The sequence below is a fragment of the Kogia breviceps genome, chromosome 18, assembly GCF_026419965.1.
Source record: "Kogia breviceps isolate mKogBre1 chromosome 18, mKogBre1 haplotype 1, whole genome shotgun sequence".
In the NCBI taxonomy this organism is placed as follows: domain Eukaryota; kingdom Metazoa; phylum Chordata; class Mammalia; order Artiodactyla; family Physeteridae; genus Kogia; species Kogia breviceps.
The window spans coordinates 43,549,965-43,694,143 of NC_081327.1; positions in this window are offsets into that span (position 1 = coordinate 43,549,965).

Below are 144,179 nucleotides of genomic sequence, written 5' to 3' on the forward strand. Positions count from 1 at the left end.
AAAAAAAAAAAACAAAAAAACTAAAATTAGAACTACCATATGACCCAGCAGCAGATCTACTCCTGGGTATATATCTGAAGAAAAAAAAAATGCTCTTTTGAAAAGATACATGTATCCCAATGCATTATTTGCAATTGCCAAGATAAGGAGGCAACCTAAGTGTCCATCAATAGATGAATATGATAAAGAGGATGAGGTATATATATACAGTGGGCTACTACTCAGCCATAAAGAAAAGAATGAAATTTTTTTCATTGTGCAACAACATGGGTGGACTTGGAGGGCATTATGCTAAGTGAAATAAATCACACAGAGAAAGATAAATGCTGTATGATACCACTTATATGTAGAATCTAAAAAATGCAACAAACTAGTGAACATAACAAAAAAAAGCAGACTCACAGATACAGAGAACAAACTAGTGGTTACCAGTGGGGAGAGGGAAGGGGGAAGGCCAATATAGGGGTAGGAGACTAAGAGGTACAAACTATTATGTATAAAATAAGGTACAAGGATATATTATACAGCACAGGGAATATAGCCAATATTTTATAATAACTATAAATGGAGTATAACCTTTAAAAAGTTGTGAATCACTGTATTGTACACTTATAATATTGTACCTCAACTATACTTCAGTTTAAAAACATTGTTTCAGAAGAAGGTAACAAAATCAGAGATGTAAAATTATTCTAGAAGATAAAATAGAACCTGGCTGTTTAGAGAGCTACAAATAGAGTCACACTATTGTAGTTCTGAACACAGAGTGTAACTTTAATTTTAAATTCTGGAGAATTCAAACATTTTATTCAAGGAAAGGTCAATATTTTTATTTTACTTCCTGAAAATTGTTTTTATCTGTGTTCTTGACACAGTGAAAACACCACAATAACAAGTTCTGACTGCTAGCTTTCATGACTACACTGTGTATGTGGTCATGAAACAATTAGTGTACCATTCCTTTTATTCTCCATCCTAGATACAGAACAAAGGATACATGGCACCTTGGATGGAATCCGAAGCCTCAAAGAAAGATGCCTGGGTTTGGGTAACTTTATCAGTAAATAGAGACTCCTATTAGCTTGTCCATCTGTACCTTTTAATCCCTTTAGGTATATAGCAAAGGAGTTGCCATGTTTGCTTTAGACACAGCTGTAAGGGTAAAGAGAAAAAGGTCACAGAAGCTCTTTGATATATCTGGCTATCCTATCTAAACAATGGCCTGCTTCCTCAAAGGAGACTCCATATATATGAAAGCCAAACTGTAACCTATCAAGGACCTCTGACTTCAGTCCTTTTTGCTTTTCTTCCTATTTGTTATTTCATGATATTTTCTACCTTTTTTTTTTTTTTTTACTTAAATATTTTGGGGGGAATTCCCTGACGGTCCAATGGTTAGGACTCCACGCACTCACTGCTGAGGGCCCAGGTTTGATCCCTGGTCAGGGAACTAAAATCCCGTAAGCCACGCAGCACAGCCAAATATATATATATATGTATATATATATATATATATTTTTTTTTTTTTTTTTGAATAGGGAATGTTTCCACAGTATTAAATTCTAAAGGGGAAAACAGTATGAAGTGAAACATAATACCACCCTTGTATCCAAACCACGTAGGCCTCTTCTCCAGAAGCAACCACTATCACCAGTTTCTGGTGTGTATTTCCAAGATGTTTTATGTATATGTGAATATATAAAAATATACACTCATACACACATTATTTTAAAAGTACACACCTACACATATTATAGTATTCTTTTTATAATGTTACGCACCTTGCCTTTTTAACTTGGCATCTCAGATCATACCACAATAGTTCCTATAAAGTTGCTACATTTAAAAAAAAAATGAAGCATAGCATTTTGTTATCTAGATGTCTTTTTTTTTCCTGTTTTTTTTTTTTTTTTTTTTACGGTACGCAGGCCTCTCGCTGTTGTGGCCTCTCCTGTTGCGGAGCACAGGCTCCGGATGCGCAGGCTCAGCGGCCGTGGCTCACAGGCCCAGCCGCTCAGCGGCATGTGGGATATTCCCGGACCGGGGCACGAACCCGTGTCCCCTGAATCGGCAGGTGGACTCTCAACCACTGCGCCACCAGGGAAGCCCTATATAGATGTCTTTATCTAAAGGGTCCTTCATTTCTGACATTTAAGTTGTTTTTAGGTTTTTTAAATTATGAATTCTGTTACAATGGCTATCACTACATGATGATGATTTTTATATATATCTAGGAACTACAAGGTTTAAATGTATGTGCATTTCTCTGGTTTTCTCTTACTGCTATGTTTTTCTGTTTCAGTGTTGTCCACTCATATATTTATTATTTCCTTCTCTCTGCTTTCTTTGATTTAAATTTGTGTGCTTTTTTTTTCACTTTTTAAGATAGAAGTTTAGATGATTGATTTTGAATTTTTTTTTCTAATTAAAGCATTTACAGCTATGGATTGTCCTTCAAACACTGCTTTAGCTGCATCCTAAATTTTTCATATGTTGTGTTTTTATTATTATTTCAAAACATTTTATGATTTTCCTGTAATTTCTTATTTGACATATGTGTTATTTAGAAATATGTTGTTTTAATTGTCAACACTTGGGGCATTTTGAGATATCTGTGTGATTGCTTTCTAATTTGATTTGGTTTTGGTCACAACACAAACTGTATATTTTCAATCTTTTAAAATTTGTGACTTCTCAAAATTCATTGAGACACAGCATATGAATTGGTGGATGTTCCTTCTGCACTTGAAAGGAATGTATATCCTACAGTTTATGGGTTTACTCTCCTTAACAGTTAACTAGGTCAATTCGGTTTTTCAAGTTTTCTATTTCATTTGTTGTCTAATTTTCCTATCAAATACTAACAAAGGTATATTAAAATCTCTAATTATGATTGTGGGTTTGTTTATATCTTTATTTCTGTCAGTATTTAGAAATGTATTTTGAAGCTCTCAAGAGTTGGATACATGTTTACCATTGTTATGTCATCTTAATGAATTGATCTTTTATTATTATGAAATGTCTTTCTTTATGTCTGATAATATTCCTTGTTCTGAAGTCTGTTTTGTCTGATCTAAATATAACCAATTTAGCTTTCTTATGTTTAGTGCTTGCATGGTATTTTTTTTCTGTTCTTTTACTGTTAATCTATCTGTATTTTTATGTTTAATGTGTGCTCCTTGTAAGTATTGGTCCTTGTATTTTTTATTGTCAGTTTCTGACTTTTAATGGGACTGTTTTGTCCTCTTACATTTAATTTATCTTTGAATAAGCCTTTGGTTAAGCCTACCATCTTGCTATTTGTTTTCTTGTAAGACCTGCTTAAAAGGTCTTTTGTCTGTGATTTTTTTTTTTTTTTTGCTACCTTCCCTGCCTTTTGAATTAATTCATAGTTTTTAATATATGATTTTTTTCCTCTTTCAGCTTATTAGCCATATCTTTTATATTATTATTTTCAGTGTTTACTCTAGGGTTTATAATTTAATCTTTAGGTTATCACAATCTGCCTTCAACTAATATACTACATCACATATAATTTTACGCCCCCATGATTCTTTGTTTTTGTTAAATTTTATTTATATATTATAAATCAACTTTAAATGTTCAAAGAAATTAAGATATGAAAGAAAATATATATTGTATTTACCCATACATTTTTCATTTCCAATGCTCTTCATTCTTTGTGTAGATCTGGTATTTTCCTTCAGCCTGAAGAACTTTCTTTGACATTTCTTATAGTACAAGTCTTCTGAAAACAAATTCCCTGAGCTTTTGTTTGTCTGGGATATGAAATTCTTAGAAAAACATCTTAATCAAACTGCAGATTTTAGACAACACCCTTGATGCTTCTAGATAAAATACCCAGTTTACTTGTTTTCCTTTACCCCCCTTTCTTCCTAGCTCCCTTTGAAGCTAAATGTTTCATTTCTATATTACAAAATGACTCTAACCATCAAATGATTTGGAAAATGAGTTTCATTAACTCTCTCCAGACTACTTCACTTCATAACCTCTCTCCTCTTTATCATTCCTATTATTAGGAATACCAATCCATGTGAAATTCAATGTAGGTGACCTGCTTAAAAGGTCTCTAGTCTCATCGACTTTGAAGATTTGGTCTGGTAGACTTAGCCATCTCACTGCAGTACAGTCTGCCCTCTGTATCTGTGGGTTCTGCATCAGTGGATTCAACCAACCACAGATTGAAAATATTCGGAAAAAAATTCCAGAAAGCTCTACAAAGCAAAACTTAAATTTGCCACACACTGCAACTATGCAGTACTATGCCATTTTATCTGGGACTTGAGCATCCGTGGACTTTTGTATCCACGGGGGACCTGGAACCATACCCCCTTCCCCTGTGGATACTGAGGGATGACTGTATAGGCCTTTTTCAGAAAAGGGAACACTAGGGCATGAAAAGGCACTTTGTAAGACTAGTAGAAGTATATTTTAAAATCTCCTGTAACATTTTCTGCAGTGATTAAAAGGTCTATTCTTGTACATGAGCAGTTGAGGCCTTAAAGGAAATTTAAGGGAAGAGTTTTCAAGTTACATAATATTCATTTTCCTATTTTACAGTTAATATCTTTTATCTCTTGCTGTCAAGAAATAACTTTAGCAGAAGTATATACTAACGAATTTTATCTCCATCAACTTTAGGAGACTGTTCTTCAACTGCCAGTCTTCTCTCACTATATATTCAATCTATCAGCAAAAGCTGTCAAGTTTACCTCCAAAATATATCCCAAATCTGACCATTTTTCTTCACCTCTAGTGCCCTCCCTTAGTAGAAATATTTTGATCTCTTATCTAGATGTCTCTAACAGCCTCTTAACTTGTCTCTTTGCTTTTACTCTTACCTCCTAAAAGTCTATCTTTACACATCAGCCAGAGTCATCCTTTTAAAATCAAAGTCAGATCATATTACTTCTCTGCTCAAAACCCTTTAATGGTTTCCCTTCATGCTTAAAATAGCAGCCTGTCTTCATCATGGTGTACAGTGCTCTGCATAGTCTGATTCTACCTCTCAATGCCCTGCCATTTTACCCCTCACTGATTCTGCTCCAGACTTATTAGCTTTTCCTTGAACATGCCGAGCATGCTGCATTTTCTGGGCTTTTTTTTTTTTTTTTTCTTTTCTTTTTTTAAACATCTTTATTTGAGTATAACTGTTTTACAATAGTGTGTTAGTTTCTCCTTTACAACAAAGTGAATCAGTTATACATATACATATGTTCCCATATCTCTTCCCTCTTGTGTCACCCTCCCTCCCACCCTCCCTATCCCACCCCTCTAGGTGGTCACAAAGCACAGAGGTGAACTCCCTGTGCTATGCTGCAGCTTCCCACTAGCTATCTAATTTACATTTGGTAGTGTGTATATGTCCCTGCCACTCTCTCACATCGTCACAGCTTACCCTTCCTCCTCCCCATATCCTCAAGTTCATGCTATAGTAGGTCTGTGTTTTATTCCCATCCTACCACTAATCTCTTCATGACATTTTTTTTTTTTTTAGATTCCATACATATGTGTTAGCATACAGTATTTGTTTTTATCCTTCTGACTTACTTCACTCTGTATGACAGACTCCAGGTCTATCCACCTCATTACAAATAACTCAGTTTCATTTCTTTTTATGGCTGAGTAATATTCCATTGTATATATGTGCCACATCTTCCTTATCCATTCATCTGTTGATGGACACTTAGGTTGCTTCCATGTCCTGGCTATCGTAAATAGAGCTGCGATAAACATTTTGGTACATGACTCTTTTTGAATTATGGTTTTCTCAGAGTATATGCCCAGTAGTGGGATTGCTGGGTCATATGGTAGTTCTATTTGTAGTTTTTTAAGGAACCTCCATACTGTTCTCCATAGTGGCTGTATCATTTTACATTCCCACCAGCAGTGCAAGAGTGTTCCCTTTTCTCCACACCCTCTCCAGCATTTATTGTTTCTAGAGTTTTTGATGATGGCCAATCCGACCTGTGTGAGATGATATCTCATTGTAGTTTTGATTTGCATTTCTCTAATGATTAATGATGTTGAGCATTCTTTCATGTGTTTGTTGGCTATCTGTATATCTTCTTTGGAGAAATGTCTATTTAGTTCTTCTGCCCATTTTTGGATTGGGTTGTTTGTTTTTTTGTTATTGAGTTGCATGAGTTGCTTATAAATTTTGGAGATTAATCCTTTGTCAGTTGCTTCATTTGCAAATATTTTCTCCCATTCTGAGGGTTGTCTTTTGGTCTTGTTTATGGTATCCTTTGCTGTGCAAAAGCTTTTAAGTTTCATTAGATCCCATTTGTTTATTTTTGTCATTTTCTGGGCTTTATTCGTATTGTTTCTTCTGTCTGAATGTTCTCCCAGGTATTCTCAAAATGTTGGCATCCTCTATTTACTCAAGCCTCTTCTCAGAGCCATATCACAGATCACTTCTAAAGTAGCAACTCTCCCACATTGCCCCCTTGCTAGCATAGTTACCTATCTCTTTGTCCCTAATAAATGAAGAGAGACATCAAGAATATGTCAGGCTAAGTGAGGATTTCCAGCAGAAGCCCCTTTCTGATCATGTATGAAGTGCACATATACATTTGTTGGGTGTGTGTTTTATGCTTCTTAAAGAATTAGTTCATTACCTAATGTACATTATGAATTATATTACTGACAAAATTACTAGAAAACTTAGCCAGTTATTAGGAAAGTTATCAGAAAACTTTATAACCTACCTATAGTGAATGTGTATCCCTGCAATATAGAATACATTATTTATGGTTTCATTGTTTCCACCCTTGTTTTTCCCTCTTTTGTTTCACATTTAATTTATGTTCTGCTGTTACATAATGTATTTTTTTTCCAGCTGTCTTAAATTCTTTCTGGAACAAGGTAGAATATAAATAAATAAACCCAGATGTTATAGCATTGCCCACAGAAATTTAAGTTGGTAGAAATGCCAAATAAAATGAGATGAGTTCTGTCTTCTGTAGAGTCACTGTTTTTATTTCAACAGAAAAAATACATAGGGACATTGATAAATTTTAATATATGAACTTATGGGAGAGAATTTGTTTTTTTTAGGGTAGGGAACGTCTGAGAGATAGTGCGTCCAGCATATCTCTTCTGGAAATTTTTTCCCCATTCATATGTTTAACACGACTTTTGGTCCCAGATATGTACTTCAGGGATTATTTGCCCAAGCTTGGACACAGTTCTTTATCTGCCAAGGCAAAGTTAATTTGTCCAGGGATAGCCACATGACTCATTAGTTAGGTCAATGAGAACCTTCCCTAATAATTTTGCGTTTAGGACTAAAACACTATGATTGAAGCTGTGAAATGTACAACTCCCTAGCTCTAGGCAGCCATGTTTCTCTTTATGTGGAAAAAGGCAGACTGCAGTGATGTTTGAAAACTAAGCTGGCCTGTGGAAATAGATATAAGAAAGAGGCTTTACAAGTTTCAACTGTATCTTTATCCTTCATTTTGTACTTCTTCCTTGTACAGTTTTGCTAAGCCAGTTCAAAATAGTTTTGGTCGCTTGTAACCAGAAGAGTCCTAACTGATAGAGTTAGTTATAGGCAAGGTGAGTAGTAGGAAGTACATGTGGGAAAAGAATCCATATCCTGGGAATTCCCCAGTGGTTAGGACTCCACACTGTCACTGCTGAGGACCCTGGTTCGGCCCCTGGTCAGGGAGCTAGGATCCCACAAGATGCACAATGCAGCCAAAAAAAAAAAAAAAAAAAAGAATTCATATCCTTACCCTGAACTACCTGAACGTGAGAGTCTGCCCAAATATAGAAAGCTATTATTCCTAGATTTAAATTGTGAAGATATGCAAATTGATGAGTAGTTAAGAATATGTAACACTTCTCATTAAAACACTTTTCTCCAAACTTAGACTGTTTGGGGGTTTTTTTTGTTTAATATTATTATTTCAGAATCTCATGCCTATGCTTTTTTTTCTTCTTTTTTTTTTTTTTTTTTTTTTTTTTTCATGCCTATGCTTTTATAGGCAGTAATGAAATTGGAGATAACAGTAACATTAGGCTATATTTGGTCATTTCCATGAAAAAACCCTTGGAATAAAAAGAAGTTTTGTGTAATGTACCTTGTATCATGTGACTGAATGTTAGCCAAGTCCCCAGGGACAAAGCTTTTATCACTGGCAGAGTGTAGCAGGAAAAACTTTCGTCTTATGTTGCAATCAGCACTTTGTGTTTAATGTTTTAAAATATTTGGCAAATACAACAGAAGAAAGGTTGTAGATGTTACCTTTAATTGGACTTTAAAAATTAATACAGTGAAACAGCGTTCTGATTTTTGCCCTTTGCCATTGACCATATCTGGTCTATCGAGGGTACTTTTTTTCTTAGCTCTATTTTGTTCTTAATGAAGGTAGTGGTATTAAGAAGAAATTATTTGCTCTAAATGGTACTGTGATCAGTTGCATTTTTAGTGGGTTTTTTTCTGTGTATATAATCTATGTACAATAATATTGATATATAATGGTTCTTTATATATGAGAGGGATTATTCCAATAAACATAACCTCATTTCCACAAATAATCTCAATTTTCCCCCAAAGGTGCTAGATGCATAATAACTGGTTTAGTTTTTATCTGCTCTTCTGAAGCCCTTGCCAATTTCTAATGGATGTACGAATGAAACATCAAAACAGAAAATGCAAACTAGTCTAGATAACCTACAAAGCAAAAATTAATTTTTCAGTTTTTTAATTAACTAAAGTCAAAACGCATATTTCCTCAAGCTTCAGAATTAGATTGATGCCATCACAAGGTAAAAGAGGGTCTTTCATGGGAACGAATGACTTTTTACTTCTCAGGGATTAATGTTCCAAGCCACCAATCTATGCCACAGCCAGCTCCATTGAGAAAGTTCTTCTACCCTTTAGGTGCTCTTATGATTTCTACCAAGACAGAAGTCTAGGAAATGAACCACTCTTCTCCCAGTATATCTGGACCAGGAATTTTTTGCAGCACCAACGGAATCTGTGCAAAGATCTTTGCTGGTCAAGCCCTCTACACTTAACTGAATCCTCAACTTAAACAAGTCCTACTAAATTTGCATCTGGAACCTAGAGCATCTGGTGGGCATAATTATAAAAGTATAGAGTTTAGATTTAAGCAGAACTAAGTGCTCCTCTCTTTAATAGCTATTTAACCTTGAGAAAATTATTTAGCTTCTTGGTCTTTTCTGATCTACCACAAAATGTTGTTATGAGATATTATATCCAAAGTATCTTCTATAGTAGCAGCCATTTTTCGTTTCCCTAACATTCCTTATTTCACCATATTCCACGAGCCCAAATACTATCCCCTGTAAACTCCTTTCTTTTACCTTAAACTCTCATTCATGTAATGCTCTGTGTGTAGTCTTATGATCTTTCACTGCTTTTGCTCCTCCACATCCCTTCCATTGTGCCTGGTGGAACTGGTCCTATGAGAAAAAATTACCTTAGGTCCTCAGGCCTTTCTCGGAATTATCCCGGTACTGGCTTCTATTTGGAGCTACACCAAGAATTTGACTACCCTTGAATACACTCTAGAGTGGAAACTCTTTATCTTCTTCATTATATATCCATATGTCTGGGACATTGGTTACTCAGTATTGTTCAGGTTGTTTTTTGTTGCTTATAATTCATCATTCCTCTATTCTCTGCTAAAAATAATCTCCTATGGCACAACTATCTTTCAACAATATGACTATCTTGCTTTCTTGTGGTCTTCTACCAGTCTCCAAGTTATTTTTCCATTTTAATTAAAGGATTATGCCAGGATGGGAATCCTTTTCCCTAATTTCGTAGTATTCTGTGCTAGATGCCATCACTAGACTCAATGAAATGTTCTGTCTGATAACATAGTCACATAGTTTCTTGACATCCTTCTATATCTTGATGACTCTATCCCTGAAATCTTATCTGATATTGTACAAAATCTGGAGATATTGTATAAGAAGTGAATTATTTGCTACATGTATTCCATCTCAGTGTACCCAGGTGAAAGTCTTAACAGTTGCCCTGCACAACATACCAGGAATCACTGATCACTAGTTTTGTCCTTATTGACAGACAGCCAGTCAGTGAGTGAATCAGCTCTAGGGTCTCATCCTTAGAGTATGATTTGAGGGCCATTTATGTCACCAGTTCTCTTAGGTTGGGTCCCCTATAAGCAGAGCTCAAGAAAGAGATTCTTGTGCAGTGATTTAGTAAGAGGATACTCTTCAAAAGAAAGTAAGGAAAGCAGGAATGGACAGAAGAAGAAGCTAGACAAAGATGTGGTTTCAGAAGTCTAGCTTCATTGTGACCCCATGGGGAGCTCTGGAGAATGAATGGTACCATAAAATTATCCTCTTATGGGACAACCCCTTTGTGGGACCAAGATGTGATGACTTGGCTTTTGTAGCCCTGTATTTGTTACTCAACTGTTGTGGGCCACCTCTAGTTAGTTGACTCATATCACAGATGTACTGCGTAAAGAGACTCTCATTAACAAAGGGTAAGATTGGCAATCACTAATTTTAATTAGGTTACTAGTATTCCAGTGTAGGATTATACCTATATTTTGTTTAGCAAGAGCCTTAATTATTAGACATTTTGATTGTTTTCATTTTTTCTATTGTAAACCAGATGAAGATTAACATATTCTCTAAATAACTGAGCATGTGCAATTTTTAAAAAAGCAATAACAAGATAATTGGAAAAATATGAAAAAAACCTAGACTCGTCAGCTTTTTATTGTGTAATGCCTATATAATTTAAGGATGAAATTTGAGTTAAGTTTTGGATTAAAAGATGAAAATATGTTAAAGTTGTTACATAGATATAGAGATGAAAAATGGAAATTAAAATGGAACCAAAAACTATGCAAGGAAAATTTTGATAAGTAAGAAAGAGTAGAAGTTTACATTTGTTAGACAATAAATATAGTTCTTATTTTTAGGTACCTGCATGCATTTGCTAATCTCTTAACAAATGTATTGACATATAAGACTTGGCTGAAAAGCAGGTTGAGAGATCCTCTTATTGATTTAAGCAGGTGAAATTGGACCTATATGCCATAATTAGACCACAATAAGTAATTTAAGAATATGTATACACCCATAAAGGAGAAAGAGGCAGCACCATAAAATGGTCCAAAAATATGTAAGTGACGGGGAATGCATTGAAGAAGAAGAAGGAGAAGAAGAAAAAAAGTTGTATGTAAAGCTAACACTAAGGATTTAGGTAAAGGAAGAATTAAAGAAAAAAATGATTGCTTTCTTCCAAGATTATTGTGGACACATCACAAGATATTCATTATTCATGCAGGGAAAATGCAATATTTAGAAAAGAGAATACATTAGTATAAGATGGAAATAGATAACTAAAATGCCTGAGATAGTTAATTCTTGAAAAAAATACATCTTAGCTATAAGGATACTTAGATAACTGTATAAACAAAAAACATAAATATTTTCAGAAAATTCATAAAAGCAGTTGCCCCTAAGAGAGAGAAAGAGGTGTGCAATTGGAAAGATGTATATAGATAGCTGCTAAGGTTACTGGGGATGGCATTTTTTAATCTGGGTGGTGGGTACACACATGTTGTTTTTAATATTATGTTTTCAAAACACACTTAGAGAAGTCTGACATATTTCCTCATAAAAATAAAATTTAAAATATGTTTTAATACAGCAAAAAGAATTTTAAATAATAAATTAAAAAGAAATTACAGAACTTCCCTGGTGGCACAGTGGTTAAGAATCCGCCTGCCAATGCAGGGGACATGGGTTCAACCCCTGATCCGGGAAGATCCCACATGCTGCAGAGCAACTAAGCCCATGCACCGCAACTATTGAGCCTGTGCCCTAGAGTCCGCCCGCCACAACTACTGAAGCCTGCGCACTCTAGGGCCTGCGCGCTGCAACTGCTGAGCCTGAGTGCTGCAACTACTGAAGCCCACACGCCTAGAGCCCATGCTCCTCAACAAGAGAAGCCACTGCAATCAGAAGACTGCACACCACAACAGAGTAGCTAGCCCCCTCTTGCAGCAACGAAGACCCAATGCAGCCAAAAAAATTTTTTTAATTAAAAAAAAAAAGAAATTACAGTTATAAATGTAAGGAAGAATAATAGTTTTGTTCAATTCACATGAACCATATTGATCTGGGTTCAACTTATCAATTTCAAAATACTTAAAATAGAAACATTCTATTAATCTTCACTCATATAATATAACAACATTATCATGGTAAATTGGTATCTAAAATTTAAACAACTCATTACATAACAACAGAATTTGGAATAAGATATCTTTGTAAGTTTACATCATGGATGTGAGAACAGCAGAGTGAGGCTTCCATGCCATTAGACTGCACTTATGAAAAACATAGGAATTGCAGGAGGATAGAAAATTGTCAGTAAAAGCATTGTTATTCTTCTGAGAAACAATCATAATAGTAATTTAGTGCTAATATTAAAAAAAGAAAACCAGTGACCCTGAGCATGATTTTGTTTTTAGTCCACCATCAGCCACTCCTAAAATAATGAAACAAATATTAAGTGGCAAAAAAGTGGTTATGTTCTTAAGAATGCAGCAAGACTATAAACATTGAACAGCCTTAGAATCTAGAAAAATAAAGTATAGAAGAACTTTATTAATGATTTATAAGAGAGGATACACATCATGTTAATTAAATTTACGGATGATGCTAAATTGGATAGTGTTGAAAAAACCAGTGAGGGCAGATAAAAGGGACCTAAAGTGGTTAGAAATATGGGCAGGAAATGAAATGTGATTCAACCTGGAAAAATGTAGCTAATACATCTGGGGAAAAATAATCAGAAACACAGCCATTCAATTGGCAGGATATACAGTACTTGGAAAGCAGTAATACCAAGAGACTTTGAGATGATAGTGGGTAGCAAATTATATATGATCTAGTAATGTAATACGACAGTAAAATCAGTCAATGAGATTTTAGTCTGTATATGCAAAAGCTTCACATTGTATGGCTGGAAGATAAAAGTTATTTAAATGGTACTGCTGAGATCACAATGAGAATACCAGTTTAGGGCATAAATACCTCAAATAAATAGAGTAGTGTTCCAACTGGAAAATAAATATACAGTGGGCTTCAGACTTTAACTTGTCAGAGAAGATTAAAATAACAAAACATACAAGATTTGTCTATCTCTGAGTCCAATTTTGATAACATTTCACAAATATTTGATATATATTTACATCTTTTAAATATAAACATCATGGAAGCCAAGTCATTTTGAAAGGTAGAATAAGGGGTTTATAGTCAAGTAATGGGATGAAATTAAGTAACGGAAATTTAAGACTGAATCGGGGATATGTTTCCTGACAGTGAAATCTATTAGTCTCTGGAATGGATTCCCTAGAGAGGTGAGGGGAAGTTCCATTGCTCTAGTCATTGGACTAGATCAAGGCTTGGACAACACATTATTTAAAAAAAAAAAAAGTAAAAACTAATTCAATCAGTTTGCATTGGCAGGACTGCTCACAATAACAATGTTGGGTCTCATCCAATTGTCTTAGATGGCCTCAGACTTCTCTGACATGTTATGTCCTATCATTAAGGAGCTGCATGTTACTTTTTTAATGAATGATTTCTAAAAGACCAAATTCATATTTTCCAGCTCATGGACTTCAATTTTTTGGATAATTATTTTTTTCTTCCAAGTCATAGGAGTGCTAGAAAACATCCCTCCTTTTCCCTATTGATGAGCTTTGGCCTTAAATATTCCAAGCCTTTTGGAACAAATCAGGTGAGGTAGCTGAACTCTGAAGTCTCACTTATACCAGTGCATTGAAAACATATTTTTACTGCAGTTTTGCAACCACAACTATGCAGTATATAAAAATTCATTCACTTCCTTTTCTCGGTTAATCCACAGTGAGATTTTTACCAGATGGTGTCCTGGAGGTACTATTTACTTTTAGCAAGCAATATAACTGAGTTTGAAAAATATAAAGTATGCACTTCATCCCAACATTAAAACATTCTGTCAGTTGTACTTTTAAGTTATGTAGCCTAAAGTTTGTCTATAATTTTGTTCTGTGTCCCCACTGAGTGAAATGAATGTGGAAGAATTCTTTTAAATGATAATCAATTTTAAACCAAAGTGTGATTCTTCTAAGTAAAAACAAAAACAAATTAAAATTATGTACCAGACTTTGAGGTAAACTTTATATATATGCATATATTTATGTTGTAAGGTATGTATATACACTATATATTTTACATTATTAATTCTTGTTATCATCTCTGTAGAAAGAAGTAAAGAAAACAGAGACTTCTGTCCTTGAAGTGCTTAACAGAATAGCTGGAGAGAAATATGTGAGAAGCAAATATAGGTGTTATAGATAAATATTAGTAACTTCGTAAAAGCATTTAAATGGAATTGTGCAAATTATGTAGAAGGTGACAAATAGATTTGATTCAGTGGGGTGGAGAATCTGTTGAGGTTTAATAAGAAATGAGCTGGTGACGGGCTTCCCTGGTGGCGCAGTGGTTGAGAGTCTGCCTGCCGATGCAGGGGACACGAGTTCGTGCCCCGGTCCGGGAAGATCCCACATGCCGCAGAGCGGTTAGGCCCGTGAGCCATGGCCGCTGAGCCTGCGCGTCCGGAGCCTGTGCTCCGCTAAAAAAAAAAAAAAGAGCTGGTGAAATGGGACTACAGAGTTGGAATAGACATAGTGTATTAGGGTTCTCCAGAGAAACAGAGAGAGAGAGAGAGAGAAAGGAAGGAAGGAAGAGGAAGGGAAGGGAAGAAAGTGGAAGGGAAGGAGGTCTGCATCACCTATCTATCTATCATGATTATGGAGGCTGGCAAGTCCAAAATCTGCAGAGTTGATGTTTTAGTTCAAAGGCCATCAGGCAGGAAGACCAGATATTACAGTTTGGTCATAAGCCACAAGTATAAATAGAGACTACTAATTTGAGTTTAAAGATATATATCAGTCTGGCATTTGGTTTCCAAAAAAGATTTCTTTTGTCTACCTCCGAAAAAACAATTTTGAAAACCACAATTTTATTCTACTTTACTCTTAAGTATATTAAAAATATTTTTGAGGGAAATAAATGATCAGTTCTGATTTTGGAATAATTAAAACATATGCAGTATAATATGTCATGTAGAGGTGAGTTACAAATGTTACATAAGTTCAGGTGAGTTGAAAACTGCCTGTTTTTTCTTCTTGACTGAGTAAATAGTATTGCTCTAGGAAAGCAGCTCTTCTAACATCTCAGAATTAGGATACTTATTTTTCAGTTTTGGGGTATTTACATATTTTTTGTTATAAACAAAATTCAAAAGTCCCTAATCCAACTAGGTGATAAAAAATAGCCCCACATAAGTTAGAGATAAATCTTGACTTTAGAACACTTCACACTTCTAAACAACATGCCTTAAATTTAATCATAGAAGCAGAATTCACTTACATAAATAGAATTCATATGTTTGTATATTACTAACGTAAGACAGCTCTGAGCAAGTGTTGTATGGTAGCTTGCTGGGTATCAGACAGTTCAACTTGCAGAGTTTTTACTTAGCTGTATTTACTCTTTGTGTTGCCTTTTGCTGGAACTTCCAGCTTCTTCCATGAACCTGTAAGAGTTTCCTTAGATGCCAATATTAAGAAAGGGCAGGAGTCTGAGTGGGAGGAGTCTGAATCGCCACTCTGTTTCAACCAGGGCAACTCCAGATTATTTTTGCTTTATTGGGTTTTAGCACTGACATATATACACTACCAGATGTAAAATGGTTGGCTAGTGGGAAGCTGCTGCATAGCACAGGGAGATCAACTCGATGTTTTGTGATGACCTAGAGGGATGGGATAGGGAGGGTGGAGATATGGGGATATATGTATACATACAGCTGATTCACTTTGCTGTACAGCAGAAACTAACATAACATTGTAAAGCAATTATACTCCAATAAAGATGTGAAAAAAAAAAAGATCTCTTGTCCACTCCTGTAAAATAAAGTTTTGAAAACCACAATTTTATTTCACTTTACTTTTAAATAATATAAAGCTCTGTTGATTTAAATAGTGTGGTAAGAATCTATGAGTAGACAAGAAATTAATTGATTGCATAGAAAGTACAGAAATAGACTCAAATACATGTGGAAATTTAGCATATAATAAAGGTAATGTTTGGACTTAGTGTGAGAAGAGTAGATTATTCAATAATAAATGATGATGTGTCAACTGGTTAGCCATTTGTATACACATAAAATGTTGTCTTTTTGCCTTATACTTTACAACAAAAATTTCAGATTTAATATTGAAAAATAAAAACAAAGAAGTATTAGCAAAAACCCTGGAAGAATTATTTTTTTTAATCACAGAGGTTTGAAGTTCTTTCTAAGTAGGACACAAACCTCAAAAGTCATAATGGAAAAGATTAGTTAATTTGACTAAACAAAAATAAAAGAAAAAAAATTCCACGTTAACAAAAACACCAGAAGCAGACTAAAAAGGCCAACTGAAAACTGGGGAATTGAATTTACAATGCTGTGTTGCTGATAAAAGATAACCTGATATATAAGGAGCTGTTACAAATCAATAGTAGAAATACCAACAGTCTGATAAGAATATATACAGACAGGTGATGAAAAAGGAAATATAGGGACTCCTAAAATTCTGAACAGATGAGAACTTTGAATTAAAACTACAAGAGGAGTCCTGCATCATTGTCTATAAACACCAAAAAGAGTGCAAACAAGATAAATGTCTAAATGTCTAACAGGAGAGGACTATTTAAAGAAACTCTGATATAATTCTATGCATAATTCCTCATAAATAGGGAAGTGTTGTCATTATAACAGAAGTCATGGTGATTCTAATGTGATTTTCATTAGCATGTTAATGCTTTGCACCAAGTAGTGGTGGTTTCAAGTGCTTTTTTAATAAACGCTATCTAGCCCATTAATAATGACTGCGGCTGGAACATTGCCTGGTAGCCCCCAACCAGCCCTGACTGTTGAAGAGCCTACAGGCTGGAAGCTGGGAAGAGGAATGTCTTAGTTTGGGTTGCTCAGAAGAGACCCTGAGACAAGAATTAGAATAAAAGGATTTGAAGACTTTATTTCGGAGGTGATCCCTAGGGACACTGGTACAGAAGTAGGGAAATAAGTAGTCAATAAAGGATGCAGTAGCAAGTTAGAGGAGTCCTGTGTATTAATTCTGGGTAACAGTGGAATATAGTACTTAAGAGTTATTCTCAAATATAGGTGTAGATTCACACTGAATCCCATCAGTCATCGGTAGAGAGCTTTAACTGTTTGTTTTGTTTTTGTTTTAATTCTCCTGCCCTTCCAACCAGCTGTGTACAAGCTGTGTACATGAGGGCCTGGGGGAAAGCCTTCATGCTCTGTTAAGCCCTCTGCCAAGAGCAAGAAGAAGGGATGTTTGTGGGGAGGAAGGGGCAGGCTGGTAGGAAGGGGGCATAATATCCACTTTTGTAGGCTGTAAGATGGGATGAAATCTGCCACGATAAGCTGCAAAACTGATTGCCAATGCCAAAAGGACTAGGAGAGAGGAAGCTGGCTTAGTCTTCAAGTCTGCAGACTCCCGTTCTTAAGGGTAATTCCCCACCAATATTTTTCTCAGCACCCTGATTTTGCAGAAACTCGGGTGTTTCAGAACTGTCATAGCAGAAATACCTGTATATATTACAGTCATTCAGCTTAGATGGAAGATGGAACTTCCTAGTTCAGGCAGAAATGCTTGTACTATGCAGCTATTCAAGTTTTTACATAGGTCAGCCATATATGAACTATTGGAAACATCTCTAAGATAAATTAAGTAAACACACACACACACCCTGTGGAGTAAAACAGTTTGAAGAAAGTATGTTTAAGAAACAGCTACTCTCCAAAGATTTGACTTAGTGTGAGAGTAAAGTTGACTAAGTGCCAAGCCAGGGAGTACATTTCCCAGCCTCTCTACATATAAAAGGACCACATAATTTATATCCAGTAGAATATGTTCAGAGTGATCTGGTGACTTCTAGGCAAGATGGTTGAGGAGCAGTTATGTCTTCTCTTCTCTTTCATTTTCCCCTCTTTGTTTTTGAAGTGAAGACTCTAAAGCCCTGAGCTGTGGCAGAGCTTGGGCTTCTGAGGCACACATGGAAGGCTGCCCACTGAACTTTGGACTGTCTGTGTGAACTAACCTTTTGTGTTAAACCCCTGAGATTTCAAGGTTTAGTTATTGTGGCAGCTAGCATTACCTTAGCCTAACAGTATGCTACCATTTGAATGTATCTATAAAACTGAATACATAAATATATGCTTCCTTATGTATAGAGTATGATTGAAGAAATACATAAGAAACTGAGAATGGTTGGTTCACCCTGGGGGTGTTGATTTCAGTTTCAGCATATGAGAGAGACTTAATTTTCAGGTTCTGCCTTTTATACCATATTGTTTATATGTAATATCTAGCCAAAAAATAAAGAAAAGATAAATATTTGAACTTAAAAAGAAAGGAAACAGTGAGGGGAATATTTAAGATACCGGAGAAATAGTGAATAATTGAGGAAGTAAGTTCAAATGCAGTAGGAGGAAACTGAGTCAAAGGCATAAGTGGAAACAAATCAGGAAAGATTCCTCATCCTCTGACATGCGAGGTAGCAGAAATAACAAGAACAAGACAAATACAAGTGAAAGCTGTACTGAGACACAATTTCTCATTTATCAGATGGACAAAACCCCCAAAGTTTGCAAAATCCCATACCCCTTCACAAGGTTATTTTAAAGTCAATCTCAGGCATATTATTGAATCTATAAATATCCACAAGTATTTCACTATGTATCTCTAACACATAAGAACTATTTTTAAATAGTCATCACACTACAAATGTTACAATTTCTTATATATCAAAGAAATTTAAAGAATATCTAATTAGAGTACATTTTTATGAACATTACCTTATGTTTCAGTTGCCCTGTTTGCCTCTCTCCTTATAAAATGTGAGTTTATTGTGGGGATTTGTAGTACACTTTATTAATAAATTTTCATTTGTAAATAATTTTTTTCTTCCTTCCTTCCTCCCTTCCTTCCTTCCTTCCTTTCTTTTTCTTTCTTTCTTTCTTTCTTTCTTTCTTTCTTTCTTTCTTTCTTTCTTTCTTTCTTTCTTTCTTTCTTTCTTTCTTTCTTTCTTTCTTCATTGAGTCTTCATTGCTGGTGCAGGCTTTCTCTAGTTGCAGAGCGCGGGGGCTACTCTTCGTTGCAGTGCACGGGCATCTCATTGCGGTGGCTTCTCTTGTTGTGGAGCATGGGCTCTAGGCACATGGACTTCAGTAGTTGTGGCATGCGGACTCAGTAGTTGTGGCTTGTGGGCTCTAGAGCGCAGGCTCCGTAGTTGTGGTGCACAGGCTTAGTTTCTCCGCGGCATGTGGGATCTTCCCGGACCAGGGCTCGAATCCGTGTCCCTTGCATTGGCAGGCAGATTCTTAACCACTGAACCACCAGGGAAGCCCTGTAAATAATTTTACCATATATTATTCACCCAGGTACCCAAATTGTTAACATATTACCATATTTGCTTTCTATCATCTCCTCTCCACCCTTTCTCTGAATATATATATGAATTATGTGCATGTATTTTTTTTCTGAACCATTTGAGAATAAGTTGCAGACATAATGCTTCTTTACTCCAAAGTACCTCAGTATGTATTTCCTAAGAATATTCTGGTACATAATCACAGAAGGAATTAACATGATATAATACTATTATTTAATCTATAAACTTGATTCATAATATACCTATTTTACTTTGTGATAGCCTTCATAGAAAATAAAATAAATTTTTTCAGATCAAGATCCAATCCAGGATCACACATTCCATTTATTGTCATATGTCTTACTCTCCTTTAATCTAGAATGATTTCTCTGTCAGTCTGTTTTTCATGAGTTTGACATTTTTTAAGGAGTACAGGGTAGATATTTTTAAGGATATACTTCAATTTGGGTTTGTCTGATATTTCCTCATGATTAGATCCAGGTTATGAAGTTTTGGCAAAGATCTCACATAAGTGATGAGTCTTTCTCAGTGTATCATATTTGGAGACCTTTGATGTCTTTTTGTCCCATTATTGTTTATGTTAACTTTGATCATTTCGTTTAGGTGATAGTTGGCAGGTTTCTCCATTGTAAAGTTAATTTTTTCTCCCTTGTAATTATTAAGAATTTTGTGGGGAGGTAATTTGAGACCATAAAGGCATTCTATTCCTCATAAAACTTTCACCCACTAGTTGTAACATATATTGATGATATTTGCCTAAATCTATTATTACTTTGCTATTTGGCAAATAGTGATATTCTGCTTTGTAAATAAGTTGATTTGTATTATTTTTTAAGATTCCACATATAAGTGATATGATATTTGTCTTTTTCTGTCTGACTTACTTCATTTAGTATTATAATCTCTAGGTCCATCCATGTTACGTAGATGGCATTATTTCATTCTTTTTTATGGCTAAGTTTTATATATATATATATATATATGCCACATCTTCTTTATCCATGCATCTACTGATGGACATTTAGGTTGCTTCCATGTCTTGGGTATTATAAATTGTGCTGCTATAAGCATTGGGTGCATTTTCAAATTAGTTTTCATCTTTTCCAGATATATGGCCAGGAGTGTAATTGCTGGATCATATGGCAACGTATTTTTAGTTATTTAAGGAACTTCCATACTGTTTTCCATAGTGGTTGCACCAATTAACATTCCCACCAACTGTGTAGGAGGGTTCTGTTTTCTCCACATCCTCTCCAGCATTTGTTATTTGTAGACTTTTTGATGATGGCCATTCTGACCAGTGTGAGGTGATAGCTCATGGTAGTTTTACTTTGCATTTCTCTAATTATTAGCAATGTTGAGCATCTTTTCATGTACCTATTGGCCAATGGTATGCCTTTGGAGAAACAGAAATAGACTCACAGAAACAGAAAGCAAACCTATGGCTACCAAAGGGGAAGGAGAGGAGAGGGATGAATTAGGAATTTGGGGTTAACAGATACACACTACTATATATAAAAAAGATAAACAACAAGGACTACTGTATAGCACAGGGAACTATATTCAATATCTTGTAATAACCTATAATGGAAAAGAATCTGAAAAAGAATAGATACATATATAGATATAACTGAATCACTTTGCTGTACACCTGAAACATTGTAAATCAACTATACTTCAATTAAAAAAAAAGAACTGTCTAAAACATAAGACCATATGGTCAAAAAATAGTGATATTCTAACTCTGTTATTCCTTCTACATTTATTAGTTGATGTTCTACCCTAACGAAAAACTTTTTCTTCCCTCCCATTTAAAAATAAATTTATATCAGTATGGTTCGTGGATTTTACATTATTTCAGTACTTATACTGTCCCAAATTTAGCCTGTGGAAATGTTTTCAACCTGGGTCTTGTGTCTCTTTGAACGTCTCCAGAATTTTTTTTTTATCATTTTCTTTCTTTCTGGTCTAACAAGATGTTCCAGGTTTATCTTATACATTCCTTCTCTCAGTCCTTCAATAAGCCATTTCTCCAAGGAGTCCTAGTTTCTTTTAATGGTTGAAATCAAGATCCACATACTAGGTATGCTTATTATTACCAGATTTCCAATTCTTCTAGACCCAGTATTGACTTTTGAATCATGTAAGTATATTGCTTTTTAAAAATTATAATTTGAAAGTTTAAACTTGAATACACCTGATATCACAAATAGATTGTAAAGCCAGTGAACACAACATCAGGAAAAAATTTTAATGTACTGTTTGAAGATGCAGGCTTTAGAGTTGGTTAGCTCTGGATTCAAATTTATCAGCACCACTTAATAGTTTTGTAATTTCATTTACCAGCTAATTGGGGATGAATATATATCTAAATGTGTTGTTGTGAGGATTTAATGAGATGTAAAACTAATGACACATAACACACATTTAAACATAGCTGTTGCTTTATGAATAACTATATTTATACTTAGCACAGTTTTGAACATTATATTCAGGAAGTACTTGTTGAGTTGAATTGTAATACTTTTCTCCCTTAACTGTGAGGTACATTTCTAGATTCACTAGTACTGGAATGTTTCTGAGCATTCCCTCAAACCATGAAAAAATATGGAGTTAACTAGTTTACAGACATGAGACAAAAGACAAATTGGAGTTGATCTTCAGCTCTAGGATGTTCTGAGTTGAAAGAAACTTGAGGTAACAATGTCTAGATCAGACTTGTTAGATATAGACAAAAGTAATTTATTAAAACCATTTAGTCTAGGTTAAGCCTATATGTGCCTCATTACTAAATTTCCTCAGGTGTACTATTATAGTATTTTATACTTTGCCACTTTAAGAGTAGAGGATGGGGCTTCCCTGGTGGCGCAGTGGTTGAGAATCCGCCTGCCGATGCAGGAGACACGGGTTCGTGCCCTGGTCCGGGAAGATCCCACATGCCGCGGAGCAACTAAGCCCGTGAGCCATGGCCGCTAGGCCTGCGCGTCCGGAGCCTGTGCTCCGCAACGGGAGAGGCCACAACAGTGAGAGGCCCGCATACCACAAAAAAAAAAAAAAAAGAGTAGAGGATGAAAGCAAGAAGCAGGACGAATAGCATTGAATTTAATGTAATAATAGAACTCATGCAGTTTATCATAGAGAGGAATAAAAAGGAGAATGTTATTGTAAATTACATTTTCAGCTGGTTCATACTTGACATACAAGGTAGGATTGTTCAAATAGATTCTCAGCAAGTTCAGGAAGATGGAAAGTTGACTACTTTTGCAGCCACAACTATTATATTTTTTTATTCCCCAATAGTTATGAACCATTTCATATTCAAAATACAGAAGTGGCCACTGATAGAAATACTATTATTGTCACTAGTATTCACTTCTTCCCTGTATTCACTTCTTCCCTGCCGAATCAGCAGTATATTGAACGTTTTGGATGGGGAAAAAAGGGTAAGCCACTGCAACTATGGTGGTGGTTAGTCACATATACTATAGCAAAGAACAGGCCTGGAGAAGGACCTTTTCCTTCAGCATAACTCTATAGTTCATAACCTTTTATCATCATTATGTTAATCAGCAAAAAAAAAATTGTAATTTATAAAATGGTTACCAACATGAATCAGGTGTTTCTCCTATTTCTCTTTACATGGTTTACCTTGAAGGAATAGACGTTCTTGGGGTGGGTGGGTAGAGTGTGTGCATGTGCATGTGTGTGCACATGTGTGTATGCATTTTAGAAATAATGAAGGAATACAGAAAACATAGATAAAAATCATGATGGTAGCTAAAAGTGTTCTTTCTATAGACAAGTAGGCAAAACTATGAAGGGGAAAATAAGGAATTAAGGTAGCTATCATATGAACATTATGTAATAACTATGTAATAGGATTTCATATATATTCTGACAGATTTTTTAAAACTACGAAATAAGCTAATATTTTCTTATATTTGGACTTATTTTCTAAGCAGAATGGTAAGGATTAATGGGTTATTGTCTTTATGGTACTTTTAGGTAAACAATTAAAAGATATTATGAAATAATTACTGCTCCTGTAAAATAGCATGGCCATAAACTTGTGGCAACATTTGCAGCTCTTCTAAGAAGTCAGTGCTGAGTGGTATAGGTTTGTTACTGCTCCAGACTTTTCAGTAATTACTAATGAATATTTCAACTTGCACATATAAAACTGTAATCTAGATTGCATTGTCTCAGGACAAATTTGTTAGTAGAATGTTCAGGTTTTCCATTTTTATCTGGATAATATCATCTACTCTAATAGTTTTAACTATACATACATGGCAACTTAAACCACACCTCACTACCACCATTTCTACTATTGCAATTCAGAAACAACATTAGACAACACTCTTTTAATTCTTCATACCCTTTGCTCTGCCAGGAACATCTGATTCTCAGAGGCCCCACTGTTCCACTTCAGGTCTTACTTAACTAACTTTTACTCATATTTCAAAATAGCTTGCAAACCATCTTTTCTAGAAAGTTTTCCCTGACTACCTGCTACCATTCATGGACTTTGTCCCCATCACCACCGTGCATGGGGAGGTGCCCCAACTTGTTATTCTTATAACACCTTCACTTCCGTGTTTCATTCCTCAAAGCATATTGAATAATAAATTTTTGGATAATTGGAGACTACATTGCATTATTTTATTTAATTTTTATTTTTCTAGCTTTATTGAGCTGAATATAATTGACAAATGACATGTTATTTTAAATGGAAAAAAAGTACAACCTATGTAACAGTCCACTAAGGGTATGTGTAAAACATAAAGCCTTTAAAAACTAACTACTTTTAAAATGGATAATGAACTCAGTGTGCATGTTTGTATGCAGTATGAAATGATAAATGCATAGTATCAGATATGAATTTCATTATCCTTCTGTATGGCAAAGAACATGTATTAAAACATAAATAAACATGAAATAATACTTTAAGATGAATAATGTAAAGTACTTTTGGAACGACAGAGTAAAGACCTCCAAAAACCTTCTCCTCCACTAAATCAATGAACACTTCGGTGAAAAATTGTCAAAAAAACTTTTGGAGACATTTGGAATTTAACCAAAGACTTGCAACAATCTGAGGAGCACTTAATCAAGAAGAATGGCTGAATCTCGATATGAACAACAAGCTCTGTGGTGTTTTAACTTGCTTTATATCTATTATCCTCTCCCAAGCTTCATGGTAGCCTTGAAAACCAACACCCTCAAAACCACAATAGCTGTGTAAACTAGAAGGCTAATAGCTAATAAAAGAGGCAGAATGGTTTTGGCATTCTCCAAGAAGCCCCATCCCCAGAGAACTGTCACTATTTGACCTGTCTGACAGCTTCCTTGAAAAGCATTGTTCACAGAGCTTATCTTTATTTCACCTGACTGGTAAGCTCTGCTTACCCAGTGAGGAAAGCTCTATTGCTGGGGCATTTGTTGAAAACAGTTGGAAGCAAATCTTTAATATCATAGCTGCCCAAGGCAGTGACATAGTTGGAACCAACAAAAGGTTGACCAAAATATGTAAATGGAAAATCTGGGGAATGAGATGTCTATAGGATGTTTTGAAAAGCTTGAACATACTCCTGGAAATCTAGAAGGCCACGTTGCATGTGAAGGCTCTTTGCAGGCCCCAGAAATACCTGAGCATGCCTTAAGATCTCATCTCTGTTTGGTTTTGATGCTCTGTGTTAGCAAGAAGAGAAGACAGTGATAGAGGAATGAAGGAACAAAAGAGTCACAAGACCTATAGAAAGCAAATAGGCAGATGATGAACCTAAATCACGTGTTATCAGTAATTACATTAAACAAGAGTAGATTAAACATTTGAATCAATAGTGTTTTGCAGAATGGATAAAAAAGCATAATCTTACCAAATAATATCTATAGGAGACATACTTTAGATTCAAAGACACACATGTGTTAAACATAAAGGATGGAAATATATAAACCATGGAAACAGTAACCAAAATAGAGCTGAAGTGGCTATCCTAATAATAGACAAAATAGACTTTAAGACAAAAATTGTCACTAGAATGAAAACAGGATAATTTATAATAAAATGTCACTCCATTAAAAAGATACAAAAATTATAAACCTATATGCTCAAATACAGAAAGCGACAACTGATAGAATTGAAGAGAGAAATAGACAATGCAAAAAATAATAAAGACGTCATATCCCACTTTCAATAACTGATAGAACAACTAGGAAAGTGATTAACAAGGAAATGGAAGACCTAATGGCATGACCAACTAACAAGAACTAACAGACATCTATAAAACACTCCACCCAACAGCCAAATACACATTCTTCTCAAGTTTACATGCAGTATTCTCCAGAGGTGATCATCTATTAGTCCATAAAAGAAATCTCAATAAGTTGAAATGATTGAAGTCATGCAAAGTATGTTTTCTGACACATTGGAATGAAATTAAAAACAAGTGAAGGAAATTTAAGAAATCCAGAAATACCTGAAAGGTAAATAACACACAATCAAAAAAATAAATAAATAACAAAGGAAATTAGAAAATGCTTTGAGATGAATGAAAACACAACATAGGAAAAGTTGAGATGCAGCTAATGCAGTGCTTACATGGAAATTTATAGGTGTATTGCCTATATTAAAAAACAGACCTGAAATCAAAACCTAATCTTAAAAAGTGAGAAAAAGAATAAACTAAGCACAATGAAGTAGAAGAAAATAAATAATTTAGAGCAAAAATAAAATATGGAATAGAGAAACAATAGAGAAAATCCACAAACCAAAATTTGCTTCTTCAAAAAGATCAATAAAGTTAACAAAAGTTTAGCTGGACTAACAACAGAAAAGAAGACTCAGATTACTAAAATCATGAATGAAACATGATTCATTCCTGAAAACATGTTCAACTCTAATGAACATACAGAAATTAAATGAAAATGTAATCTAAGGTAACACTGTAAACCATATACCAACAAATTAGACAACTTAGATGAAATGGAAAAATTCCTAGAAAGACAAAATGAAATGAAAAATCTCAATAGACCTGTATAATAAGTAAAGAAATTACATTAGTAATTTAAAAACTTCCCACAAGCCCAGGCACAGGTAGCTTAACTGGTTAATATACCAAATGTTTAAAGAACATTTAACACTAGTCCTTCACAAATGCTTCTTACCAAAAATACCTGAGGAGGGAACACTCGCAGTTCATTCTGTCAGACCAAGATTATGCTGATATCAAAATTAGACAAAGACAAACTTTAAAAAATGATGTTGACCAGTATCCCTCATGAATTTAGATGCAAAAATCTTCAACAAAATAATAGCAAACCAAATCTAGCAACATATTTTTTTAAAGTATATGCTCTGATTGAGATTTTATCCAAGGAATGCAAGTTTGGTTTAACATTTGATAATCAATGAATGTAATACACCAAATTAATAGAACAAAGGATAGAAACACATCATTTGAATAGATGAAGAATAAGCTTTTGACAAAATTCAACATCCTTTCATGATAAAAACATTTAACCAGCTAGAAATAAAAAGGAAATCTTTTAACCTGAAAAAAAAGTATCTATGAAAAACCCACAGCTAACAACATACTTAATGGTGAAAGACTAAATACTTTCACCTAAAATTAGGTACAAGATGAGATGGTTCAGTCTCAACTTCTACTTAACATTGTACTGGAAATTCTAGCACGTTTAAGCAAAAAAAAGAAATAAAAGGCATCCAGATTTGGGGGGAAAAATGATATGAAACTCTGTTTGCAAATGATGTAATCTCATATATAAAAAACTTTAAAGAATCCACAAAAACAACTGTTAGGTCTATTGAATGAGTTCATCTGGTTGCAGGATAAAAGACCAATATATAAAAATATATTGTATTTCTATACACTCATTCCTACAATGTAGGCCCAGTTTCAAAACTTACTACAAAGTTTTGGTAATCAAAACTGTGATACTGACATAAGGACACAAGTAGAAAAGAACTGAAATCCCAGAAACAAACTCTGGCATTTATGGTCGCTTGATTTTTTGACAGTGACAAGACAATACAGTGGTGAAAAGAATAGTATTTTCAATAAATTGTGCTAGTAAAACTAGATATCCACATGGAAAAGAATGAAATTTGACTTCTACGTCAAACCATACATAAAAAATAACTCAAAGTAGATCATATGCCTAAATGTAAAAGCTAGAACTCTTAGCAGAAAACACAGGAGTAAATATTGATGACCTTGGTTTAGGCAATGGTTTTGTAGTCACCAAAAGCACAGTGACAAAAGAAAACTCTTATGATGTGAATAAAATGGACGTCACCAAAATTAAAAACTTTTGTGCTTTAAAGGATTCTGTCAAGAAAGTGAAAAGACAACCCACAGAATGGCTGAAATTATTTGCAAATCACATACCTCATAAGGGACTTATATCAGGCATATATATATATATATATATATACACATATATATTTAAAACTCTTACATCATAACAATAAAATACACCAAACCACCCCATTAAAAATATGCAAAGGATTTGAAGTTTTTCAAAAGAAGACATACAGATGGTCAATGAGCCCTGAAAAGATACTCAATATCTTGTCATTAGGGAAATCCAGGTGGAAACCACAGTGAGATACTACTTCATTCCTACTTATAAGGACTAAAATGAAGAAGACAAACAATGACAAGTATTGACAAGGATGTAGAGTAATTGGAACCCTACTAGTGGGAATCCTACTAATGGGAATGTAAATGGCACAGCCACTTTCGAAAGGAATTTCACAAAATCTTACACAGAATTATCATATGAGCCAGGAATTCTACTTCTAGGAATAGAATAATCAAGAGAAAACAAAAACTTGTATGCCATGTTCATAGTAGCATTTTTCATTGTGTCAAAATGTGAAAATATATGGGAGGTAGACATGGCAAGTAAGCCCAGTAAGATTCTGCGAATATATCAAAACTGACTTCCTAGGAACTGGTGGAATCAGCCATTATTTCTGGGTAGATTCTGGGCAGTTGCTTCTTATGTTGAGAGCCGTAATATTGCATTGGGTCCTGAGGTAACCTTGCTTCTGCCATTAGTAGGGTGCCGTAAGACTGGTGTTTTTCTGAACTATGAGTTGGGTGAGGGTTCAATATGAATAATAGGTCTCTTCTCTGTACTTTTAATGATTCTTTTACGGAAGCTGTTTGGCCCTATTTCTGTACTGGAACAGATTCTGAGCCTCTTAAAAATGTCTTCAGTAACATATCATGAAAGACGAAATACTTGGGAAGTGATTCTGTTTCAGTTTTTTGGCCAGTAAATTTAGTCTCAATAATTCTGGATTCTTTTTAAGTTTTACCAGTGAAAATCAGAATAGATTTTTCTCCTTAATTTTCAATAACTATAAAAATACGATAATAATGCCAGTTTCATAGATGTAAGGGGTATCATTTATCAGGTGCTTTGAAATTCTAAGATAAAATATTTGAGAATTACATTCCTTAACATATCTAATAAAATATTTTTTAAGTGAAAATAACCCAAAAAGTCATCAACTGATGAATGGAAAAGTTAACTGATACCTCCATACAATAAAACATTATTTGACCATAAAAAGGAATGAAGTAGTGATACATGCCATAACATGGATGAATCTTGGAAGCACTATGCTTAGTGAAAGAGGCCTGTCACAAAAGGTCATATGTATGATTACATTTACATGTAATCATTGTATGATTACATTTACATGTAGCATTGTGTCTCTTAAAGCATTCAGCTCTTCTGGATAGAGATGACTAAGTGTTAATATTATACTTATTTCATTTGTATCTTTGGTAAGTGGAATAATGACAAATAGAATTACTCCATTTGAGTAGCTATGAAAGGTCGAAAGTGAAGATTTCTATTTAGCTGTCGTATGTATTGCCGATATAAATGAAAACTAGAGGAATTTCTTTTAGTGCAGTGTGAAAGTTCATAAGGTTAGAAATAATTTTCATCCTGACTTAAACCCATAGGTAATTTTTAAAAAAGATTTAATTACAGTTGTCATTTCTGTGATTTCTACGAAAAAACAGTAGGGAGAATACCACCACTGAATGTTCTCTCTCATTCTTGAATAATGATTATATTCTTGAAACAATGACCTTGTCAGGTGACACAAATTGGTAAGGCCAGAGAGCACCTGATTTTCAAAGTGTTTGAATTCATGTATGGCAATTTCACCTTTTAATAAAATGTAACATTTTGACTAAATGAATCCTTTGACTTTTAGTAGTATTCTAATGCTAGCTCAAGTAAGTAATATTTGCCCTTGATATGTTGACTGAAAAACAGAAAAATCTTTTTGAGGAGCTTTACTGTTTGGGGAAACTTTAAATTTATCAGATTATTGCCATTTTTTGTATACTAAAATATATTAACATACTGTGAAAAAGAGACTGATATAAGCAATACCCACATGCCTATTTTACTGGTTAATAAATTCTTACCATTTTGTCATGATTGCTGCAGAATTTTTAAGTAATAATAATGACACCTTATAGGTACAATTCATGTCTTCCCAAATCTCATTACCTTCCTTCTCAGAAGTAGTTCCTACCTTGAAGTTAGTGGGTTTTATTCCTAAGAGTTTTTACATTATTATTATACAATTATGTATCCAAAATTGTTACATATTATTAAGCATGTTTTGAGTCATAAATGGTATCACAGTATGTTTGTCATTCTGCAATTTGCTTTTTACCTCAGCATCCTATTTTTGAGATTTATTTTCATTGACACATTTTTATGGTATTCCACTTAAAGAATATGCCCCAATTTATTTATCCATTCATCTCTTCATAAGCATTTGGATAATTTCTCTTTTTCTCAGTGAACATTCTTGGGCCTGTCTCCTTGTGCCTACATGTAATATTTTTTGCCTGATTATATACCTAATTGTGGAATTGCTGGGTATATGTGTATATTTAACTTTATTAGATGTTGCTGAGTTGTTTTTCAAAGTGATTGTACCAATTTACATGTCAGCCCCATCCTCAGCCATTTTATAAACACTTTATTGAGATAAAATTAACATGCTGTAAAGTTCACCTGTATAAAGTGTACAATCCAGTGGGTTTTAGTATATTTACAGAGTTCTACAGCCATCACCAAAAGCTAATTTTAGAATATTTTTATTTCATCACTCCCAAAAGAGACCTTGTACCCATTGGCAGTCACTCTTCATTACTCCTACTTCCATTTGCTTCTGACCTAGCCAACCACTAATCTATTTTCTATATCTATAGATTTACCTATTCTAAACATTTGTATTTATGGTACCATATAGTATGTGATATTTTGTAACTGGCTTTTTTCAGTTACTATAATGTTTTTGAGGTTCATCAATGTTTTAGCATGTATCAGCATTTCATTCATTTTTTTTTCTTTTGCTGAATAATATTTCCATATTTCATTTATCCATCCATTCATCATTTGATGGAATTTGGGTTTCCACTTTCTGACTATTGTAAATAGTGGAGTTATGAACATTTATGTACAGATTTTTGTGTGAATATATATTTTCATCTCCTGGGGTATATTCTGGAAATGTTGGGCTGGGTCATATGATAATTCTATGTTTAACATTTTGAGGAACTGTCAAAAGTGGCTGCACTGTTGTACAATGACGCCAACAATATATGAGAGTTCCAATTTTTCCTCATCCTTGCTAATACTTGTTATTGTCTATCTTTTTATTGTGACTATCCTAGTGGGCATGAAATGACATCTTGTTGTGGGTTTTGGTTTATATTTTCTAAATGACTGATGAGCATCTTTTCAAATGCTTGTTGACATTTCTGTATCTTCTTTAGAGGAATTTCTATTCAAATCCTTTACCTTTTTAAAAATTGGGTCTTTTGTCCGTATTGTTGAGTTTTATGTGTTCTTTGCATATTTTGCATATATATTTCTTATCAGATACATGATTTGCAAATGCTTTCCCCCTTTCTGTAGGTTGTTTTTTCACTTTCTTGATCGTGTCCTTAGAAATACAAAAGTTTTTAATTTTGATGAAGTCCTATTTATCAAACTTTATTGCTTATGCTTTTGGTATCATATCTAAGAAACCATTGCTTAAGCCAAGGTCAGGAATATTTACTCTTATGTTTTCTTCTAAGAGTTTTATAGTTTTAGCTCTTATATTTAGGTCTTTGATCTATTTTGACTTAGTTTTGCATGTGGTGTGAGGTACGGACCTGCTTTATTCTTTTCTGTGTGGATATCCCTTTGTCACTGCACAATTTGTTGAATGGGGAATTTTCTGCCATTGAATTATTTTGGCACCCTTGTTGAAAATCAATTGACCATAAATATAAAGCTTTATTTCTGCAATCGTAATAACTGTGTTTCATTAATCTATATATGTATACTTATGTAGTACCACATGGTCTTAATTACTGTAGCTTTCTGGTAAGTTTTGAAATCAGAAATTATGAGTTGTACAGCTTTATATTTCTTCCTCAAGGTTGTTCTGGTTATTCAGGGTCCCTTGCATTCCCATATGAATTTTACGATCAGCTTGTCATTTTGTGCAAAAAGGCATCTGGAATTTTGCTAGGGATTGTGATGAATCTGTAGATCAATTTTGGGAATATTGCCATCTTAACAATATTGTTTTCCAATTCATGACCATTAGATGTCTTTCTATTTATTAGGTCTTTAATTTTTTTTCAACAATGTTTTATAGTTTTAGTGTACAGGTCTATCCTTCTATTGTTACATTTATCCCTAAGTGTTTTATTTTTGTTGATGCTATTGTACATGGAATTATTTACTTGATTTTATTTTCAAATTTTTCTCTATACATTAGTAGTGTATAGAGATACAACTGATTTTTATATATTGGTCTCATATCCTGCAACGTTGCTGAACTCACTTGATATTTCTAATACTTTTATTATATTGTTGATTCCTTATGGTTTTGTATACAAAATCCAGTCTAGAGTTTATCCATATTGAGTTTTTAATTTCAGTGACTGTTTTTTCACTTCTACATTTTTTTTCCATGTCTACCTGTTCTTATTTTATTTCTGCCTCTTTCGTTTCATAATTTCTTATTTTCTTTTGCTGGAAATTATTTCTTCATTTATGTCTTTAAATGTCCTAAACTTACTTCTCTTAAAGTCTTTTTCATACTGTTTCAATAAAACTTATTTTATGTGAAGTTAATTTGTTTTCTATGATTTTTTGCTTGTGTTGGGTACATATGTTAAGATTAGATTTCTGTGAATTTTGGTTTGCAGGCCTATTTTGAATGAGAAGTTTTATGAGTGTTTTGTTCTTTCTATTTGACTCTACTTATTCCTTCCTATGATAATCTTTCAGTTATCTGCATGTGGTTCCTCAAGGCTCCTGTCCAGATGTAGATCTTACAAGGACAGTTTGGTGTTCAGCCCAGAGTGATATTAGAAGTTCTACAGATTCAGTCACTGAACATCTTTCATATGAGGGGGAGCCCCACGCCACCCCGCAATGTCAAACCCTATAACTTTCTATTCCTTGTTCTGTAAAACCTGTGTCGTCTCCTTTACCACACTGGAGCCTAATTCCTGGCTACCACTATTTCTCTTCAGAGTCCAGCAAGCCAGTAGCCTAAGCACTGCACACTGTTTTGCAGTTCACTTTTCATTCTGGTCCATGAAGGCATATATCTTGTTTATAAGCCTATTAATGTCTTTTGTTTTTAGTTATTTATATTTTATCTCCTTCTACTATGTTTCCTATTTTGAGCGGAGGATGTATGTCAAATTTTATATCAAATTGTGAAGTCACTATATCTTCATTACTGAAAGCCTAATAGTATTTATTCTTTAAGTTAATTTTAAATTGTCAATAGGTTGAAACTAAATTATTTGTTCTTCTATATGGAATGTTATTTTGTTATAATAAAACAGGTCATATAAAGTGAATATTATATTTACATTATCAAATAGGTCTCCCTCTCTTCCATGAAAATCTTTTCGGTAATAAGTATCACTGCTCTATGACACGCACTGTGCTGAGCATTTCACTTATTTAATCACAACAACCCTACAGAGTTGATATTGTTGTTATTATTATAGAAGAAGAAACTGGATGTTAGACTGTTCAAGAACTTGTCAGTTAGTAGTCAGTAAAACCAATATTCAAATCTAAGTTTGTCTGATTTGCAAGCCTGTGCTTTACATCACTTTTTTATGCTTTTATATGTTAATTGTTGAGAAGTTTGCATCCTCTTCTCCCTCTTGATAAATTAGTACAATTTGAATGATGTTTTTGTTCAAAAAATGAAAAAACTTCCTCTGAGAAGGGAACAGACTGGATGTTTTCAGCATTGGGTCAGAGCTTTAGCTAGTGTTTACTGTAGTATAGGATTTCAGAATATGTTTGAGAGATATTCCCTGAACTGGTGGGATCTTTCCTGATAAGTTGTCATTTTTGTCATTGTTAAAATTTTCAGAGGGTATCCCATGTTCATGGATAATAAAAATTAATATTGTTAAAATGTCAATACTACCAAAAGCCATCTATAGATTCAATGCAATCCCCATCAAAATTCCAATGACATTTTTCACTGAAGTAGGAAAAACACTTCTAAAATTTATTTGGAACCACTGAAGACCCCAAATAGCCAAAGAAATCCTGAGAGAGAACAAAGCAGGAGGCATCACACTCCCTGATTTCAAGCTATAGTAATCAAAAAATATGATAGTGGCATAAAAACAGACAAATAAACCAATGAACAGAATTGGAAGCCCAGAAATAAACCCAAGCAGTCAACTAATATTTGACAAAGGAGCCAAGGATACTCAGTGGCAAAAAGACAGTCTCTTCAATAAATGGTGCTGGAATAATTGGATATTCACATGTAAAAAATGTAACTGGACACCTATTTTACACCACTGACAAAAATTAACTTGAAATGTATTAAAGGCTTAAATATAAGACCTGAAACTATGAAACTCCTAGAGTAAAACATAGCACTAAAGCTGCTTCACATGGACCTTGGAAATGTTTTTTTTAGATATGATACCTAATGCACTAGTAACAAAACAGAAAATAAACAAGTGGGACTATATTAAACTAAAAAGCTTCTGTGCAGGAAAGAAACCATCAGCAAAATAAAGGCAACCTATGGAATGGGAGAAAATAATTACAAATTGTATATCTGACAAGGGGTTAATATCCAAAATATGTGAAGAACTCATACAATTCTCTAGAAAATAAAAGAAAGAAAGAAAAAAACCACAAACAATTCAATTAAAAAATGGGCAGAGGAACTGAATTTTCCAAAGAAGACATACAGATGGCCAACAGGTACATGAAAATGTGCTCAACATCACCAGTCAGTCATCAGAGAAATGCAAATCAAAACCACAATGAGATACTGTATTACCTCACATCTGTTAGATTGGCTGAATGGCTGTCATAAAAACAGAAGAAATAACAAGTTCTGGCGAGGATGTGTAGAAAAGGGAACCCTTGTGCACTGTTGGTGGAAATTTAAATTGATGCAGCCACTATGGAAAACAGTATGGCGGTTCCTCAAAAAATTAAAAATAAAACTACCATATGGTCCAGCAATTCCACTTCTGGGTATTTATCCAAAGGAAGTGAAATCACTATCTCAAAAAGATATTTGCACCCGATATTCACTGCAACATTATTTACAATAGCCAAGGCAGGGAAGCAACCTAATTGTCCATCAATGGATGAATGGATACATAAAATGTATACGTGCGCACGCACACACACACACACACACACACACACACACACACACACACTATGGAGTATTATGCAACCATAAAAAAGAAAGAACTCCTGCCATTTGTGACAATATGGATAAACCTGGAAGGCAAAATGCTAAGTGAAACAAGTCAGACAGAGAAAGACAAATACTGTTTGATCTCCCTTATATGTGAAATCTAAAAAAAACAAAAAACAAATTTAAAAAACCAAAACCAAACTTATAGAAAAAGAGATCAGACATGTGGTTACCAGAGGTGGAGGGTGAGAGGATGGTAAATTGTAGGAAGGTGCTCAAAAGGTACAAATTTCCAGTTATAAGTTAAATAAGTACTAGGGATATAATGTACAACATGATGACTATAGTTAACACTGCTATATGTTATATAGGAGACTTGTTAAGAGACTAAATCATAAGAGTTCTCATCACAAGGAGAAATTTTTTTTCTTTTTTTAAATTGATGTACAATGTTATGTTAATTTCTGCTGTACAGCAAAGTGATTCAGTTATATATACATTCTTTTTTTAATACTCTTTTCCATTATAGTTTATCACAGAATAATGAATATAATTCCCTGTTCTATACAGTAGGACTTTGTTGTTTATTCATTTTATATACAATAGTTTGCATCTGCTAACCCCAAACTCCCACTCCATTTCTCTCCCACACCCTCCCCCCCCTTGGCAACCACAAGTCTGTTCTCCCTGTCTGTGAGTCTGTTTCTGTTTCATTAAAGTTTGTGTCATATTTTAGATTCCACATATAAGAGATATCATATGGTATTTGTCTTTGACTTACTACACTTAGTATTATAATCTCCAGTTCCATTCATGTTGCTGCAAATGGCATTATTTCATTCTTTTTATGGCTGAGTAGTATTCCATTGTGTATATATATATATATGTACCACATCTTCTTTATCCATTCATCTGTCGATGGACATTAAGGTTGTTTCCATGCCTTGGCTATTTTCTTTCTTTTCTTTATATTTTATCTATGTGAGATGATGGATGTTAGCTGAACCTACTGCAGTAATCATCCCACAATATATGTAAATCAAGTCATCATGCTGTGTCTCTTAAACTGATACAGTGATGTATGTCAATTATTTCTCAGTGAAACTGGAAAATTTTTTTAATATAAATCAAATCAAAAATAACAAAAAATTTTCAGAGATGATGTTGAGAGAATTTTTTTTCTGGATGTCCATTTTCATTACTTTTATATTGAAGGTTACTTGTGATTGTGTGTCTTTGGGAACTTTATTTTTTTGGAATAGGGTTAATTTTTTATAATTTTACTTTCTAAGGGAAGTACTAAAGGATAAGAGACAAACCTAATTACAGAAGGACAAAAGAAAGTCAGAGAGTTGGCATTAATGAATTCAGTGATATCTTTGGAAGTTTTTAGCAAGATTCCTGTAGTAGGAATCTGTAGATGAAGAATTAAACTTAAATCTTGTATCTGCCAGCACTTATTAACTAAAGTAATATGTAGGTATTTCCAGTAATTAAAAAAGAAGCTTCAGAAGTTTTCACCCTATACTGGATAACTGAACTTAAGGATAAAGAATAATAATGACTGGGCAAAAGTAGTATTGTAAAGGGTTTTAATTTGTAATAAATCGAGGATTAAGATAGGTGTCAGAATCAAGTGACTAAGAAAGAAATACATATGCCATTGCTCTACTAGGCTAATTTTGAGAGTTTTAGTGCTAGTTTGGAGTGGAGCATTGGAGGAACATGATTTCAGTTAGGTTTTTAGTGATGAAATAAGTAAGAAGGAATAGAATAATTCTTAATGGATTGAAACTATCTGCTGAAATGAATCTCCTCCATGCCTTTCCTCTAATTGTAGGAGATGGTTTATTGGAAATCTCAATTTTGAACTACTCAAGTTCTGTATCCCATCCCTCTAGGGCCAGCTCAGCCCTTCATCCTGTCAAAGCAGATAAAACAGAACAGCCTGCAATTTGCTATAAAGGGGTCCTTGGGATGAAGCATTTTAATGTCCATGAAGAGTAGACAAGACCTTCATTTTTAAAGACTCCCATGGAACATTTCAAATGGCATGGATTTGTCTTATTGCCCTTTGCCAAAATTAATAGATTTGGGCTACAGACTTGGAGGGAAGCTAAGCATTTAGGTCTGCTTATTATCCAATAATATTTTGCTGTATTTATCTTATTTTTGTCAAGATGCCCTAAAACTAACAACACATTGAGTAAATAATACTTAAATAAGAAGGCTACTAATTTTTAGATCTGTGTCAACTAAACACAGGAGGAATACAGAGTTACAATAATATTATCTTAGAAACTAAAAATCAAGTATAATGATCTAGAGAACAAATTAAATTAAATTGATCTAATTTGGCCATTGTTTTTTAAAAATTTTACTTCTATTTATCAGTCTGGAGTTGAACTGCTTTTCCGATTCCCAAAGGCTATTCCAACAAAGAGCCTTCTGAGGAAATGACACTGGGATTGGAGTGTAATAAAATACCAAGGGTGTTATTCTGAATTCTTCTCATGCTTGAGAACAGAAATATCTTAAGCTTTGACAAAATGGTGCAATTTTATATTTTCCATTTGACTACTTTAAAACTTTCATTGTCTTTTAATTAAACTACAGGGGGCAAGAGCAGAGATTAAAAGATGTAGTACTGTAAAAGGGATGGCTTTTAGCTACTAGTACTTGAGTGAAGACACTACAATAAAGCAAGATGGAGTGCAGCAACAAGTTTTGTGCCTTGAAGCCTCCTCTTTTCTGACTGTGGCAGTAATTTGGAGTTAATTTGTGCAACTTCTCAATAAAAGACTTTGTGTTTTATATTCCTTGATTCTTCCTAGCATCTTTTCCCAGCTGTTCTTTTACCTTCCCTTTCATGCGATCTGGTGCAGCTTATACAACTAGATGTGATAATGAGGTGAACCATTTAGGTGAGAAACTTGGACCAGGCTCAGTACGTGGATATTTCCTATTCATTAGCTCTGTTTACTTTCCACAAAATAATCACCTCAACTAGCCCCTTCCTCTAATCTCCCACTTTCTGTTCTTACTGATGAGTGGAGGTCTCCTTCCTCCTATAGTGATTTGTAGTTTTAGCATGGAGTAAATGTTTGGGTTTCTACACTTGGGAATATTATTGCCTGATAGTTCTTATTTTCCTTTGTCTGCACGAAAATTTTTTTCTTTGTGTCTGTTTTTCTCCCTTTGGTTTCTACTCCCCCACATGTCCCCAAGTCCTTCAAGCCAATGAGGCTGTGGTGACACCTTCTGGGCAGTACTGGGAGTGAATTACAGCCATAAGTTCCATGGCGGTGTTAGCATACCATAGATTTGGTGTATACTACGAAATTTAGTTTGCTTCATCAAAAGAACTGATACAGCATTCTGCTTCTGCTCAGTTTCTAACACCTGTTAAATATTGATGTCATTTCTTACGATGAGCAGGGGTTTGTAGTTAACGAAATAAAAAGGCAGTGAGTATGCCTGCTTAATAAATATAAGGATATGGTACTTGGTTGGGCCTGAAAATAATGTTAACAGAGGAAAAATTAACAATTGCATGTAATTAGAATATCAGCACTGTACACTATTGGTCTTTTCCATGCTCTGATATAACAGTATCATAGCAGTGGGAAAATGCCCTATAAAAAGTCTCAGTAGAAGCAAGGTCATACATCATGACCATCCACTGCTGGGACAGCATAGGCTGAAGGTTCTCCAGAGACATTCTTGTCCTCCCATACCATTCATTAGTTTTAAGAAACATGTAAGAAGTCTTCTATGTAGGTTCTATTGGATCCTTGCTTTTTTCTGATCAGATTTCATTCCTTCCACCTCTACTTCAAAGCTAGTTTAACCCTTGTATTAAAATTTTTTTAATTATAGCTTTTTCATATACAGCATGAATACAATAAGAGATTACTGTTACCAATTTATTTATTCATTTTTTAACCTACCTTTGTTCGGGCACTGAACATGCTAAAAGCTACAGTTTTTTAAAAAAATCACTAGATAGTTCTATAGTTCTACCAAACCTTATGAAGTTTGTTACTAAGTAATTTCAGAGTTCTCAGGAATCTTCCCTCTATTATCTTCAATAACTCAATAGCAAATGCAGAAGTATCAAGCAACAAAGATGTGACTGGCTGTCAAAGCAGCCATAAAGCTAGCCATCTCTATAACATTACTTTAGGGCAGTGTCAAATGGGAAAGCATGAGACATTAGACATAAGGACAAGGACAACTGGTACAGTTGGTTATACAGCCTTTAAAATTGCACTGCATGCTTATCATAGCTCTTTGCATCATTCTTTGATTAAATATTGCATATTCCATATGTGATATATGCATTTATACTTGATATAGAACCCAATATTTCTATTACTACTACATAATGAAATCAAGGCATGGATACATTGCCTTGTAATTTTGATTTGCAAACAGATGGTAGATAGCTGAAAAATAGACTGGGTCTATAAAAAATTGGGGAAAATGCTTTTCTGAAGTTAAAATAAAATAAAGCTAATTTAAAATACTAAGAGTGTGAATGAGTAACAAAAATCATGTAGTTAACTGTGGAGATGATAGTTTTATTTGAAGGGTGAGGGAGGGAAGAGAAAGCTAGAAGGAAGCAAAAACATAATTTGGCCTAAAATTGAATTTCTCTGATAAGGCATTTCAGAAGTGGCTTGTCTTATTCACTCAGCAGCAAAATAATCATATGCGCTTTAATAATCTTTATTTTACAGGAGTGTGTTGCCAGGGTAACTGGATGTAAGCAGGGGAACAGCACCTTGCAGATCACAAAGGCAAATCTGTGGAAAGAAATTTCACTGAGTTTCTCTTTTCCTTACCAGTGTAATAATGACTCATTTTTCCTGCACTATTTAATAATCTCACATAAACATTCTTTTCCCTTTCCATTTCTGTATCTGTTTAAACATGGACAATAACATAAATCTGGAAGTGTCAAGCTCAGTGGGTTAAGCAAAAAAACATGTTATATCTTTAACATTTTTATATAATTACTTTTTATTACTCTTTTACCCCATCTCCATCCCTCCCAACCTTATTGTTATTTCCTTCTCTTCTGTAAGCCAATCTGATGATAGTATCCCAAGTAGGGCGGGCCTGAGGTAGGAGTTGGTATTTGGCTACATTAATCAAAATTTTTTATTAGCTAAGCTTGCCTGCATGAAGATTCTAAAGAGGCAGGAATTGCAACTTAAACCATCTATCTTTTTGTAAGGGGGTAAATTGAATTATAGCAAATAGAGTGACAAGCATCCAGGCCAAAAGCTGCAAAAATAATGTTTTCATTACATTCATGCACATACAAACATATATACACATATATAAGAGAGGAGTGAAGAAGGAAAGAAAGCAATATTAGATTCCTTCAGCTTTCCATTGGGCACTGGAACCTCAGTTTGTTCTAGGAAATTGGCTGGTTTGAAATTAACAAAATGCAAGTTGCCAGTACCTTTGAAAAGAAATAGAAAACTAGCAATAAGAATGTGCCTACTACTAATAATGATGATTTCCAACTAAAAAAAAAAAAAAGAAAGAATGTGCCTACTGATCATTTGATTGGATCAAATTTATGACAAAGCTCTGGCTTTTAAATGTTTGTCTGTCATTATCCTTGTCAAAAGCCATAGGCTGTGAAAATGAATACAGAAACAAAGTAATATTAGGCTGTGAGACTGGAAAAAAATTTTTAAGGAGGCTTCATGATATTAGATATGAAAATCTATATTCAAATCATGATTAAAGGTTTGAATTCTGCAAAGACTTTTAAGTCAATGCTTCCTCTTAGTTTTAACATGCTCACTGTGTACCCAAGTTGTATAGCTCATACAGTTCTTTATCTAGGTCTATAGAATAATCAGCAACCAAAAACAGGCACTCAAAAACCACTTCTGGATGGATTTCATTATAAATTATTTTCTTTCTGGGTTTTGGTGAAATTTATTGAAGTGTAGTTTTTATTATTATTATTATTAATATTTTTCCTAGAAATTATTCTTTCATCTTAGATAACCCTGCACAAATACTTAAAATTCAAACTAATTAGAGCAACCTTAAAAACAGGTAATGGTAAAAGAAAAAGTAAAATATTAAAAGGCCAAACAAGGCTCATTAAAATGGCAAATTGTAAAGAAAACATTCCATAGTGGTATGGCTATTGTATCTCAGATGTTCAGAAAAATGGAATAGTGTTAGGTTGAAACAAAAGATTTCTGATGTTCCAGAAGTAATTTTAAACCCAAATGCTACAGGAGTCAAAGCTTGATCATCATTAAGCACCACTGAATGTTTTTGAGAAAAATTTTATACTTGAGTCCATTTAAAATTGTTTCTCCATATTATAAAACTGTTGATTTAAACTCAGCTTGTGATTATTCATTCTACATAGAGTCAGTTTATTTGGGGGTTTTTTTTAGAGCCAATATTTTCTTTGATACAAAATATCTATTAAACGTCTATAATGCTAATTATTTCTTAAGAGCTTATAAGTTCCCTAAGATAATGTAGCCAAAAGGGAAGACATTTTTCTCTCCTTGGACTCCTGTTTACATGTTAGATACAACAATCAGTGGAAGTACAGTTAGCATCTTGGGGCACAGAGTTGCATGTCTATTTTCTTAGAATTTGAGCCATAATTTATTCTTGGCACATGAAAATCACCAATAACTACATTTTGATTTAATTGTTTTGAAGATGAGCATATGGTTGGCAAGTGAAAGCATGGTAGTAAGTAAATACTGTTAATTTGGTGATCTTACTTTGGCTATAATAATTTTCAAATCATCTGCTAGTATTTGCTGTTTCTTATTTGGTGAAAAATAATTATTTCTCCTCACCACCTAAATTTCATATAGTTTGGAACTATGTGTAACAGGATCTTAAAATGGGACTATCCCTGTATGTTTTAGCTGTCTTAAGAAAAGATTTTAAAGTAAAATATGAAAACACACTCCAGTTTTTACATGAAGAGGGAGAAAACCACTTATGTGATTCTTAAGCCACTTAACCTTGTCAAGGATATAAAAGAATTGGGAGGGTAGAAATTAAGAAAAGGAAGATTCATGGAGAGAGTTGGTGTGCTGAGGGTCCCATCACACCTCCAAGGAGGAGGAGTAAGGATGCATCTCCTTTCATCTGAATCCAAGAGAAAAGCTTCTTGGAGATGACCTAGAAAGCTTAATAACTGATACCTGCATTTTAAGAACTGCTATCTGACTAATGCCTGAAAGATCTAGAGCTTGATATTGATTGGCCAGCTGCTTTGAAGGTGGAGTGATGAACAGGTGGCTGTATTAGGTAACCTACAATTTTAGGATTTTTTGGAGCAAATGTTGCTTAAGTGTATATCATGTCATGGATCAGAGGTAGGCCATATGCACAAGAGAGATGATACAAGGTTGTCTTAGACCCGTAGACTGCCTGGAGGAGCCCAGTGATCCCAATAATGAAGTGAACTGCCATTTTGTCAGTAACAGTAAGCAGAAAGAGAGCTTCACCCAAATCAAAGGATCTGCAAGTGAGAGTCAGACACCCTCTTTACCGCTGCAAGCAGACAGCCTACAGCAGAACTGAATTGGGAAAGAAAAGTAGCCATACGTTAAAATATAAAGTTTTTATTACCAGACTCGACTAGATGTATTAATTGTTGAGTGTTTTTAATACCTGTAAATGAACAGAAACATGAAATCTGCCCTAAATTTCATTCATGGGCATGGGAAGTCCCATAGAATAAATTATCATATTGAAAGGCAACAATAACTTTTTTTTATTATTACACTTGTTCAATTTAATGATTGTGTGTGTGTGTGTGTGTGTGTGTGTGCGTGTGTGTGTGTGTATGGCAAAATGGTGATCTTGAAAGAATAGAAGAGCTGCGTGTTGGAAAATACCATTACATGCTTCTTTTGAACGCTAGCTTATTACCTCTATCTTGGCAGACAGTATTTCTACCCGGTCTACTTGACCCTACCCTAACCATACCTCAGTGAGAAAGTACTAAAGCCAGGCAAAAAATAGTAGACAGGAAGACTTTTTTTGTTTGTTTGTTTTGCGGTACACGGGCCTCTCACTGTTGCAGCCTCTCCCGTTGCGGAGCACAGGCCCCGGACGCGCAGGCTCAGCGGACATGGCTCACGGGCCCAGCCGCTCCACTGCATGTGGGATCTTCCCGGACCAAGGCACGAACCCGTGTCCCCTGCATTGGTAGGCGGACTCTCAACCACTGCGCCACCAGGGAAGCCCGACAGGGAGACTTTTGATAGACCATTTTATCCATGTGATTTTTTATCTCTTTTCCAAAACCCCTTTTGCAGCCTTTCTTGATTTAATGTTTTGCCACATCTTTCTTTCTTTGTCTAGAGCTCAAGAAGGGGTATTAAAAATCAAGGGGCCTTGAATAACCTGCAAACTGGATCACACATTATTAAACATCGGAGAGTTAATGGTAGTATTTTTAGAAAGACATGATCAAGTTCTTAATACAGTATATGGATTAAATAAAAAAATAGATATTGTAAGTTAATGCAATGTTTTCTAAAGGCTCTTTAATAATAATAATCTTTAATAAAATTTCAATACATAAGAAGAATGTCTAAAACATCCAAACACACACATGTTATTTTCATTACTACTTCCAGTTTGGTTTCCTGGGGATACTTTGGGGGTTTTTCTTGGTTTTTTTGTTTTTTGGTCTTTTTAAAATTTATTTATTTATTTATGGCTGTGTTGGGTCTTTGTTTCTGTGCGAGGGCTTTCTCTAGTTGTGGCAAGCGGGGTCCACTCTTCATCGCGGTGCATGGGCCTCTCACTGTCATGGCCTCTCTTGCTGCAGAGCACAGGCTGCAGATGCGCAGGCTCAGTAGTTGTGGCTCACGGGCCCAGTTGCTTCGTGGCATGTGGGATCTTCCCAGACCAGGACTCGAACCTGTGTCCCCTGCACTGGCAGGCAGATTCTCAACCACTGTGCCACCAGGGAAGCCCCCTGGGGATACTTTGGCCTCTGAGTTTTGCTGGGCTTGATTAGGCTATAGCCATATAATGTTAGAAAAACTAGTATTGAAGTGGGAAAAACATAGAACTCTTTGGAGGGCATTTGGTTGAAAAATTGGAAGCCAATGCTGATGATGTGTGAATGACAAAGGAGAGATGATGTGAATATCTGCTTTCATAAATTAGGTCTCATCCAGCCCTCTAAGGGTGATCCCATAATGCTCTCTACAAAACTATTCTTCTCTCTTGACCTTAATAGGAATTATATATCTCAATTCAGACAAAGAAATCAACATATTTTTTAAAGTGTCTCTCTCCCTCTCTCTCTCAATCAGTTTTTAAATATAGTTGGTCTCAGTGCTCTTATACTATTAAATAATTCTTATTAGTTGAATGAGATTTTGTTTATCATTTACAAAGTGATTTATATTACAAACTATACAAATAACAGTGTTTTTTCCACCAAAGTTCATGTATTGTATACAAGTGTATTTGTATACAAATACATACAAATATTTGTATTTACTATAAAAATTAGTACAGATATTACTAAAAATTGTTATTGAAACATATAATTAAGGAAATTGACTCTTTATTAAACATTTCTAACTGTGCTTATAATTTTATCACAGTGAAGCGGACTGAAAATAATGTCTAACCAGTTCAAGTCTTGACTCTGCCACTTAATAGTTTTGAGACTTTGGGGCAAAGTGTTTTCTGTCTCGCACCTGTAATTTGGGAATAGTATTGATACTTCTTCCCCTGCTTAAATGATAGAGTTATTGAAAAGGTCAAGATAAGGAAGTATATAAAGGGTAACGTATATCTATATAATATAGGTATTCTTTTATATATATATTCTTTTTTATTATATGATTTAGTCATATTTATGATATTCTTTTTCATTATAATGATATTAAATGCACAGAAGTATCCAGTTGTGCTTCCTTCTTTCCACTACTGAGAATTGTTTGTTGAGTGAAGATATAAGTATATTTTCAGTCAACAAGAAGATTTATCATGTCCCACAATTGAAGGCAAGTCTTGAATTTGAGGGGAAACAGGACCTTCAGTAGTTTTCATTCATTCAGAAAAAAGCTGAATAGAATAGGGACAAAGCTGTTAGAATAGGGACATAGCAAGCAACAAATATTATTTAGAAGAATGCTGAAAGAACTATAAAGAGCTTTCCTGAATATTCTATTTAGACGTCTAAGCCTGCAGTTTGGCTTTTGGATAACAGATCTCACTATCTCAGTAGTGGAATAAAGTAAAATCCTTAAACCACACAACACACAGTTTGCTTTTTTCTCAGGGAACCCACACACGTCCATAGAAGTCTGTTAAAATAAAGAGGATACAGCATCTCTGACTAGAAGTGAGAATAATTTAATTAATCACAGATAAAATATTCAAACTCTTAGGAGCAAGTTTCGGGGCTAGTGCTAAACTTGAAACTTAGTTCATTTAATTCAGCAGTGGAAATAATTTTTAGAAATAGTGTAATATCATTAACACTGAGAATGCCTCCCACCCTCCCCCAACTCTATACCCTCTCTTAATCACAAGTGGTTGAAGAAATGTGAGTAATTTGATGTTAGAAAACTGATGGATAAGTTATTATCTTGGCTATAGTTTTAGCCCAGTGTAATGTGTGATAGCCAAAATGTGTTAACCCTTCCAAATAGAAAACAAACCAGAAATGTTAGCCAAAAAACAGGGATAAGTGACTTCTTGAGACAACAGTAAGCACTTGTCCAGTTCCCAATTTTAAGATCACAAACTAAGAACTTTTGATGTGAAGTTAGAATGCAAGACAAGAACCTTGTAACATCTTATGCTTAGTTCATAAACAAGATTTTTTTAACAAGAAGCATTACATATTTTTATTCCTTTAGGGCATAGCCTATTTATAATGCTTCTTCCCTCATCAGAGAATAGTATAGGCTTATAGGACATTTTTTCCCACAGATTAGCTTAGGCATGCATGTACAGGTCAATTAAGAATCCCTGATAAATACTTCTTTTTCAGATTTTAACAACTATTTCATCCTTAATATTAACACTTTATAGTGTCTTCTGTGTGAATGATTTCATTTTCCTAAGGATAGGAAAAATATGTTCCATGAACTCCAGGAATTTGCAACTTAGGAAATTATTTCTGTGCTCCATTTAGATAAGAGAAATCCCCTTTGTTTAATGTCCTCAGCTTGAATTCATATTTCTCTAGCTTTGATATATTTTGTATCATGGACTAAGGGAAAAGCAAATTTTTATTTTATTGTTAATATGATTACTTTAACCATTATGATATAAACCATCTACTTATTTTGTAGATGGTTAACTGAGATACGAATAAGATTGTAATTGGATGTCTGGGTTGCAATTCAAATCTTTTGATTTTCAGTACACTAGGCCACATACACTGGTAATAATTGTGGGCTTTTTGTGGCTGTTGTGTTTGAAATGGTTGCTGATCTCTTGTTGTAGTTAGAGAGTGGATCTTGGCATGACCTACTTCAATATAATATAATTCCTATTAGCAACACCACTGAAGTGTTAAATGATAAATCCTTTGAAATTTTTTCCTTGGATAATCCTAACTTAACCATATTATGAACATAGAAATAGCTCTCTAAGGAAGTAGGCAATGTGTGTGTGTGTGTGTGTGTTAGCCTTTAGTCCTTCTGAAGAGCAGATACTTTGGGCTTCCTTTTGTCTCTAGGAATGTTATTTAAAGCTGTAGTTGACATTTTCCTATGTAATGCAAGGATTTGTGAGAATGCTTTTTCACTTCAGGACGTGTATATAAAATGCAAATATCACAAGACTTAAATGATCCAGTTTTTTACTGTAAAGCAGAGGGGCAACACATGTTTATCCCACCATAAAGTATCATGATGAGGGTGATGCACTCCAAATGTGATAAATCATGTCAGAAAATAGCTTGTCTTTAAACTTTAACTGTTTTTACACCTACATTTTGAGACAGTGGGAATCATCTGCAAATATTATCAGTGATCAGCTATGAGTTCTCCATTGAAAGCAAAGATAACTGTATATCTTAGCTAATTACAGAACTCCAAACCTAAGGATGTTTTGTAGATCATTATAGCTGAGAAGGAATATAAAGAAGGAACACTAATGAAATTGCACAAGGGAAATGGATTCTCATCATTATAACCAAGTATTTGTTACTGCCTGCCTTCTCTCCTCTTCTTCTCCCCCTCCCTGTACATCTTTCCTTTTCAGGAGAAGTGAACATTTTTATTATTTTTTTCTCTCGTCAAGCTCCATTATCTCTTAAGTGAATAATGAGGTGACAACCTAGTTGTACTAACATAGTCTTACATGCCGGAGATTCTTTAGCTATCATGCCTATTGAGGGTCTGCTTCTTCTCTCTCTCTCTCTTTTTTTTTAATCTGTTTTAGCTGGGGAAGGACTAACTCATAATCTACCTTAATTTTCACAAGTAAAGTTGTTTTTATTTAAATAAGCCATAATATTCTCAACAGCTTAAATTAGATGATTTACTTTTTCCTGACGTGGTAACCTAGATTCTCCTGTCTTTTGAAATGGAAACTGTCCTAACCCCATAACCTCAATATCACTGTGAGTAAAACTCTTTCTAATTATATGACTGTGTTGTATGCACATTAGCACTGCTAATCAGCTTACTGCAGTGGAATTGTATCCTTACTACTGAGGTTTGTAGAATGTCCATTGACATAATTGCAGCTCTGTTCCAGTGCTTGGGTGCTAGTGTATTTCAAACCACAAGTCTGAAATTCATAGTGCAAACTACAGTATATGGAAAAATTTTAAGCCATGTATAATTTTATGTCACTAACTGGAGTTTCCATACAATTTTATTTATCCAAAATGTTCATGGTGTCTCATGCTATATTACACTGGATCTTTAGCTTAAACTGAATTTAAATGAACACTTGATTTCACTTGTTTTTACTGTATGTTTGTTTCTTCTTTGACTGATAGGCAATCATCTCTTCTGGGGGAAGATTTCTTAATCTGTGTTAAAGAATAGCTGATGATTTCTGAAAATCACTTTCAAAAAGCCTGTGTGAGGTCATCATGATTGCCACAAATGAATATTTATTAATGTCCATTGGATTCTTGACATTCTACTAAGTTTTGCAGAGATTTCACTGAACATAATGGTGTATAACATTCAGGATTGAGCTAAGGTGCAAAGGGGAAAAGATTTATGTGAACATAATTTTATACACATATAAATTTGAAAAAAAATTACATAATTAGAATGTATGTTTTAGCAAATATACAGTATATCCCTAATGCCTATGAACATGGCAGAAATATTATGAAAGAGGCATATATGGAACAATTTCTGTATTTACTCCTGGAAACTAAACCAAAACCTTGTATAAAATCTCTCTCAAGTTAATGAGATACCAAGAATAAAGCAGAATATAATAGAACCAAATAATTAAGACTCATGTGCTCCCCCCATTTGGCACTGCCTTATTTAGTGGAAAGTATAGTTGAGTATAGCTGTTGAAAGAAGAGTTTGAGATGGTAAAAGCAGTTTAAAAAAAGAAAGATATTTGCTAATCCATTGGCAGTAAAATGTTATGGCAAGAGTTTCATGTTAAAAAGATAACTGGCAGTTCTACATGAGTCAAAAAGAAAGGAGAAAGAAGTTAAGGATGGATTACCATGACTACTATAGTAGTCAATGTGAGAAAATTATACTAAATGAAGTCCATAAAACATAAATTTACAAATTTGTAATGAGGGATTTGAGAAATAAATGTTCGATAAAAAATTAATGAAGGAAAGGGATACTGATAAAGAATAATAATTGATTCACTTTATCTATCAATGACACATTTGTTTGCACTGCTCTCTGCCAGCCACTATGCTAGGGGCTAAGTGAAGAATAAAAAAATTTATAAGAGAATTCCTGGACAGGGAATCTAGTATTAAGTTGAAAATTCTCCCACTACTCAACATCCAGAATTGGTAGCTAAAATGCAACAAATATCCCTTTGAGTCCATAGCTGTGCTTGTCAGAAAGAAAAATCCTCAAGACCTAAAACTGGAGAGGGTTTAAAATATAGAGTGGCAAGTATGAGTAGTAACATGGGCTATCCTGGGAATGGGATGGGGGTGGGGGAATGTAGGTTTAATAGCCAGTCAAGATTGGGAACCCTAGGAATTTGTTCAAAGAACAGAATTTTTTTTTTTAATCTCTCCAGCATAGGCAGACCACAAGGTAGATTTTTTCTCAACCTGGACTGTGTATCTAAGTGAATAAAAAAGCTTCCCTGGGAATTTCTGACCAATAGACATAACATTTTTTAGGTTTGAGGTCTAAACTTACACTCCTTACATTCCATATGTTGAGAAATCAATAGAAAAATATTAATTGAACATAAATATTTCCTAGGTGCTTTACAAGAAACTAAGATAAAAGCTATTCTAGAATGAAGCACCCTCAACACAGGCTACACGGTATTTCCTCAGAAAATGAACTGCTCAACATGGTTTCACTTTACAAAAGTTACAAAATATGCATGGATACAGCCAATATGAATAAGAGTCAGTAGACCCAATTATACACTAGGATTAGCCTCTATTAACTTCAGATAATTGAATGGAGAATATGTATAGAAAAGTATAAAATATTTTCAACAAAATACCAAAACATTAAAGTAGAATATCTAAAGGTGAAAAAAATTGGCCATTGAAGAGAGAATTGACAACCAGAAGATAGATCTGAGAAAATTACTCTAAAGGCAGTAGAGTTAGAAAAATTGAAGTGGACTTTCATAGACACGGCAAATAAAATGAGAAGATCCAACATACATATAATAGGAGTTGCAGATTGAGACCGTGGAAGAGTGAAAGATAATATTTGATGATGAAGTTATTGAGAGTTTTCCCAACAGTTTTGCAGACACCTAAATTTCTGTAATAAAGACTTTTTACAAAATAAATTTATTTAGTTAGTTAGTTATTTTTGGCTGCATTGGGTCTTCATCGCGGCATGCCAGCTTTCTTTTTAGTTGCAGCGAGTGGGGGCTATTCTGCATTGTGGTGCACAGGCCTCTCATTAAGGTGGCTTCTCTTGTTGCAGAGCACAGGGTCTAGGTGCGCGGGCTTCAGTAGTTGTGGCACATGGACTCAGTATTTGTAGCTCGTGGGCTCTAGAGCACAGGCTCAGTAGTTGTGGCACATGGTCTTAGTTGCTCCGTGGCATGTAGGATCTTCCCGGACCAGGGCTCAAACCCATGTCCCCTGCATTGGCAAGCGGATTCTTAACCACTGCGCCACCAGGGAAGCCCATGTAATAAAGACTTTTTAACTTTAATTATCTGGAATCGTTTTGCTTTTCCTGGCTGACCATGATTGATCCATAATCTCACCTAAGCTATTATTTAAGAATGAGAGCGTAATAAATACATTTTCAAAACAAACAAGAAGGGAAAGAGTTTATATACTTATAGACTCTCTGAGAGAATTAGTAAAGAATACTTCATGTGATAGGAGAATGATCCTTGAGGGATCATTATTCTGAGTGAAAAAAACAATCTCAAAAGACCATATAAAGTGTGATTCCATTTATACAATATCTTGAAAATGACAAAATTGTAGTGAAGGAGAGCATGTTGTTCATGGTTGCCAGGGGTTAAGGATGATGGGTGGAGGGTGGGCAGAGAGGACTGAGGTGACTATAGAAAAGTAGCATGAGAGAGAACTTTGTGATGATGGAACATTCTGTATCTTGATTGCAGTCATGGTTACATGAATCTACATATGTGATAAAGTGACACAGAATTATATACAGATGTTTTACCAATGTAAATCTCCTTTTTTTGCTATTTGCCACAGTTATTTAAGATGTAACCATTGGAGGATATTGGATAAAGTGTACATAGACCTCCCTGTATTATCTCTACAACTTCTTTTGAATCTATAATTATTTCAAAATAAAAATTTCTCTAAAAAGGAGAAATAAAAATGGAACTGGAACAATGAAAAATAATATGTAAGAAGGGAGAAGATTTTCCCTTAAGAGTCTTAAATTCCTTGTATTATTTGAGAGGAAGATATACTGATTAACTTTAGATTTTAAGTCAGTTTTCTATAGTAAAAGCTTAGGTATATCCATTAAAAATATAAAACTATAATTATGTGTGATTTCTAAACCAGTATAAAGAAAGGGAATAGGGAAGAGTAAAGAAAATTTAGGAGATGAATTTTATTTCTGGCAGTGTGGTTAACTAAATACTAACAGCAACTTCCCACTAAAAACAATTTAAAATGTTGAATAAAAATTTTTTTATCTTAATTCTATCCATGAGTTGGTAAGAAAGTGAAGGAAATTCCAGGAACTGTCCAAGTAAATATCTTAAGGCTGGGACCTGAAAGGAAAAAAGAAGGGAACAAAGTAATTGGAATTAAAAGTTAAGTTTCCTCTAATCTTTAGAAGGAAGGATTGGATATTTAGATCTTTATTAAGCTTGGGCTGTGATAATGTAGGTCTGTGTGCAGAAATGTATGTGGAATTACTAAAAGAAAGATAATGCCAGGTGCTCGCTCGCTCTCTCTCTCTCTCTCTCTCTCTCTCTATATATATATATATATATGTATATATGTGTACATGTATATATATATACATATATTTTTTTAAGTTTGAAAAACTATATAAATTTCACGTAGACTTTAAGGGAAAAACTGTATTAGAGGTAAGGACATGTTACTACATACGTATAAAAGTTTCACTACTAGAAGGATACAACATTTCTAAATGCATATGATAAAAGAAGTTAAAAATAAATATAGCAACAATTGACAGAACTTTAGGAGAAATAGACAAATTCACCAGCCTTCTTTGAAGTATTTAACATGTTTCTCTCAGTTTTTGCAAGATTCGTCTTACATTAATAAATTAGTTACTGTAATTAACCACTCATTAAAATCAAGAGCTAGACATACTTTTCACATGCTTTATAGATATTCTTTTTATTCCCTCATTACTTAATACAATTTTTTAAATTAAAAAAGCTTTGTCAACAGAAGGCAGAAAAAAAACAAGGAAGTTCTACGGAAGAGCAAAGTAAAAATTTTAAGTACAAAAGATGATAGAAATATACTCAAATATTAGTTTTCAGAAATGTAAAATGTACTAATCTTATCAGATTAAAAAACAGTGTTGTCAGATTTTTTAAAATTTATCTACATTTTACTTATGAGAGGCATAATTGACACATTAGGACAAAGGGATTAAAAGTAAAGAATAAAAGAAATGTATGAGGCAAACACTAATAAAAAGAAAGCTAATATAATATATTGATATCCAGATCCAGTGTTCTTTAAGGCAAAGGCTTTATAAGAGAAAAAGAGCCTACTACAAATTGTAAAATGAAAAACTCCAAAGAAAATATATAAGAAAAACTTGTATGCACCTATTAACTATATACAGCAAAAATTGACAGAATTACAAGAATAAAATGACAAGTCTGCAGTCATAATGGGAGATTTAATACCCTTTTCTATAATTGCTGAAGCATACAAATTATTAGTAAGGCTAGAAAAGATTTGAACAAAACAATTAACAGTGTGATCTAATGGATAGACTAACACAGTGATTACAATAGTTGATGAATATAGTTTTCAAATAAATGTGTGATATTTGTAAGAACTTACAACATATTAGGGTACAAAGCAAGTCTTAACAAAAGCTTCAAAAAAATCAGTATCACACTAACTGTATTCTCTAACCAACATTATTAGAAATCAAAACCAACAAGATAATCTCAAACATCCCTTAGCCTTGGAAATTGAAAACCACAGTTCTAAATTCATGAGTCAGAAATAAAAATTGCAACAGAAGATTGAAATTACTTAATATGGTACAATAATAAAAAATATAGTACTTCAGAGCTTGTGAAATGAAGCTAAGGAGGTACTTAGAGGAAACGTTATAGCTGAATATTTAACTTGAGAAAGAGTAAACTGAGAAAGTAAAAGGAAGGAAATAAAGAGCAGAAGTTGAGGAATTAGAAGATAAAGATAGAATTAAAAGATTTTTCTTTGAAAAGAATAATATAATAGAGAAACATGAAGCAAAACTGATCAAGAAAAGCAGAAAGCCATAAATAATTAGAAGTGAAAAGGTAGTCATAGCTAAAGGTACATTCATATTTTAAAACATAAGGGAATATGTTTGAGGATCAAGGATTACTTAGCTCTGTTCCCTTGGAGTTATAAATAATCACCACAGCTGACTTTTGGAATGTGAGCTATGTTTATACCAGGCATCATTGCTTATATTAAAAATGACACTTGATGAGTAAATCACATTGGCCTGGGAGAGCTGTAAACAAGCTACTAATACCGGGTAGGAAATCATAGCTTTAAACTTCTCTGAGTGTGGTGACTTTAAGTTATCCTTATATTAAAGGAAATATCAGTTACTCCTTTACCCACACAATGTGATTTTTTTGTTTTTGTTTTTGTTTTAATATCTTTATTGGAGTATAATTGCTTTACAATGGTGTGTTAGTTTCTGCTTTATAACAAATTGAATCAGTTATACATATGTCCCCATATCTCTTCCCTCTTGCATCTGCCTCCCTCCCACCCTCCCTATCCCACCCCTCTAGGTGGTCACAGGACACAGAGCTGATCTCCCTGTGCTATGCGGCTGCTTCCCACTAGCTATTTCACATTTGGTAGTGTGTATATGTCAATGCCGCTCTCTCACTTTGTCCCAGCTTGCCCTTCCCCCTCCTGTGTTCTCAAGTCCATTCTCTACATCTGCATCTTTATTCCTGTCCTGCCCCTAGGTTCTTCAGAACCATTTTTTTTTTTAGATTCCATATATGTTAGCATACAGTATTTATTTTTCTCTTTCTGACTTACTTCACTCTGTATGACAGACTCTAGGTCCATCCACCTCACTACAAATAACTCAATTTCATTTCTTTTTATGGCTGAGTGATATTCCATTGTATATATGTGCCATATCTTCTTTATCCATTTGTCTGTCGATAGACACTTAGGTTGCTTCCACGTCCTGACTATTGTAAATAGTGCTGCAATGAATGTTGTGGTACATGCCTCTTTTTGAATTATGGTTTTCTCAGGGTATATGCCCAAAACTGGGATTACTGGGTCGTATGATAGTTCTATTTTCAGTTTTTTAAGGAACCTCCATACTATTCTCCATAGTGGCTGTATCAATTTACATTCTCACCAACAGTGCAGGAGGGTACCCTTTTTTCCACACCCTCTCCAGCATTTATTGTTTGTAGATTTTTTGATGATGGCCATTCTGACCAGTGTGAGATGATACGTCATTGTAGTTTTGATTTGAATTTCTCTAATGATTAGTAATGTTGAGCATCCTTTTATGCGTTTGCCGGCAATATGTGTATCTTCTTTGGAGAAATGTCTTTTTAGGTCTTCGGCCTATTTTTGGATTGGGTTGTTTGTTTTTTTGATATTGAGCTGCATGAGCTGCTTGTAAATTTTGGAGATTAATCCTTTGTCAGTTGCTTCATCTGCAGATATTTTCTCCCATTCTGAGGGTTGTCTTTTCATCTTGTTTGTGGTTTCCATTGCTGTGCAAAAGTTTTTAAGTTTCACTAGGTCCCATTTGTTTATTTTTGTTTTTATTTCCATTTCTCTAAGAGATGGCTCAACAAGGATCTTGCTGGGATTTATGTCATAGTGTTCTGCCTAGGTTTTCCTCTAAGAGTTTTCTATTGTCTGGCCTTACATTGAGGTCTTTAATCCATTTTGAGTTTATTTTTCTCTATGGTGTTAGAGAGTGTTCTAATTTCATTCTTTTACATGTAGCTGTCCAGTTTTCCCAGTACCACTTATTGAAGAAGCTGTCTTTCCTCCATTGTATATTCTTGCCTCCTTTATCAAAGATAAGGTGACCAGTTGTGCATGGGTTTATCTCTGGGCTTTCTATCTTGTTCCATTGATCTATATTTCTGTTTTTGTGCCAGTACCATACTGTCTTGATTCCTGTAGCTTTGTAGTACAGTCTGAAGTCAGGGAGTCTGATTCCTCCAGTTCCGTTTTTCTTTCCCAAGATTCCTTTGGCTACTCAGGGTCCTCTGTGTTTCCACACAAATTGTGAAATTTTTTGTTCTACTTCTGTGAAAAATGGCATTGGTGGTTTGATAGGGATTGCATTGAATCTGTAGATTGCTTTGGGTATTATGGTCATTTTCACAATGTTGATTCTTCCAATCAAAGAACATGGTATATCTCTCCATCTGTTTGTGTCATCTTTAATTTCTTTCATCAGTGTCTTATAGTTTTCTGCATACAGGTCCTTTGTCTCCTTAGGTAGGTTTATTCCTAGGTATTTTATTGTTTTTGTTGCAGTGGTAAATGGGAGTGTTTCCTTAATTTCTCTTTCAGATTTTTCATCATTAGTTTATAGGCATGCAAGAGATCTCTGCATTAATTTTGTGTCCTGCTACTCTACCAAATTCATTGCTTAGCTCTGGTAGTTTTCTGGTAGCATCTTTAGGATTCTCTATGTTTAGTATCATGGCATCTCAAACAGTGACAGTGTTACTTCTTTTACGATTTCGATTCCTTTTATTTCTTTTTCTTCTCTGATTGCTGTGGCTAAAACTTCCAAAACTATGTTGAATAATAGTGGTGAGAGTGGCAACCTTGTCTTGTTCCTGATCTTAGTGGAAATGGTTTCAGTTTTTCACCACTGAGAACAATGTTGCCTGTGGGTTTGTCATATATGCTCTTTATTATGTTGAGGTAAGTTCCCTCTATGCCTACTTTCTGGAGGGTTTTTATCACAGATGGGTGATGAATTTTGTCGAAAGCCTTTTCTTCATCTATTGAGATGATCATATGGTTTTTATCCTTCAATTTGTTAATATGGTGTATCCCATTAATTGATTTGTTTATATTGAAGAATCCTTGCATTCATGGGATAAACCCCACTTGATCATGGTGTATGATCCTTTTAATGTGCTGTTGGATTCTGTTGGCTCATATTTTATTGAGGATTTTGCATCTATATTCATCAGTGATATTGGCCTGTAGTTTTCTTTCTTTGTGACATATTTGCCTGGTTTTGGTATCAGGGTGATGGTGGCCACGTAGAATGAGTTTGAGAGTGTTCCTCCGTCTGCTGTATTTTGCAAGGCTTTGAGAAGGATAGGTGTTAGCTCTTCTCTAAATGTTTGATAGAATTTGCCTGTGAAGCCATATGGTCCTGAGCTTCTGTTTATTGGAAGATTTTTAATCACAGCTTCAATTCCAGTGCTTGTTATTGGTCTGTTTATATTTTCTATTTCTTCCTGGTTCAGTCTTGAAGGTTGTGCTTTTCTAAGAAGTTGTCCATTTCTTCCAGGTTGTCCATTTTATTGGCATGGACAATTGCCAGTTGCTTGTAGTAATCTCTCATGATCCTTCATATTTCTGCAGTGTTAGTTGTTACTTCCCTGTTTTCATTTCTAATTCTGTTCATTTGAGTCTTCTCTTTTTTTCTTCATGAGTCTGGCTAATGGTTTATCAGTTTTATCTTCTCAAAGAACCAGCTTTTAGTTTTATTGATGTTTGCTGTTGTGTCCTTCATTTCTTTTTCATTTATTTCTGATCTGATTTTTATTATTTCTTTCCTTCTGCTAACTTTGGTTTTTTTGTTGTTCTTCTTCTTTCTCTAATTGCTTTAGGTGTAAGGTTAGGTTTGTTTTTGTTTGTTTGTTTTTGCAGTACTTGGGCCTCTCACTGTTGTGGCCTGTCCTGTTGCGGAGCACAGGTTCCGGATGCACAGGCTCAGCAGCCATGGCTCACCAGCCCAGCCGCTCTGCAGCAGGTGGGATCTTCCCGGACCGGGGCACGATCCTGTGTCCCCTGCACCGGCAGGCAGACTCTCAACCACTGCGCCACCAGGGAAGCCCGGTTAGGTTTTTTATTTGAGATTTTTCTTGTTTCTTGAGGTAGGATTGTATTGCTGTAAACTTCCCTCAGACCTGCTTTTGCTTCATCCCATGAGTTTTGGCTTCTCGTGTTTTCATTGTCATTTGTTTCTAGGTATTTTTTGATTTCCTCTTTGATTTTTTCAATGATCTCTTGGTTATTTGGTAGGGTATTGTTTAGCGTCCATATTTTTGTATTGTTTACAGTTTTTTTCCTGTAATTCATATCTAGTCTCATAGCACTGTGGTCGCAAAAGACACTTGATATGATTTCAATTTTCTTAAATTTACCAAGGCTTGATTTGTGACCCAAGATATGGTCTATCCTGGAGAATGTTCCATGAGCACTTGAGGAGAAAGTGTATTCTGTTGTTTTTGGATGGAATGTCCTATAAATATCAGTTAAGTCCATCTTGTTTAATGTGCCATTTAAAGTTGTGTTTCCTTATTTATTTTCATTTTGGATGATATGTCCACTGGTGAAAGTGGGGTGTTAAAGTCCTCTACTATGATTGTGTTACTGTTGATTTCCCCCTTTATAGCTGTTAACATTTGCCTTATGTATTGAGGTGCCCCTATGTTGGGTGCATAAATATTTACAATTGTTATAGCTTCTTCTTGGATTGATCCCTTGATCATTATGTGTTGTCCTTCTTTGTCTCTTGTAATAGTCTTTATTTTAAAGTCTATTTTGTCTGATATAAGAATTGCTACTCCAGCTTTCTTTTGATTTCCATTTGCATGGAATATCTTTGTCCATCTCCTCACTTTCAGTCTGTATGTGTCCCTAGTTCTGAAGTGGGTCTCTAGTAGACAGCATATAAATGGGTTTTGTTTTTGTATCCATTCAGCCAGTCTGTGTCTTTTGGTTGGAGCATTTAATCCATTTACATTTAAGGTAATTATTGATATGTATGTTCCTATTCCCATTTTCTTAATTGTTTTGGGTTTGTTATTGTAGGTCTTTTCCTTCTCTTGCATTTCTTGCCTAGAGAAGAAGTTCCTTTAGCATTTGTTGTAAAGCTGGTTTGGTGGTGCTGAATTCTCTTAGCTTTTGCTTGTCTGTAAATGTTTTAATTTCTCCATCAAATCTCAATGAGATCCTTGCTGGGTAGAGTAATCTTGGTTTTAGGTTTTTTCCTTTCATTGCTTGAACTATTTCCTGCCACTCCCTTTTGGCTTGCAGAGTTTCTGTTGAAAGATCAGCTGTTAACCTTACGGGGATTCCCTTGAATGTTATTTGTTGGTTTTCCCTTGCTTCTTTTTTTTTTTTTTCTTTGTATTTAATTTTTGATAGTTTGATTAACATGTATCTTGGCATTTTTCTCCTAGGATTTATCTGGTATCCGTATTTATTGTCAGAGATGTATTGGTGATTAGAGCATTGTACATGTGGTAGCTCTCCAAGTTATGAGATCCACTTGTAGTGGACATGAAATCTGGTCCTTTCTACCTTGTCAGACTGGCTTCTTTTCAGGATTTCCAAGCTGCTATAATTCTGAGTCATTCTCATCTCTGCTCCTCTCCACTCCTTTTGAAAATATTGAACCAGGTACCAATCTAGGTCCATGGATTTCAGTAGTAAAAAGCAGTCAAAAATGTCTGGCTTCATGGAGTTTATACTGATCTTCCTAAAGCCGGGCCACGTGCAGCAGCAACTTCTTCCAGCCACTCTTCCATAAAGCCCCCAATATGATTTTGTCCCCTCAGTTCTGAGATTAGCCCCTTTTTGGCTTAGTGTCCTGTTGTGATGACTTCTCTTACTCAAGAAAATTGCATGATATTGCCCTGCCAGTATGCTGTATATCCTGACCTGTATTCTGCTAAAAGAATTTATGCCAAGAGTGGCCTATAATAGTTATGTGCATGTAATTGTAGGTTAAACACAGAAAAACTTTGCCTAGTGAGCATAAATTACTTCAGGCCAATAAGTTTGAAAATGTAGCTGAAATGGACCGTTCCCCATTTTAGAAAAATAAAAACTTTTAAAAATTGACTCAAGAGCCATTAGAAAATATAAATAGAACTGTAATTCTATAAGAAATTAATATATTCATAACTTCTTAAGAACAGTGAAAATACAATCCAGACACTGGGAAATGATTTTGATACCATGTCATAAGGGCGAAAATGATCATACCCTATGGTAGAACAAATCCACTTCTAGGTAGTACCTTAAGGAAACTCTCATATATACATGGGGAGACATGTACAAGAATATTTGTTACATCACTCTAAGAGTGAACAGTTGCAAACAAACTATCCATCGAAAAGAGAATAAATAAATGTCCTGAGATCAGATACCCAGTTAATAAATGAACTAGAGCCATTTGCAGCAATATGAGCAAATATGGTAAGCACTGTGGAGCACAGTAAGCCAAAATATAATGTGTACATTGGGGCGTCATTAATATAAAGTTTTAAAATGCAGGGATAGTGGTATATGTAATAAAAGTAGGAAAACATGCATGAGAATTTACGATAACTGTTACCTCTACCAGGGGAAGGGGTCGGGATGGAGAGAACTGCACAGGTACTTCAGTTTTATCTTTAATGTTTTATTCCTTCAGCTGGGTGCTGGTTAAATTTCTCGTAACTGTTTTGGAAGCATTAAATGTTGTATTAAAGAAAGGTATATAAGGTACAATACCAATTCTAATGTACTTATATTACAAGAAGGGCTATAAGATGATAATGAACTATTATATTAAAAGGCATTACATAATTACCATAAGAATAGTAAAAAGAACAGGTATTGCATGGTTTTAGATAAAAGAGCAATGCTTCTCTGTTAGCATGATAAAAGAAAATTTCATGGAGATGGAGGCATTTGATATTGGTAAAATTCTGATAGATTTGGATTTTTTGTTTTTTTGTTTTTGTTTTTGTTTTTGCGGTACACGGGCATCTCACGTTACGGAGCATAGGCTCAGCGGCCATGGTTCACGGGCCCAGCCGCTCGGCGGCATGTGGGATCTTCCCAGACTGGGGCACGAACCTGCGTCCCCTGTATCGGCAGGCGGACGCTCAACCACTGCGCCACCAGGGAAGCCCTAGATTTGTTTTTAAGGTTCTATTTGTCCTTTTCCCTTTATTATATATTTAGTGAAATCCTTATGGCATATCTGCAAAGACAGTTGGCAAAGCATGGGGTGTGTTTTAAGTTAGGGCAATTAGATTAATTTGAGAGGGTTAATGGATTTGTGAAGCAAGAAGTGAACAAGGATATAACAAGTAGTTAGGGATAAGATCGTGATAAGTCTTGAATGTCTGGTGTAGAAATTTAGACCTTATTCTTTAAGACATTGTTTTTCAATTTTTTGTTTTTAACCATGATTCACAGGACACATTTACATTGTGACTCAAAACACATGACTGGGAAAAGAAGTTTCACAAAATATTATGTACCCTTTGAAAACATTGTTCTTAGCAAATGGAAAGTAATTGAATGCCTTCAAATAGCAATGTGAGATGCAAAAAATTAAAAATAAGCCAAACATGTGTCTGACCATAGTTTGCAATCTGTTTTAAAATGAAAAGATTCTGGGTGTAGGGAGATCTGATAAGAAGCTGTTGCATTAGGCTAGACATGATGGCCTTGTCAATTGAAAAAACATTTGAGAGAATTGTGAAGGAAGAATTAGCAGAACCTGTGACTTTGGAAGTCCTGAAAGAGTTTTTGCTACCAAGTGTCAGAACCTTTAACAAAAATGGAAGAATGTGGCATCTGGTCTTTGTCCTAAGGTGTTCACATCCTAAGGTGACACATTGTAAATGTACAGATTGTGACCCTGATTTGAGGTTGGTGGTCTGCCTTTATGTTAAAGAAAATGCAAATGATTGAAGAAAAATACTGAAAGCATTAGGGAATTTAAAGGTACTTCGAGTCCTAATATGAAGTTAACGTTGGAAACAAGTAATTTGAGAATTATTGGCGTCATGGAAACTGAAAACTAGCAAGGTTAAATAGACTGCAGATAGACGCTTAGTCATTGATTAAGTAAGGGCAAATAAAGCAGTAAGTGTAAACTGGATGGGAACTGGGTTATGGTATTTAAAATAATCTGCACTTTGGAGTGAAAAACAAATAAAAGATGGTGAAGCATTCTTCTAATTTAATATGAAATAAAAGTTAAAACAGAATTTCTGAGAGGAAAGAGAGAACGACCCAAGTGTCAGTTACAGAACTGAGTCTGAAGCGGTTTGCAGAGGGGAAATTTTATAACAACAGTATACTGATGATTTTCTTTCTTAATATTGCAGAAAGAGAAGAATAAAAAGGAAAAAGTAATATTACTTTTAACACCATTTCTTATTTCACTTATAAGAAATATGATAAAACACTTCTTTGTCAAAAGGGAAACTACAATTTTAAATAGACTGAATTTTATTTGGGGCTACATTGACATCTTTAAGATGATGCTTCTTGACTTTTTTTGTTTGGTTGGGTTTTTTTGTTTGTTTATTTTTTTTTTTACTTCTTACTTTCTTCCCCCTGCCCTGCCCATGAAGCAGATCACTTTTTTAAATTAAATTTTTAATTTTGAGATAATTGTAGATTCACATGCAGTTGCAAGAAATAATATAAAGGGATCCCATATACCCTTTATTCAGTTCCCCTCAATGGCCATATATTGCAAAACTACAGTACTATATCACAACCAGGATGTTGAGATTGATACAGTCAAGATACAAAACATTTCCATCACTGCAAGCATTTCTCATGCTGCTTTTTATAGCTACACGTGCCTCCCTTCTCCAGCTTTACTTATCCCCTGGCAACTACTAATCTGTTCTCCATTTCTATAATTTTGTCACATCAAGAATGTTATATAAATGGAATACACAGTATATAATCTTTTAGGATTGGCTTTTTCTTTACTCAGCATTATTCTTCGGAGGTTCATCCAGGTTTTTTTGCATGTATCAGTTGTTCTTTCCATTTTATTGCTGAGTGGTATTCAGCAGTGTGGATGTTCCACAGTTTAACTATTTACCCTTTGAAGAACATCAGGGTTGTTTTGTTTTGAGCTGTTTCTGAATAAAGCTGCTTGTATTAGTTTCCTGTGGCTACCATAGCAAATTAACACAAACTTGGGCTTAAAACACTGGAAATTTATTCTCTCACATTTTTCTGAGGCCCAGAGTCCAAAATCTGGCAGGATGCTACTCCCTTTGAGAGTCCTGGGGGAGAATCCATTCTTTGCCTCTTAACAGTTTATCTGGCTTCCTTGTAGCTCTGTTACTCCAGTTCCTGCCTCTGTCTTCATATCGACTTCCTCTCTCCTATCTGTCAGCTATCCCCTTTGTGTCTCTTATAAGGACACTTGTGTTTAGATTTAGGGCCCACAGATAATTCAGAATGGTCTCTTCATATCAAGATCCTTCATTATATCTCAAAAAAAACCACTTTTCCAAATAAGGTAACATTCACAGGTTCCAGGAATTAGGACATGAACATATCTCTTGAGGAGCCATCGTTCAACCCAGCACACTGCTCTAAATACTCAGGTACCCGATTTTGTTTGAAGGTAAGCCTTCATTTCACTGTGACAAATGCCCTGGAATGCAGTTGCTAGGTTGTATGGTAATTGCATGTTCTTTTTTTTTTTTTCTTTTAGAAAATGCCAGGGTATTTTCCAGAATTACTTTACCATTTTACATTCCCACCAGCAGTATATGAGAGATTCATTTTCTCTGCATCCTGAGCAGCAATTGATGATGTTGCTATTTTTTATTTTAGACATTCTGATAGGTGTCTAGTGATATCTTATTGTAGTTTTACTTTATATTTCCTTAATGGCTAATAGCTAATGATGCTGAACATCTTTTCATGTGTTTATCTGCCATGTATATATCTTCTTTGGGGAAATGTCTCTGCATGTCTGTTGCCTGTGTTGTAATTGGATTGTGTGCTTTTTTTCACTGTTGAGTTTTAAGCGTTTTTTATATAGTCTAGATACTAATTCTTTGTCAGATATTCCTTTCCAATGCATATGCTATTTATTTCCTTTTCTTGCCTTATTGCACTGGCTAGAACTTCCAGCCATGTTAAATTAGAGCAATGAGAGCATACATCCTTCTCTTGTTTCCAGTCTTAGAAGGAAGACATTCAGTCTGTGACCATTAAGTATAATATTATGTGTAGGGGTTTATTTTACAGATGCTTTAAATTCCCCTCTCTTTTGTCATTCTGAAATTTTGTCATGAATAGGTATTAAATTTTGTCAAATGCTGTTTTTTTGCATCAGTTGATATGATCATGTGATTTAGCCTTTGAATTTTGAATATTTAACCAGTCTCTATCCCAGTAATAAATCCCACTTGGTAATGGTTTCTAATTCTTTGGGTATATTGTGAATTGTATTTGATAATATTTGTTAAGCATTTTTGCATCTATGTTAATAAGAGATATTGGTCTGTAGTTCCCTCCCCCCTCCTCTCTGTCTGTCTTTCTCTCCTTCTTTCTTTTCTTTCTTTCCTTCCTTCCTTCCATTTTTCTTTTTGGTACTGTCATTGTCTGGTTTGGGTATCAGGGTAATGCTAGCTTCATAAAATGAGATAGAAAATGTTCCCTCTTCTTCTGTTTTCTGGAATAGATTGTGTAGAGGTGGTGTTAATTCCTCCTTAAACATTTGGTAGCATTCTTCAGGGATACTGTCTGGGCCTGGGGATTTCTTCTTTAGTGATTTTTAAAATAATAAATTCAATTTATTGAATACAGGGGTATTCAAGTTATCTCTTTCATACTGAGTGATTTTTGGTGGCTTAAGATTTTTTGGAATTAGTTCATTTAATCTAAGTTGTAAAATTTATGTGTGTAGAGTTGTCTGCAACTTTTTTTCATTATCCTTTTGATGTTTGAAGGGTCCAAAGTGGTATTCTCTGTTTTATTCCTGATATTGGTAATTACTATGTTTGTCAACTTTATCGATGTTTTAAAAAACCAGTTTGTTTCATTGATTTTCTCTATTGTTTATCTTTTTCAATTCCATTGACTTCCTATCTACTCTTTATTATTTCCTTCCTTCTGATTGTTTTAGGTTTATTTTTATCTTCTCTTTATAGGTTCTTGAGGTTGAGCTTAGATTACTGATTTCAGAATTTTCTTCTTTTCTAGTGTATATAGTTAGTAGTATAAATTTATTGCATTCCATTTACTATACCAAAAACTATCTATATCTATATAATTTTTAAAATTTGCAACAACAATAAAAAACATAAAGTATATATAGAGGAATAAATCTACATAAGGAGGTACATAATCTTTACCGTCAATGATAAACCTTATTAAAAGTTTAAAAATATAGGCTTCCCTGGTGGCGCAGTGGTTGAGAGTCCACCTGCCGATGCAGTGAACACGGGTTTGTGCCCCGGTCCGGGAAGATCCCACATGCCGCGGAGCGGCTAGGCCTGTGAGCCATGGCCACTGAGCCTGCGCGTCCGGAGCCTGTGCTCCATAACGGGAGAGGCCCGTGTACCACAAAAAAAAAAAAAAAAAAAAAAAAAAAAAAGGTTAAAAATCTGACTAACTGGTCAGAGAAACTATGTTCATTAATAGGAAGACTAAATATCATAAATATAATAGTTTCCCCCAAACTAGCCCTAGTCATTGCAATGGGATTCAGATATTGTGTATTTGAATTGAGTATTTCATACTCATAAGATTGACAAAAAAATAAGATTACAAATATTTATAAGCACAGATATGGAGAAATAACCTCAAAAACTACAGGTGGTAGCAATAAATAGGTGCAGTCACTTTGAGGAGCAGTTTGGCAATATCTAGAAAAGCTGAAGATGCTCATATGCACCTTTACAAAACTCTCATATATGCCCACAAAGTTAAAATTAATGTTCATTGCTATGTTGTTAATAATAATGAAAAATTGGGAAAACCTGATTGTCCATCAATAAGAGAATGGATGAATGAATTTGGAAATATTCATTCAATGCACACATATAGCACTTAAAATATATGAACTAGAGCTACATGTATCATTAGAAATAAAACTTCAAAATACAATGTTAAGCATGAAAATATTGCAGACTATGCATAGCATGATATCATCAGTATAACTTCTAAAACATGCAAAGCATGATGGATGTCAGATTCAGGGTGCAGTTTACATCTGGGGAGGCAAGAAGAAAGGGAAATGAGGTAAGGAAGTGTTCCGCATCAGGCTTAAACTGTAACTGTAATGTTCTGTTTCTTTAAAAATATTAAGCAAATATGGAAACATGTTAAATTTAACAAAAATAGATGATGGCTGTCCAGGTATTTAATGCCATTATTCTTTTTACTTCTTTGTATGCTTGAAATATTTGATAATTTTTTAAAATTTTTTTGTTTATTTATTTCTTTTGGCTGCGTCAGGACTTCATTGCTGCACATGGGCTTTCCTCTAGTTGCCGCAAGCGGGGGCTACTGTTCGTTGCGGTGCGTGGGCTTCTCATTGTGGTGGCTTCTCTTGTTGCGGAGCACAGGCTCTAGGCGCTCGGGCTTCAGTGGTTGTGGCTTGCGGGCTCCAGAGCACAGGCTCAGTAGTCGTGGCGCACGGGCTTAGCTGCTCCACATCATGTGGGCTCTTCCCGGACCAGGGATCCAACCGGTGTCCCCTGCATTGGCAGGCGGATTCTTAACTGCCGCGCCACCAGGGAAGCCCTATTTGATAACTTCTTAAAAAGAAAACGAAAACAAGGACTTCCCTGGTGGCACAGCGGTTAGGAATCCCCCTGCCAGTGCAGGGGACACGGGTTCAAACCCTAGTCCGGGAAGATCCAACATGAGTGGAGCAACTAAGCCCGTGTGCCACAACTACTGAGTCTGCACTCTGGAGCCCTTGAGCCACAACTGCTGAGCCCATGTGCCACAAGTACTGAAGCCCGCACGCCTAGAGCCCATGCTCCACAACAAGAGAAGCCACCGGGATGAGAAGCCCATACACCGCAACGAAGAGTAGCCCCCACTCGCCGCAACTAGAGAAAGCCCGTGTGCAGCAACGAAGACCCAACAGAGCCATAAATAAACAAATAAATTTTTTTAAAAAACTGAAAACAGATAGTATTTTGCTAATAGACCCAGGAACCACATACAGAATAGGAATCCCAAAGTAAAAATTATCAGACTACTGTGAAAGAAAGTGATATAGTCAGCATATGTAAGGTTAATCAGTTTGTACCCGTGTAGCTGGCTAATAAATGTTCAGTTTAAACCTCTATATTTGAGGCACTGGGTACCTGTGGAGCTCACAGGCTGAGCCTCACATGACAGCTATTCTCTTTTGCTGTTTATCTCTCTTTATCTGTGTTGCAATCTCTCTTTCTCCTCCCTCTTCCCTAGATGTGATGCTAGTCTAATGTTTTGTCCTTTCATCTGTTGATGAGGAGCAGGAAACATTTCTTTATTTCAAGTGATCCCTTTTCTAAGTCAAAGGGCACACACATGAGAGACTTAAAGCAAGTCTCTGTACCTATAAAAACCCTCAAAGGGGCTTTTTTTTTTTTTTTCCTAAAAAGTAGGAGGTAATATTTTCAGGATCTTCCAGTAGAAGCCAGTTCTTTTCCTTTTAATCTCTAGCCTTCCTCGCATAGAAAGCTCTCTGTTGAAGTTCACTACCAGGACAGGTATATGTGTCATGTGTTTGTGATCTATTTAAAGAGCTAATAATTTGATAATATATAAGCCTTAAACATATACACAAAATATCCTTTGTTAACTCCTATAGGAGAGGATCAGACCCATTTAATGTAATATATTACATAGAATGTGATTCTATGAGGATTCTACCTGATTCATCTTAAAATTGAAAGACTGTTATTCAATGACTTGGTTTTCCAAGCCAGCACAATAAGGTAACAGGACAAATTTTCAATCAGCAATCATATTTAGTAAAGCCTTGTAGATTCTGTTATCACCAATAGACAGATCTATGTTATTTATGCTAGGTGGTGATAAGTGTTATAGAGAAAAATAAATCTAGGTAAAGGAAATAGTACCATGGGCGGGGAGAGATTGCTCTTCTGTAATGGGTGATCAGGAATGATACCAGAAATAAGAAAGAGAGAGAGACTTGTGACTCTGAGGAAAGAATATTTCAGCTAGAGGGAGCAGCAGTTATAGGGCTCAGAAAGTGAGAGTGTACCTGACACGTCCCAGGAACAACGAAGAGACCACTGGAAGCCGAGTAGAGTGAAGGAGATGAAGACTAGTAGGAAATGAGGTCAGAGGAGTGCAGGTGGGGGTGTGGTCATATCAAGTAGGCCCGAGTAAGTCAAGGTAAGTACTTTGGCTTTGACTTTAAATGAGACAGGAGGCCACTGAAGGATTTTGATTAAAGAAGGGACCTTTGGCTGTGGAGAAAAGAAGATGCCTGTAAGTCAGTCTTCCTTTGTAAATGTATAAATGTAACAACAACAACAACAATAATAATAATAGTTAATAGTTATGTGCTAATAAATATTAGCTATACTGTATTTTTCAAATATTCATGTATTTAATCCTTACCACAACACTATGAAATAGGTCATAATTATCTCCCATTTTCCTAATGAGGAAAGTGAAACACAAAGGGGTTCAGTAAATCGCCCAAGGCTACACAGCCACTAAATGGCATAGCTTGGATTCCAACCCAGGCAGTCTGACTTCATTGCTTCCACGCTTAATTAACAAAAATGCCATACTGCCTCTTGTACTTCAGGGTGGTACTATGAGGAATGTGTGGGTGTGTATATCTTTAAAATGTTAAAATCCACCAAGTACATAAAACCAATGAAGTAATGGAAAGAATAGAATTGTAATAGAAATAAATTGTGTAGGTAGTTTTAGGTGTAGAAGATGGCACTTGTGGTAGATCACTGACTTGAGGGGGAAGATGGCTTGTAAAAGATACATGTATGTGAAAATGATTTTATATTGAAGGAATAACATTTCTGTAAATGTTTAATTAAAAGGTTAACTTAAAGGATAGGAAAGAATTAATCTAGTGGCAATATTTTGGCCAGTGAGGATTGCTGCTGGATAAAATTAAATTTGAATAACATGAGCAAGTATCATAAAAAAACTAAAGAACTAAAAGTTTTTCTGTTATTCTGTAGAAGACTGATCTCTGACATGCCACAATATGTCCTGAAAGTACCCACTTCAGTTATTCTTTACCTATTTTCTGGATTAAACTGGGTTTCAAGATCAGTTCCATTTGAAAGGAAAATGTTTCTAGTGGTGGTTTAAGACACTTTTTTTCCTATTCGGTATTTAAACCAAGTCATCGAATTTGAGACTATTGTGTCACATTTTCCACCTTTCATTCTCCTCAAGAGGCAGGAGTCAGGAGAAACACAAATGATGAACATTAGTGGCAAAGTGTGTGGTTACAAGAGTCAATAAACCACAGGATCCTTCAGATTCTGAAACAGTTTTTAAAAAAAAAAAAAAACAGGTGAGGCCACTATGTGGAGTCCACAAAAAGAGTGATTATCTAAAGGTGGTACTCAGAGTAAGAACCAGCCTATAATTAAAGCTTCCTTATCCCATTATAACTCCTTCTTTTAAGTAGACATCCTGAGAGAACTCATAACCTTGACTGCCTCTGAATGTTTTACAGAATTTATGTTTTACAAAATAACAATGCCGTTTAGTAAAGAAATTAACACATACTGTATAGTACTTAAACTGTTATTGCAACAGTGTTAAACAGTCTTGCATGCAGATTAAAGAAAGCCTCCATTCTCAGAGTTTAAGACTTTAAACCAGTTCACTCTAATCTCTCCAGTCTCCTGTGAAGATATAAAGCATCACAGCTTCAAAAAACCTGTTTAGGATTTGTATTTTGAATTTTTATTAAAATTCTTTCTTGCTCCTGGCCTGATTTTTTAAGTTTATTTTAATTTCTTCCACATTTAATTGTATAACTCAGACTGATAAACTTTTCTTGCCAGCTCTTTAATTGGTCCTTTAATTGAACAGATATAGGATGTACTCTGTGAATTCTAGATTAGCCAAACAAAAGAGAAAACTAGGAAAACCCTGATAGTGGTACCAGTTTTAACATGTCCCTTGTCCTCATTTCTTCAATTCCAGCTTTTATTCACTTGAATTGAGTGGTGTTAGCTTAGATGGGGCCTTCATAATAGAAATAGATTCTAAAAGCAGAGGACATTTACATTGTTTCAGGAATGAGACAGAAAATATGACAGATAGGAAACAGCAAGAATAGAGATGAACTACAACCCAATCAAAAAATGGGCAGAGCGGGCTTCCCTAGTGGCGCAGTGGCTGAGAGTCCGCCAGCTGATGCAGGGGACACGGGTTTGTGTCCCGGTCTGGGAAGATCCCACATGCTGCAGAGTGGCTAGGCCCATGAGCCATGGCCACTGAGCCTGTGCGTCCAGAGCCTGTGCTCTGCAACAGGAGAGGCCACAACAGTGAGAGGCCCGTGCACCACCAAAAAAAAAAAAAAAAAAAATGGGCAGAAGACCTAAATAGACATTTCTCCAAAGAAGACATAGACATGGCCAAGAGGCACATGACAAGATGCTCAACATCACTAATTATTAGAGAAATACAAATCAAAACTACAATGAGATATCACTTCACACCCGTTAGAATGGGCATCATCAGAAAATCTACAAGCAATAAATGCTGGAGAGGATGTGGAGAAAAGGGAACCCTGTTGCACTGTTGGTGGGATTGTAAATTGATACAGCCACTATGGAGAACAGTATGGAGGTTCCTTAAAAAACTAAAAATAGAATTACCATATGACCCAGCAATCCCACTACTGGGCATATACCCTGAGAAAACCATAATTCAAAAAGACATATGCACCCCAGTGTTTTGCAGCACTATTTATAATAGCCAGGACATGGAAGCAACCTAAATGTCCATTGACAGATGAATGGATAAAGAAGATGTGGTACATATATACAATGGAATATTACTCAGCCATAAAAATGAATGTAATTGGGTCATTTGTAGAGACATGGATGGACCTAGAGACTGTCATACAGAGTGAAGTAAGCCAGAAAAAGAAAAACAAATGTGTATTAATGCATATATGTGGAATTTAGAAAAATGGTACAGATGAACTTGTTTGCAAGGCAGAAATAGGAACACAGATGTAGGGAATAAATGTATCGACACCAAGAGGGGAAAGGAGGGGTGGGATGAATTGGGAGATTGGGATTAACATATATACATTAATATGTATAAAATAGATAACTAATGAGAAACTGCTGTATAGCACAGGGAACTCCACTTCGCTGTATAGTAGAAACTAACACAACATTGTAAAACAACTGTACCCCAATTAAAAAAATAAAATGTTACATTTCATTATTTTAAAAAAAAGAATAGAGATGAACTAGTTTAAAAAGACAAAGTCTTCTGGACTAAAGAAAAGAGGGATGTCAATGGGGGCAAATTGAAGGAGGTCTTTCAATTTGATAACAGTAAGTATAGTTGTTCTTGTGTGTATTTAAGATGAGCAGGCCTTTAGCTTGCCTATGCAAAGCTGACATTTACTGAGCACCTACTATGTGCCCAACAGTACTTTGCTTGTCTCAACTTACTTAATCCTCATAACAACTCTATGAGGTCATTACCATTATTTCTTCCATTTTATAGATAAGTAACTGAGGCATAGAGAATGTAATTAACCAGTGTTATGTGCCTTGTGAGTGGTGGTGCCAGGTTTCAAATTCAGATAGTCTAGCACCAGAGCCCGTGCCCTTTACCACTATGCTAAATCAGCTCTAAGATAGCAATTCTGTACTTCATTGCTATACAACAAATGTAAAAGTATTTTTTGCACAAGTCTTAATTTGTCATATATCAGAGGGGAGGATAGTTTCAATGCAGAGATGTGCCAAGATACTGGACCTACCAAACATGTAACAGAAGCTTTCTGAATTGGGAACTGTAATATAGTGTCACATCTAATTGGTTGAGAAAGAGAGGGGAATTTCATTTCACACACTCAAAATTTTTCCTAATCTTTTTGCTCGTTTTGTAGTGATATAAACTATAGAAGCTATTTTCTAAATTTATCTTTAAAAAGTTTGTTTATAATACTACACAGAATGAAAAAAATGCACAGATGAAATTAATAGGAAATACTAACTATGAAATTGTCTACTATAAAGAAAATGTGAGAATGAATACTTTGAAGGTTATCTAATTTCAACAAAATTTAAATGTTAGTAAATGGTTATATTTCTTGGTGTGGCTACAAGTGATTTTGCACCTTCTTTGTGATTTTCTTGAATTCTAAAATTTCTTTCATTAACTTATTTTCCTCATTATAACAGAAGTCATTTTTTAAAGCTTCATGAATTTGAATAAAGAAGTTTAATTAAAGTTTATTCTGTAATTAATTTGTAATTTTTTAAAGTGACTAAGTTAGCTTACTACATTATAAACTCATTGAGGGCAGAGAATATAAGTTCTCCTTCTTTTAATTTCCCACAATACCTTTCTTGTAGATGGTACCAGGCTAATATGTAATCATTGGCAAAAAAAAAATCCTTACTGTGAATGCTTAAATTCACCAGAGGGAGAAGTAAAATGAAATTTAGAAAATTTCGATGAATCTTCAAAAGCTGGTATAATAGAAGCAAGTGCTAGGGGATAGGGAGTCATGAAACTTAGGGAACTTAGAGCAGAGTAAGAAAAACTCATAAGTATCAGAGTTCCCTGTGCCATCATAATAAAGTACAGCAGCTCAAATTTTCACTAAAATTTGCAGTTTGCCAAAAGTAGCTCTTGTGATTTCACCAGAAACTGTTTAAAAATGTAAGAAAGGTGATATTAAAACCAAACAAGATTACCACAAGAAAATTACAAACTGATCTCTCCCATGAACATAGAAATAAAAATCCTAAACAAATGCCAGCAAATTGAACCCAGTAATGTAGAGAAAGTATTATAAATTATGACCAAGTGAAGTTTATTCCAGGAATGCATGGGTAGCTTAACATTTCAAAATCAATCAGTGTAATACATTGTATTAATAGAAAAAGAAACAGGAGAATCACGTGATCATCTCTATAGGGTTTTTTTTTTTGTCTTTGATAAACTTTAATAACCATTCATAATAAAAACTAGGAACAGAACTAGGAACTTCTTTAACCTGATTGAATAGAATCTACAAAAATCCACAGCAGAATTCAAAACAAGACAAAGGTGCTCACTATCCATCACTTCTAGTCAGCATTATACTGGAGTTCCTAGCTAGTACAATAAGATAAGAAAATGAAATCAAAATCATAAGTACTGGAAAGAAATAAAATAGTCATTATTCACAAATAACCTATTAATACCTATGTCAAGGTTAAGAACTTCTGTTTATCAAAAGACACCCTTAAGAAGAATATAAAGGCATACCACACCTAGAAGATATTTACAAAAGAGGACCTGACAAAATACATATGTATAATATACAAATAACTCCTAAAAATCAATAACAAAAAGCCAGATAACCCAATAGAAAAATAGACAAAAGACTTAAATAGAAGCTTCATAAAAGAGAATACCTAAATGGCAATAAACATATGAAAAAGTGCTCTCAGCCTTATTAGACATAAGGGAAATGCATATAAAAAGAACAAGAATAGCTAAAATACCAAAAGGTGGCAAGAAAAAGAGCAATTAGAATTCTCGCAAGAAGGAGGAGTTATGGGGATATATGTATATGTATAGCTGATTCACTTTGTTTTAAAGCAGAAACTAACACACCATTGTAAAGCAATTATACTCCAATAAAGCTGTTAAAAATAATAATTCTCATGCACTGCTGGTAGGAGTGTAAACTGATAAAAAAGTACTATGGAAAACTGCTTAGCAACAATTATAAAACTGAACATATACATTACCCTATACCCAGTAGTTCCACTCCTAGGTATGTGTATATTCACAAGAGACATGTTCTAGAATTTTGTAGCATAGATTTATAATAGTCAATACTAGAAATAGCCCAAATGTCCTTCAAGAGTAAAATAGATATGTTGTGGTATAGTCACACAGTGAAACACTTTACAGCAGAGGTTAGCAAACTTTTTCTGTGAAGAGCTAGATAGTAAATATTCTAGGTTATATGCCATACGAGTTTCTACTCCAGCTACTCAACTCTGTTGTTGTAGTATGAAAGCAGCCATAGATAGTACTTAAACAAAAGAGCATGACTGTGTTTTTTAAAACTATTTATGGGCTTTGAAATTTGAATTTCATATAATTTTCATGTCATTAATATTACCTTTCCTTTGATTTTTTTAACCATTTAAAAATGTAAAAATCTTTTTTAGCCACAGATCATACAAAAACAGGCAACAGGACAGATTTGGTTCACTGGCCATAGTTTGGTGACCCCAGATCTGCAGTAATAAGAATGAAGGAACATAACTACATACATCAATGTAAATTAACTGCACATAATTTTGAGTGAAAAATCTAGACACAAAATAGTACATACTGGATAATTTCATTTATATAAAGTTAAAAAGTAGGCACAGTTAATCTGTGACATTAGAAGTCAAGATAGAGACTAGACTACCCTTGGGGTAGTTGATAGTGACTGCACAAGAAGGCTTCTGGGACACTAGTAAGACATTCTGCTTCTTGGTCTGGATGGCGGTTACTGGGCAGTTAGTGAAAATCCATAGATTATACTTTTTTTTTTTTTTTTTTTTCCGGTGCGCGGGCCTCTCCCTGTTGTGGCCTCTCGCGTTGCGCAGCACAGGTTCCGGACGCGCAGGCTCAGCGGCCATGGCTCACGAGCCCAGCTGCTCCACAGCATGGGGGATCTTCCTAGACCGGGGCACGAACCCGTATCCCCTGCATCGGCAGGCGGACTCTCAACCACTGCGCCACCAGGGAAGCCCGATAGATTATACTTTTGATTTGTGCACTTTTAAGTATTTATGTTACTCGAATAAAAACTTTATTGAAATAAGAGCCTGTTAGTTATGTGGGATTGGAGAGGGGAAAAAGAGGTTTACATGACAGTAGTTCTCTACCAGGAAAAAAAAAAATTGACAGAAAAGGCACAGTAATCAATAGAAGATTTTGTTTAAAGGATCACTGAAAAAGGTTTAAACAATTATATTAGTGACAAACAAAATTTCAAAACAAAAGAGGGCCTGTGAAGATGAAATGAAGTATTATTATAAAGTGGCTGAAGTTTTTAACTCCTCTGAAACACTCCATTTAAAAAAGGTAATTTGTCTATTTCTTAAGGAAAATGATGTAGATGGATTTTATTGCTGAGGAAATCTCCAAAAGGAAAAAAAATCAGAGAATCATTCGAGCTTTCATTAAACCTCTAGCCTTTTCAACCATCTCTGAATATGGACTGATTAGTTCCCTTCTTATGTCTTTGGAACCTGCTAGACCTGTAGTTAAAACTAGGTCATACTTGAAGTGAGAGAGTGACATGGACTTATATATACCACCAAATGTAAAATGTATAGCTAGTGGGAAGCGGCCTCATAGCACAGGGAGATCAGCTCAGTGCTTTGTGACCACCTAGAGGGGTGGGATAGGGAGAGTGGGAGGGAGACACAAGAGGGAGGAGATACGGAGATATATGTATATGTATAGCTGATTCACTTTGTTATAAAGCAGAAACTAACACACCATTGTAAAGCAATTATACTCCAATGAAGATGTTAAAAAAAAAAAAAAAAAGCTAGGTCATACATACTAAGTCCCAACCATACAGCCTTGAGAAAATATAGCCCTTTCATTTTATACTATAGATGTAAAATTTAATTTTCATTTTTTATATTCAAAGAATAAAAAATATTTTATCCAAAGACATTATGCATATTTATACTTGTAGTGATTTAAGTTCCCATGGGTTGATTCCATTGTTTCAGTAGTACTTGTGGGAGACTAAAGAACTTGTTTGGGGGTTTGCTGCAGCAGCCAAGAGGCAGCTTTAGCTACTGGAGTCCATGAAATTTTAAAATAATTTTTTAAACTAAGAATGTACAGAAAGTTAAGCAAGCTGTTACATAATTAGAAACCTGTAAGAATTTTTCCTCTTTGTCTGTCACTGAACTTTGAAATAAGATAAGTGTAGTTTTTTAAAAAAACTAGAATACTATACTTGCTGAGCGCTCTTTACAGCTCCTTAGAGTATTTGCATAATGTAACATTAACTTATTTTCCATTTCTTTTGCAATTCACCTGTTGTGCAACATTACTGAGAATTTTTTCACCAAATTCCTTTTGTTTGAAACCTGCTTTATGTGTACACACACACACACACACACACACACATAGTCCTCTTGAATTGTCATCTTCATTTACAGACCAGCACATACGAACCATTCCAGCCTGATTTCTAGAATTCTTTATAGTTTAAAAAAATCCTGCTGCTTATGGCTGTGATACCTGGTATTTTTATGGGTTTTCATAAAAAATGGGGGTGAGAAAAAAAAATACAGTACTCTCTGGCTTTTCTCTACTTTCTCCTTCTCTATTCCCCCTCTACACAGAGGAGTTTAATTTTAAATGATAAATGTGGAAATTAGAGACCATCGAGAAAATCCAATTTGGTGAGGAGTTTTAAAAATCCCATAATAAACGCAGAGTGAAATGTATGATTTAATGCAGGGCGCCAATGGCTGCTATTATGGGCTATTAGCAAATCGGGACTGAGAGTGAATCTTTATCACTTGGTGAGTGCGGGTTGGTCCTGCCTTTCCCTCTGCAATTGATTTGTAGCCGCTTGTCATAATGACACCGGGAAGCAATGAATGGAAGATGTGATTTTGATAGGATTCAGGGGGTCTTAGAGGGGGGAGAGAAAATTCAGCAAGTTTTCTATCTCTTCTGCCTGATTAGATTTTTTTCTTCTTTTAAGAGCTTTCACATTCCAATAAAAATGCTAAATCAGCTCTGTACCAGAATTGTTAGGGTGTAAATAGCTAGTCACATTCAAAGGAGGAAAAGATATAGAAATACCAACCATACTATGGAATGTTAGATGAGTTTGACTTTATAGAAATGCAGTTCTGTCTGTGTGCATGTGTGCATCTAAACACATGAGCAGTGTGAAGGAGTGTCAAGGCATAATGCTATTAAATACACTTACTATATAAAGGTACACCTATTTTTTTGTAAGGATGTGATGGTTTGCATCTAAAATACCATAGAAGGTGATCTAGCTTTATATGAGTGTCCATTTTATGAAAAGGATACATTCTCTGTGTGTGTGTGTGTGTGTGTGTGCGTGTGTGTTTAACTCCATAGAAAGAGGTATACTTGTACTGCTGATTAAGAAAATTAAACTTTCTAAATCTAACTGCTCATAGTGGAGATTTACTCAAAATTTTCAGCATAAGGAAAGCACACTGTTTGAGAACAAAGGCACTCATAGGGTGATCCAATGGGGGGAAAATTCTCTATAGAAAAACTACTTTAATTTTTCTTTAGAATAAATAAAATAGAATAAAATTTTCCTTAGCTGTGGTGATATGGAAATGGTTAGGTGCAACATGAGTATATTTCAATTCTGTACTTTTAGGAGGAAACAGTTGCTTTCCTTCCATGTTCTTTTAATCCAAGATAATGCAAGTCCCTGTCTTCGCATGCAGAAGTGATGAGTGTAGGCAGTATTATATTAAAGCAATGAATATGGCAAATGCGAGCATGGAGGTAGGGACACATTCAGTGAACATATTAGGCCATCTTATTGGTTAAATCATATGATAAAACCCATCTTCTCAGCTGCGTTATTTCTCAGGCAGGTCAAGATGAGACTTTTAGTAAGAAGAACACAAATATTTCTCCTACAATAAGTAGATACCACTGTTAGATACTTGTTAAATGCTTATGGTTATAATGTATACCTTTATCTTTACTAGTTGAGGAAGAAAAGACGGCAAAATACACTTGCACTTAAGCAGGAACCAGGTAAGGAAAATAAATACCGTCTGGATCCATAGGACAGCAAACACCACCAGGTTTTCTAGTCTATTGGAATATACCATGAAAAAATTAAATAGGCCTGGTTTATAGTATTTCATGTCAGGGAACCAAAAAGCAAAAAGTTTCGGAAGCAAAAATTTTCGATTACTTTTTGAAAGCAATTGAAACTATTAAAATAAGTGTATTTCTCACATCTATGAAGTGAAAAAAGTTGTGTCCTACTCTACATGTTAATTTCACTAAAATTCTGTGTGTGTGTGTGTGTGTGTGTGTGTGTGAGAGAGAGAGATTTAAAACCAATAGTAAGTGATATAGACCAAAAACAATTTATCTGTAGTTAGAACTTTGTGCCAAATAGGGACTGCTTCCTGTTAGCCATACCACCTACCTGAAAGGACCTTCTGAGAGCCTGCACCTTTTCAAACCTTGAGAACAATGCCCTTTAACAGAGAATGTTTCACAGGCTATGTGAACAGCTGCTGCCAGAGTTCATACACTTCCATTCCCCATTCAAGGACTATGCCTAAAGTCTGATAAATTAGAATGTTGCCATTTATTATGTATCATTTATTAAAAACTAATTAGTGACAGAAAGAGGAATTTCTCCATTTTCAATGGGGTTTTTATTTTATTGTATATAGTAGGTGATTATTGTTTGGTCTATATATGGCTATTTCATACTGCAATGAATTACTTGTATTAAAGTAATAATACCATATGTTCACATAGCTTTTGTTCTTAGGTTAAAGCATAATTAATCATTCCAAGAGCACAATGAGGTAGTCCTTTCCACATTTTATATATGTTAAGTGATTTCTACTGTTATCCAACCAAAAGTAATAGAGTTGAAAATAGAAGTGTGAAATATTTTTATTTTTTTACCCTGAGGTTCTATAAGATATAAATGTAATATATCTCATTTGATAAATTGGGATAAATAAATATTTTATAACTTGAAATTTTTCCAAAATATCTGTGCTATTTTTTGCTATCAAATCTTTGAAAAATTATAATAATGTTTACTGTGAGTTTATTATGTCATTGGTTATTTCCTCTTTCAAAGTGACAGGATAAACATTTTCCTACTATTGAAGATTTTATCTGTTTGAGGCTTATAAATAATATATATATATAAACTATCAACAATTTTTCTAATTGATACTAACTTGAGTAAATAAGTTACAAAGCACTTTCACTTTATTAAGTGCTAGGATCATTGTTACAGTTGCTTTTATTATAGTTGAACAACATAGAAATGAGTAGTAGAAGAAAAATAACCGTGTCTACACATATAAATATAATGAGGGAAGGGAGAAACTCGAGACAAGAATAACTCATTGTTTTGTGTAAATAGAAGACTAAAAGTAAGGCAAATAAGATAGAAGAGAAATTAGAAATTCCTGGATATAAAAATATTAACAAATAACACACAATAAAAACAGCACATTGAAGAAATGATCTAGATAAATGGAAATTAAGATGTTTTGCAGAATTTAACCTCATGTTTTATACATCTACTATCTTCTTAAGCTTTTGTGGGGTAGTAAAAAATCTTTTCCAAAAGTGTTCACAGTACAGTAACATCTCTATAAGTTCTATACATTATCACACTAATCCTTCCATTATCAACACTCCTGTGTTGTTTCTGGCAAGAATGACTGCTCCTGTTTGATGGAGAAGCTGAATCACAGTGGTGATCACTGACTTTGTCAAGGTCAGTGGTGAGTCAGGAACAGAAACAGAGACCAGAGGTTTTTTTTTACTCTATAAGTGTTGTGGCCTGTTTATACCCATTTCTCTGTCTAGTGCTGTCATTGTTAGAGCTCCTGTTCTAACTGGACACTGTTCAAGGATTTAGAAACCACAAGTACTTGAAGACTATGTTTCAAGAATATTTCATCTCTAAACGTTGTCCTATACTAGAAACATTAGGACCTGTTGCCTTTTATTTGTACCAATTATATTTTTGGATTGGTATTATTTAACCTTTTTTTTATTGAGATATAGTTGATTTTCAGTATTATATAGAGTTTAGGTGTACAACATAGTGATTCACAATTGTTAAACATTATATGCTTAAAATTTTGTTTAATCACTTTATCATGCATAGTGCACATTTAAACTTATTTAATGTGCACAATGCAGAATAACATAGCTCCCCCCCACAAAAAGCCAAACAAAACAAAATTTTTAAATGAAACAGAACTAATAGATCTATGAATTCTAGTTTTCCCATCAGTGTTGTTTCCTCATTCATCAGAACACAGTTTCAGAGATCTTATACGTACCCATGTTCTCAGTCAGGTATCTGATTGACCCTCACTTTATTAAACAGAATGACAGCAGTACATAAACAAGCATACGTGCACAGACATACCACACACATATACATGCTTAACCTGCTTATTAGTCCTTTAGCTTTTCCTCACCTTTCTCATGCTCTGGCTTTAATTCATTGTGCATATGATCTTTTAAAAGGGAAAATGTTATGCCCAAGATAAAGTGGTAGTTAATGGAGTTCCTGGTCTCATGGTTAATATTACTTGGTGTGTATTAGACAATGAAAACAATGATTTCCTTCACTCCTTTAAATTTCTTTGTGCTAGTGTCAAAACTGTTTAAAGGAATGTATTGCCATTATTTAATACTGCCTTTCGGATTATCTCATGTTTGTTTTTTTCCTGGAATTTAAAGATATACTCACCTTATAGTCAGGTAATTTGTTTTTCTATGTTTTCGCTTTTGGATTTTGATTAAGCATGAACAAAATTTTTTACTATGTCATCAGAAATAAAACGTTAAACACAAACAAGTTTTAAAAAATGTTTTTAGGATACCACTAGCCTAAGTAGATAAGTTTCCAGAGACTGAGGTTGAGAGAAGCAATTATTGTCACTTTTAACTTTTTTTTCTGAGAAAACAAACTCCTCTTTTTATAGGTACTATGAAGCACACTAAAATTTTTGCAAATTATTTTCTTTAAAAGCTAACCCTTCAACAAAAAGCCCGTTATTTTTTAAATAGTTGTACCTCATTTCATAAAAGTTAAAAAAAGAAAACCTTCTCCCTCTTTAATATATTATGATAGTCTTACTTAGCTGGAATTACAAGCCAGAAAATTGTTCTAAAGCCTCACTTATCTTTCTTGGCCCAAGTTCCAAAGAAAACCTAAGGTCCAGTATAAGCAGAACAATTCATGAAAAAATTTATATGAGCACATTTCATTTGCAAGATAGCACTAGAGGGCGCTCTTCAGCAGGTTGCAAGAAAAGGTCTTGCTTACTGGTTTCAGAGCCTGACTTCGTAATGGGGGTTTGAGGAGCTGGTTCAGCGGATGGGGGAAGATGGCGTTTAACCTTTCATAAGCTCTACTCTTCCAGAAAGACTAGAAAATTGCAATTAATGCCAATAGTACAATACATACTATGTTTCTTAAAAACATTGTTTTAATTTTCCATGAAGCATGCAATTTTTAGAAATTAAGAATCTCAGTTACATCCAAGTGTCTCATCTTTTTAAGAGGGTACATTTATTTTTTTAATTAAGTGTTGTAAGGTTGTTCCCCCGTGTTTCTGTTTATGTCAATATTCTTTTCTACATAGATGAATAGGAAAAATATTATTGGTACTTCATTTCTGGAATAGGAAATGCATTTATTTCTCCTCTTAATTTAAAAAAGCTGAAATTAAACCTAAAGTAACATTCTTTATCTTCTCTGATAAACCTTCTTCCTTTCTTCTCCCAGCCATAGATGAAAATCTTTTCCTTTTTTTTCTCTGGAGTTTGCTTTGAAGCAACCTCTTTGCATACTATCCTAATCACTATTCTTATTATTTTATCCTAGTCCACAAAAGAGATATGATCTCTAAATCATATATTTTCTCTTATAATCCTTTGGTTTTTCCTTCTCTCTTTTCTTTGTCTTACATTTTCATTTTCCCTTTCTTAATACACCATGCTATAAGGCTGCAGGAAGAGGGTAGTCTATCTAAAGATTATTAATTCAGTTTTTCTAACAAGAATTCTGAATCTATGTAAACAATTGGCATTTAGATTTCTACCTATAGTAGAGATACAGTTGACAGATCACCAGTGTTAATGGCTATAGTTGGGAGGCAGCAAAGCATATCAGATAAGAGGTTGGGCTTTGGAATTAGATCAACTTGAGTTCCTGCTGGCTTTGTGAGTATGAGCAAACATCTATAAACCTTAGTCTCCCTACTGTAAGCATGGGATAATAATAATAATACTTTAATTCAGAGTTGACGACTGAAATATATATATTCATCAATCACACAATAAGCACTAAGAAAGTATTTGCAATTAGTTATCATTATTTGGATTTAGCTGTGATTTCTAATTGTATTACCCTATTGGTTTAATTCTTATGCAATGCCTATTTGTTATAGAGTCTTAAAACTATTTACTTGATTTTTATTAACTTTCAAACACAACAAAGCAATGTGAAAACAGATAGCATTGCCTTGACTCTTGAAAGACCTTTGGGAGTAAAAACCAGGGGTAGGACCAGGACCAGGGTAGGGATTGCAAGGTGCCTATGTAGCAAAATATAAAGAAGGAGCTACTCACTCTCAGATGCCAACGCTGTACTTCCATGACCCTGAGACTGAGTGCCTTCTTAAATTTTGAATCCTAGGTATTTCTCTTGCCTCACTCCAGTCCTGGCCCTGATAAGAACCTCAATTTTCACTTTGACTTTTGCCTTAAGTTCATGGAATCATTGCTTATCAAGAAAGGTAACTTGCATATGGCTCAGCCTGTGTGCAGGGTCTGGGCACAAAGAAGTTTAAAGACCTTCCAATCTATGGACTGATTTGAAGACTCAAAGGGTCTTTTTTATTCAGATGGGTATTTTAACTCATAATAATGGAATGCCTTAAATATCTTGAATATTAAATATGATATAATGACCCTTTTTATTTTTGTCAGGCATATTATAACCTAAAAGTCCAACTTAGCCTTTAATTCTTTTCTTAAATTTATCTCTGGCATAGCATGTTTTAGGCCATTCTAGTAAGGTTACCGATCATCCTTATTGCACCCAAGTCATTTCAACTGCAAATGACTAAAGTAAAATAAAAATCACCAGTGTTATATCCAGAAGGTAAAATTACATGGAGGTTTGGGCTGTAGGTAGCTACACTGCAGTTTAGTAAAGTGACAGAGCTAGTGTTTGTTTTGGTCATCACTGAAAGATACACGTCTATTAGGGAACAAAGATCACCTTTTTGTGATCTCATGCCAGACTAAAAGTTCATTTCTGATCACAGAACCAGCATTCCTGCTCTTCAGAGACACTGTGTTCTCCACATTCCAATCAGTTCCAAAGCATTCTTTGTGCTAATAGTGGAAATACTTATTCTGTTCATTACTTTCATTTTAAAATCTAACTCATTAAGCCTGCATGCACGATCTGGGCATGAAGAAATTTAAAGAACCTTTAAATTTAAAGCTCATGCGTTTGCCTAATTTGACCCCATTCTCAAACTTTATGGGGACCTCATCATAACAACAATTGCAAACATAAAAGCATATGCATAAAAAAGACTATAAGCTTAAAACAAAATTTCTTGATTTAGTGATAATACCAAAGGCTATCTACTTAGAAGCCTTTCCTAGATTCTCTTGATTTATATATTCTTATCATTCAGTAAGCTGTCCTTCTCTTGTTGAGTCCAGTAAACTGAGTTAGATTTTCATACAGCCCAAGAAAACTAAGTCTGTTGACACTGATGACTTTCTAGGAAGTATTCCCTCCTGTGAGCCAAACTGAAACCACTTCCTAAACAGTTACTGTTGGACTGACATCTTGCTGAAGATGATACTTGTAAAACAGTTTAAGGTAACTGAGCAGGAGATTAATTTCTATGTCATTGGACAAACCACTAAACTCATTTGATATTCCTGAAATCTTTGTTCTGCTCACACTTTATATGAGAGTAAAGCAGTCATCATTTGTTCCTACATTATTACTATAAATGTGCAGTGCTTACTCTCTATATAATAAGTCTTCAAAAGATGTTGACTGCTGTAGTTGCTACTGTTTCTAAGAGGGAGGTTTACTAGAAGATGTACTGAGAAAACTGCCTAATAGAATGGTTAGGAGATCAGCCCTAGGTTTGAACTCTGGCTCCTAAATAAGTTAAATTATTTTTGAAAGCCTTAGCTTCTTCATATGTAACATGAGAATAATGATAGTACCTACCCCATAAGGTGATTATGATAGTCTGTTAAGATAATACATTAAAACACTGATTATTATTTGACATCAGAAGGCTCATGAGAATTTGGTACAGTAAATGTGTTCTTTTCTCTAAAGGTATTAAAATTAATTGGTTTTTTTAATTTTTACTTTAAATAATTGGAGGATATTCTCTCTCCTAGGAGCTTCCATCTCAGTTGAAGCTCTCATCCAGGCTTCAACTATCTGTCTTTAATTCTGGTGTGTTTTTTTGGCCTTTAATTCTTTTTTTTTTTTTTTTAGCATCTTTATTAGAGTATAATTGCTTTACAATGGTGTGTTAGCTTCTGCTTTATAACAAAGTGAATCAGCTATACATATACACATATCCCCATATCTCTTCCCTCTTGCATCTCCCTCCCACCCTCCCTATCCTTAAATTCTATCTCTAGTCCAGATTTCTGTTCTACTTGACATTTCTAAACTTAGCCCCAAATCAACATGTCCAAAACTGTACTCATGATCTTCAAACCCCCACCCCTTAAAAAGTAAAAACAAAAATCTGTTCTTTTGTCTTTCATTCCTTACCTTTTATAAATGACTTCACTGTCTATCCAATTGCAGAAATATAAGAATTATTTTTTGGAACTCCACCCCATGTCCAATTCATCAAGTTCTGTTAATTTTACTTTACAAGTATCTTTTCAATTCAACCACTTCTATCTATATCCATTGCTACCACCCTAAGTCAAGTTACTATCATCTTTCACTTGGTCTACTGCAGGGCCTCCTGTTTTTTCCACATCCATTCTTCTGACAATCACTTCTCCATATCACAACGAAGATGAGCCTTTTAAAAAACATAAATCTGATTATTTCTCTCCTGTTCGTGAAACTTAAGGCTTCCCATTTCTCCTATGATGAAGACTTGACATGCTTAATGTGGCATTCCATGCCAAGAATGATCCAGACTTTGCCTGAATCTCCAACTTCATTATATCACATTCTTCCCTTTATTTTCTGTATCAGTCACATACATGTTAAATAGGATGTTTGCACAAATCTTTCCTTCTGTATGTAATGATCTTTTTCCTCTCATCTCCCTTTTTCCCTGGGTAACTCTTACTCATCTTTCAGATCTCAGCTTAGCTTTGAATTCCTCAAGGAAATCTTCCCATACTCTCCTCACCAAACTGAATCAGTTCTCTCTCTTCTATGCTTCTGTAGATCCCTATAGTGTTCTTTATACCACTCATGCAATTTTTGATAACATATAACTGTTTGATTAAAGTCTATAAACTTTGGGAGTGGGATCTATGTTTAGTTTTGCTCACAGTTGAATCACCTGAACCTACAAAGCTGGCTAGAACACAATAAATATTGTCACATGAGAGAGAGAAAGTAATCTTACTTGATAAAAGGATGGCAATACTCTATATCTTTAGATATCAAGAAACCTTAGAAAGCATTTAATCATATATATTTGTCTTATAGATTAAGAAGCAACATTCTGAAGTAGAAATTTTATCTTGGAAAAAACTTCTTAATTTCTGCTTAATGAACCAGTAGGAGTCATTGCAATTACTCTGTATCCCATAGGGCTTCAGTAGCTAGTAATATATTGATTATCTGTTCAGCAATTGCCTGACTTTTTTTTTTTTTTTTTTTTTTTTTCAGTATGCGGGCTTCTCACTGTTGTGGCCTCTCCCGTTGCGGAGCGCAGGCTCAGCAGCCATGGCTCACGGGCCCAGCCGCTCCGCGGCATGTGGGATCTTCCATGACTGGGGCACGAACCCGTGTCCCCTGCATCGGCAGGCGGACTCTCAACCACTGCGCCACCAGGGAAGCCCTGCCTGACTTCTTCATTGCATCCCCAAATAATTATATATATATATATATATATATATATATATATATATATATATAGGGGGTGTACATATGTATATGGGTATCTATGAATATATCTTCCCCCTCTTCTTCCCTCTCTTTATCCCCATTCACCATAGAATCTATATGTTGAAGTATGGCATAAAGGTGAAAGGTGACAGGAATAAAGTGCAGGCTGAATTTAGAGAGGGACTATTTTACACTATAAAACCAAGAAAGAAAAGTAAGAAGGCAGGGGCTTCCCTGGTGGCGCAGTGGTTGAGAGTCTGCCTGACGATGCAGGGGACATGGGTTCGTGCCCCGGTCCGGGAAGATCCCACATGCCGCAGAGCGGCTGGGCCCCTGAGCCATGGCCGCCGAGCCTGTGCGTCCGGAGCCTGTGCTCCACAACTGGAGAGGCCACAACAGTGGGAGGCCTGCGTACCGCAAAAAAATTTTAAAAAAGTAAGAAAGCAGGGCAGAGTGTCGGCAAGGAGAAGGTATCACAAAGAGTTTTAATGACTTACAGGACAATGTAGAAAGCCAAAGAGACATCGCTCCCACATCCTAAAGATGAACAAAAGCCAGATAATCTACAAAATCATATCTTTGTTGAACCCATCAGAGAGTTGAGCTTGTGAGACAACCAGATGAACTGAATTCCAAAGAGTGGAAAGCTCCTGCGAAGTAATGGGACACACAAATTGTTTCAACTTTCCCATAGTGAAGAAAGAATACATGGCCTTTATTAGAGGATATAAGAACAGAACCACAATTTTACCGAGTTCTTAAAGGCATAGTGTGGGTAACTGTGACATTGTAGAATCCCTCAGAGTCCTGGACGCAAATGGTGTCTGCATTTATTCGTAAGCTCTTTTCCATAGACTCTTCTACATGCTCATGAGAAAGATTGGGTGCAGGGTAGAGGGAGGAGATTAGTAGATGAAAGAGATCTTCTCTGTTACACTCAGGCATGAAATCCTGCTTACTTCCTGGACACTTTTCTCATACAAAGCAAAAGTCTTATTAAGTGGTGGACAAGAAACTCTCTGCTAAGATTCAACAAAGATTCACTGCTTCTGGGGAAGGGGTAGACATAAAAGCCAGCACCCCCTCTAGGATAGGAGCTATCATTACAGAGGAGTTGAGTCAGTTTGGTTAGTAGTCGAGGATAAATATTTTTTTACCTCAGTCTCTACTGTACTACACACAGTGTCCGTGATTCAATCAATAAAAAATTACAAGATACACAAACTCAAGGGAAAACAATTTCCAGAAGGAAAGCTGTTAAAAGAACTAGACTTGGAGTAGACACAAATGTTGGAAATTTTATACAGGGACTCTAACTATGATTAATAAAAGTGAATGTATAAAGAGTGGATGCCATTCATGAACATGTAGGAAATTTCAGGAGAGATGAAAACTATAAAAAAGAATTCAATAGATATACTAAAAAAAATCACAGGTGAAGAATTCCTTTGATGGCTTATGAACAGATGGTACACACCTAAGGAAACAGTCAGTGAACCTGAAGATAGATCACTAGAAATTATCCAGAGTGAAAAACAGAGAGGAACAAAAGTAGGGGTAAAAAAAAAAAAATGAACAGGGTACTGAGAGCTGTGGGACAATATCAAACTGTCCAATTTATATGTCATGGGAGTCCCAGAAAGAAGAAAGAGAGAGAGAACTAGAGAGAAGAATAATTTGAACATATAAATTTGAGTATTTTTCTAAAAATAAGTAGACAAGATAACACAAATTGAATAGGACCTCATGTAGGATAAAACAGACACATACCCCTAGGAACATCATATTCAAGCTGTTTAAAAAAAACAGATATAATCATGCAGGCAGGCAGCCAGAGGGAGAAAGGAATATTACTGAGAAACAAAGATCAAAATTACAGCAGACTTCTCATCAGAAACAGTACAAGTTGAAAGACAATATACCAGTATCTTTTCTGAAATAAAGAAACTATCAATCCAGAGAGGAGAAACAAAGATGTTTCAGTAAACAAAAGCTGGGAGAATTCTTTGTCCGCAGACCCATGTGACAAGAATATTAGAGGAAGTCGTTCAGGTAGAGTCAGTACGGTAACAGATGAAAATTTGGATCTACACAAAGAAATAAAAAGCACCAAATATGGGGAAAATGTTGGTAAATATAAATAAACTTTCTTCTGATTTTTAATCTCTCTACATATAATTGACTATGTAAAGCAGGGATCAACAATTACAGTCTATAGGCCAAATGTGACCCATGACCTGTTTCTGTATAGCCTGTGAGTGAAGAATTTTTTTTTACCTTTCTAAAGTGTTGTAATAAATAAAAAGAATATAAGACAGAAACCATGTGTGACTCCAAAAGCCTAAAATATTTACTGTCTGGTCTTAAAAACAATGTTTGCCATCTCCTACTCTAGAAATAGTAGCAATATATTGTAGCATTTAAACATATGTAGAAGTAAATCGTGTGATAACAGTAGCACAAAAGATGGGGAAGATGAACTGGAAGTGTACTGATAATATCATAAGTCCCTAACACTGTGAATGAAGTGATATAATTTTATTTGAAGGAAGACTGTATAAAGTATATATATTATAAACTCTAGAGCAATCACTTCATTAAAAAAAAAGAGGCATAATTATTAAGCCGGTAGTGGAAATAAAATGGAACCATAAATTAATACTCAGTTAATCCAATAGAAAACAGTATAATGGAGGGGGGAGTGTTGCAGGGAGGGAAGAGAAAACTAACTGCAAAATGGTAGGTTCAAACCAACCTTATTCACAGACAATGATTGTATAAGTAGAAAATCCCAAAGAATCTACAAAATTAAGTGAGTTCACCGAGTTCATAGGATACAAGGTCAATAGACAATCACCAATTATATTTCTATTTCTCTATAGTAGCAATGAAAATTTGGAAATTGAAATTTTTTAAATACCATCTATAGTAGCATCAAAAAACATGAAGTAAGAGGGATAAATTTAATAAAATGTATGCAAGATTTTTACACTGATAATTGCAAGACAGTGCTGAGGAAAATTAAAGAAGACCAAACTAAATGTAGAGATGTACCATATTTACCTATAGGTTTGCCACAATTCCAATAAGAATTCTAATAGGCTTTTTAAGCATAGAAATTGACAGATTTATGTGTAAAGCAAGGAAACAGAAGAAGAACAAAGTTGGAGGGCTTACATCACTTGATTTCAAGAGGTGCTACAAAGTTATAAATAGTAATCAAGACAATGTGATATTTACATACTGTTAGCTCTACAGATCAATGAAACAGGATAGAGTACAGAAAGAATCCCATACATATATAGTCAGTTGATACTTGACAAAGGTGCCAGGTTGATTCAAATGGCAAAAGGATGATCTTTCAACAAATGATGCTGAAACAGTCAAGTATCTATATGCAACGAGAAAGGAAGGGAGGGAGAAAGGAAAACTATGAACCTTGACTCATATCTTATACCTATGCAAACATTTTATAGAGGAATATGTAGAAGAAAATCTTTGTGACCTTATATTAGACAAAGATTTCCTTAAAAGGAAACAAAGACACCATAAGAAAAATGATGAATTGGATTTCATCAAATTTTTTAAAAAACTTGCTCTTCAAAATGTTAAAAGAAAATGAAGAGAAGCTACCGACAGAAAATCTTTTCAAAACACATAGCTGATAAAGGACTCCTATCTACAGCATATAAAAACTCTAACAACTCAATAATAAAAAGGCAAAACCCACAAATTTTTAAATGGGAAAAAGATTTGAACAGACACATGGTCAAAGTAGATATTCAGATGGCAAATAACCATAGGGAAAAATGTTCACCATCATTAGTCCTTAGGGAAATGTCAATTAAAACCCACAATGCTATAACACTACTATATCTAATAAAAGGTCTGGAAAAAAATTTCAAGCCATGAGAATCCTAACTGCTGAAAGGAGGTAGAACAACTGGAACTACCATGCATCACTGATGGAAATGCAAAATGGCACATCCACTTTGGAAAACAATTTGCAGTTGAAAAGTTAAATACATATTGTAATATAGATGACCTGGAAATCCCACTCTTCAGTATTTACCAAAAAAATGTGAAAATCTGGAAAAGGCAAAACTATAGGGACAGAAATCAGATCAACAGTTGCCAGAAGCCAGAAGTGGGAAGAGGGGATTGACTGTATAGGGTCATGAGGAACTTTCAGGGGAGATAGCAGTCTTATGTACCTTGATTGTGGTGGTGATTTCATGACTCAATACATTGATCAAAACTTATGGAACTATACACTTAAGATGGGTGAATTTTATCAACCTTAAAAAAGACAGAAATCTTGCCATGTGACAACATGGATGATTCTGGAGGATATTATACTAAGTGAAATAAGCCAGACACAAAAAGACAGATATTGTATGATCTCACTTATATATGGAATCTTTTTTTAAGTCAAACTCATAGTAACAGAGAGTAGAATGGTGATAACCACAGGCTAGGGGTAGGAGAAAAAGGGAGACACTTATCAAAGGGTACAAATATTCAGTTATAAAATGAATTAGTTCTGGAGATCAAATGTACAGCACAGTGACTATAGGTAATAATAATATACTGTATATCAAAATTCGCTAAAAGAGTAGATATCAACTGTTCTCACTACAAAAAATAATGGTGACTATGGGAGGTGATGAATAATGTTACTTTGTGGTAATTTATTTGTAAAAATAAAATCAAAACAAGGATGAATTTTACTATATGTAAATTATACCTCATTGAAGCTGATTTTTTTAAATAAAAAAATAACAGGAATGTGATATTTGGCTAATAACTTGATACCAAGAATTGACTATTGAAGTTTAAATGACATCATCAGAGTAAGAAACCATGCTGCATAATCTCTATAAAGTTGAATACTGCTTTTCAACTCTGGTTTCTAAGATTCACTGTTACACCTCAAGTATTATAAAAGTATCATACATAGGTTTTTGCTTTTTTAATTTTATAAAGTCTGTATTATGATTGGAGATATTATTATCAGGCAGTGATACTGCTATTTCCAGCCCCAAACATGGTGTAGTTCCTCATTTGATAGACTATTTGCTTCTTTAGCAATTTGTATCCCTGAACCACTGTAACAAGGGGCTCCTATTACATCTAGTTAGGTAACAGGAGTTTCTATCACATTTAAAATTTTCCTTAGCTATAATTAATTATGTTTATAATACAGTAATAATAGCTACTATTTATTGAGCACCTCTGTGTTTTAAGGGCTTTTTTTTATTCTTCTATATCTTTGCTGACTTTCAATCTACTTGTTCTATCTATATATACAGAAAAGAGTGTGGAAATCATCAATTTATACTTGTGTATTTGCCAGTTTCTCATTTCACGTTTATCAATTTGTCCATCCTTTATGTTGAGGTTCTGTTATCAGGTACATATATATTTAGGATTTGTATGTCTTCTTGATGAATTTACCCTTTTATCGTTATGAAATGTTCCTGTTTGTCTCTGGTGTCATTTTGCCTGATGATTAACATAGCCATGCCAATTTTCTCATGATTAGTATATGAATGTTATATAGTTTTTCATCCTTTTAATCTATGTCTTTGTATTTGAGTTAGACTTGTTGTAGACAGCATATAGTTAGGTTTTGCTTTTTTATTCATTCTGACAGTCTCTGACTTTTAATTATTTAAGCATTTACATTTATTTTTATATTACATTTAATTTAATTTATATTATCAGTATAGGTGATTTAAATCCACTATTTTGTAGTATAATTCTGTTCCATCTGGTTGTTTCTTTTTTTTTTTCCTTTCTTATTTTGGATTATTTCAATATTTCTATTTTATCTCCTCTATTATCTCATTAGCCAAATTTATATGTTTAATTTTTTTAGTAGTTGCTCTAGGGTTATAATACACATTTAAACTTTTTACAATCTACTGTAAAAAGATTGCCACTTCCTATATAACAGAACTATTTTACAACGGTGTACTTCTGTTTCTCTTCCTAACCTTTGCGCTGCTGTTACCAAACATTTTACTCCTGCATAGTTACAAAGTGCACAATGCAATGAGACTAGTTTTGCTTTAAACTAGTGATCAGCAAACATTTTCTATAAAGGTCCAGATAGTAAACATTTTTGGCTTGGTGAGCCATCTAGTTTGAAATGCAACTCAGCCATCAACCATACACAATATGTAAAGGAATGAGCTTGGCTGTTTTGCAGTAAAACTTTATTTTCCAAAACAGGAACAGATTTGGCTCAGTCACAGTTTATTGACTACTGCTCTAAAAAGTCAGTTGTCTTCTAAAGAGGTAAAAGATAAGAAAAAAATGTTATATTCATTCCACATTTTAAACTGTTTCTTGTACTCTCCATTTTTTCCCCTGTAGATTCACATTTTCATCTTCTGTGATTTTTCTTCTCCTAAAGAACTTGCTTTAATATATATATTTTTTAATTTTAGGTCTTCTGGGAATGGAATTCCTTAGCTTTTATTTATTTGCAGATGTCTTTATTTTACTTTCATATTTAAAGGCTATTTTTGCTAGACATAGAATTCTAAGTTCAGGGGCTCCACCCAGCACACTGAAGATATCCCCCTCTTTTCTTTGGCCATGCCACATAGCTTGTGGGATCTTAGTTCCCCAACCAGGGATTGAATCCAGGCCCTTGGCAGTGGAAGTGCAGAGTCCTAACCACTGGACCACTAAGGAATTCCCAAGATACCCCATTTTTATAGCTTCTTTGATTTTGAAGAGAAATCAAAAATTGTTACTGTCTTTATTTGCTTGTCTGTAATGTGTCTTCTTTTCCTAGTTACTTTTAAGATTTTCTTATTCTTGCAGTGTTTTTGACAATTCAGTTATATTTTGCCTTGGTTTGTTTTTCTTTGAGTTTATCATGCTTCCGTTTATTGAGCTTTTTGAATCTGTGGCTTCATACTTTTCATCACCTATGGAAAATTTTTAGCCAATATTTCTGCAGACATATTTCTATGAGCCTCTCCCTTTTCCAGGAACTCCAACTGTACATATGTTAGATCAGTTGATATTGTCCCACATGTCATTAATGCTCTGTTCATTTTTTCTCATTTCTATTTTCTCTGTTCTTCAGTTTGGATTGTTTCTACTGCTATGTCTTCAGTCACTCTGCTTTTACACTCATCTAGTGAATTTTTCATTTTGAATATTGTATTTTTCAACTCTAGAATTTCCCTTTGGTTCTTTTTGATTTTTCCCATTTCTCTCCTCATTATGTTCATCTTTTTTCTTTAAGTCTTTGCACACATCAACAATAGCTGCTTTAAGGTTCATGTATTGTTGTCATCTCTGTTGTTTCCAGGTCCTCTTCTATACACTGATTTTTCTCTAGGTATTGAGTCACATTTTCCTGCTTCTTTGCATATCTGTTTTTTTTAATTGGATAGGTTTTACACTATTGAGTCTGGATTTTATTGCCTTCAACTAAAGTGTGCTAACATGTGTTATGAGGCAGCTAAATTACTTATGGATCAGTTTGATGCTTTTGATGCTTATTTTTAAAAAGCTGTTTTGGTCAGTCTAAAGTAGTGTTGACTCAAGCGTTTAAGTTTAACCCACTACTAGCCAAGGCATGGTTCTTCTGAGGGCTTTACTGAATGTCCTACATGGTCAACAACTTTCTCCACACTATTGGTTAGAATTCATATATTTTCTAATCTTCTGTGAGCTTTGAGAATTGTTGAAGTTAGAGTTTCTTGGTAGTTCTTTTCCTGTCCATGAGGATTTTCACCCTACACGTATGCAGCATAGTATTTGGCCAAAGACTATAGGGCATAAAGTGTGGGCCAGAGCCCCCTGGGAGTCTTCAGTATCTTTTAGGAATCTGTAAGTTTAGAACTACAGTCAGCCCTCTGTATCCACGGATGCAGAACCCATGGATACAGAGGGCTGACTGTACTATGCCATTTTGTATAAAGGACTTGAGCATTTGTGGATACTGAGGGATAACTATACTTTATTATAATACCAGGGCCCATGAATTCAAAACTATTTTTATAATTATACTAAGATGTTATTAGCCTTTCTACTCTCATTCAGTTAGTAGTATACAGTAGAGTTTTCCAGAGGCTACATGACATGTGATGTTGCAAAAAAATGAACTCAGAAAGAGGTATGAAAATCCACATGTCTTCTCTTAAGCCAGAAAATAAAGAGAACTACCAAAAAAAGTAAAATGTTGCTACTATTCTTACTATCACACTTTTATTTTCATAAAATGTATTTTTCATTAAAATATGTTAACATGTGGCTTTTATATTTAAATGAATTGATAAACAAATATTACAAATAATTTATAAAGTTGCCAGTTTTAATTTCTAATACACTAAATATTGATAAATATAATCCACAGAAATAAAATCTCTTTGATGTCCTCAATTTTTAAGAGTGTAAACGGGTTCTAAGACCAAAAACTTTGAGAACCACTGTACTAGGATATCACTAGGCAGCTTTTTGGACTTCTTTCTCATTGCATCTCCCTCCTTTTGGGTATGAATTCCAGGTACTTTAGTTTTCCTAGGCTTTTGTTTCTGTTTCCTCAACCACATGAAACTGCCATGCTCTACTTGGTTCCATCTCCCTAGGCTTTGGTCTGAAAAGTGCCTCCAGACAGAAAGCTGGGGAGATTGTGGGGCTTGTTTTATTTATTTCCTTCTCTCAGGGATCATAATCCTGTGCTGCCTTTTCTCCAGTGTCTAAAACAAGTTGTTTCATATATTTTGTTCAGTTTTCCCACAAGCACCCCAGCTTTCTGTCTGGAGGTACTTTCCAGACCACAGCCTAAGGAGGAGGAACCAAGCAGGGCATGAACATAAGGCACATCTGATACCAGTAACTCTGTTGGTCATCTAAGAAAGTTGTTAAATGCATTTAGATGAATATTTAATTTCCACAAGAACACTACAAGTGAGAATTATCATTTTTCCCATTTTTATAAGAAAGAAACTAAAGTTTTATGGAGGGAGGTTATGGTTAAGCCGGAGTCTGAGCCCTGGAAGTCTCACTTCAGAGTCTTAAACTCTATACTACAGTGCCTTCCATTGATTAAGTTGATATGTATTGAATGCAAATTATTTGCTAGGTACAGGCTACACATCAGGGAACACGACAGTAAATAAAATAAACAAAATTCCTGTCCTTGCGTAGTTGATATCCTATAAGGAGAGACAAGGAATAAGTTAGATAAGCAAATCATATTTTTGTTAGGTAAGTATTCACAAGAAAAAGAAAACAATAAAGAAGGATATGGAATGATTCTGAGATGGGGAGTATTGTCGATTTAAAATAGTGCATCAAGGAAAAGACTTCATTGAGAAGGTGACATTGAAGGAGGTGAAGAGTAAACTGTGAGAATTACTAAATAACTAGAATAACAGGAGGAGGGCATGGCTTATGCATAGGCTATGAGGCAGGAGTGTACCTGGCAAGTTTGAGGAGGCTAGCATGAAGGAGTAAAGTACACAATGGAGAGAGCAGAGTAGTGGGTGAGATCTTTGAGGTAGTGGAGGAATTGATTGTGCAGAGCCCTATAAAACCTTTCTTTTTAACTCAAAATGAAATGAGACCTCACTGGAAGTTTTTAAGCAGAGACGTGACGTGAACAGATTTATTTCTATGGCCATTATGCTAAGAAATACAGCATTTGGGGAGAGAGGCAACAGTGGGAACAAGAAGGCCAGTTAGGAGGCTCTTGCGATATTCCAGGCAAACCCTGATAATAGCCATGGAGACAGTGAAAAGTGGCTTGTTTTTTCTTGATAAGGATAACAGTAACTAATTGTCTGTATGACAGTTACATTATTTTTGTTGTCATTTGTATTAAATTCCTTAAATTATACTTTCCTTATCATACATCATCTATCAATTATTAAGGTAGTTTTTAGAATCCTTTTTATCAGATATTATTTCTCTCAATATTTTACAAATTTGGTGTATTTAAAAATAAACAGGCACACACACACAAAGACTCGTTACACCATCGCCCACAAACAGTTACTAACATGCTGGTGCTCACTTTACACATAGGCCATTTTGGCCGCCAGTACACTCACCCCATGGAACCTGTTGTTCATTGTTTGCAAACACTGCCTGAGGATCCATATCTTTCTCTGAGGATTAAGTCTATAAAACACAGCTTGTCCCTTCTTACCATGTGTACATGGGAATTATCTGCTTTAATGCTATAGCTTTCTCTGAGACCCTCTTGGGAATGAGACAGCTCCCTCTGTTTTAGTTTACAGGGAGAAACCTGACATTGGTGGTCATTCTTCAGAAACAATAGCTTTATCCTCATACCTAATTTTCCCTAGGGACAAACAAGCAAGTACAGCCTTGCCTTAAATGGCAAAACAAGGAAAACAAATACAAAACAAAGGGAAAAAACTATGGTCTTCAGTTGTCTATGAACATTTGGCTTATCTAGTGGTTAACAATTGGCTTTGAGAGCTTATAATAACAGCCCCTACAATTACCATTTTAGTTTGTGCTTTTTATCTTCGGTAGTGAATTTATCTTTGTCACATTGAGCTGAAAACCCTTAAGACACAAGAAATTGGTTCTCAAACCTACTAATTTACTGTCTTCATTAACACATCGCCTTTCCTAATGGATCCTTATACCTTGGGTCCGAGATGGTAAAATAGCTGGTTTTCAACCCTGTTACTCATTTTGGGATTATTTTTCAAGACTATACACAAATGAATATTAGTTGCCCTTGTGGTTTGGAAGTGTGGAAGGAAATACAGAAACTGAGTCCTAATAAATTCCTTTAGAACGGTACCAAATAGCAACAGCTTTTAGCTGTTATTTTCTGCAATAGAGTTTTTACTTTTAAGACTACTGACATAGATCTTAACAGCATGGTTTATTACTGTTTGAGTCACAAAGTAACATCCTCCTAATCTTTGACCTTGATTTTTTTAAAGCTGTTAGATTTTGCCTTGTTAAATTTTGCATTGATTAAGTGCACTTAATCATACTTACTTTCTTCCCATTGAAAATGAAGACAATTAACATTTAAAACAACTATAACTGCCATACAGAAAATATCGTAGGATTCTGACTCCTAGTAACAGAAGGATTGAAGCGTGCACTGTTGTTACCAATCAAGAAAACATCCCAGTTTCCCTTTAATAATGTATTATGAATCTCACATCTGTTTATTTATTTAGATTGTTTCAAAACCTATTTATTTTCTTCTTGAAGTAACAATTTCTGAAACTTTACTTTGTTATGTCAAGTAATCCTGTTTCATTTCATCATGTGTGTTCTAGGTTTACCACTTTCAAACTTCAGGAGATGCCCCTAATTCTAGGATAAACTGGTAAATCAGTTATCATCCTGTTAGAACCTTTATTATTCTCAGCTTTCCAGAGCGAGGCATCCTAACCATTTCAAGTTTCTCTCCCCATTCCCTAACTCCATTGACTTATAGTGACCTATAGTGTTGTTTTTTTAAGTTTCCAGATCTACCCATAGAATATCAAGCATGAATGCCCTGTAGTTTCATGCAAAAAGCCCCTTTGTGGATTCATTCACATGTATTTCAATGCCAGTATTTTAATTTAATTACAGTTGGGGCTGCTGGGACAGACTGAGACAAACTCTTCAGAGAACACTTAGTAACCACTTAAGAAGAAAATTACTCATTAACATAATGGATCATTTTTTGGAATCTAAAGGTTGAATCACCCTAGTTAACGTTTTTCTCAGTTTTGTTTCTGCCATGCATTTTTTTGTCTCCTCAGCCTGTAGATCTAGTTCTGACAGAAGTTAATTTTGAATTACAATTTTACTTTATCTAACCCATTGACCTAACTTTTTAGATACATTTAAAATAGCATTATAACTACATATACACTCATTCATACCTAGTATCCACAAGGTAAATTGAATTTCCTGGTACCTCCCATATTAGGAAACGTTTGGAAGGGAAAATGGCTTTTGTTGTTTTCTAGAGTGATTTGCCTTAATTTATGGATATCTTTATTCCTACTTGAAAGATAAAGTTATTCCCAACTGTTAACCAAACGTTGTTTTTAGTTATGTTCAATTACAGTACTAACTAAGTGTTCATTTTATCCTGTATATCACTGTTTTTTATCATAGCCAAATTTTGAGATATAAGTATAGTTGTTTTTCTGTATTGATGAGAATGGGGGAATGAGGGAACTTGAATACCAAAAATAGTTGCGTTATTCTTTCTTATGAAGAAGCCTCTGAGTCATGCTTTATAAAGAAAGCATCTAATATAATTATGTGGATTTTCTCTGTGTGATATAATTTCATAGAAATTCATATATTATTATACTTATTTTTTAAATGGTGACAGGGTTATAGGCAGAGGCATCAGTGGTTCAGTGTTTACAAACAAACTACGTAGTGCTTTGGCTTCTGTATAGGCACAAAGGATTTGATCCATAATTTTATTTGACTCACAATTTGTCTGCTGTCCAATCTGAAGACAGCAAGTAGAACTTCAAGCTCAATTATGTAAAAACCAAATGATTGTTTAAATTTGAAGGTAGAGAATAGAATTCCAAATTAGTGTATCCAGAACATACAGTCTCTTATGACTTTCACAAAGTCGAGAAGAGATGACTTCCTCTGGCATTTAAAATTATGAACACCTTTAGGTCTGAACCAGTCATTCTCATAAAGGATGACAATAATTCATCCTCCCAGCTAGTTAGTACATGAAAGAATGCCATATCATCAATTTATCCAAGAAAGAGCCAACATTTCATTAATAGCATCCTGTTATCTCAGACTCTAGAATGACTTTGGATAGGTAGATTAAATTGTCCGTTTCTCTCAGAATATATAAAGTTTTATCCTCAAAGTTTTTTTCTCTTTTCCCAAAACCATTGTCCAAACTGGATTGAAATATAATTTTATGAGAGAAAGAACTCACAATTTCTAACTGGAAGAATGATTTTATGGACAGAAAGAGTTTATAATTCTAATTTTAAGAAGGGATTGGAATATAGATATAGAAAAACAAACTAGTGGTTACCAGTAGGGAGAGGAAAGAGATTAGGGGCACCATAGGGGTAGGGGACTAAGAGGTACAAACTGCTGTGTATAAAATAAATAAGCTACAAGGATGTACTGTACACCACAGGGAATATAGCCAATATAAACTATAACTATAAATGTAATCTTAAAAAATTTTGTACACCTGAAGCATATGATATTGTAAATCAACTACTTCAATTAAAAAAAGTGATTGGGAAAAGAAGGTGATGCTATGGAAAGAATACTGATCTAGGAGATAGGAGGCCAAAGTTTTAATCCTGATTCTGTTATTAACTAGCTGTGTGAAATTGGATGGATCACTTAACCATTTTACAACTCTGTTACCTCCTCTCTAAGGGGATTAGGTTAGGTGATCTGATGTCTCATGTATATAATTCTGTAATGAAAGGAGGAATATCTTTCTTTGAAATTCTATAACCTTATTTACCTAACAAGAAAAGAGTCAGAAGAAAATGAGGTGAGTTATGTGGGTATCTAGGTCTAACATCTATTAATTTAGAACTGAATATCCACAAAGCCCTTGCCCAGGAATTTTGCATGCTTTGCAGTCCTTTCCCCTATATTGATGAAAAGATCAAAGCAGAAGTATACATTTTGTTCGCTCAAGGCCTTTAGCATACACAGCAGCTTGTGTTGGTGTAACATTGATGGCTACTGTGTCCTATTTTGCTAGTCTGAAATTCATAGCTAACTTAGGGATTTTATAAAGCATTTTCACTCCCCATTCTTTATCAATCACTGACAGACTCATTGTTTTATAATGTACTTCTCAGCAAGCTGTTTGCGACTCATCGCCTGCCTTGCTATATAGTCTATAAATATTTAATTCTTTAATAAACCGCTTATATGTAATATAAAATGACTGATGCTATTCTCTTTCCCTCTTTTAATAGTGCTACTATTTGCAAAACAATTTTTTTTTCCTAAATAGCAATATGTTTCATAAATGTTTGACTTTTCTTTTTCTAAGTAGCAATTTATTCTGGGAGGTTGGTGGAATGACAGGCAGGAAAACAGCCCCTTGCTCCTGGGAACACAATATAACTCTTCCCTCACCCTCACCCCTACCAAGCTGCATACTGATGAGGTAAAGAGGATGGACTTTGGAATTGTGGCAGAGAGCAATCACCTGTCTCTCTACAGACCCAGTGTGCAAAACAGCCTTTAAATCTGTAGACTAAATGTATACTTACAGTGAGCAAATATGGTTCCCTCTCTGCTCCGACATCTTTGTCTAGGGGAATCATAAAAGATAGTCAGTGATAGTATACCAGCACCTTAGTGTTCTCATCTTCTTTGTAACTGTGTACTTTATTTTTGCATGTTGGCTTGATTTGCTTTCTGTGCCATGAAATGATTTTCAATATTTAATGACTCATTTTTAAAAATCAGATGTCAGACATTTATTGGGGGTTTATTGTGTGCACTGCACAGCTGTTAACATGTTTTCAGGCAAGCTATTATTTTTCTATAATATTTCAATATAATTTATGAACTCTTAAAAATCAGGAACTGCCTTGGGGGCAGGCAGGGAGGATGAATTGGGGAATGCCAGAAAAAATGTTTCTTCAGTGCTTACTACTAATCAGGTACATGTATTATCCCATGGCACTAACTCAGTTCTGCATTTCTTTAACACACTGCCTTTCACTTAGAATACATTCTAAATGTTCTACTAGAACACAGTATATTTGATTTGGAAAAAGCATGAGGAGTATAGGGGTAGAACATTTGTTTACAAGTTTAAAAACTTGATTTATATGCTACTTCTACCATGTATTAGCTATTACTTTAGGTTTATCATCTAGCCTTTCTTATCTGTAATAAGAGAATAATAAAAATTACATAGTTTATATAAACACCTATATCATGGGCCATCAAATAATTGTTAATTCTCTAATTGTTCCACTCTAAGGAAGAACATCAAAAAAAAATCAAAATGAGTGAATGTTGTTAATGCAAAGATGTTATAAATTTTATGTAAACAGGAAACGTAATTTCAGTTGTTTATATAATAATAGTGATGTGTTACTTTAAGCAATAAACACTTTTAACTGAGGCTCCTTGTTTAACTGACTGCACACATTTGTGAAGAGACTTACAGGGTCTTTTTACTCTGGAGCAGAGAGGATTTTTAATGCAAAATTGTGTGAGTCAAGTTTTTATCCTTGTTCTTATAATACCTATGATCAATCTAAGTGAGCTAATTTGCCTATACAAGTGAAATGATTCCAGCTTCATGTTGCCTGTACCCCACTCCATTTTATATGATACTTCCCCTTATTTCATAGATACCATTCTATTTTCTTATTTCATTAGACATTCACAGCACAAATGTGCTTCCATTTTATTTTTCCTAAAAAAGAATTGCCTGTGAGGCCCTCCATATAACTTTCTACCCTATTTAAGCATCATAAATTTGAACCTGCCTAGGTGAAATCTCAGATTCCCTAATGAGTTCCATTTCCCCTGGTTATACTGTCTAATTTGCTTCTGAAACAGACTTTTAACTTCTACCTTTCTTCCTAACTTGATCTATCATATTTGACCAGTCATTGTCCCATATCTAATTATTTCCTTTGCATATTCAGGTGTATTGAAATGTTATGAAGGTCATTGAGAAAGAATAGATAATTTTAATAATAATAATATTATTATTATTGAATTCCTGCTATACACTAAGTATTGCTTTAGGATATGTAAACTTTTTCCCTTCATCTTACTCTATGAGGTCAGAATTTCCAATTCATAGATGAGGAAAACTAAACATATGCAGGTTAAGTAGCTTACTTAAGGTTACATAGCTAGTAAGTGAATCAAACTAGGATTCCAACATAGGTGTTATTGACTCCAAAGCCTGTGCTTTGCCTTAATTGCTTTTGAGAAGCTGAGCAAGAAAAAAAAAAAAAAATGCTGTTTTCATACTATAAAAATGATAGGCATTATTTCTTTTTCTGTTTTAAAAGCGCCACTATTCATTGAAAAATAAATAACATCAGTTCATGTTCTTATGATGCCTTTCTTTTAAAAGCAACAATACATGTGAAAGTGCTTTGTACATTGTAAAGTCCTAGATAAATGTAAGGTATAATTGTAATAATAGTAATTAATTCAAAGTACTTTTATTATAACCTTGTCAATAGTTATGGCATTTTTATCCCAAATATAGGTATATCATGCTCTGTGTAAAAAAACAGGTTTTCTGAAAAATTATAAGTAATAAAAATAATAAGATAATACCATTTTATAAAAGAGCTTATCATTTCTGGATAGAGCCTATAACAAAGTCAAGAATTAGTTTGCAATGTGACTAATTCCCTAATTATCTGTTTTGAATCTTAAATTTTTTAGTATTGAAGTTTTTAAAGGAGGGTACTCTTAAATAATGTTGACTGACACCTACAATCTCTTGAAATAATTGCCAAAAAGACATCATGAGAAGGCTGCTAACTTTTTTTTAAAGATTTTTTTTGATATAGACCATTTTTAAAGTCTTTATTGAATTTGTTACAGTATTGCTTCTGTTTTGGTTTTTTGGCCCTGAGGCATGTGGGATCTTAGCTTCCCAACTAGGGATTGAACCTTTACCCCTTGCATTGGAAGGCAAAGTCTTAACCACTGGACCACCAGGGAAATCCTGGTTGCTAACTTATTTTTGAGGTCAGGAACCGTTGTAAGAGCTATACATTACGGAATCCCTAGGTTTCTGTTAATCCAAAGCCTGAACTATTATCCCTACACATTGATGTCCACTAAAATATGGACAACCAGACATATTTCATTAGAAAATATTTAGGTACCCACCTATAAATCAGCTCATATATTTTATGTATGCAGTGAACACATTACTGCACAATACTCAGATTTGAAACATATTATGAGAGGCCATATGATATTTCTCTATTACCTATCATTCATTTTCAGACAACATAACATTGGATTCTCTCTATTAAAATAGTATTATTCTATTTTTTTTTCTAAAAACCCAATATAAACTTAAATCTTCTCTGGTAATTCTATAAAGATGTATAGGACATGTTTCACTTCATAAAACTAAATTCCTTATACCTCGCTCACTATGTTTATTAACCTTCTGATTATTTCTCTTTCACACAAGGTTATGAAATACACATGTATGAATGCATCTGCACACATAAAGAAACACATATGAGCATTATAAGAATGAGTTTAAAGTCATGTTCTTAATCCCTAAGTTGGCCAATTGGTTGCAATTTCTTCCATGATCATAAACTGCATTCCTGACTCTAGATATAGCACTCGTTATTGACGATTATGTCAACAGGGGGCGAAATTTGAGTGGAAGCATGGTAGAAAGCATATGGATAAGCTTAAAAATAGGATTCAGAAGTAATTGCTTAGGGTGGATATTCTACAATTTACGAGGCGAAATGAAGAATATATATAGCAATCCTGATTCAGATGCTAAAAAATATAAACTCATGATATAATGATCATATAGAGTCAACTATTCATATCCATGCTCAAAGTCTCATGCCACTAAAAGTAAAATTTCTGATAGATTCATGGTTGGCCTTGCTAGTAATTTGCATCCTCAGTAGTTGGAAGAAATGATAAGAAAAGTAATTATATGAGCCTAAATTTGCTCAACAAGTGAGAACTTCTCAGAGAGGTAGAAATAAAAATAGAACACTGGAAGAAAGTAGTCATTTAATATTAGAGCTTAAACGATCCAGGAATGGTGAATATTGGACATAATCAGACATATGCCCTATAGCTACCTGTCCAATAAGTTAGCGCATTAAGTTAAAATTAGTTAAAATTTAATAAAATTAAAGATCAGTTTCTCAATTGTACTAGCTAGCAGCTACCCTTTTGGACATAATATTTCCATTATTGCCAAAAGTTCTTTCAAACAGTGTTATCCTAGACATCAGAAAGGCAGATTTTTAAATATTTAGATTAAGGATAAATATAACTTTATGAGCATCATCTCTAAAAAGTTAGCTCAAGAAAAATAAGGAGGCCCTCCAAAATAACATTAAAATTGCACCTAACACATAACGCATTGTTTGTAATTGGTTTATTGCTTGTATTGCAATAAGGCAGGAGTGTGTGTGTCTCTTTCACTGTATCTGCCACATAGTAAGTGTATTGGTAGGAACTTCAACTGGTAGATAAAATAAAGAAATTCTCAGGCAAAAAAGGAGGGGGGATAAGTAAAGAGCAGTGTGATTTCACAGAGATCTGTTTGATTAAATTTAGATAACTGATTGTGTATAAAAGATATAAGGAGGAACATATAAAGGAGATAATTTGAGAGTTGCTTCTAGGGAAAAGTAAAAGAAACTTGCTGGAGGATTTTTATCTTCTGTTAAGAAATTACTAAAAGAGAGAATAGGAGGGATAGATGGAGAGAGAGAGAGAATTAATTATTCTCTAAATTCTTTTTCTCTACCTTCTCTGTCAATAAAAAGATTTTCAGACAAGGAAGAAGAGAATAAATCTGTTATTGGGGGTTGTAGCCCAAGATCAGGTAAAAAGATTAAAAGAGAGCACTAATTGTTGAAATTCAAGTCTCATATCCCAGATATATTACTTTCAGAGGTGCTATGAGAATTTGCAGTTGAGCTTGAAGAACTACAGATGTTTTTGAGAAAATATACATATTGGGAGAGGTGCTCAAAGCCTGAATAAGAGGGGAAATATTCCCAATTTTCTAGAAATGTGTTGATTTTTAAATCAGTTATTTAAAAATTATTTTTGTAAGCACTTGGAAAAGGGAATTTTGATCACTAGGAATAAATACAGGTTTACAAAGAACAAATGTCTTCACTTCCTTTTTTGATGGAATTATTTCAGAGAGCTCCTATAATCAGAGTTTAGCTCAGACTTTCAATTTTCCTTGCCTAGATAAGAGGCTAAAAAGCAGAGCAGAAAGCTGATGAAAGCCAAATGAAGCTTTCAGCATTCTTACAGTGATGGGAAGACAAAAATTGGAGTTCAGGAGGAAATGGGACCTGGGAGATAAAGTGAGCTAGATATAATCAGAGCCTTACAAAGACTATGTCTAGCTTTAAATTAACTTACTCTCTTATTGGATTGGGGTGATTTGTACTTTTTCTGTCCTACTGCTTCTCAGATGATAGCGTACATTTTCTTCAGAGAAAGCTATGACCATTCAAAGCCTTTAAAATTTTCACACACAATATCTGACATCGATTCTATACTTTCCAGGAGTATCAAGAAACAGGACCAAAGGGAGGAAAAAAAGTGTGTGGTAGAAACAGACACAGAGTAAACCAGATGTTGGAGGTATCAGAAATAACTCCTAAACTCCAAAGTGACAATATTTCGAAGAACAAAAAAACTGCAACTCACAAAAAAAATTAATTGAATATTCTAGAACTGAAAATGCAATAACTGAAATTAAGGCATCTATAAATACATTTTACAGCACAGGTTGGAAACAGATGAAGAGAGGATTATTATAGATCAGTAAAAAATATTCAAGCCAAAGCAGGAAGAGCTAAAAGGATGGAAAATGAACAGCATAAAATATATATGAGACATGTTGAAAATATCTAACATATGTGTAATTGGAACCCTACAAGGAAAAGAGAGATTGTAATAAAAATAGTATTCCAACTGATAATAATTTCCAAAAGGGTGGAAAGATATCAAGCCACAGATACCTCAAGCAGGATAAATACAAAGAAAAGCACACCTAGGCACATCAATAGGACTGCTGAAAATGAAAACTGAGGAGAAAAATCTTAAAAGAAGGTAAAGAAAGACATTATTTTATAGAAGCAGTAATAAGACTAACAGCTGATTTCTCGACAGAAATTATGGAGACCAAAAGCCAATGGAATGACAGCTTTAATAGGCTGAAAGAAAATAATTGCCAATCTGGAATTCAATACTCAGTGAAAATATAATTCAAAACAAGATGAAACAACTTTATAGACAAACAAAACCAGAGAGAACTTAGCATCAGCACACCTCGCCTAAAAAACAAACAAACAACAACAACAAAAAAGGAAGGGAATTCTTTAGAAAGAAGAAAAGCAACCCCAGAAAAAAACATGGAAATAGAGGAAAAAACAAAGATCAATGCACAAGGTACATATGTTAGTAAGTCAGAATGAATCTTAACTATACATTAAAAAGAAAAAAAGAAAACATCTTGTGAGGTTTAAAATATATAAACAATAAAACACATGTTAACAATAACATGAAGGGTGGTAGAGGGTAAACAAAATGAATCTAATCTGAGGTTCTAGTATCATCTGGGAAGTGGTAAAAGTACTAATTTGTAATTAATAGATTATAGTAAGTCAGAGATGCATGTTGCCATATTTAGGGTAACACTTAATAGTAAAATAATGTATTATTAACAAGCTAATAGAGAAGAACGTGGAATAACACAAATACTTGATTAATCTCAAAGAATGCAAAAAAAAGGAATGAAACAACAAAAATCAGGTAAAAAAGGAAGCAATAAGGTAATATGTATATAATTTTAAATGTGTCAGTGACTACTTTAAATATCAATTGACTCAATTCTCCAGTTAAAAGTCAAAATTGTAAGAATGGATAAAAGATAAAGTCTAACTAAAAACAGATAAAGTTGAAGTAACAAGATAAAAAATAACCCACCTATACCAAAGTATGACTAGAACAACTGTATTAACATTAAACAAAATAGATTTTAAGGCAAGAGATAAAGATGTGTATGGAATAATTTTAATGAGTCAATCCAACACAATATAATTTCTTAATTTGTGTCCATTTAATAACATAGCCACAAAATATATAAAGCAAAAATTGACAAAACTAAAAAATATGTACACAAATTCACATCATGGTGTAAGACTTTAACACACTTTTAACACACCTCACTTGTAGTAACAAATAAAATGAGTATACAAGCAGACAAAAAAATTAGTAAGAATATAGATGAACTAAACAGCATAATTATCCAACATAACTTAGTTATACGTAGAACATTGCACCTAACAATGGCAGGATTCATTCTTTTCAAGTGGACATTTACCAAAATTGACCATAATATCCCTTTGGACTATGTATTTTTATTTTATTTATATTTCTGCGGCTCAAAGAAGTGCTGTGTTGTTGCTTCAGGGCAACACATAAGAGCCTAGTCCTCGTGCCTCAGTGCACTCACCACAGTCTCCCTTGGAACCTGAAGAACCAGCATGCAGCGAAGGCAGACAAAGCCATGAGAAGGTGCTTTCCCCATGGGGAAGAAAAAGACATTTCAGACACCTTGAGAAGGAAAAAGACAACTGTCCTTTCGATGCCTGGCCACCCCAGGGATTTAGTGCTATAACAATCATGTACAGCAAATAGGAACTATCTGGTAGGTTGTCTGAGAAGGGATCACAACAATTTTCTAAACATATGACGAGAATCAGGGACCCGAATAAATGGTATTAAGTAAAAAAAAAAAAATTGACCATAATACAACTCTCAAAAATAGTCAGATTTAAATTATTCATAGTAAACTGTGACACAGAGATCTGGAAAGCACTAACAAGAAGCTAAAAATCAATAACACTAAGATAACTAAAAGTTTCGTGAATCTCCAAAGGTGTGGAACTTAAGCCATATACTTCTAAAAAACTATGTTGCAAAGAGGAAATTAGAAAATATTTTGAATCAAATACTAATGAATATATGACATATGAAAAGCTAGGGGTTATATCTAAAGCTATGCTTAGAGGAAAATGTATAGCCTTTAAATGAATGTTTAGAAAGAAAAAGAGGCTAAAAATCAGTGATATAAATACCTTATCAAGAAATTAGAAATACAATAGAAAAGGAAACCCAAAGAAAATAGAAGGAAGAAAATAATAAGGACAGAAATGAACTAGATAGAAATTAACTGTATAATAGAGGAAATCAACAGCAGCAGAATATTCATTTTTCTCAACTGCACATAGCATTTCAAAGAAATAGACCGTATGTTGGGCCATAAAACAAATCTTGAATTGAAATTGCACAGAATATATTCCCTGAATACAGTGGTATTAAATTAGGAACTCATAGTAATAAGATACCCAGAAAAATAACTGAATGTTTGGAAATTAAACAACACACTTCTAAATAATATATGTCCAGGAAGAAATCACAAATCACAAATACGTGATAATGAATACACATCCTAGGAAAGTATATGGGATACAACTAAAGCAGTCCTTAGAGGGAGATTTTTAGATCTACACATCTATATTAGAAAAGAAGAAAATTGTAAAATTAATTATCTAAGATTCGACCTTGTGAACCTAGAAAAAGAGAAGCAAATCAAACCCAAAGTAAGTAAATAAATTATAAAATTAAGAGTAGAAATCAAAAGAAGATCAATATACAGAAGTTGATTCTTCAAAAAATTAATAAAATTGATTTTTAAAAGAACGATCAAGAAAAAAGAAAACAGAAATCACTAATATCACAAGTGAAAGAGAGGGCATTACTAAAGTTTTGACAGACAAAAAGTAGAATAATAACAAAATTTTGAACAACTTGTTCTAATCAATCTGATAACTAAGATGAAATGGACAATTCCTTGAAAAACACAGCTTACTAAAACTGACACAAGAAATTAAAAATTTGAATACTCCTAGATCATTTTCTTAAATGTTGAATTTATAATTGAAAAACTGCCCACAGTTTTTAGGCCTATAGCTTCACTGGTGTATTCTATCCAACGTTTAAGGACAAAACAATGACAATCTTACACAAACTTCTTCAGAGTATAGAGGCGGGGGACACTCTCCAACTCAGTCCTTAAAGCCACGAAGACCCTGATAACAATACCAAAGTCATTTCAAGAAAAGAGAATTATAGAGCACTCTCTCTCATGAACATGAGTTCAAAAACCCTTAACAAGAGATTAGCAGGTAAAATATTGCAATATATAAAAAGATAAATACATCATGAGCAAGTGGGATATTCAAGGATTGCAAAGTTCATTTAACACAATGAAGATCAGTCACTGTAATTCACCATGATAACAACTTTGAACTGTTACTTATTTCAATAGAGGCAGAAAAGGCATTTGACAAAATTTAACAACCATTTAAAAAAAATTCTTAGCAACTGGGAATAGAAGGATCCCTCTTCCACTTGATAAAGGGCATCTTTCTTAATGATGAAAGACTGAATTCTTTCTCTCCTAAATTCAGGAACAAGGCAATGATGTCTCCTAAGATTGGAAGCAAGGCAAGAATGTTCACTTTCACCACTCACCACTTCTATTCAGCATTGTGCTAGATGTCCTTACCAAGTTAAAGACAAAAATTAGTGGACATGGTTACTGGAAATGAAGACTTAAGCTATCTATTTACAGATGAATTCATTGCATTTGCAGAAAATTATAAGGATTCCTTTTAAAAGCTACCATTTGTGTAAAAAATATGGGAGGGAAAACATATCTGAGTATAATGTATCAATATTTGGAAGGATAAACGAGAAACCAGTAACTGATTACCAATTTGGGGGTGAGGTTAGAAAATCATGGCCAGAAGAGGAGCAGGAGGGAGATTTTTGCTTTCTACATTAAATTATCAATGCTTAAAAATAGTTAATGTATTACCTATTCAAAATATGTTTTTCAAAAAAAGACTGAGGGACTTCCCTGGTGGTGCAGTGGTTAAAAATCCACCTGCCAACGAAGGGGACACGAGTTCAAGCCCTGGTCCGGGAATATCCCACATGCCGTGGAGCAACTAATCCCATGTGCCACAACTACTGAGCCTGCGCTCTAGAGCCCATGAGCCATACTAGCCTGCATGCCACAATTACCGAAGCTGGTGTGCCTAGAGCCTGTGCTCCGCAACAAGAGAAGCCACTGCAATGAGAAGCCCATGCACCGCAACGAAGAGTAGTCCCCACTTGCCGCAACTAGAGAAAGCCTGCATGCAACAATGAACACCCAATGCGGCCAAAAATAAAATTAATTAATTAAAAAATATATATGCTAAAAAAATTTTTTAAATAAAAAAGACTGAAAGTTGGCATTGCCCTACCAATCTGGTAAATAATGAGCACCTCTCAGTTCTACAGCTCTCATCTTAGTTCCCATAGCCCTCCACCGCAAACAGGAAAGGACTCTCTTATTAGACTTAGATATTATGCAACATGATCATCATTTCAGAATTACACATACATTTTTAAAGGAACACTTTCATGGGTATATCATGAACTGCATTAATATAAACTGTAGTTTGACTTTTGATTATTTATAATTCATAATCTATCTACCATGGATACCTATTTAATGCTTTCTCACTAAATCTTTTACCTGCATTGCTATTTAGTAGTAGCAGTAAAGACTGAATGTTATTTCTTTTACTTTATTTCTCTCTAATACAAACCAATACACTGAAATAATAATAATATAGCAACAATAAATCTAATATTATTAGTGCTTATTATATGGAAATACTGTGCTAAATTATTTACATGCATTGTTTCAATATTTAATACCCATAATTCTGTCAACAGAGATAGAAAAGATAAGAAGTTACAGGCCTGATTCAGATTAAATAGCTATTCTCCACATTAATTCATTGTACTCTGTAGTTTGGTACACTGTACCAGTTAAGCATGTAATAATTGAGGGTGTGTGTGTGTGTGTGTGTGTGTGTGTGTGTTATAAAGGACACTCATAAATGGAAGTTTGGGCGAAGAGCAACAGAATTTAGAACATGCTTACATGCTCATATATAAACAGAGAACAGTTTCAGGTCAACATTATGCCATCAAATAGAAATCTGTGCTGGTATACAAACCAGAGCGAAAATGTCTCTGTCTCTAGGTAATTTAAACAGAGGTATAAAATTGTTTTAACCTGAATTATTAAAGTAATTTGAACGATGTCCACCTGACTAAGGGAAGTAATGAAATCTCTTTTTTTCTGACTGCTGCTTCTTGCTTTGTTTTTCTTTATGAATTCTTTGAGGCCATTAGTAATATTCCAAATATTATATCAGTTCTGAATCCACCCAATAGGTTCATTCAGTATTTGTTCACCTCTATTTATCATAAACATGCATTAATCCACACTGGTAATTCTCACATCCTAAAAATGTTAGAAAACCACAGTAATCTTTACCCTGAGAAATAACCAGCACCAACATTATCAGGCCTGCTTAAGCACCCAGATGATTCCACCTGCTCTTTAGCAACATATACTATGATAGCACCAAGAATTCCCTCTGTCACAAATACCTGGACCAGGAGGCACTCTACTGCATCCCCAAATTAGGAGTAGCTGTGCTTTTGGCTTCCGAGCTGTAGACAGCTGCGGGGGGCAGGCACCAAGTTGCCGCTGCTTTCCTCAGCCTCAGACCTAGAAGGGCCTGTCTCGGTGCTCATCTTGGCAAACCCTGATAGCTCCCTGTAATGGGAGCCTCATCTGAGACTAATGAAGAAGCAAAGATGGTTTCTGAAAACCTCCTGTACTACAAAATATTATGCTGTGGCTCTGAATATACTCCTCTTCGTATATTCTCTCTTCTCCCCTCCCTTCCATATCCATGCCCTTGTTTAGTTCCAGTTTCCATTAAAATACTATTTGGGCAGCAGATTTCACAGATTGGATCCATCTCAATTCTGCCATGCAAAGAAAACACATCTGTCTGATTCTTCATTTAAAATAAGGAAAAAATTGAAATAGCAAAATGCTGTAGTCGCTCTGAGCTATCTCCTAATGAACCAGTTTGTCCCATGAGCTGTAGTGAGGAGCTTCTTCTCCACGGTGTGAACTCTTTATGCATATTAATATTATGCATGTTTTCCATGTGACTCCTTCTGACTTGCTCTCACCCCATCCTTTGAATTGATTTAAATAAAAATAATTTATGTGGACATTCCTTCAGTCAGGATTTTCTCTCCCCTTCTTAAAGACATCCATAATATTTCGTTGATGCTTTGAATCCAAACCGAGTAGTTATGCTTTTGCATATCATTAGAGCTTTATAAAGAACAACAGCGACATCTGCATGTGCTGCAGCGCCAAGGAGATAGGAAAAATACCGAAAACAAACTCCGCATTGGTTTGGAGGCTGTCTGGCTCTCTGCCTCCCCAGCAGCCCCTGCCACCACCATGGATAGGAGTAATTGTACAGTGTAATCACATCATGCCTCATCTGAATATTCATAGCAGAGACAAAGCTTTAGAGGCTAAGGGAGGAGCGGGGATAATTTGAATATAAAACAGCATCTCATTTCCAAATCAACTTGTGCCAGTTAGACTGTGCACCAGAATTCAATATTAAGCAACATTGTTTTACAGTTTGGAAATTGGAAGTGAAAAAGATGGAGGAGAGAAGACACTCGATAAAGAAGGGGTGACATTATATTCTCATCTTGACTGAGGAAAAACAAAACAAAGCAACAATAACAACAGCGACAGAATAAAAATACTTAAAGTGATATTTGAAGAGTCACCAACAGTGGCTAACCAGCTGCTGTTTTACCAGGAATGAAATAGCCTATTGAGGGAGCTTTAAAAGCTCCCAATTAATATGTTGTGCATGTATTGGATCTACAAAGAACTCACTGTATTCCTTCTCTCCCCACAAATCCCCCCAATACACACATATTCCCTAACCACCACCTTTCTTTCCTGTCGGGTGCAGGGGAAAAAATCAGAGCTACAGAATAATTGACTAATCACTTCAAAAGTGACAACATCCCTCTTCAAAAAGAAAGGACAAAAAACAAACGCGCACAAAAGGTGACTGTTCATTAATGAAGGGATAAATTACCGATGGCTTCTTCATTCTGTTTAGTTCATTACCCCCCAAAAGAAACAAATATAATCCACATGTTAATATTGGAGTCTTCATTTTCTTTGCTTTAATATGATGCTCTTTTTAATTTTTTTTAAGTGTTGGTATTTGGAGAAGCCTCTGCCACTGCATTCCCCAAAGAGCTACTAGTTTCAACCCACTGGAGTTTATATTCCTTTAATTATCTAGTGCAGGAACATTTCTGCTGTTTTTAAAAATATACCGCTCTGCAGGAATTAGAAGAATCCAAGGTTGTATCCAACTTCAAAGGTTTCCAAGTCATAATGATTTTAGCAAAAGTAGAAGACAGATCATGGAACAAGTTCCCCGTTTGAAGATAAGCATCATAGGGACCTTTTTTTCTTCCCTCTCTCCCCAACTTTGTACTTCTCCTGGCTCTGAATGCCACTTGCTAACACAGTTTAATGATATGCAAATGAAATATGCATAAAACCATTCTACTGTATGATGATTAAACACTGGAGACATTAGCAGCGGAGGCTTCACTCTTTGTAATAATCCTTCCCGAACATCCACTTTGATTGCGGAGTTATGGAAACCCATAGCAGTTGGCAGAGAGTGAAAGAGAGAGAAGGAAGGAAAGACGCAGGGACACATCACCCATCTCGGTGCTTCTCCCACTCCAGGAGAGGTTCCCCCCCTTTGTACTGCATTCCTATTGCTGTCTTTTGTAATCCATCCATGCAGTCGCACCACAGCGATTAACGGAAAAAAACCTCTTTTCTCTTAATGTTTCAAAGCTCATTAGCCAAACGATTATTCCTCATTAACAGCGAAAGCTCATTCATTAAAAGGAAGAATATGCCCAAAAAATGCCAGCACGGTTAATCCTGAGTCCCATTCTGGGCTGTAAATCCCATACTACTTGTATATTCCATGCGAAAGGGACACGCGCCAATCCACATTTTTTTAAAAAAAGAAAGAAAAAACAGTTTGTGTGTTTTGTAAAATCCACAAGAGCAGCAATTAATATTCCCATTGAATGACTTTATTTATTTACTTTTTTGTCTCTCCCTTTTGTTTCCAGCACCTGCCCCTGGCTCAGCGCCCGGTGCCAACAGAACACCTTTCAGGATCCACAGCAACGCAGACAACGTAAGTACCAGTCGTTTCCAGAAACCCTTTTTCAGATTTTTTTTTAAAAACAACCACCTAAAACATAGAGAGAGACAAGCCTCTTTCCCCTTCTTCTCCCCTGCGTTATGCCACCAGGGTTTCCTAAGTAGCACCTTCCAGTTCCCTCTGCCTTCAAGTTTGTGCATGTCTGTGTGGCATCCCTCCTCCTCCTTCACTCCCATAGTGGATCTTGTAAAAGGGCTTCAGATCGGCCCCATTCATCTCCCTGGTGATAGCAGTGAATGTAGATAAATCTCTGACTGCCTGCCTGCTGCTGGAGTATGATTTTTATTTTGCTTTCTGTGTATACCTGGGTCAAAAAGTGGGATGTATGCACACACATACATGCACATACACACATTTCCTTCTCTCTTTCTCTGCCTTCCTCTCCTTTTTCTCACACATGCATACATCCCACATATGTGTGTATACGCATAAACATATACACCAATATACATACCCATACCTACAACACAAAAATATATACATATCTAAACGTTTAAATTGCCTGAAAATATGTGTATTTATATACACATACAACCTTACACACGTGTCTATATGCAATCGATAAGTGCCTATCCTTTAATTTATACCCATCTATATCTCCATTTGAATATTCCCCCTCTCCTCCCAGCAGAAGCTGCGTGCAGTTGCAATCCAGAATTGTAGAAGCGGTACTCTTTCCTTATGATTTCTGTTTGTAGACCTCTCTGCTCCTTTTTCTGCCTTCTTCCAGGATGTAGAATTGGCATCTTTCCCTGAGGTTTTCCGAATGGCAAGTGGCACCGGCTGTGGCATGCATTCATGCCGCTTCCTATGGCATTTCTCTTCCGATGTCTGCTTTTTCTCTTTGTTTGTTGTTGACTAGGCTGAATGGTTTTTTTTTTAAGTTAATTATAAACGAAGTTGAATAGCAAACAAGCCAACAGCTTGCCCCCACCCAAAAAAAAAAAAAAAAAAAAAAAAGCCCAACAGAAATGCCTTCTGCTGCAACAGATGCCCAGTTCACCCCTGGCATGGGCAAATGGGCACACAATTTTTGTGGTTGTTAATTTTTTTGTTTGTTGCTGTATTTGTTGTATGTTTTCCTTGTTTCTTTCTGATTTTTCAAGGAGTCCAGGATCCCGGCCTCTGCTTGGAACGGAACAGTGTCATGGCGGAGACGACGGCCTTTGTCTTGCTGGGTGTGAAAGCATTCGCTGTGCTGGCTCCAATGCGGCAGAATCAAGTTTAAAGGAAAAAAGTGATTAAAGTCAGCTTTGTGCCTCTTTGGTGTGGAAGACCCCCAAACCCCAAGTAGCCGAGTCCCTGGATCCGAGGAAGGGCTCATAGTTGGAGCCAGCCTAGGCTGTAATCCTGGCACTTGCGCCTTCGGTTGCTGCTTGCTGTTCGCTCCTGGGGGTCTGGATAATCTCTCCCTTGGCTTTACCGCACTGTCTGGCCCGCGTACTGGGCCCCCGTAACATATACCCGCTGCTCCTATCACACGAAACTGTGGCGTTGCCCCTGAATGGATGGCACTGTGCCAACTCTTCTGCCATCCGCCCTTGCAGCTTTTTTCTTTCCTCCCTCCCTCCCCTTCTCCTCCTCCTCTTCCCGTCGACTTGACGTTAATTAACACACGGGTTAATTGATTTTAAAAGCCGAAGAATTACAGTTAACTTTTCCCACAGGGTATAGACGCCAGCCGCTTGGCACACTGCTTTTCGCACTGGTGCAGGGGGGCCGGGAAAGCCCGCAGCAAAACTAGCAACTGCTGAGGAACGTTGCCTGCTTATTGGAGTAGAGCCGATAGAAGTCGACGTGGTGCTGCCTCATCCTTACAGTATATAGCCATTCTATATTTTGTTAAATAATCAAAGCACAACTCTATCTTATTCTCCATTTGTCTTTCAAAACAGGAAAACCCTTCAGAAGTTCTTATGGGGGGAATAAACCCTCCTTCAGACCATTTATTTCATCTATAATATGCTTTTTTCCAATAATAAGCAAATACCTGGTGCTTTTTTTTTTAAGTCATAAGGAGGAAGGCTACCTCTTTCCTAAATATCACAGGCAAAGGAGAAGTTTTTTTTTTAAGGAGAAAGTTCCATAAAGTTCCTTTCTCTCTATCAGTGTTTTGTTTTGTTGCTATTCCTCATGACTCAGATTCGTTATTTATGGTGAAGAATTTCACTAAGAAAGTAGGTACATTTTAATTAAAAACAAAATCCATATGAAAGCTGTTTGCTTTTTTGTTTGTAAGTGTAGATTTTTGTTTTCTGTCCCCTTCACCCCAATCCCCTGTGGAAAATGAAAACAATTGATACTGTAGTTGGGAAGGAGACATGCAAGGCTGGAAACTTGATGCTTTCACCTTTTCATGCTTTCATTTTATTTCATTTTGTTTTTTAAAAGCATGCAGCAAGTGAAGCGACAAAAGGAATCCATTATGCAAATCATGTCACTTTGCATAATGTCTCATGACTGGAAGATGCAGATGAGCTGTATAATTTATGACTGCCAATGTCTGTCTAAAAGTGTTGCACACAATTTACCAAGCGAGCCTGAGAGACATGGGGAAGGCAGCTCTTCCAACTCCATTGCCAAGAAAGCTCTATATATTTTCCTATAAGTGTTCCCTAGTAATATTAAATGCTATTTAAAAGAAATTAAGTTTCCAAATGTTTATGAAAGATGAAGATTTTCCTTTCACTCCCTTCACCCAAATTCTTTGTCTAAAAGTTTACAAGAAATTATTAGACTCTAAAACATTAATTTTTAGATTCAATTTGGAAAAGAAAAGTTTTTTGAGCCAAAAGTGCCATTTATATATGGATTTCCCTTTCTACGGCAAGGAATGTATTAGAGAAACAGACATTATCCATTTGTCTACATCTGTGTAAGCAGAGAAATGGGATATCTCATTTTGGTTGGTTTTGTGTGTGCCCTGCTGTGTACAACATTTTATAATTTATAGTCTCTTGGATGTTTTAGATATGTAATATGGAAGACTGATACATTCATTATTCTTATGGCATAATTCTGCTTTCATAGAAGTCTTCAAAATAGAAATTCTATTCAATAAAAACTACATTTTAGTTAAGTCAGCTTAGTTGGTCACTCCATGTCTCATTTTGGTAACTTTTTTGAGAAGATGATTCTGTACCTTTTGAGAAGTTATAATATCTATGATAACCTGACTAATCTGGCCTTATATTTTTTGTTTCAGTCATAGCAAGGTGTGTGAAAGAGAGGTACCGGTTGCCATGAGAATGTATACCAGGAGGATCTAAACCTTGGGGGGCATGGCAGGAAAGGCTTCCTGAGGAAAGTGAATTCAAGATCACTTCTGAAAGTTGAAGAGAAGTTAGACGAAAAGAGGGAGAAAGTATTCTCCATGCAAAGAATATGTTCAGTAAATCCTGAAACAAGAAAAGATCATGGTTGCTTGGAAGAACTAAAATAAAACCAGTGTGGCTAGAGTATAGATTATGGGTCATTGGATCATACTGGAAACAGATCAGGAGGTAAGCATGTGAGTAAGAGGTAACTTATTCATTATTTGTGTCTATTTTCTGGTGCTTGGTCTCTTATGTCATCATTAATTGTATGTACATATACATCATTAAGTTCATACTGAGAACTACTTACCATTATAATACTTTTTGTAAAATAATTTTTAGATTTTTCAAAATCAGTTTATGCATTGAACCATGAGATTTCTGAATCCAACCTTATGTGACATATTTCTTCTTTTTGTGAAGTTTTATTTTCAAAAAGTTAAGAGCTATTTAAGAAAATAAAACAAGAACACTCCACCGAATAAGTGCAAAATAAAATTTTTTTTCAAGTATACATGGAACATTGGCAAACATAGACCACTTTCTGGTTCATTTTTTAAAAATTAAAATTATTGAAGTTAAGCAAAATATATTTTCTGACCACAAACAAACTAAACTAAAAATCAATAACAGAAAGATGTCTGGAAAAACCCAAATTGGGGGAAATTAAACACATGAGTCACAGAGGCAGTCACAGGGAAATTAGGAAAATTTTGAATTGAATGACAATGAAAGCACATTACAGAATAAGCTGCAGCTAAAGAAGTACTTACAGGGAAATAAGCTTTAATGCCTTATTTTAGAAACCAAAAAAGTTTTGAACTGAAAATCTAAGTGTCATAAGGAAGAAAATTAGGCCCAAAACAAGAGGAAGGAAGGAAATAATAAAGATAAGAACATAAACCAATGAAACTGAAAAAAGTAGGGAAAATCACCATACCCAAAAGCTGGTTCTTCATGAAGAATACAAAAATTGATTAACATGTAACCAGACTGAATGAGAAAAAAAGTGTGAAGACACAGATGATCAAGACCTAGAATAGAAGAGGGGACATCACTACAGATCTGACAGATAGTAAATGGATAATAAGGGATAAATAAATTAAAACTTTATAAATAAATTTGATAACCTAATTGAAATGAAAAATTCCTTGAAAGACAGACTACCAGAATTCAAGAATAACTAACCTGAATAGTTTTAGGTCTATTAAAGATATTGAATTTGTAGCTAAAAATACTTTCCTATAAAGAAAACACAGCCCAGATGGTTTCACTGGCAAGTTCTTCCAACATTTAAAGAAGAAATAATGTCAGTCCTAAACAACCTCTTTTAGGAAATAGAAAAGGAAGGAACACTTTCCAACTGATTTTATGAAGTCAGCATTACTCTGATGCCAAAACCAGACAAATACAATATAAGAGCAGAGAACTACAGACCAATAACTCTCATAAGCATAAGCACAAAAATCTTTAACAAAATGTTAGCAAATTGCATTGACTAATATGCAAAAAGAATGCATGACCAAGTCAGGTTTATTCCAAAAATGAAAGGTTGGGTCAACATTCTAAAATCAGTTTGACTTACCATATCACCAGATTTGTTAAATCATCAACTTAATGGATGTAGAAAAAAATGAGCCACAGTAGTCAAAACAGTGTGATAATGAGGTAAGGATGGACCTAAAGATTAGTGGAGGAGAAGAGAAAGCCCAGAAATAGACACAACTTTTTGATAAAGGGTCAAAGATAATCCAGTGGAGAGACAATAGTCTTTTCAATACATGATGCTGTAACCAAATAAATAAATACCTTTACCCATGCTTTACTATAATATAAATGTTAATTTTAAATGGGTATTGAAGCAAAATAAAAACCTAATACTGTAAAAGTTCTTGAAGAAAGTATAAAATAAATATTTATAACCTTGGGCTAGGCAAAAGATTTTCTAGAGGGGGAAGATTTTATAGCGGGGAAAGAAACCTGGACCATAAATGAAAAAGATAAGTTGGACTTTAGAAAAGTTGAAAACTTTTGCTATTGGAATGACAATGTCAAATAAGTGAAAAAATAAGCTATGGACAAATATTTGCAACCCATAATGAGATAAATTAATCTAAATCAAACAAAAAATGACACAGAAGATAGAATTAGTAGATGAAGACATTAAAACAGCCACCATGGGCTTCCCTCATGGTGCAGTGGTTAGGAGTCTGTCTGCCAGTGTAGGGGGCACAGGTTCAAGCCCTGGTCCGGGAGGATCCCACATGCCACGGAGTAGCTAGGTCCGAGCACCACAGCTGCTGAGCCTGCGCTCTGGAGCCCACATGCCACAACTACTGAGCACACATGCTACAACTACTGCAACCTGTGTGCCTAGAGCCCACGTTCTGCAACAGGAGAGGCCACCACAATGGGAGGCCAGTGTACCGCAGCGAGGAGTTGCCCCCGCTCAACACAACTAGAGAAAGTCCTCACGCAGCAACAAAGACCCAATGCAGCCAAAAATTTAAAAAACAAACAAACAAAACAGCCACCACAACTGAATTCCATATATTCAAGAACTTAGAAGAAATCAGGAACATATTAAATGTGGATATGAAAAACAAAATAAAAAATACTCTAATTGAACTTGTAGAGACTAAAACTACCATGTCTGAGATGAAGAATACCACGTCAGGAAGGGATTGACAGATTAAATATTTCAGAAGAAAGGATTAGTCAACTTCAAGACATATAAATAGAAACTATCCAAAATAACACACAGAAAGAAAAGTAACACAAAAATAATGGACAGAGCAACAGCGAGTTGTGGGACAACTTCATGTGGCCTGATATATGTGTAACTGAAGCTCTTGAAGGACAGATAGAAGGGGGACAAAAACTATATTCAAAGAAGTAGCTGAAAATTCTCTAAATTTGTGAAAATTATAAGCCAATGGCTCCAACTATCTCAATGAACTCCAAGCACAAGAAACATGAAAAAAACTACACTAAGGCAGATCATAATCAAATTGCTTAAAAAGTCGAACATTTTAAGAGTAGCTAGAGAAAAGAAGATACATTACGTACAGAGGAAAAAAGATTTAAATGACAGCAGGGCTTCCCTGGTGGCGCAGTGGTTGAGAGTCCACCTGCCGAGGCGGGGGACACGGGTTCGTGCCCCGGTCCAGGAAGATCCCACATGTCGCAGAACGGCTGGGCCCATGAGCCATGGCCGCTGAGCTTGCGCGTTTGGAGCCTGTGCTTTGCAGCGGGAGAGGCCACAGCAGTGAGAGGCCTGCATGCCGCAAAAAAGAAAAAAACACATTTCATGTTGGAATTAATGCAAGCCAGAAGACAGTGGAGTAATATCTAAAGTATTGAAAGAAAAAAAAAAGTTGCTCTGAAATTCTATAAACAACATAAATATCTTCCAAAAGCAAAAGTGAAATACAAATTTTTTCAGATGTACAAAAGCTGAAATAATGCATCATTAGCAGACATGCACTACAGGAAAAAAAAAAATTAAAGGAAATTCTTCAGACAAATGGAAAATTGTACCACAAGAAGAAGATCCTTCAAAATGGTAATCATGTTGGTAAATTTTTTCAAACTTAAATATATTTAAAGGTAATTGATATTTAAGGTAAAAGTAGTAACAAGATACTGTTTTTATAACATGTAACAGTAAAATTCATGACACAGTAGCACAAAAACTACTGAAGAAAATGGAGAAATGAAAGAATTATGATAAAATGTTCTTATATGTGAAGTGGCATAACATTACATGAAGGTAGGCTATGATAAGTTAAAGTTGTATACTATAAACCCTAAAAAATAAAATGACATGCTAAAGATGTATTTAATATGATAACAAAAGAGAGAAAATTGAATTATTGTTGCCAGATAGTCTCTGCCATTTCTGGTACATATTATTCACATTTATAGAAGAGATTTCATTTCTGCAACACATCACCTTCAAAGTCCCCACCTACAGAGGACAGTCACTACTAAGTTACTGAATGATGCTGGTTAAGTAGGTCATCTTCCAAATCCTTCCAGGGTACATAGTAAGCAGGGGTTTGGTCTTATATAACATGTCCACTCCAAGATACCCACTTCTCTGAGGTTTTTATTACTTCCTGAATAATTTATATAACCACTTGTCATATCTCTACTTTGTTTAATGTGGGCTACCACTCTTCAGGTTTCCAAGAACTACCCCATCAGTTTATTAAAAACTGAGTGTAAGGGCCCTTATCAAAGCATTAAGTCTGAGTCATAGAAAAGTTACCCCATTAAAAACAGCTTTGTATTCCAATTCTCTGGTCCAGTGGCCTCAGAATCTACTCCCCAGAATAGTCTGTAAGTTCCTACAGTACTTATTAGCCAGCTGCTTCAGTCTCTGTTGGCATTCAATCTCTCTTCTCCCTTAGCAGGCTCAAGATTCCCACAGTGGGGCCATGCTGAGAATTAACACTACTATCACTCTGGTGCCCAGGAGGTGAAATGAAGTCAAGTTCTGAGAAAGGAAACCATTATAAGCCACTTGCCTCATTTGAACCCTCTGCATGGTCATCAAGGAAGGTGGAGTCCCATCCCCTAACAGGTAGAAGTGGGTCTCTTCCACAGGCCCAAAGGATTGAGGGTAATCTGAGTGTTCCAAATTCTTAACTGCATCAATCCTAATATCCCCAGCCCAAGGCTCAGGGTTCCACTTCTCTATCAGGGTCCTGACTTTGGCATAGAAGATTTGTCTGGGATGAGAAGTCAACCTTTTCTTTGGCTCTGCCACTCATAATTAAGTCACATTCCTAATCATAAATCATGCTTCCCCTCTGGTTTTTATTTCTCCTTTCAATTTGTGCTCAGTTGACCTAAGTCTGTCATTCTCTTTTTCAATAAATCAGTGGTGCTCAGCAATAATCACCCAGTTCCACAGTCCTAATACTTAACTTTCTCCGTCATTGATCTGAAATGCCAGAGAAATTACACAGGCTGGTACATTTCCTTCCACCTGTATCACATCCCCATTTACCACAAGTGAAAGTCTTTATATTTGCACTACTGCAACCTGCCAGACTCTAGGACCTTTCCTAGACCATGCTTCTAATTATCAGTCCTGGTAGCAACTGTCCTAGGTAGGGTTCCCTAAAGTCAGAGCCTTTATTGGGCAGAGCCCCCAAAGCATCTACAACAATAGCCAAGCATCCAGTAAAGATATGAAAGTGTGTTTATGCTCATTAGTTATGAAAATGGAAATTAAAACCCAATGAGATAACACATGTTCCATATGTATTTGGAAAACAATTATATTCTGCCATTGTTAGATGCATCATTCTAATAGGTCCAGTTGGTAGCTGTTCTCATCTATGTCTTTTCTGATTTTCAGTCATCTTGTTCAATCAATTACCAAGGAAGGAGTGTTAAAATCTTCAGTTTTGAGTAGGTACTTTTATTTCTTTATTTCTGTCATTTTTGTTTCATGTACTTTGAAGTTTTATTTTTTTGATGCATACACTTTTAGGACTGAAATGCATTCCAAGTGAATTGAATGTTTTATCATTGTGAAAATTTTTTTTTGTCTCTGGCAATACTCCTTGTTTTGATGTTTACTTTGTGTGATGTTAAGTGACTAATCGTGTTTCCATAATATATCTTGTTTCACTAAAGTATAGTTTTTAGTAATGCATACTTAGATGGTATTTTTATTAGGAAAAGCAGGTAACTGGAGAACCTAAAAACGAAGGCATTGGTTTTCTTCAGGTGGGGGTGAGCATGTGAGCAGGGAAGACATGATTGGAACATAGCACTTGGGATATTTTTCTGTCACTAGCAAGATTTTATTTTTTCACCTGGATAGTGGTAACACAAGGGTCTGCTTTATAATAACTCACTAACATAGTGGTAACACAGGGGTCTGCTTTATAATAACTCACTAAGCATATAATTATATTTGGTGTGCTTTTACATGTTTTATAGTTCACAATGAAAAAACTTCAGAAACAAAAAAGAATGTTCATTATGTCATGCATGCAAAGAATATTTGCAAAAACCCACATGCTTTGTCACAAAGAAAATCTCAATAGATGTCAAAAATGTGATATCACTCAGATTGTGTTTTCTCAGCAATATATAATCATATTCAAAATCAACCATAAAAAGTAATTTTTAAAACCCCATGTGGCTAGGATATATAATACAAGTAATGAGGTATAACCCATAGCATTAAATAAATATCCATGATACTACACTGATATTTAAAAATTTAAATAAATTGGGATAAAAGGATAGCTCTTTGTTTTAGTACAATCTCAATAAGTAATGTAGAAAGAATAATGGAAATAGAAAATCACCATAGCAAATACTACAGAAATAATTACTGCAGGCAGTAATCATCCATGGATGCTAAAATGGCTGGATTGAAGTATGCCAAGAAAGAGACTGTTTATCCTTTACTTGCTTATTTTATCCCATCTCAAAGTATATTCCCTTCAAGATATGAATTAATTGCAAAGCTAAAAATCATAACTTTACTAGGGGGAATCCTGGCAGACACCATCTTTATAAGTTTTCAGAGTTATTAAAAGTATTGGGGAACTTCCCTGGTGGTCCAGTGGTAACGAATCCGCCTTCCAATGCAGGGAACGCAGGTTCAATCCCTGGTCAGGGAACTAAGATCCCACATGCCACAGAGCAGCTAAGCCCATGCACCACAACTACTGAGTTTGCGTGCCTCAGCTAGAGAGCCTGTGTGCCGCAAACTACAGACCCCATGCACTCTGGAACCCGCGTGCCACAACTACAGAGCCCACGCACCCTGGAGCCTGTATGCCACAACTAGAGAAGAGAAAACCCACACGCCACAACTAGAGAGAAGCCTGCGTGCTGCAACAAAAGATCCCACGTGCCTCAACGAAGATTCCGCATGCCGCAACTGAGACCCGATGCAGCCAAAAATAAATAAATAAATAATCTTTTTTTTTTTTTAAGTATTGGGACATTTTGACTTTGGGTACCTGCTGATATGCACTCTCACTGTATGCTCTTGAGTTTAGCATCACCTTGGCAAAAATGTATAAACTCAGTCTAATCATGAGAAAACTTCAGACAATGTCAAACTGAGATGTTCTATAAGATAACTAATCAGTATTCTAAAGTATCAAGATCATGGGAAAACAAGGAAAGATTGAGAAACTGTCACAGATTGGTGAAGACTAAGGAGGCATGATAACTTAAGGCAACCTCTTCTTCCTGTACAGACACTTCAGTAAGAGTTTTGTCCCTACACTAAAACCATAACTACCTTTCATATCTAGTAGGAGATCCTCTATAAAATATACTAAGGGCTTCTCACATACACAAGTGCCCTTCAACACTGTGAAAATATTCCTTTCTTTATCTATTGCTGCCTGTTCATGGACCATAAGCCCTTGTTGCATGCCTTTTCCACTAATCAGAGATAGTAGTCAGCCAGTTCATTGGTGGGGAGATCCTGCTGGATAAACATATGACACAGAGGTACAAGAAATTCATGATGACCACTCATCACAGACAACTTTGTTCTTCATTTATAAACCATAGTACACAAAGATCACCATAATATGAGGAAAATCAGCAAAATGAATATGAAAGAATAAAACAAGAAAAAAGAATTATTGACCCCAGAGGAAATAAATGATGCAAGAAACACAAACTTTTAAAACTGTGGTTTAAAGCAACCTAAATGTCCATCAGCAGAGGAACAGATAAAGAAGATGTGGTACATATATACAATGCAATATTACTCAGCCATAAAAAGGAATGAAATTGGGTCATTTGTAGAGATGTGGATGGACCTAGAGACTGTCATACAGAGTGAAATAAGTCAGAAAGAGACAAACAAATATATATTAACACATATGTGTAGAGTCTGAAAAAATTGGTATAGACGATCTTATTTACAAAGCAGAAATAGAGACACAGATGTAAAGAACAAACAAACGTATGGATACCAAGGGGGAACGGGGGGGTGGATGGGATGAATTGGGAGATTGGGATTGACATATATACACTATTGATACTGTGTGTAAAATAGATAACTAATGAGAACCTACTGTATAGCACGGGGAACTCTTCTCAGTGCTTTGTGGTGACCTAAATGGGAAGGAAATACAAAAAAGAGGGGGATATATGTATACATATAGCTGATTTACTTTGCTGTACAGTAGAAACTAACACAATATTGTGTTAGCAACTCTTTGCTGTACAGTAGAAACTAACACAATATTGTGTTAGCAACTATACTCCAATAAAAATTTTTAAAAAAACAAACTGTAGTTTGACTTTTTAAATTCACTGACAGAAGCTTTCATGCAAAGGAGAAATCAGAGCAGGAAAGAATTCTTTTTTTTTTAAATTGCTTTACAATGGTGTGTTCGTTTCTGCTGTATACAGGAAAAAATTCTTAAAGGTTAAAAAGCATGACACTCAAAACAGAAAATTCGATAGAACTGATTTAATGACATGACACTGACTGAATTAGTAATGTGAAAGGAAACCCCCCATAACATAGAGCAAAAGACATATATAAACAGAGAAGCATTGAGATGTAGTATCAATGTTCATCTCATTCTTAGTTTCCTTTATTTTAGAGTATTCCTTTTAGTCATTTCAATTTGGAAAAGGCATCTCATACTGTTTTTCCACTGTGAACCCAGAAGTCACAAACTTATAAACATAAAAAATATTCAAAATGTTTAAACTGACATATAAAGTAGCTTTTCTATAGCCACCAAGTCTATGTATTTACATTGTTCGCATTGCCTTTTTCCAAAACTGAATGTTTATTATTTACTTAGAAATTAACAAATTATTGTTGTAAGACAATGAGGCTTATAGATATGTGAAAAGATAAAGTATACCCCATCCCTACTATCCTCATAGTCACTCTGAGAGGTAACCATTGTTGACAGCTTTCTAAATATTCAAGTTTTCTATGTATGTACAACTACATAAGCAAAATGTTGAACAAAAATGGGATCCTACTTATTTTTCAGCATTTTGCATTTTTTATGCAATAACAAATCATTGGATTACTTTCTTGTTTATGTCTACATATGTTTCATTTTTAACAACTACATGGAATTCCACACTAGGAATACATAAAAGGTTTTTTATTATTTCTTTATTTTTATTAATTAATTTTTGTTTGTTTTGCTGCATTGGGTTTTCATTGCTGTGCATGGACTTCTTCTCTAGTTGGGCCAGAGGGGGCTACTCTGCCACGGTGCGTGGGCTTCTCATTGCGGTAACCTCTCTTGTTGCAGAGCATGGGCTCTAGGTGCACAGGCTTCAGTAGTTTTGTGGCACGTGGGCTCAGTAGTTGTGGCTTGTGGGCTCTAGAGTGCAGGCTCAGTAGTTGTGGCACACAGGCTTTGTTGCTCCATGGCATGTGGGATCTCAAGCCTGTGTCCCCTGCATTGGCAGGTGGATTCTTAACCACTGCACCATGAGGGAAGTCCTATTTCTCTTTTTTAATTGAAGTATAGTTGATTTACAATATTGTATTAGTTTCAGGTGTACAGCATAGAGATTCAGTATTTTTATAGTTTATACTCCATTAAAGGTTATTACAAGATAATGGCTATAATTCCCTATGTTATAGAATGTATTCTTGTTGCTTATGTATTTTATTTTATTTTTATTTATTTATATATATTTTTGGCTGCATTGGTTCTCCATTGATGTGCGTGGGCTTTCTCTAGTTGTGGCAAACGGGGGCTACTCTTCATTGTGGTGTGCGGGCTTCTCATAGTGTGGCTTCTCTTGTTGCAAAGCACAGTCTCTAGGCATGCGGGCTTCCATAGTTGTGGCTTGCGGGCTCTAGAGCGCAGGCTCAGTAGTTGTGTAGCACTGGCTTAGTTGTTCCGTGGCATGTGGGATCTTCCTGAACCAGGGCTTGAACCCGTGTCCCCTGCATTGGCAGGCGGATTCTTAACCACTGCGCCATCAGGGAAGTTCCTAAGGATTTTATATATAGTAGTTTGTTTCTCTTAATCCCGTACCCTTAGTGTGTCCTTCCCTGCTTCCCTCTCCCCACTGGTAACCAGTAATTTGTTTTATATATCAGCAAGTCTGTTCCTGTTTTGCTGTATACCATCACTTGTATTATTTTTTAGTTCCACATATAAGTGATATCATACAGTATTTTTCTTTCTCTGATTTATTTCACTAAGCAGAATATTCTCTAGGTCTGTTCACATTACTACAAATGGCAGAATTTCATTCTTTTTTATGGCCAAGTAATATTCCATTGTGTATATATACCACGTCTTCTTTATCCATTCTTCTGTTGATGGATGCTTGAGTTGCTTCCATATCTTTACTACTGTAAATAGTGCTTCTATGAACATTGGGTGCATGTATCTTTTTGAATCAGTGTTTTCATATTTTCTGGATATATACCCAGGAGTGGAATTGCTGGGTCGTATGGTAGTTCTACTTTTAGTTTTTTGAGGAACCTTAATACTGTTTTCCATAGTGGCTGCACTGATTTTCACTCCCACCTAAATGCACAAGGGTTCCCTTTTCTCCACATCCTCACTAATGTTTGTTATTTGTAGACTTTTTGATGATAGCCATTCTGATATATGCGAGGTGATACCTCATTGTGGTTTTGATTTACATTTCTGTAATAATTAGTGATGTTGAGCATCTTTTCATGTGCCTGTTGGCCATCTGTATGTCTTCTCTGGAGAAATGTCTCTTTAGATCTTCTGCGTATTTTTTGATTGGGTTATTTCTCTTTTTTTGTTATTGAGTTGTATGAGCTGTTTGTATATTTTGGAAATTAAGTCCTTGTCAGCTGCATCATTTGAAAATATTTTCTCCCAGTCTGTAGGTTGTCTTTTCATTTTGTCTATGGTTTCCTTTGCTGTGCAAAAGCTTTTAAGTTTAATTAGGTCCCATTTGTTTATTTTTCCTTTTATTTCCTTTGCTTTTACAGACAGATCCCAAAAAATATTTTTATGATTTATGTCATTTATGTCAAGGAATATTCTGCCTTTGTTCTCTTCCAGGAGTTTCATGGTTACAGATCTTACATTAAGGCCTTTAATCCATTTGAGTTTCCTTTTATAGGATGTGAGGAAATGTTCTAATTGCACTGTTTTATGTATAGCTTTCCAGTTTTCCCAGCACCACTTATTGAAGAGACTATCTTTTCTCCATTTTTATAGTCTTGCCCTTTGTGTCTGTTTTTGTGCCAGTACTTTGCTGTTTTTGATTACTGTAACTTTGTAGAGTAGTTTGAAGACAGAGAGCATGATACCTCCAGCTTTGTTCTTTTATTTCATGATTGCTTGGGCAATTCAGGGTCTTTTGCTTGGTTCCACATGAATTTTGGTGTTATTTTTTTCTAGTTCTGTGAATTATGTCATGGGTGGTTTGATAAGGATTGCATTAAGTCTGTTGCTTTGGTTAGTATGGCTATTTTAACAATATCAATTCTTCCAATCCAAGAGCCTGGAATATCTTTCCATTTCTTTCTATCATTTTCAGTTTCCTTCATCAGTGTTCTATAGTTTTCAGCATAAAGGTCTTTCACCTCCTTGATTAAGTTTCTTCCTAGGTGGGACTTCCCTGGTGGCACAGTGGTTAAGAATCCACCTGCCAATGCAGGGTACATGGGCTTCAGCCCTGGTCTGGGAAGATCCCACATGCCAAAGAACAACTAAGCTCGTGTGCCACAACTATTAAGCCTGTGCTCTAGAGCCCAAGAGCCACAACTACTGAAGCCTGCATGCCTAGAGCCCATGCTCCACAATAAGAGAAGCCACAATGAGAATCCCGCACACCACAACAAAGAGTAGCCCCTGCAAATCACAACTAGAGGAAGCCCGTGCGTGGCAATGAAGACCCAATGCAGCCAAAAATAAATAAATGAATTTTTTTAAAAAAGATTCTTCCTAGATATTTTATTCTTTTTCACATGATTTTAAATGGGACTTTTTAAAAATTTTCTCTTTCTGACAGTTCATTATTCGTATATAGAAAAGCAACAGATCTTTGTAAATTAATCTTATATCCTGCAACTTTGCTGAATTCATTTATTAGTTCTAATAGTTTTGGGGTGGAGACTTTAGTGTTTTTTATATAAAGTATCATGTTATCTGCAAATAGTGAGAGTTTTACTTTTTCCCCTCAATTTAGATGTCTTTCATTTCTTTTTCTTGTCTGATTGCTCATAAAAATCAATCTGAAATACATGAAAAAGAAATGAAGGACACAACAGCAAAGATCAATAAAACTCAAAGCTGGTTCTTTGAGATGGTAAACAAAATTGATAAACCATTAGCCAGACTCATGAAGAAATAAAGGGAAAAGACTCAAATCAACAGAATTAGAAATGAAAAAGGAGAAGTAACAACTGACACTGCAGAAATACAGAGGATCATGAGAGATTACTACAAGCAACTATATGCCGATAAAATGGAAAACCTGGAGGAAAATGGACAAATTCTTAGAAAAGCACAAGCTTCCAAGACTGAACTAGGGAGAAATAGAAAATATGAACAGACCAATCAGAAGCACTGAAAATGAAACTGTCATTAAAAATCTTCCAACAAACAAAAGCCCAGGACCAGATGGCTTCACACGTGAATTCTGTCAAACATTTAGAGAAGTGCTAACACCTATCCTTCTCAAACTCTTCAGAATATAGCAGAGGTAGGAACACTCCCAAACTCATTCTACGAGGCCACCATCACCCTGATACCAAAACCAGACAAAGATATCACAAAAAAAGAAAACTACAGGCCAATATCTCTGATGAACATAGATATAAAAATCCTCAACAAAATACTAGCAAACAGAATCCAACAACACATTAAAAATATCATACACCATGATCAAGTGGGGTTTCTCCCATGAATGCAAGGATTCTTCAGTATATGCAAATCAATCAATGTGATACACCATATTAACAAACTGCAGGATAAAAACCATATGATCATCTCAATAGATGCAGAAAAAGCTTTCAACAAAATTCAACACCCACTTATGATAAAAAACCCTCCAGAAAAGGCATAGAGGGAACTCACCTCAACATAATAAAGGCCATATATGACAAACCCACAGCCAACATCATTCTCAATGGAGAAAAATTGAAACCATTTCTACTAAGATAAGGCAAAAGACAAGGTTGCCCACTCTCACTACTATTATTCAACATAGCTTTGGAAGTTTTAGCCACAGCAATCAGAGAAGAAAAAGAAATACAAAGAATCCAAATCGGAAAAGAAGAAGTAAAACTGTCACTGTTTGCAGATGACATGATACTATACATAGAGACTCCTAAAGATGCTACCAGAAAACTGCTACAGCTAATCAATGAATTTGGTAAAGTTGCGGGATACAAAATAAATGCACTGAAATCTCTTGTATTCCTATACACTAATGATGAAAAACCTGCAAGAGAAACTAAGGAAACACTCCCATTTACCACTGCAACAAAAAGAATAAAATATCTAGGAATAAACTTACCTAAGGAGACAAAGGGCCTGTATGCAGAAAACTATCAAACAATGATGAAAGAAATTAAAGATGATACAAACAGATGGAGAGATATACCATGTTCTTGGATTGGAAGGATCAACATTGTGAAAATGACTATACTACCCAAAGCAATCCACAGATTCATTGCAATTGCTATCAAACTATGAATGGCATTTTTCACAGAACTAGAACAAAAAACTTCACAATTTGTATGGAAACACAAAAGACCCCGAATAGCCAAAGCAATCTTGAGTAAGAAAAACGGAACTGGAGGAATCAGACTCCCTGACTTCAGAGTATACTACAAAGCTATAGTAATCAAGACAGTATGGTACTGGCACAAAAACAGAAATATAGATCAATGCAACAGGATAGAAAGCCCACAGATAAACCCACACACATATGGTCACCTTATTTTTGATAAAGGAGGCAGGAATATAGAGTGGAGAAAAGACAGCCTCTTCATTAAGTGATGCTGGGAAAACTGGACAGCCACATGTAAAAGAGTGAAATTAGAACACTCCCTTTCATCATACACAAAAATAAACTCAAAATGGATTGAAGACCTAAATGTAAGGCCAGACACTATCAAACTCTTAGAGGAAAACATAGGCAGGACGCTGTATGACATAAATCCCAGCAAGATCCTTTTTGACCCACCTCCTAGAGAAATGGAAATAAAAACAAAAATAAACAAGATGAAAAGACAACCCTCAGAATGGGAGAAAATATTTGCCAATGAAGCAACTGTCAGAGGATTAATCACTAAAATTATACAAGCAGCTCTTGCAGCTCAATATCAAAAAAACAAACAACCCAATCCAAAAATGGGCAGAAGACCTAAATAGACATTTCTCCAAAGGAGATATACAGATTGCCAACAAACACATGAAAGGATGCTCAACATCACTAATCATTAGAGAAATGCAAATCAAAACTACACTGAGGTATCACCTCACACCAGTTAGGATGCACATCATCAGAAAATCTACAAACAGCAGATGCTGGAGAGGGTGTGGAGAAAAGGGAACCCTCCTGCACTGTGGTGGGAATGTAGATTGATACAGTTACTATGGAGAACAGTATGGAGGTTCCTTAGAAAACTAAAGAGGGAACTACCATACTACCCAGCAATCCCACTACTGGGCATATACCCTGAGAAAACCATAATTCAAAAAATTCATGTACCACAATGTTCATTGCAGCTCTATTTAAAATAGCCAGGACATGGAAGCCATCTAAGTGTCCATCGACAGATGAATGGATAAGGAAGATGTGGTACATGTATACAATGGAATATTACTCAGCCATAAAAATAAATTAAATTGAGTTTTTTGTAGTGAGGTGGATGATGGACCTAGAGTCTGCCATACAGAGTGAAGTAAGTCAGAAAGAGAAAAACAAATACCATATACTAACACATATATATGGAATCTAAAAAAAAAAAAAAATGGTTCTGAAGAACCTAGGTGCAGGACAGGAAAAGAGACACAGATGTAGAGAATGGGCTTGAGGACACAGGGAGGGGGAAGGGGAAGCTGGGACAAAGTGAGAGAGTGGCATGGACCTATATACACTACCAAATGTAAAATAGATAGCTAGCAGGAAGCAGCCACATAGCACAGGGAGATCAGCTCTGTGCTTTGTGACCACCTAGAGGGGTGGGATAGGGAGGGTGGGATGGAGAGACAAGAGGGAGGGGTTATGGGGATATATATATACATATAGCTGATTCACTTTTTTATACAGCAGAAACTAACACAACATTGTAAAGCAATTATACTCCAATAAAGATGTTTTTAAAAAAAGTTGAGAAAAAAAATAAAGTCATTGTTGATAGGTGTATACTTTGCCATTATATTGCTTGTTTTCTGTTTGTTTTTTTAGTTCTCTGTTTATTTCTTCTTCTTTTTGTTTATTCCCTTGTGGTTTGATGATTTTCTTTAGTAGTATGTTTGTGTTCCTTTCTTTTTAGTTTTTGTGTATTTGTTGTAGGTTTTTGATTTGTGGTAACCATGGGATTCATATATGTTGACCTATATCTACTTGCCTTCAACTGGTAGTTCAAACACATTCTAAAAGATCTATGTTTTTTACTACCCCCCTCATTTTGTGTTTTCTATGTCATATATTACATCTTCATGCTATCCCTTAACTATTTATCATAGTTATACTTGCTTTTACTATTTTTTGTCTTTTAATCTTCATACTGGGTTATTTAAGTGGTTGGATCTCAGTGCTTACTATATATTTGCCTTTCCTAGTGGGAATATCCCTTATAGATTCTTACTTCTTTTCCACTTAGAGAAGACCCTTTAACATTCCTTTCAGTGAGGGTTTAGCATTGATGAACTCTTCGTTTTTGCTTCTCAAGGAAGTTGTTTATCTTTTCTTCTTTGCTAAATGATAATCTTGCTGGATAGAGAATCCTAGCTTGCAGGTTTTTCCCTTTCAGCACTTTGAATATATCTTGCCACTCCTTTCTGTCCTGCAAAGTTTCTGCAGAGAAATCAGCTGATAGACTTATGGGGATTCCTTTGTTTATGACTCTTTGTTTTTCTCTTGCTGCCTTTAGAATACTCTTTATCTTTAACTTTGCCATTTTAATTATGATATGCCTTGGTATGGATCTGTTGGGGTTTATCTTATTTGGGGCCTTCTGTGCTTCCATATCTGGATTTCTGTTTCTTTCTTCAGTTTTGAGAACGTTTCAGCCATAATTTTCTCAAATACATTTTTTGTTCCACTTCTCTCTCTCTTCTTTTTCTGAAGCCCCTATAATGCAAATGTTGGTACGCTTAATATAATCCCAGAGATCTCTTAAATTGTTTTCATTTTTTAAAATTTGTCTTTTTGCTGTTCTGATTCGGTGGTTTCCATTATTCTATCTTCCAGATCACTTGCACATTCTTCTCTATCACTTAGTCTGCTATTCATTCCTTCTAGTGTGTTGTTTATTTCAGCTATTTAATTCTTCATTTCTGATTAGGTCTTTTTAATATTTTCCGTTTCTTGTTAAGTGTTCACCATGTACATCAATTTTTTTCCCTATTCAGTTAACATTTTTATTACCAATGCTTTGAATTCTTTAATTGGTATCTGTTTCATTATTTTTTCAGGTATTTTCTCTTGCTTTTTCAGTTGAAAGTAGTTCCTCTGCCCTTTTATTTTGCCTAACTTTCTCTGCTTCTGTGAATTTAGGCGAAACAGGTATCTATTGTGGTCTTTAAGGGGTGATCTTGTGTGAGAGTATCCCTATACAGACTGTGTGTGCCTAATGCCTATGGTGGGAAAGCTGGATCTGACGTGGATGCAAGTCACATCTTTCCTCAGGGTGTGCTGACAGCTCTCACCTTGGTCGGGGGTGGAGCTAGAGATGGAAGGGCTAGAGCTGAAGCCAGGTGTAAGACAGGACTTCCCCTCTGTTCAGTGGCCATCACCGCCCCATCAAGGGTGAGGTCTAATCCCAAATTGCTGAAGCAGAATCCCTACGGGTTGGGCCAAGCTGGCTCTCTTCCCTTTAAGTATGTGTTTTTCCCTCTCCCTGCACCAAGACCCTTGCTGCAGAGGAGGGTAGTGCTGAAACAAGGAAGTCCAATGTGGGCTCTTACCTTGTGTTGGCCACAGATAGAAATCTGATGTGTTGCCTGTGTGGTTACCCATAGCTCCACTCAGACACAGCCTCAGGTGCAAGTCCACTTTATCCTTCACAGCAGATCACTCTGCCCCCATCCTCTGCCATCCCTGCCCTGGGGTGGAATCTCTCTACAGGGCAGGTGGGACCCACATGGCCTCTTGGCATATATGGGGGTGTTGTTGAGCTGTGGTGGAACAGCCACCGTCAGAGATCAAGGCTGTTTCTGAGGCGCTGCTTGAGGAAGGGCCAACAGTGACCTTTTCAACTACACCCTGACTGTTAACACCCAAGTTATTCTCAGGGGTGTATTTCACATTCAGCTATTTTTTGGCGTTATTAAGGATGTTGGAGTGCAAACCCATTTTAACCTACCAGTTTCTATTTGCATTGTTGTAACATGGTTTGGGTTAAGACTGAAATTAGCATTCATAATTGCTTTTTTGTGTGCTGAACTGTGAATACTAATGATATGTCCCTTGCCTAAAACTAAGTGTTATGTATCCTCCCTTTATACATAAATAATTTTTTCCTGAAACAGATCTTAAATCCATTTGCACGTCTAAAGTATTTTGAGAATTCCGTTTGACAGCAAAACTTAAACCAAGGAATAAATTTACACTGCTTTTTCTTAATATAGTACATCACTTTTAACCTCTTCCTTCTGTGGTTGTGGGATACTGCAGTAAAATGCTGAGATCACCTCAGTGTGTTCCTCAAATACCCATGGCTTTCTGGCCATGCACACTGCCTAAGGGTTCAATCAGTAGGTTAATTCTTCCTTCAGGGTTGGCCTGAGGGTTAAAGTTCTTAATGAGCCAAGTAGATCTTACATGTAGGAAGAAGGTGGGTAGATTAAGTGTATATGAATGCTGGGGGACAAAAACTACTCATGTGCAGCTGAAGTCACAACATGATCTTTATTCTATTTTGTGTATTTTATCTATCTGTTTTCATGTTGATTTCTTGGTTTTGGCTTATTTTACAGTCCTGTTATAGCCAAGCTCTTTCAACATCTGACAAATGATTGCTTTGAAAACATCTTGTATTTTCATGCAGTTGTTTTAGTGGAAGTTTTGCATCTTGTTCCTTTTTACCTTTTCATTTATTCCAAGCCTGTTTCCTATTTTACCTTTTTATAAATAAGATGAACTAAGCAAGGGAAAATCATGATAATATGGAAAAGTTTAGTTTTATTTGATTAAATCTTTTTTCTATGACATCTCTAATAGTAATGATGATCTCCATATACGCTGATATTTTATTTACTTTATGTGTTAGCCATTTATTAATATTTTAAGAGACTTTACATTTTACCACAGGGAAGAAAACACAGATCCTCTGAATTTAAGTAACTTACCCAAAGTTACTTAAAGCTAGTAAGTAGCAGAATGAGAGTTAATAGCTAAGAAATAGATTCAAACTCAGATCTATCTGGCTCCTAAGCCAATGCTTTTTCCTCCATGCCAATATTTCTCAGTCTGGGAATCCTAAAAGGTTGGGGTGTCCCAGATGTCATCTTTTGACAAGTTTTTTATTCTTCCAAGTATTTACTGAGTGCTAATTATGTTTTGGATGTTATTCTAGGCACTTGATGTACATTATGGAGGAAAGAAAACAAAATGTTGCTCCTCTAAGAGTTTACATTCTTCTGGGAATGGGGGATATAGACAATAAACAAAGACATAATGTATATAATACGTTAGAAGGTGGTAAGTGCTATAGGAAAGAATTTTCTCTGACAGCTTTATATTGTGCTTTCATTGTACTGATTATAAATATTTAATATAATGATATTGTAAATAATCTTAATGACCTCCTATAACAAAGTACTGACTTGTGATTATTTATATCTGTGTTTTCTCTCACATAATGACTAGTGAATGCAAAAAAATAAATGTTATGGTAGAATCTAAAAATGAAGGAGTCATACTGGTTCAAGGAGGGTTGATTCATTATAGCATGAATGTAAAGATGCCATGAACCCTAAAGAACATACATTGCAGAAGTTGGTTTTATGCTGAATTTGAAATCGCTATTGTATCACACAGACCGTATCTTTGTATGTACCTCCTTTAAATAATTCTACAGTGTTTAAAACCCTGTTCTGAATCCCATTAATCAGATTGCTTAGTGCACACTTAAATCACAAGAATATTTAAACATATCTTCAAGTAAAAGATAGCTCTACAATGTTAAGAATGATACCTTGTTAAAATAGGCACTCAAAGATTGTTTATGGCCAGGTGTTGGTTAAATATAAATCTGATCATAGTATACTGTCAAACAAAGGCTTTAAATTGTGAAAAAATATTAAGGTTTAACTTACATATATTAAAGTACAGAAAACTTTAGTATGCAACTCAGCAAGCATTAAGGCTGTTCTATACAACATAAATTTTTACTTCTGTAAAAAGACAGGGTCCACATTTAGTAACATGAAAATTTTAAACTACAGAAACACAATAAATGTAGAACCAGACCAAAGAAAAATCACCTTATATTAAATCCAATGATAGCAATTTAGTTTTAGTAAAACAAAATAACTACTTTTATTTATATGTTATTGGTTTTTCATTGTTTTAATTTGTAAATTTGCTTTAGTTTTATTGTTATAGGAGCTTAAGAAAATGCATTATACCTAATTTATGATTTTATGTTTGTACATACGTAAGTAATATAGCATTGAGATTCTGTGAGATTTCATTTTTAAAGTTCCGTATATTTCTGACATTTGAGAAACACTGCACTATGCATTGCTGTCTCCTTCTAAATAAAAATTTATTTGATAAACAATCATTATATTTGAGCACTTTTAATGCACCACCCATATCTCTTCTTTGATTGCCAAGTTACCATCTAGTAGAATATTCTCTTCTATAGAAACTAGGAGCTGTATCTAGTTCCCATTTGTAATGCTCTCAGCAAGTAGTGGTCATTCAGGTTAGTGATGAGATTCAAACTATTATCACTTCAAAAATTCCATTTAGTTGGGAATTTTTTACACATACTAATTCTTCCTGTATAGGTCCTTATTATAGAAACTTCAGTCATTCTATCCTTTACTGTGTTTTCATGTTAACATTTTTACAATTCTAAATTTCTAAATTTTTGAATTTAGGTTTAAGAGACTGGATTGAAGTAGAATTAAATTTTTAAACATAAATTATATCCAATAAAAAATCCATGTTTCCCAGGCCAGTTTGGGGGAAGATTTTGAGAGGTAAACTGGAGCACCTGTTTAAATCATGGCAATGAAAACAACTGCATGTTGTTTAAAATATCTTTGCCACCTACTGTGAATATAATTAAAGCCACTTAATTGTATGCTTTAAATGGGTGAAATGGGTGAATATAGTCTGAATTATATCTCAGTGAAGCTGTTGTTTAAAAGAATTAGAGCCATGCAACAGTTGACTTTCATTTACCATCTTTTCCTTTGTGATAGCAATTTCATATGTAGTACATCTGTATACATTAATTCATGGTTCAATGTTATATTTCCATCAGGTAGTCAGGTGGATGGAAAAATATGCTCCTTTAAGTTTACCCAAATATTTTCTATTTCTTGTTCTCATCATTTCTTGCTATATATCTAAGTTTCCATCTAAATTTCCTCAGCCTGTAGAATTTCCTTTAGAATTACTTCTAACACAGCTCTGCTGATAATAGGTTCTCTCAATTTCAGTTTTTCTTAAAATGTATTTATTTTGCTTTCATTTTTTAAGAAAAGTTTTTTGGATTTAGAATTTGTTTTATTTTTTTGAACATCTTTACTGGAGTATAATTCCTTTACAGTGGTGTGTTAGTTTCTGCTTTATAACAAAGTGAATCAGCTATACATATACATAAATCCCCATATCTCCTCCCTCTTGCATCTCCCTCCCACCCTCCCTATCCCATCCCTCTAGGCGGTCACAAAGCACTGCACTTATCTCCTATGCTGTGTGGCTGTTTCCCACTGGCTAACTATTTTACATTTGGTAGTGTATATAAGCCCATGCCACTCTTTCACTTTGTCCCAGCTTACCCTTCCCCCAACCGGGTCCTCAAGCCCATTCTCTACGACTGCATCTTTATTCCTGTCCTGCCCCTAGGTTCTTCATAACCGTATTTTGTGGGTTTTTTTTAGATTCCATATATGTGTTATCATATGATATTTGTTTATCTCTTTCTCACTTACTTCACTCTGTGTGACAGACTCTAGGTCCATCCACCTCATTACAAATAACTCAATTTCATTTCTTTTTATGACTGAGTAATATTCCATTGTATATATGTGCCACATCTTTATCCATTCATCTGTCGATGGACACTTAAGTTGCTTCCATATCCTGGCTATTGTAAATAGTGCTGCGATGAACATTGTGGTACATGACTCTTTTTACATTATGGTTTTCTCAGGGTATATGCCGAGTAGTGGGATTGATGGGTCATATGGTAGTTCTATTTTTAGTTTTCTGAGGAACCTCCATACTGTTCTCCATAGTGGCTGTATCAATTTACATTCCCACCAACAGTGTAGGACAGTTCCCTTTTCTCCACACCCTTTCCAGCATTTATTGTTTGTAGATTTTTTAAAATAAATTTATTTATTTTATTTGTTTATTTTTGGCTACATTGGGTCTTTTTTGCTGTGCACAGGCTTTCTCTAGTTGCAGTGAGCAGGATCTACTCTTCTTTGAGGTGCGTGGGCTTCTCATTGCAATGGCTTCTCTTGTTGCAGAGCATGGGCTCTAGGCGCACAGGCTTCAGTAGTTGTGGCACACAGGCTCAGTAGTTGTGGCTCATGGGCTCTAGAGCACAGGCTCAGTAGTTGTGGCGCACTGGCATAGGTGCTCCACGGTATGTGGGATCTTCCCAGACCAGGATTTGAACCCATGTCCCCTGCATTGGCAGGTGGATTCTTAACCACTGCACCACCAGGGAAGCCCTGTTGGTAGATTTTTGGATGATGGCCATTCTGACCAGTGTGAGGTGATACTTCATTGTAGTTTTGATTTGCATTTCTCTAATGATTAGTGATGTTGAGCATCCTTTCATGTGTGTGTTGGCAATCTGTATATCTTCTTTGGAGAAATGTCTATTTAGGTCTTCTGCCCATTTTTGGATTGGGTTGTTTGATTTTTTGATATTGAGCTGCATGAGCTGCTTGTATGTTTTGGAGATTAATCCTTTCTTAGCTGCTTCATTGGCAAATGTTTTCTCCCATTCTGAGGGTTGTCTTTTTGTCTTGTTTATGGTTTCCTTTGCTGTGCAAAAGCTTTTAAGTTTCATTAGGTCCTATTTGTTTATTTTTGTTTTTATTTCCATTTCTCTAGGAGGTGGATCAAAAAAGATCTTGCTGGGATTTATGTCATACAGCGTTCTGCCTATGTTTTCCTCTAAGAGTTTGATAGTGTCTGGCCTTACATTTAGGTCTTTAATCCATTTTGAGTTTATTTTTGTGTATGATGAAAGGGAATGTTCTAATTTCACTCTTACATGTAGCTATCCAGTTTTCCCAGCACTACTTAATGAAGAGGCTGTCTTTTCTTCACTCTATATTCCTGCCTCCTTTATCAAAAATAAGGTGACCGGGCTTCCCTGGTGGCGCAGTGGTTGAGAGTCTGCCCCTGTCTGCAGGGGACACGGGTTTGTGTCCTGGTCTGGGAAGATCCCACATGCCGCGGAGTGGCTGGGCCCGTGAGCCATGGCTGCTGAGCCTGGGCGTCCGGAGCCTGTGCTCCGCAACGGAAGAGGCCACAACAGTGAGAGGCCTGCATACCCACCCCCCCAAAAAAAAAAGTTGACCATATGTACGTGGATTTACCTCTGGGCTTTCTATCCTGTTCCATTGATCTATATTTCTGGTTTTGTGTTAGTAGCATACTGTCTGGATTACTGTAACTTGGTAGTGTAGTCTGAAGTCCGGGAGCCTGATTCCTGCAGCTCCATTTTTCTTTCTCAAGATTGCTTTGGTTATTCGGGGTCTTTTGTGTTTCCATACAAATTGTGAAGTTTTTTGTTCTAGTTCTGTGAAAAATGCCATTCATAGTTTGATAGCAATTGCATTGAATCTGTAGATTGCTTTGGGTAATATAGTCATTTTCACAATGTTGATTCTTCCAATCCAAGATCATGGTATATCTCTCCATCTGTTTGTATCATCTTTCATTTCTTTCATCAGTGTCTGATAGTTTTCTGCATACAGGCCTTTTGTCTCCTTAGGTAGGTTTATTCCTAGGTATTTTATTCTTTTTGTTGCAATGGTAAATGGGAGTGTTTCCTTAATTTCTCTTTCAGATTTTTTCATCATTAGTGTATAGGAATGCAAGAGATTTCTTGCGCTAATTTTGTATCCTACTACTTTACCAAATTCATTGCTTAGCTCTGGTAGTTTTCTGGTAGCATCTTTAGGATTCTCTATGTATAGTATCATGTCATCTGCAAACAGTGACAGTTTTACTTCTTCTTTTCCAATTCGGATTCCTTTTCTTTCTTTTTCTTCTCTGATTGCTGTGGCTAAAACTTCCAAAACTTTGTTGAATAACAGTGGTGAGAGTGGGCAACCATGTCTTGTTCCTGATCTTAGTGGAAATGGTTTCAGTTTTTCACCATTGAGAATGATGTTGTTTGTGGGTTTGTCATATATAGGCTTTATTATGTTGAGGTAAGTTCCCTCTACGCCTACTTTCTAGAGACTTTTTTATCATAAATGGGTGTTGAATTTTGTCAAAAGCTTTTTCTGCATCTATTGACATGATCATATGGTTTTTATCCTTGAATTTGTTAATTTGGTTTATTACATTGATTTATTTGCGTATACTGAAGAATCCTTGTGTTCCTGGAGTAAAACCCACTTGATCATGGTGTATGATATTTTTAATGTGTTGTTGGATTCTGTTTGCTAGTATTTTGTTGAGGATTTTTATATCTATGTTCATCAGAGATATTAGCCTGCAGTTTTCTTTCTTTGTGACATCTTTGTCTGGTTTTGGTATCAAGATGATGGTAGACTCGTAGAATGAGTTTGGGAGTGTTCCTCCCTCTGCTATATTTTGAAAGACTTTGAGAAGGATGGTGTTAGCTCTTCTCTAAATGCTTGATTGCCACCTGGTCCTGGGCTTTTGTTTGTTGGAAGTTTTTGTTTTGTTTCGTTTTGTTTTTTTCAGTATGTGGACCTCTCAATGTTGTGGCCTCTCCCGTTGTGGAGCACAGCTTCTGGACGCACAGGCTCATAGGCCAAGACTCACAGGCCTAGCCACTCCATGGTATGTCAGATCTTCCTGGACCGGGACATGAACCCATGTCCCCTGCATCGGCAGGCAGACTCTCAACCACTGCACCACCAGGGGAACCCTGTTGGAAGATTTTTAATCACAGTCTCAATTTCGGTGCTTATGATTGGTCTGCTTATATTTTCTATTACATCCTGGTTCAATCTCAGAAGATTGTGCTTTTCTAAGAATTTGTCCATTTCTTCCAGGTTGTCCATTTTATTGGCATAGAGTTGCTTGCAGTAATCTCTCATGATCCTTTGTATTTCTGTAGTGTCACTTGTTACTTCTCTTTTTTCATTTCTAATTCTATTGATTTGAGTCTTCTCCCTTTTTCTCCTGATGGGTCTGGCTAATGGTTTATGAATTTTGTTTACCTTCTCAAAGAACCAGCTTTTCGTTTTATTGATCTTTGCTACTGTGTCCTTCATTTCTTTTTCATTTATTTCTGATTTGATCTTTATGATTTCTTTCCTTCTGCTAACTTTGGAATTTTTTTGTTCTTTTTTCTCTAATTGCTTTAAATGTAAGTTTAGGTTGTTTATTTGAGATTTTTCTTGTTTCTTGAGGTGGGACTGTATTGATGTAAACTTCCCTCTTAGGACTGCTTTTGCTGCCTCCCATAGGTTTATGGTCGTCCTGTTTTCATTGTCATTTGTTTCTAAGTACTTTTTGATTTCATATTTAATTTCTTCAGTGATCTCTTGGTTATTAAGTAGTGTATTGTTTAGCCTCCACATGTTTGTATTTTTTACAGTTTTTTTCCTGTAATTGGTATCAGTCTTATAGCATTGTGGTCTGAAAAGATACTTGATACAATTTGTTTTCTTAAATTTAGCAGGGCTTGATTTGTGACCCAAGATATGATCTATCTTGGAGAATGTTCCATGAGTACTTGAGAAGGAAGTCTATTGTGTGGTTTTTGGATGGAATGTCCTATAAATATCAATTAAGTCCATCTTGTTTAATGTATCATTTAAAGCTTGTGTTTCCTCATTTATTTTCATTTGGATGATCTCTTCCTTTGTGAAAGTGGGGTGTTAAAGTCCCCTATTACGATTGTGTTAACTGTCTATTTACCCTTTCATGGCTGTTAGCATTTGCCTTACCTATTGAGGTTCTCCTATGTTGGGTGCATAAGTATTTACAATTGTTATATCTTCTTCTTGGATTGATCCCTTGATCATCATGTCCTGTCCTTCTTTGTCTCTTGTAAAAGTCTTTATTTTAAAGTCTATTTTGTCTGATATGAGAATTGCTACCCAGCTTTCTTTTGTTTTCTGTTTGCATGGAATATCTTTTTCTATCCCCTCACTTTCAGTCTGTATGTGTCACTAGGTCTGAAGTGGGTGTTTCATAGACAACATATATATGGGCCTTGTTTTTGTATCCATTCAGCCAATCTATGTCTTTTGGTTGGAGCATTTAATCCATTTACATTTAAGGTAATTATCAATATGTATGTTCCTATTACCATTTTCTTAATTGTTTTTTGTTTGTTATTGTAGGTCTTTTCCTTCTCTTGTGTTTCCTGCCTAGAGAAGTTCCTTTAGTATTTGTTGTAATGCTGGTTTGGTGGTGCTGAATTGTCTTAGCTTTAGCTTGTCTGTAAAGCTTTTAATTTCTCCATCAAATCTGAATGAGATCCTTCCTTGCTGGGTAGAGTAATCATGGTTGTAGCTTTTTCCATTTCATCACTTTAAATATGTCCTGCCAGTCCCTTCTGGCTTGCAGAGTTTCTGCTGAAAGATCAGCTGTTAACCTTATAGGGATTCCCTTGTATGTTTTTTGCTGCTTTTCCCTTGCTGCTTTTAATATTTTGTCTTTGTATTTAATTTTTGATAGTTTGATTAATATGTGTCTTCGTGTGTTTCTCCTTGGATTTATCCTGTATGGGACTCTCTGCGCTTCCTGGACTTGGTTAACTATTTCCTTTCCCATATTAGGGATGTTTTCAACTATAATCTCTTCAAATATTTTCTCACTCCCTTTTTTTTATCTCTTCTTCTTCCAGGACCCCTATAATTCGAATGTTGGTGCATTTAACATTGTCCCAGAGGTCTCTGAGACTGTCCTCAATTCTTTTCATTCTTTTTTCTTTATTCTGCTCTGCAGTATTTATTTCAACCATTTTATCTTCCAGGTCACTTATCCGTTCTTCTGTCTCAGTTATTCTGCTACTGATTCCTTCTAGAGAATTTTTAATTTCATTTATTGTGTTGTTCATTGTTGTTTCTTTGCTCTTTAGTTCTTCTACATCCTTGTTAAATGTTTCTTGCCTCTATTCTATTTCCAAGACTTTGGACCATCTTTACTATCATTACTCTGAATTCTTTTTCAGGTAGACTGCCTATTTCTTCTTCATTTGTTTGGTCTGGTGGGTTTTGACCTTTCTCCTTCACCTGCTGTGTGTTTCTCTGTCTTCTCATTTTGCCTAACTTACTGTGTTTGTGATCTCCTTTTAGCAGGCTATAGGTTCATAGTTCACATTGTTTTGGTGTCTGCCCCCAGTGGCTAAGGTTGGTTCAGTGGGTTCTGTAGGCTTACTGGTAGAGGGGACTAGTACTTATGTTCTGGTGGATGAGGCTGGATCTTGTCTTTCTGGTGGGCATGTCCACGTCCAGTGGTGTGTCTTGGGGTGCCTGTGACCTTATTATGATTTTAGGCAGCCTCTCTCCTAATGTTTGGGGTTGCATTCCTGTCTTGGTAGTTGTTTGCCATAGGGTGTCCAGCACTGTAGCTTGCTGGTCGTTGAGTGGGGCTGGGTCTTAGCATTGTGATGGAGATCTCTGGGAGATTTTCGCCATTTGATATTACGTGGGGCCAGGAGGTCTCTGGTGTACCAATGTCCTGAACTCGGCTCCTCCACCTCAGAGGCACAGGCCTGACATGTGGCCGGAGCACCAAGACCCTGTTAGCCACACAGTTCTGAAGAAAAGGGAGAAAGAAAGGAAGAAAGGAAGGAAGAAAGAAAGATAAATGAATAAATAAAATAAAGTTATTAAAATAAAAAATAAAATATAATTATTAAAAATAAATAAAAATTGTGGACCAGTGTCCTGAAGTTGGTTCTCCCACCTCAGAGGCACAGCCCTGACGC